The 140,235-nt window shown below is 46.1% G+C and overlaps 7 protein-coding genes across 36 annotated transcripts in view; 6 read left to right on the top strand and 1 right to left on the bottom strand.

Annotated features, from left to right (window-relative positions):
- Positions 1–2,099: 2,099 nt before the first annotated feature.
- SEMA4B (semaphorin 4B) lies at positions 2,100–31,714 on the top strand. Its single transcript, XM_077124206.1, has 15 exons — positions 2,100–2,319; positions 8,070–8,330; positions 22,088–22,251; positions 22,378–22,440; positions 24,129–24,227; positions 24,631–24,742; positions 24,919–25,032; positions 25,155–25,306; positions 26,023–26,204; positions 26,285–26,435; positions 27,797–28,007; positions 28,095–28,210; positions 28,448–28,614; positions 29,801–29,886; positions 30,026–31,714. The coding sequence occupies exons 1-15, from the start codon at positions 2,124–2,126 to the stop codon at positions 30,766–30,768; spliced, it is 2,817 nt and encodes a 938-aa protein (XP_076980321.1). The 5' UTR covers positions 2,100–2,123; the 3' UTR covers positions 30,769–31,714.
- Positions 31,715–32,292: 578 nt separating this feature from the next.
- CIB1 (calcium and integrin binding 1) lies at positions 32,293–37,960 on the bottom strand. 2 transcript variants are annotated; one of them, XM_077124208.1, is made up of 7 exons: positions 37,798–37,960; positions 37,671–37,705; positions 36,519–36,627; positions 33,246–33,396; positions 32,979–33,097; positions 32,808–32,896; positions 32,293–32,556 (listed from the first exon to the last, which is right to left on the bottom strand). In XM_077124208.1, exons 1-7 carry the CDS (start codon positions 37,846–37,848, stop codon positions 32,535–32,537), a joined length of 576 nt encoding a protein of 191 aa, XP_076980323.1. In that variant the 5' UTR covers positions 37,849–37,960; the 3' UTR covers positions 32,293–32,534. The 2 variants fall into 2 exon arrangements, with proteins under 2 accessions (XP_076980323.1, XP_076980322.1); XM_077124207.1 differs by having other exon boundaries at positions 36,519–36,630.
- Positions 37,961–38,153: 193 nt separating this feature from the next.
- GDPGP1 (GDP-D-glucose phosphorylase 1) lies at positions 38,154–45,350 on the top strand. Of its 5 annotated transcripts, none has more exons than XM_077124221.1 (3): positions 38,154–38,442; positions 42,816–42,877; positions 44,005–45,350. In XM_077124221.1, the coding sequence occupies exon 3, from the start codon at positions 44,014–44,016 to the stop codon at positions 45,169–45,171; it is 1,158 nt and encodes a 385-aa protein (XP_076980336.1). In that variant the 5' UTR covers positions 38,154–38,442; positions 42,816–42,877; positions 44,005–44,013; the 3' UTR covers positions 45,172–45,350. The 5 variants fall into 5 exon arrangements, with proteins under 5 accessions (XP_076980336.1, XP_076980335.1, XP_076980337.1 ...); XM_077124220.1 differs by lacking the exon at positions 38,154–38,442 and adding an exon at positions 38,519–38,747 and having other exon boundaries at positions 44,063–45,350; XM_077124222.1 differs by lacking the exon at positions 38,154–38,442 and adding an exon at positions 38,726–38,747.
- Positions 45,351–49,681: 4,331 nt separating this feature from the next.
- On the top strand, positions 49,682–61,934 carry TTLL13 (tubulin tyrosine ligase like 13). 10 transcript variants are annotated; one of them, XM_077124209.1, is made up of 14 exons: positions 49,682–50,688; positions 51,169–51,209; positions 51,973–52,091; positions 53,412–53,542; positions 53,784–53,940; positions 54,304–54,447; positions 54,800–54,885; positions 55,186–55,432; positions 55,884–56,086; positions 59,000–59,185; positions 59,498–59,678; positions 59,966–60,145; positions 60,723–61,038; positions 61,415–61,934. In XM_077124209.1, exons 1-14 carry the CDS (start codon positions 50,429–50,431, stop codon positions 61,666–61,668), a joined length of 2,505 nt encoding a protein of 834 aa, XP_076980324.1. In that variant the 5' UTR covers positions 49,682–50,428; the 3' UTR covers positions 61,669–61,934. The 10 variants fall into 10 exon arrangements, with proteins under 10 accessions (XP_076980324.1, XP_076980329.1, XP_076980326.1 ...); XM_077124214.1 differs by having other exon boundaries at positions 60,927–61,038; XM_077124211.1 differs by having other exon boundaries at positions 55,884–56,068.
- A 442-nt stretch (positions 61,935–62,376) lies between these two features.
- Positions 62,377–66,991, top strand: NGRN (neugrin, neurite outgrowth associated). The gene is made up of 3 exons (XM_077124224.1): positions 62,377–62,602; positions 63,011–63,121; positions 65,905–66,991. The coding sequence occupies exons 1-3, from the start codon at positions 62,439–62,441 to the stop codon at positions 66,509–66,511; spliced, it is 882 nt and encodes a 293-aa protein (XP_076980339.1). The 5' UTR covers positions 62,377–62,438; the 3' UTR covers positions 66,512–66,991.
- A 4,114-nt stretch (positions 66,992–71,105) lies between these two features.
- On the top strand, positions 71,106–92,428 carry VPS33B (VPS33B late endosome and lysosome associated). The gene is made up of 23 exons (XM_077124225.1): positions 71,106–71,537; positions 74,818–74,898; positions 75,208–75,269; positions 76,367–76,416; positions 76,580–76,647; positions 81,557–81,602; positions 82,650–82,744; positions 83,047–83,151; positions 83,570–83,666; positions 83,890–83,967; positions 84,183–84,256; positions 84,545–84,631; positions 84,815–84,905; positions 85,122–85,196; positions 85,438–85,502; positions 85,606–85,660; positions 86,768–86,814; positions 87,750–87,882; positions 88,497–88,570; positions 89,035–89,136; positions 89,326–89,401; positions 89,485–89,601; positions 89,887–92,428. The coding sequence occupies exons 1-23, from the start codon at positions 71,442–71,444 to the stop codon at positions 89,964–89,966; spliced, it is 1,854 nt and encodes a 617-aa protein (XP_076980340.1). The 5' UTR covers positions 71,106–71,441; the 3' UTR covers positions 89,967–92,428.
- A 13,585-nt stretch (positions 92,429–106,013) lies between these two features.
- Positions 106,014–140,235, top strand: part of PRC1 (protein regulator of cytokinesis 1) — a 43,986-nt gene continuing 9,764 nt past the window's right edge. For 3 of the 16 annotated variants that reach the window (XM_077124226.1, XM_077124227.1, XM_077124231.1), the window contains exons 1-11: positions 106,796–106,972; positions 113,758–113,890; positions 114,265–114,387; positions 115,803–116,036; positions 116,114–116,284; positions 116,738–116,887; positions 118,993–119,140; positions 133,263–133,399; positions 135,176–135,271; positions 136,174–136,320; positions 136,539–136,649. In XM_077124226.1, the coding sequence (XP_076980341.1) occupies positions 106,905–106,972; positions 113,758–113,890; positions 114,265–114,387; positions 115,803–116,036; positions 116,114–116,284; positions 116,738–116,887; positions 118,993–119,140; positions 133,263–133,399; positions 135,176–135,271; positions 136,174–136,320; positions 136,539–136,649 (1,518 nt within the window). In that variant the 5' untranslated portion in view covers positions 106,796–106,904. The other 13 variants (XM_077124229.1, XM_077124230.1, XM_077124232.1 and 10 more) reach the window with 12 other exon arrangements.

Raw genomic sequence — 140,235 nt, forward strand, 5'->3', positions numbered from 1 at the left:
GGGACACTGGTGACAGGTGGGCTGAAGATGGGGACACTGGTGACAGGTGAACTGACAAAGGGGACACTGGTGACAGGTGAACTAGAGATGGGGACTGGTGACAGGTGAGCTGATGAAGGGGACACTGGTGACAGGTGGGCTGAAGATGGGGACACTGGTGACAGGTGAGCTGAAGATGGGGACACTGGTGACAGGTGAGCTGATGAAGGGTGACAGGTGAACTAGAGATGGGGATGCTGTTGACAGGTGAACTGATGAAGGGGACACTGGTGACAGGTGAACTGAAGATGGGGAGTGGAGGCTGGAGCTTTGGGATAGGGCTGAGAGAACCTCTCACTGCTCTGCAGGACCTGTGCCTTGGGGCTTTTGCTTTCCTGCCCCCAGTGGATCCACAGGAGCCAAGCATCCAGCTGCTCTCCAAAATACCCTCTGGGTGATCCAGGAAACAACGGCTGCACTAAAATAGGGAAGGGCGGCTCCAGTCCTCCTCTACAGTGAGGTGTCTTTTCCTCTGAAAAGGATAAAAAGAAAGTGGGTGCAGTTGGGAAAAGGATCCAGGAAGGAACATAAGAATGAATCATTTGGAAATGGTTTGAACCAGTAAGAGGAGAACACGCTTTTATTCATTTAGTCAAGATTTACTGGGTATCTGCCGGTTCCAAACTCTGTGCTGGGGGCTGGGATTACAAGCCTGGTCCCTGCCCTTCATGGAGCTTGGAGGAAAGAAGAGGAGAGAAGAGTATTTCACTGCAGCATAACAAATGTCCCCGCCACTACCCTTGCTAGAGACAAAAGAATGAGTGTGTGAAGGGTCTAAAGAAATGTGGATGAGGATGAGTGTTCTTCGGAAAGAAGGTTCAGGGATTCCAATGAGCTGTAAACTGGGTGAAGGCAGGGACCAAGTCAGTGTCTTCAGCTTCGGCAAGGCTTAGCAGGTAGCAAGGGCACAGGAAGTGCTTGTTAAATGAATGGAAGAATGAGGGAGGGAGGGAGGGAAAGACAGAGGGAGGGAGGGAGGCAGCAAGCAGGCACAGCAGCTTATACAACTTGAGAAAAAACCCTGGTTGAAATTCTGACTGTAGAGAGAGCATCTACTTGGTTCTGCAGCCAGCACATCTGGGTGGTGGGCCTCGACCTGACCTGACCGCCTGTGTGACCTTAGCGAATTCCTGGACCTCTCTTGGCCTTGGTTTCTCATTTGTGAAGTGGGAATATAATTCCTATCTCACTCTGTTGTGAGAATTAAATAGATGATTGGTGGTAAACACAAACAAAAAAAAAAACTCAGCATGGTGCTTTGCTTATAGTTAAGTGCTCACTAGATGTTCGCCTTGTAAAACGTCAACTTCGGTTCAAGTGGAGATTGCCATATTGTTCGTGTCAAAGTTATAAAGCTATTCCAAAATAAGACATAACTTCTTTTTCACTGATAAAGGCTAATTTTTAAAGTTCCCTGTGTCCCTCAACTAATTCACTTTAGAGAAATGGTTCTTCACTTTCTTTGGGGGTGGGGTAGGGATGGATTTAGGATCTTTTTGAAATCAGATGAAAGCTCTGATGTCTCTCTCCGGAAATGCACCTGTTTCTCGGGGTTTGCAGCCTCCTGCACTGCTCGGCTGCTCCCAGGCTGTCGTGAGGAAACCAATGTCGTGAGCATTCATAGGAGAGGCTGGGAGGAGCAAGGCCAGTCTCCAGGGGTCTGCTCCCTTTCTCGGGGTTTGTGAGGTCCCTGTGGAACCACAGGTACAGCGAGCTGAATCTCCAGCTGTGTGTGGGGGAGGGATTGGGCTCAAGTCCAAGCCCCTTAGAAGCCCCTCCCTTGCTGGGGCCAAGCTGGGGACACTGGGGGCCTTGTGGACTTTGTTCCTGAGTTGGGGTCTCCCAGCATGACGTGCACTCACAGTGGCGAAGTGAGGGGTCCTGGGGCCTGGGGGGCTGGGGTGAGAGACCCCTGTCCAGGCCTGCGCCCTCTGTGAGGCTGGCTTTCTGCAAGTGTTTTCTCCTAAAGCCACTGCTTTGGGGGTGACCTGTGGGCGCAGCACCGGGGGGGGGGGTGGTTTCTTACCCACCCCCAGCAGGCAAGACTATCAGGGCAGCGCAGCTGCTCCGCCCCTGCCACCCTAATGGGCACGCCTTTCTCTGCCCACTCTTGGGGGAACGGCCTCAGAACCAAACCAAGGCTCTGTCCAGGAGGAAGAGTGGCAGCCGCCTCCCCCCCCCCCAGGTGGCCTGAAATAACTGGGGGGCCTCGGAGTCAGAGTGCCCCTGCTCCCTGGGAGGAGAGAAACCGGGGAGCACCTCGGGACCCTGGAAAGGAGGGTTGGTATCCCGGGGGGAAGGGGGAGCCTGCCCCAGGCCTTCTTTTCTTTCACGAAGCAGTGACCAGGGGCCGGGGCTCAGAGTGGGATTCAGGGAGGAGAAAGAGTGGGCAGTGGGGCAAGAGTCCTGACTTCTTGGGATCTCGGAAATGGGGGAGCCTCGAGTCTGGTAAGCCAAATTGGAAGTTGAGCATCCCCCTCCTAGACCCTCACCCCTCTGCCCCGCCCCCTGGCCTAGAGCACCTGCCTCCCATCAGTGGGTGGCTGCAGTGGTTTCAGAGCAGGAAAGACAGTCACTGGTGCCCCCTCAGGTGTCAAGCATCAGCTGGGCCCACTGCCCAGGCTCCGGTGCCCCCTGTGAGTGGACTTGCGGGCACAGACCCCCGGGGCCTCCAGAACTTGCTCTGGGGAGCAGGGAATGACGGTGGCAGCTTCGTGTTTGACCCTGTCGGGGCAGGGACAGGTCGGGCCCTGCTGGTTGCACCAACCCCTGTGGGGTGGGGGGCTCCCCTCCCAGGGAGTGGCCAGCTCAGGCCCCAACAGGCCCCAGCGGGGGTGGTGCAGGGGTGTGGCGGGCTCCTTGCCACCGTGGGCACCCGGGGCTGGGCAGGCCGGTTCCTTCTCCCTGCAGGAATTGCAGCCTCAGCACCGCGTTTGCAGGAGCAGCTGAGGCTGAGGGGAGAGGCTGCAGGGGGGCCTATAAAAGCGGCGGTGGGGGGTGCCGTTCCACTCGGGGAGGTGGGTTGCTTGAGGTGCCGTTCCACTCGCTGCATGCTGGCCCCCCATTGAGCAATGTTACTGTCCCTTTTCGGGCATAGGGCAGCTGAGGTGCAGAGACTTCAGGTCCTCAAAGTAACTGACGGGACTGAGAGTCTCCTGATAGAAGAGCCTGTGGGCGTAAACTCTGATTCTCCCCACTTCCAGGAGCATGAAAAATAAGGGCCCACTTGGGGGGCTGTGGCTTGAGGGACAGAGAGGAGGCTGTTGGCATTGGTTGCCAGACCTGGTTGCAAGCTGCCTTGAGAGTTCCAGGCAGCGTCAGTGCTGACCCTGGGTGACGGGCCTCTGCTGCAGAGGGCACTGCCCCAAGGAAGCTCCTGGCAGCCATTGGTGGATTTAAAAGCACACACAGGGTGTGCCAGCTGGTGTCACTTCCTCTTCAAAATGGGTTGATGCTGCAACTGAGCTGCTGCCCAGCCCCCAGGGAGGAGACACCAGCAGCGGCCCAGCTAGGGCAGGGCAGGGAGCTGCAGCTGCAGGTTGCCATGAACCAGGGAGGAAGGCTGCGGGCACAAGGGGGTGGTGGCAGGGGGCCAGGGCTGGGCCGAGGCCAGTGCGTGTCGGCAAGGCCTTGGTGCCGCCTGCCAGCCAGAGGCGGGGGAGGAACTCGAGTCCTACCCCGGAGGAGGCGGGGCGGGGGGGTGGGGACCTTGGGGTTCAAGCTCCACTGGGCTTGGTGGGAGGGTTAGGCAGAAGGCCTGTTCCCCACGGCCGTCAAACAACGCTGTGGCTCCCAGGGGAGGACTGTAGGAGCTGGAGAGCCAGGACCCCCGGGTGGGAATTCGAGCATCCGTGCCTGGCGGGGGGCCTCCTGGCAGGGGCCATCCGTGTCCAAGGACGTGGCCTGCCTGTGCCCGAGCAGAGGCTAGTCCTATGGGTGACTCAGGAGTACTGATTGCTTGAGAGGCCAAATGTGGCCTGGGTGGATGGTCTCACTGCTGGCACTCGCCCTGTGCCTGCATCCCTGCCTTCTCACCTTCTCACTTTGTGCTGAGTGGGCTCGGGTAACTGGGGCACAAGTGTCCATTTGCCTGTTATTTTTAGCTGTCCTTTGCTTTATTTTCGCTTTCTCTTCACTCTCTTCCTCTTCTATGGTTCCTCCCTTTTCCCCCCCCACATAACAGGTATGAGACATATGTTACAGTATATGTCTGCAGTAAATGTTCTCAGCAGAGCACACACACCGAAGTGTACAGCTGGATAAACTTTAACATTTATTATACTTGGGTAGCCATAAGTGAGATCAAGATGGAGAAATACTCCTATCCTCCCTGAAAGTTTCCTCTCTTGCCACGAAGGCACACACCCACTGGTCTTCCTCTCACCAGCAAGCAGTTGTTTTTGCCTCTTCGGAGTGTATTCCTGGGCCCTTTTTACCTCTCATCCTTGTGTTTTTGTTCTCCTTGGACTGTCAGTGTGTGTGCATGTGCGGGTGCGAGACCCTCAGAGAGAGGCTGGGAAGGAGGGCCAGACCCGATGATGAGTCCATTCTTCTGGGGAGGGGCCCAGGAGGAAGCTTTGCTTCTCTCTTCATCTCCTTTTCTGTACCCACTTTCTGTGCCACCCCCGGAGCTCTATAAACACCAGCACTCTGGGAGAGGGCAGCGGAGATGTCGTTGGCTGGGGAGCCACTGTTTAGGTCACAGGAAGCCAGTTCAAATGAGCTCTCTCCCTGTCAGCTGTGCTCCCTGGTTTTCCCCCAGCCTGGGATGGCAGGGTAGCACCCTGAAGGAAGGCACCGGAACCTGGGATGCCGAGGCTGCAGGCGTGGAGTGGGTCCCTCATTTTGTCAGCCCCATGCTGGGTGGGTGGGTGGGGGCAGACCTGTCACTGCTGTGGAGGGGCGCGCCGCCCAGCTGGCCTCAGGCCTCCTTGAAGCATCTGAGCAGCAGTGGGCAGGATAGGGTTAACCACCGCAGGGAGGCACGTCAGCCCCAGCTGTGTCCCCTCGGGGAGGAATCAGAGACAGCCCAGGTGTTGCCAAGACACGAGTCCAAACCAACCTTTCTGCCTTTTGGGGAGCTGCCTGATGGGGAGATTCATGCACTAGACAAAAATACTAATTAGCTGAGTATGTGCCACACAGGCTCAGCGTTCTGGGTGAAAGCGGTGAGCAGAAGACAGAGGAAGGAAATGCTGTCCGCAGTACCTTGATTTCAATACAATTGATTGCAGATTTTTTCCTAATATTCTTAAGGATAACATAGAGAAATGGGGGCTGAATAGTACAGCTGGGAGGACACAGATCTAGTTGCTCAACCTACAACGGTCATTGATCGATTTAACTCCTCCAGGGTTCTGACGGCATGCTATTGGGCTCTGTTTTTGGTTGTTTCACCTAGTATTTTTTCCTAAATGAAGAACTGGAAGTACAGTACGATAGCATCCATGATTCTTCACTTAGATTGATTGTTAAAATTGCTCCCTCTCGCGCATGCTCTCTCTCTCACTCTCCTTTTAATGTACATATGCACATTTGTTTTAACTGAACCACTTAAAAGCAAGTTACACACACTATGGCGCTTTATCCCAAAGTGTGCAGTGGGCATCTCCTAAAGACAAGGGCATTCTCTTACAGTTACCATGCCATAGCACACCTAAGAAAATGGACAATAATGCCATGATATCACTTGATATGTAATCCATATTATAGTCTTCCCAATCATTCCATAACATTCCTTTCTTTCTTTTGAAGGATTCGATCAGGGGTCATACATTGCATTTGATCAGTGTGTCTTTTTAGTCTCTTAACTGGTCTTTTTTGCCTTTTACCACTTTGACTCTTTTGAAGAGCCCTAGGCTAGTTGTCTTATAGAATGCGCATCATGCCAGACGTGTCTCATTGTGTCCTCATTATTCAACACTTTTGACAAGAATGCTACTTAGGTGAAAATGTTGTATACTTTTGCTTGCACATACATCAAGAGGTGAATGATGCCAGGTTGTCCCACTATGGGTGATGCTACTTTTGATCTCTTGGTTAAAGCCGTGGCCACCAGATCTCTGACAGGGAGATATATCTTTCTCCTCTGACGTTGCTAAGTCATCTGTGAGTGATACTTTGAGACTCTGTTAATATCTGATTTCCTGACAATCTCCCACCCAATGGTTATAGCATCCATGGATGATCTTGCTTGGGTCTGTTATTGCATTACAAGTTGCAGAGTGGTGCCTTTCTAATCCTATCATTTCTTCTATATTTATTAGCCAGGGTTTTTCTGTACAGAAAAAGTTTCCTCTCTACATCTTCTCTCTTTCCTCTCCTCTTTCTCATCTTCCTCATTCTCCTTCTCCTTTTTTTGTGAAGGAGCATCAGAAGCTCAGTTTTGCACGTTGGATTTGAGATGCCTGTCAGACAGCCAAGTAGAAATATTGAGGCTGTCTGCATTTCAGTATAGAGGTCCAAGCTGCGGATAGTAGCTTGGGTATCATCAACTATAGGTAGATTGACACCATAAATAGAGGTAAAGCATCCAAGACGAGGCGGGGCTATAGCTATGGCCCTGATACATCCCAGGTGGAAGTCTGTGTTCAGTGTCGGGAGCCCCTTTAAAGGGGCTGCTGCTAGCCTGGAGCCCAGAAGGGTGTGGGGTGGTTCAGCAATCATGGGAGCACAAGGAAGCCTGGCTGCAAGAGACCCAGGACCGTGCTGGAGATGTGGCAGGCCCTGGGAGTGGGGGGAGCGCAAAAGGAAGATGCTCTGAGGATGCCTATTTGCTGTTAGGGGAATGGGTGTGAAGAGGAGCGTTCCTGCTGTTGGAGCTGATTCACAGAGAATTGGTCCCGCTGCCCTGGAAATGGTTTGCAGAGGTTTCCAAACTCCTTTTCACTCCAATCTACAGGACTGTGCTCCCTTAGAAAAAGTTGAAACAGGTTTCCCAAAACTAACATCCTTTCTGTGATCATTTCAATTTGATATTTTCTATTCCTTTTCCTTTCCTCCCTTTGTCCCTATTTAAATGGTGATGAGGATCCATCCACTATAGAACCCACTAAAGGGGTCCAGTCTGCATGTGAAACTCCTGGGGTCCCAGCAGAGCTGAACTCCACCGTGGCTATGTTAGGAGCCAAGAGAACTGGGGGGTGGGGGTGGGGGTGGGGTCTCCCTTTCTCAGTGCATGCCTCTGGAATTCCACTCCAGCCCTAGGGGGTCATTTCCCTCCTGGGCCAGTTCTCATTTTCTTGGCAGTACCTTAAATCCTGTTATCTCCCATAGGCTAATCTTGCCCACCCCCCGCCCCCGCCCTCAGGTTGTGCTTCCGTGGACCTAATTTTAAGTGCGGATGTCCCCGCAGGGTGCCCAGGTACTAAGCGCTGAGCCTGTAGTGACCACCCAGCCGGGGCTTGAACTGGAGTGACGCGGGTAGAAATTGTGCTCTGAAGCGACCACTCCCGGCTTTAGCACCAGCTCAGCCGAGTTCATCAGGTCACCGACGAGTGGGTGCCGGGCGCATGGGGGCCTACAAAGGGGGGACTAGACCCCACCTTCACAAGGAGAGACCCACGCGTGTCCCCCGAAGGACGTGCGAGCAGAAGGGCTCCGGAGCCGGAAGGGACCCCGGCCCAAGCCGCGGTGGGCGGGCCTGAGGGTGGGGGCGGGAAGGGGCGGGGAGCCAGGGGTTCTGCTACCCCCTCCCCCGCGCTCGGGGGTCGCTGGGGTAGGGTTGGGGGTCCCCCAGGCGCGCAGCGATCCGGGTGCACCGAGCCGGCACCCCCGGGGCTTCCAGCGCCCAGGAGGGAGGAGGGGAGGGGGCGAGCTGAGCGGGGACGCGGAGAGGCAGGGCGAGCTGCCCCACTTCCTCCTCCGGCCCCTCCCGTCCTCCCTCCCTCCCTCCCTCCCTCCCGCGCTCGCGGGCGAGCTTCAGCCGAGCCGGGCAGTCGGGGCTTGAGCTCGGCCGGAGGACGGCGGAGGCCGGGGGCTGCGTTCACGGCATCCCACGTGACCCTGCTTCTCACCCCCTACGCCCCCAGGTCCGGAGCTGGGGCCCGCTGGGCAGCCCAGGGGCTGGACTTCGGGGCGGGGCCGCAGCCCGCGAGTTAAGTGGAGCGATCCGAACCGGAGCCAGAGGACGCTCGCCGCTGCCCAGGGTCGGCGCGCCGCGATGGGCCGGGGGAGGTCGCGGGGCGCGCGGCCGCTGGGGTCGCCGGCGCCGCTGCTGCTGCTGCTCCTGCTCCTGCTGCTGCCACCGCCCCCGACGCGGGCACTCATCCCCCGGATCAGCCTGCCCATGGGTGAGTGCCGGGCGACCCCGCGGGGCGCGGGCCGGGGTCGGTCGGAGGGGGGCGGCGGAAGATGCACCGGGTGCCGAGGTTGTCGGGACAAAGGAGGGAGGGACCGCGCGTGTCGGAGGCACGGGGTCCATTAGGACCCTCGGCTTTTCAAAGCGCCTCCGGGGGAGAGGGGAGAGAGGGCTGTGGGGCCGCTAGCCCCTTTCTTCGGTTCTCGTTCGGGGCGGGGAGGGGGCCTCCCCCGCTCGCCCCCTGGGAGGGCGCCCCTTGGACGGTGGCGGGGCACCCGGGTGCTGGCTGCCCGTCGGTCCGCCCGTCCATATGCTTGTCTCTGATGCGGACCAGAGCCGGCCGCAGTGCCGCCCCCGGGGTCGGCCGACCAGTAAACACGGGGCTTCATTCCCAGCAAGTCGCAGTAGGGCCCAGGAGCAGCGGCGCGGCCGGCCCCGCATCCACCCTCCCCTCCCCTCCCCTCCACTCTGGCCGGCCGACCCGGCCCCGGGCGCCGGCACGGGAGGACCTCCAGGCGTTCCCTGGCTGAGAGTGGGACAGCCTTGGGCGCCTGGGAGAGGAATGACTGGGGCGGACCAGCCTCACTGCCCGAGGCCAACCCTCCTCTCCTGTCTTCTCCCCCTTTGATCTGCTTCCTTCCCCAGCCCTCCCCAGGCCCTTCAGGCTTTGGAATCAGAGGCCTGGATCCCAACCCCCTTTACACTATTGGGCAAATGCAGTCTTCTCCTCCAGCCTCAGTTTCCTCTCCTGCAAAATAGGCGCAGTCATAGATCCCTTTCAAGGCTATCTTGAGATGTAATGAAACTAGGTCTAGCCCTTGGGTGTAATGTGTACGGGTGTCCAGTGTGCCCTGGTGTTACACTCTGTGAATTAGAATAAAGGATGTATAAATTAGAGGTTACAGACTGAAACTGTACCAGGCTCCTTTCTCCTTAAAGCATCCCCACCCTTAAAAGCACCCTGTTTACAAGAGGAAAGAGCAGCAGATTCAGCACTTTAGGGCAGGCCCTACAGGCCCCTGCACCACCCCGTCTGGAATCTTGCAGGATGATACTGAAATGGCCTGGGTTCAAATCCTGCCTTTGCCACTTAGTGACTGTGTGACCTTGAGCAAGTTATGTAACCTCTCTGGGCCTTGATTTCTTCATCTGTAAAATAAGGATAATCATAGCTCCTGCCTCAAGGTTGTGAGGTTTGAGTGGGTTCATGTTTGAAAAGTCCCTGGGACAGGGCTGGGTGTGCAGATGCGGCTCGCAGAGGGTTCTATTGTTAGGTGGCGAGCTCGGGCTTCTGCTCCCACCTCTGGGCCTGCACACCGCACACAGCTAGTCCTTCTTGGGACGGGGACCTCTTGGGGTGTTAGTTTACCCACAGCCCCTTGGGTACTCCAGCCCATGAAAGGAGGGTAGACAGGTGTAGCCAGACCCAGGCCTGCTGCCTCTGTGTTGTGGCCGCAGCTTCTTTGGCTCCTACCTCCTCTCGGCTTTGGGGGAAGGTGAGATGAGGTGGCTGCAAACGCTCTCTCCATTACAGCCCTGGGGGAGCCGGGCTGGCCGACGGGCTAGCATTCATCTAGCTAGCCCACAGTGGGCTTTGCATTCATCTCTGCGACTGCATGGGGCACTCGTAGGGGGCTGGATCAGAATTTAGGAGCCAGAGAGGAGCTCGAGCATTTGGTTATGACCCACGCAGTTCCAAGACCTGGTCCCCCCCCAAATTCAGGATGCACCTCCGTGTGCACATCGGTCCCCTCGCCTGGGCCACCTGGCTCACCATCAGGGCTGCCGCACCTGTCAGGTGCTGGGTGAGAGAGGCTGAAACGGAGTCCATGCCCTGCTTGCTAAGCTCTGGGCCCTAGAGGCGAAGGCCCTGTCTGCTGTGTTCTTGGGGCCGGGGCTGCCCGGCCGGGACCCTTTTATCCATTTACGTCATGGCCTTGATACAGGCCAGCAACAGTGAACTTGGGAGGGCACAGCTGCCCTCTCCTGAGCTGCCACACCATGAGGGCGCCCCGCTGGCCTCCAGGGCTTCCTCCAGGCCCCCGGGTCCCGCCTCCCCTCCTTCCGGCTGGCTGGGGCCCCAGAAGGGAATGCCCTGGCCACTGAACTGGCTCATCCTCTGAGCAGTGCCCGAGGCAGTTTCCTGCCTTGTCCCTGGGGGCCCGTTAGCTGTCCTTGGCAGTGTGCCCATCCTGCACAGCCCAACGTCCAGGGGATGCTGGACTCAGGGCCCCAGGGTGCCTCCCTTGCAGATCCGGGAGGGCCACGTGGAACTGGAGACCGCACCCCACTTTCCTGCCACCCTGCCCTCCCCTGCTGAGCTCCACTGAGCCTCCCAAGGGCCCGGATGCCTGGGGACCGTGGGCTGTGTCTGTGGTTTAATACAAAATCCCATGAGTGTCTGGAGTCCAGTTTGCTCTATGCCTGGGGTCTTTTACAGGGACCCCTCATTGCAGGTGCTACATCCTGGGGCTGTCAGGAAGGGGTGCCCTACTGTGGTCTTGTCCAGCGGCCAGTGTGGGAAAGAGGACAGGGATGGTCACTGGGGGCTCCAGGGTCAGCTGGGCAAGCAGAGGTCATAAGAAGTTACTCGTCTCTGTCAAAGGAATGCCTCAGAGCAGTGTTTGGAATTTTGGTTCTGTTGCATTGGAAACTGCACCATCTGAAGTTCCAGGACTGAAGCCTCAGCAGGATTGGGAGCAGTGAGTGATGCCAAATGGAAAGAACAGCCTGGTGTGTGAGCCTCAAGGCCCAGGCACTCTCTCAGCCTGGCCACATGCAAAGAAACAAAGCAAACTTGCGCCCTCGGCTCAGGAAAGTTTTCATGGGTCCCCTTATTTGGACAGTTAAAGGAAGTTATTAAATGCTCCCCTTGCCCCAGAAGTGCCTGGCTGGAAAGCTCTGGACAGTGTTTCTGAACCAGATTGGAAATAAATCTGCAGGCCTGCAAACTGTGGTCAGCAAAATCCCTTGGGGCAGAGAGGTGGGCATTGGCGTGGACCGGCTGCTTGGCCTTTGACTCCCAGGAAGAACCCTAGGTCTGAGTGGCCTGAAGAGCTCCTGTGCAGGCCCACCTGGTTTCTGACCTCCCTCCCTGGCACAGCTTCAGCCTGACCTGAGTCTTTGTCTGTAGTTCTGTCCTGTGGACCAGCATCTTCCTTGTCCTTCAGAGCAGAGCGCAAAGGGCTCAGGCCTGGAGAACTAAGAGACCTGGCTGTGCAGTCCGGCCGCACGACGCAGGGCAAGCTCCGTGCCTCGTCCAAGCCCGTTTTCACGTTGACGAGATGGTAGTGATAGCAGGACCCATCTCATAGGGTTCTGGGAGGATTACACGAAATAATGTCTGTGACATGCTTGGCGCGGTGCCTGGCATGTGGCCTGTCCCAGAACCAGGTGGAAGTTCCTGGGCAGCCTCGTTCTCTGAGATTATTGGCATCACCCTGGTGTGTACTGTCTGCGCTGGCTGTGTGCAGGCGCTGCGGGGTGTGGGGTGCCAGGACAGCTGTGCCCGGCTCCTGCCGGGCCAGGCTGCCCACTGTGCACCCCCCCATGAGACACCTTTCATGTGCATCCCAGTGGTGCAACCCCAGCCCTGAGATGCCTGCGGCCAGCCCAGGAGGTTCTAAGCTCGCATAGTCTGCCCTTTTGGGGCACACTGGGGACACCTGCACGCTTGTCTTCCAGGCCCGGGGAGGGACAGGATGGCATAATGCCTGGAGAGGAGGCTGGGCTCAGGCCATGCTGTTAGTCCCTCCTTCCTGCATCCCCTTCGAGGGCCTGTGCACAGACTCGGTGGAGGGGCTGGCGAGGGGCTGATGTGGCCCTCCCCTGGGCAGAGGAGAAGCCCCAGAACCTATAAGAGCCTCTCCTGCTGGTCTCACAGCCACAAGCCTTTCCCTGGTGCCTAGCCCTGCAGGGTCTTTCTGGTCACTCTTTAGCCACCACCTCTATGTGACCATCTCCACTGCAGCGGAGTAGCTGGTGTCCTCACGTTTGTTTCCAGCATTCAGGGCCCAGGTGAAGGGACAGGTGCAGGGAACCAACAGGAACAGAGCTGGAAGTGCCAGGCTTATCAGGTTTCAGTTCTTTTATCAGGTTTCCCAGCTGCCTGGCGGGTGGAATTATCCCCACTGGACAGATGAGATGGTTGAGGCTCAGAGAGGTTAAGTGTTTTGTCTGGGTCACTCAGCGTGACCTGCCGAGCCAGTGGTCTTCCCTCTTCGCCATGTTGCACACATGGGTCCCCCCGAGAAGCCCATCCCGGCAGTATCATGGGCTTCAGGGAGGTGGAGTCTGCGGCCAGGGGATTTCACTGGGGATGGCAGATAGAAACTCTTTATTCGACTGTAAATGTTAAAAGGGCCAGATTCACAGACCCGTTTCCTCTCTTTCTTGGCCTCTGCTTGCCCATCCTCTGGGAGCGGCACCGACAGGAAGAGGGAGGAAAAGCACCTATAGCCATTCAGAGGGGCTCCTGCCTCCTCGTGCCTGCACCCCACCCCCTTCTCCCTGGCTTCCCTGCAGATGTGGGTTTGTGAGTCTGGCCTGAGGAGGCCGGGGTGCTGGGTATATACTCAGGGAAGGCACACTGCCCCTCTCACATGTGAAAAAGGTCCTGAGCAGGAGCGGGGAGGAAAGAAGTGGTGAGAGAGGTGGGGGCACGGGTGGGGCCAGTCCCGCTAGGTGGTGACCGCTGACCTGAGTGCAGAACATGGCGCTGCCATCTGCTATATTGTTTGGTCTTCCCAGTAACTCCGCGAGGCTCCCTCCCGGAGAGGGCAGGCCACTCGTCCCGCGGGGCACAGCCGGTCGGTGGTAAAGACGGCTCACACACAGGTCCCTTCCTGTGGCTCCGGCTTGTCTCCTGCCTCCTTTCTGCATTCATTTTCGGCTGTCACGCTTCTGTGTCTGGACTCCGGACTGGAAGTGTTCAGTGCTTTGGGGAGGACGCAGAGTAGGAGCGGTGCTTCTCTGACGTGTGCATCTGAGTGTGAAGGCTTCAGGATCCTGGCACCCCCATGAACCTGGTGCCCCTCTCAGGGCTAGAAGCACCCGGAATTGGGATTCAGGACTCTGTCATTTACTCAGTCTACAATAGTCTGTTCCTGACCAGGACACACAAATATGAGTAAGACGGCATTTTGGTTTGCTAAAGCTGCCAGAATGCTGTATACCACAAATGGATTGGCTTTTATAAAGGGGATTTATTAAGTTTCAAGTTACAATTCTAAGGCCATGAAAATATTCAAATTAAGGCACTGACAAGAGGATACCGTCACTCAGGAAAGGCTGATCACGCCCAGGGTTTCTCTCACCTGAGAAGGCAGCTGTCGACATCTGCTGTCTTTCTCTCCTGGCTTCTGGGTTCACCTGGCTCTCAGCATCTCCGCGTGTCTATGTCAAAACATTTCTCCAAAATGTTCTCCTTTGAAAGGACTCCAGGAAGCTAATTGGGGCCCGCCTTGAATGGGCAGGGCCTCGTCCCCATGGAGACAGCCTAATGAGAAGGTCCCCCGTCACAGGATGGGTTAGAAGAACGGGGCTTTTTGGAGGGACAGAACAGTCTCAGGCCAGCACAGACAGCCTAGGTCCCCAGGGTGCTCCAGGCTCGGTGGAAGACACGGGCAGAGAAAGCCGTCCTCATCAGGCAGAGAGGCCGCAAGAGGCACGGGTAGGGACGAATGGAGCACGGGGAAGGGGACTCAGGAAGGCTTCCTGGAGGAGGCGAAACCAAGCTGACTCTCCAAGGGCAAGTGGGCGTTTGTCTAAAGGAAGGGCTTTCTCCGTGGGGAGCTGCCTGACCACAGGCCTGGGGATGGAAAGTAGGACCTTTGGTCGACTTGGTTTCCTCTGCTAGGACTGAGAGGAGGACACGGCAGGGGCTGGGGAGGGGGGCCCGACGGTGGGGAGCCCCCGAGGCTTCCTTCAGGAGCGTGATGTTCCCAGAGGGCCCTCTGCTGCCAGGTCGGGCACTGTGGGGAGGGACAGTGAGGGGACGGCTGTGGGGACACTGAGGAGGGGAGATGGCAGGATTTGGTTATGGGTCTCATGTCCACAGGGCAGGGGAGGAGGGAAGCGTGGCGCCCAGGCTTCCAGGCGCGTGAGGGGGCTGTTGGGGTGTGGGACCCCGGGCTGAGGAGTGGGTCTGGAGGAGGAGGGCGTGGGATCTCCCGCCAGGGGGGTCTGGTGTGTTGAAGGAAGGTCAGCCTGTGGGGGTCGCCAGCGTCCGGGCCATTGAGGTGATGTAAAGAGCAGACCAGGGGACAAGAACATTCAGGGGACAAGAGCATTCAAGGGCCAGCCCTTGAGATCCTGCCGGCGGGAGCTGTGGCCGGCCGGAAAGCTGCTCCTCTGCGGGAAATGGAGAGACGAGGTCTCACGGCCTCCAGAGGGTGGAGGTGTTAGCCCGTGTGCTGAGAAAGTGCTCACAGAGCGCCCTGCGTGCATGGGGGCCCAGGAGGAGGGACCAGAGCTGGGAAGTCCTCCAGACGCTTGGGCTGAGACCTGGACACAGAGGACGCAGCAGGCGGCCTGGTCCACACCCGCAGCAGCTGGGATGGGGCAGTTAGAGAGCCCAGACAGTGGGCCCCGTGGTGGAGGAGGCTGACGCCCCAGGCCCTGCGGTGGACACTGACCCCTCAGGCCCCGCAGTAGAGATTGACCCCAGGCCCTACAGTGGACGCTGATCCCCCAGGACCCTCAGTGGACACTGACCCCCCACTCCGCAGTGGAGACTGACCCCAGGCCCTGCGGTGGACACTGACCCCTCAGGCCCCGCAGTAGAGATTGACCCCAGGCCCTGCAGTGGACGCTGATCCCCCAGGACCCTCAGTGGACACTGACCCCCCACTCCGCAGTGGAGACTGACCCCAGGCCCCGCGGTGGAGGATGCTGACCCCAGGCCCTGCAGTGGACGCTGATCCCCCAGGACCCTCAGTGGACACTGACCCCCCACTCCGCAGTGGAGACTGACCCCAGGCCCCGCGGTGGAGGATGCTGACCCCAGGCCCTGTGGTGGACGCTGACCCCCCAGGCCCCTTGGCGGACACTGACCTCCCATTGGACCCAGCTGTGAGGTTGACCCAATGTCTTTGTCTCTGCCAAGGGGAGGAAGCTGCACCCCTGGGGAGCAGTGGGCAGAGCAGAGGGACAAAGGAGCTGACTGGCCTGGGGCTGGAGGGCCGAGGCAGGTGGAGGTCAGTGGCACCAGGGACCCTGGTGGTCCCGGCAGGGTTTTGGCCTGCTCACCTGGGGCCATAGCAGCGCAGGTTGGGGGCAGCCCTTCTGAGTATGCCCGCCCCAGGAGCATGGGGGCGTCCAGGCTGGGACCCACCTTGCCTCTGTTGCCTCAGTCCGTGGGGAAAGCTTTTGGCACACAGTCCCCCCTGCTCCACAAAGGTGACCCTTCCCTGGCCAAGGACACTGCCCTGGCACTGGCCTGGGCACACAGGGTTTGGCCCACTGCTCCGCACCCCTACAGCCCCTCCCCGGCTGCCTGGTTCCCTCCGGCTGGGGCGGCGTGAAGGGAAGGGGTGCATCCGGGTGGCAGGCCGTGGCCCAGTTCTCCCAGAGTGCTGCTGAGTCAGCACCCTGCCTGGAGGACGTGCTCCGCTGGAAGTAATGGGTCCCGGCTTGGGGGCTCGGCGGGAGCTCCCCGGGGCAGTGCCCAGCCGCGCAGGCCTTCTCGGGGGCACGCGTGGGGCTGAGGGACGGGGCAGCGGTGGCCCCTGCCCTGCCCCACAGTGGCTGGTGCTTCCCGCCCTGACCTTTCTGGGGCTTGCGGGGGAGGCCGTGGGGCCAGGGCGGCGTCTTGCGGGGGAGCCGGGAGCACGGCGGGGAGCGAGGCGGGCGCGGCGCTGAGTCACCCTCCCCGGCGGGCCCGGGCACCAGGGTGGGGAGCGCGCCGAGCCCTTTCCCGGCTCACCCTGGAGAGACCCGGCTTGGCTTCCGGCTGAGTCACAGCAAAAGGGAGACGCTCTAGGTGAGGCTGGGGGCTGAGCTGTCCCCACATCACTTCCTGCTGAAAGGCTTGGGGCTGGGGTGCGGGGCCCCAGATGGCCCCCACGGGCCCTGTCCTAGGAGGGGCTGGCCCAGGCCTGCCCGGAGTGCATGGAGAGGTTTCACCTCAACTGGGAAAACCGGCCACCGCCTCGGGCAGGCCCTGCCTTCTCTGCTGTGTTCTGGGCTCCCCCACTGGGGAGAGCGAGGTGGAGAAGGAGGACCGAGCAGCGCAGGCATCAATGCAAAAGGCCAGCCTGGCCCTGGGTGTCCTGGCATTCTTGGGGAGCAGAGCCCCCAACTCACCTCCGCAGAGGTGGCACCTAGGAGGGAGCACGCAAGCACGGACAAGCCATGAGGCGTGGAGCACACACGTGCGCACACGGACACGCTCGGGCAGGCCCCGCACAGCTGCCCACTCAAATGGTGGCGACCACCCCAAGCCACCCAGTGCCCTGCAGGAGCACCACAGTGGGAGCACGCGGGCTAGCCGGGAACATGCGCCTCTGCCTCTGGCCACGAGACCCTCCTGAGAGCAGGTGGTGGGGAGGTGAGGGAGGCCCGCCTCCTCCAAGTCACCCTGGCCCCTCTGGCCGCACTGGCCAGGCTGGATTTTCCTGCAGGGCTTCTGGGTTTTGTTTTGCATCCATTTGCCAGCTGCTGGTTGTGCCAGACATCACGGGAGTGCAGAGTACTGTGTGCGTAATTGTTCTGAGCAAAGCGCTCAGTAAGTGTGGGTTCTTACACATATTATTATTTACAGACATAATCTCACTTCTCCTCATAACTACCCTGTGAGATGCTATTATTATCCCCATTTTACAGATAAGGAAAGTGAGGCTCAAAGAGGGTGAGTGGCTTCCTGTGCTGCTGGCATGCAGGTGGCAGAGGCAAGACTTGAACCCAGGTCTCTGCCCCCAGAATCTGTGCATTGCCTCTGACCGTTGGCCCCCGAGTTTCAGAAACCAGCCCTGCTGAGCAGGCCTGGTGAAGTCTGGTCTGGGGGGCTCAGGGCAAGAACGAGGGGCTGTATAGAAGGGATCCCCAGAGTGGAATGCCTTGTCTGCTTCTCCCCTCTGCTCCAAGGCACTTTTGCCATGCTTCCAGTTCCTTTGCTTTTTCATCTACTGTGTTCCCCAGAGGAGGCCCCTGGGGATTGTGCGCGGCTGGCTGGCCCAGCAGTGGGCAGTGGCCGCCCGGGCCTCCCTTTAGCCTGGTCAGGTCCTGGGCAGCTTTCCACCCCCTCTGTGAGGCCCACGTGGGCCGAGCTGCCATCTGGGATTTGCGATTATCTCCGACCTTTGGCACTCCTATGTCTGGACAGATTCCAAGAGTGGCCTCCCAACCCCTTCCAGAGCCACCCAGTAGACGGCCTGTTCCCGCATGCAGATCAGCGCTGGCACATTGCAGACAGCCACCGCCTTCCAGCAGCGTCGCGGGAGGGTGCCAGAGATAAGGCAGGGCTGCGCTGTTTGCCCCTTCTCACTGAGTGCCTGTGACTTATTTTTTCCCACTGCCCCCATGCTACAATGGAGAAAATTGTGCTCCGTAGAGGACATCTAAGCTGCCCGAGGAAGGGCCTCTGCAGGGCGCTTGGTGTGGCCTTGGACTGCAGAACTGCCCGGAGCGTGGCTGCGGGCACAGCCTCGGGCCCCTCGTGCAGGCGGCTTCACAGTTTCTAGAGCCAGGCCCTGGATCTGCTTTTTTTTTTAATGCAGTTTTATTTGAGATATATTCACACACTGTACAAATCACCGTACAAACCACTGGCTCATGGCATCATCACATAGTTGTGCATTCAACCCCATGATTAATTAATTTTAGAACATTTTCGTTACTCCAGAAAAGAAAAAAAAAAAAAAGAAAACCCAAATCCTCCCACACCCCTTATCCCCATTACTGACTCATAGTATTGGTGTGTACGTTTGTTACTGTTCGTACGTTTGTTACTGTTATGAAAGAGTATTCCAGTATTACTGTTAACTCTACCCATAGTTTGCAATAGGTCCGTTGTTTCCCATATACCTCTCTATTATTATATCCTTGCAATTGTATCGTGTATTTGTTCTAGTTCAGGAAATAATTCTTTTATATTTGCACAGTTAATCACGGACATTGCCCACCACTAGTTTACTCTGTTATACCTTCCCATGTTTTAGCCTCCAGTTTCTGGGTCTCACTTTAACGTCTTCCAGGTCATTTGGCTGTAGGCTGTAGTTTGCAGACCCTAGGGTCAGGCAAGAGATCACCTGGGCTGACCCCACCCCACCGCAGCTCCTTTTTTTTTTTTTGCTGTGGGGCTTTGTGTAAGTTGCTTAAGCACTCTGAGCTTCAATTTCCCCATCTGTCAATTGGGGATAATAATAGCACCTGCCTCTTGGGGTTGTCTGGGGGCGCAGGATGTCTCGACGTCTGCCAAGCGTTTAGCACAGCACCTGGGGAGGAGTGGGCTTGCAGTGCTCTCCAGGGCAGGGCTTCCTCCTGGAGCAGAGCCCAAGGTGGTCACGCGGCTTCTTCTGAAGGACCCTGGGGCCGTAGCATAAAGTGTGAGCAATGGAATTGAACCCCAGTGTTTGGGGGAGATTTCTGGTTCAGGTGAAGTGGGGCTTCATGCTGCAAATTTTCCTTGGGCTTCCCTCTGTGCAGAGTGCCAGTAATAAGCAGTGAAGGTTCGGGAATTTGAGGCAGAAAGCCTGGAGTCTAATGTGACTCTGAATTTACCAATTAAGAGGCTCTTTACCTCTCCAGACAACAGCTGCACCAACAGTAGGGGCCAGGAAAGAAGCTTATAAAAAGCCTGGGAGGACTATGGTGGGCTGCTAATTAAAAAGTATTAGTAGAGTCCCTTGAGGTACTGGAGAAAAATTATGGAGCTTCTAAACTTTCCCACTTGGGAAACCCCTAGTGCTCTCTCAAACATTAGGGACTTCCAAGAAAATAGGCTAAGCCCTTGGCTTTGAGGTCTGCCCTTACAAAAACTTATTTTTGTAGTTGAAAAGCTAAGACCTCCTATAATTATGCCTAAGAGTTGCTTCCAGGAATCCTCTGTCATCGCTGAAATGGGGCTTCTTTCTTTAAATCTAACTCTGCAAGGAAAATCATTACCCTCCTCCCTATGTGGGACATGAGGTTCAGGGGTGAAAGTCTCCCTGACAACGTGGGACATGACTCTCAGGGATGAGTCTAGCTCTGGCATCATGGGATTGACTATGCCTTCTGGACCAAAAGGGGGAAAAGAAACATAATAAAATAAAGTATCAGTGACTAAGAGAGTTCAAATGGAGTCCAGAGGCCATTCTGGAGGCTCCTTTTATGCAAGCTTCAGTTAGATAGTGCTAATTGCCGTGCTTTGTTAAACTGCAACCAGCACCATCCCTGTTAACCCTGAACAACCCCCAGGGCTCTATCTGAGATCCTACAGAAGCTGCACACACTAAGTTTACTTTTCAGAAACCTGAAACCTTCAGCTGGTTCCCAGGCCAGATAAGTCCTGAAACCCAGAGGGTCCAGCCTTTGCAGAACATCGGCCAGTTCCATCCCCCTACCCCATATTCTTGACACCCCTTTTCAACATGAAAAAGTTAGAATGGGCATAACCCACATACCCCTAAAGATTGGGAGAAGGTTCAAAGGAGAAGGAAGGGCTATAACAGAAAAGTTAGAATTTAATAAATGGGTCTGACTGCTGAATCATTATATTTGTTTCTTTTTAGTCTCCAGTGTCTTGGAGCAGCTAGAAGGAAAAACCTAAAACTGTGGAACTGTAACCCACAGTTTGAAATCTGTTCTCTGTTTGTTACAATGTACCTTGAAATATTGCTTTTTTGTTTATATATTTCACAATAAAGAATGTTTTCTTTAAAAAAAGAAAACTGGGCAAACTGCTATGTGTTCCTGCTTGGGGACAGTGAGGACAAGGTAACTTCATTTCGCTTTTCTCTTTGGCCACTGGGAAGCCCAGAGGTAAATGTGCGTGTAGCCCATCACTTGTAGCTGTGTGAGCGTCTCATGACCTGCTTATGTGAATCTGTCCTTCCTTTCCAGTTTAGATGTTTCCTTCAGGTGTGGCTTTGTCTCTGCTCCTGATTTCAGTGTTTTATTTCACTACTTTCTTTTCTATGTGATTCCTCATGCTTTGTGGAACCAGGCTGGGGGTATGTAAGAACACTTGACACAAAGACACATGAAGCTGTCCTCTCCACCGCTTCATTGGCATGTTGCCCTTTTTGTTCCTTCTGCTTCAGGACAGTGTCTTTGTGCCAGGTCCTAATCCACTGGTCAGTTAGGTGTGTGCTGTGACTGGTCAGCTTGGCTGCTTTCTGCTTTTCTGTTCTTATCAGCTGCTTGGAATTTTTAAAATAGTTTCTCTCCAAACCCATTCATCACTCAAAGCACAAACAGTACCCTCGTGGATAGGTGGGCATACTTCTTTCTTTTTTTTCTTATTCCTTCCAACTTATTTCTCTTACATTACACAGGTATTACCTAGATTTTGTAGAAAATCCAAACATGATAACAAAAGAAAAGGGGAAAATACCGATAGTCCGACCACAGAAAATCGTTTTTCAACATTTTGTGATACATCCTTCTGGATTTTTTTTTTATGCTTATATTTTCCCATAGAAAATAGAATCTATTTTATAACCTTTGTTTTCATTTAGTGGTAGGTAATAAATATCTTTCTTTGTTATTACACATTCTACGACAATGAAACAGTTAACATTTATATCAAAGATACTTCTGCGTAGATTTTTTTTTTCTTTTAAGTATAGAAGGACTTTTTGTGAAAAGCAACAACTGCCCCAGTATTCCCCCCTGCAGGCCTGGCTAAAAGGAGAAGCTTTTTATCATTTAGGGTTTTTGTCTTATAGTGGCTTCCAACATGTACTTAAATAAAATGTTAATGCCGCTATTCTTGGTTTACGACTTTAGACATGATTTGCTGGCTTGCCGCTGAGAACAGGGAGGCTTTATATTACTTACACCGCCCGAATGATGCGCTTCAACCTGTTTATTGTTTCATTAACCACTGGGGTGTGCCGTGGCCCCTTCACTCTTAGATGAGAGTGTTGGAGTCTACGCTTTCTTCACCCACCTGTGGCATCACTGTGTCAGCTGTACTTGAATGTTTCTGAGGGCAAGGGTGACAGCAGTTCCACTCAGCTTGCTGACCACAAGTCTCTCATGAGGGACGGTGGGTGGGTCTAGAAAGTCCAGTGCTGGCACCATGCTGCCAAGGTGTATTTGCGCTCACAGCAGGGCCCAGGAATGGCTGTGCTTACGTCTCCTTGTCTTTGGTTCTAAAGCCACTCAAAGGAGGGTATTAAATATATTTGCCTTTCTTATATTCTATCATGTACTCAAAACCCATCACTTTTTATTTTAATTTGTTTTATGTTTTGACCTTGCCTTTCTTTTACAACTTTGCTTGTTTTTTTCTGGAGCTTCTAATGCAACATCATTTTTACCAACTAAATAGTATTCTATTGAATGGCGGATTATAATTGATTTTCACCCACTCCTCTATGGTTGGGTACTTTGTTTCCAATTCTTGACGAATATGAAAGGTGCTATAATTAATGTTCTTTTACATATTTCTTTGTGCATTTGTTTCTTACCTAATGATAGAGAAGCCAGCATTCCAGGCCTCTGCCCCTGCCCCCAGCCCCGTACCATTCTAGGGACTTGCATAAGAGGTTTCCCACTTATGGGAAGGCCGGCCGCGGGTAACGCCTGTCTTCCCCTCTCCAGGCTCAGAAGAGCGGCCACTTCTCAGATTTGAAGCCGAAAACGTCTCCAACTACACTGCCCTCCTGCTGAGCCGGGATGGCAGGACCCTGTACGTGGGAGCCCGTGAGGCTCTTTTTGCACTCAACAGCAGCCTCAGCTTCCAGCCAGGCGGGCAGTATCAGCAGGTGAGCAAGGGATCCCAGGGGAGGGTCAGGAGGCCAGGCCCCCTGGGTCCCGGCAGGATGCGGACCGGGGAAAGGGGAGGCACTGGCCCTCCACCCGCACGCTCACCTTCCCCTTGGTCCCGCCAGCTCGAGTGGTGCGCGGATGCTGACAGGAAGCAGCAGTGCAGCTTCAAGGGCAAGGACCCCCAGGTGAGCCTCCTCCCGGAGGTGACCCGAGCTGAGGGGGTGGGTGGCGGTAGGCTGGGCCTGGGGGAAGGCAGGAGGCGGCCGCGGATGCCGCGGATGTGGTGGGAAAGGCGTGGGCTCCCGAGGTGGTCACCGGGTTTGAAACTCAGGGACCCTGAATGAGCCAATTCCCCGCTGGCAGCCTCGTGTCCTCGCCTGTCCTCTGGACGGAGGTGTCAGGCGCCCGGCACGTAGGACAAGCTCAGTGCACATGGGTCCTCCGCCAGCAGGCAGCGGCGGGGGCTGAAAGCATCGGTGGGATTTGCCCGGCTGCTGGGTGGGTCCGGCCCAGCCCGGGCCTCGGGGGACCCCCGACCACAGGTGGTGGCTGAGGTCTGGGGAAAGGGCACCGGACTGGGACTCGAGTCCCGCCCGCCCCTGGCCCGCCCTTCATTCCACACGCGTTTGTTAAGCCTGTACTCTGTGCCCGGGAACTTTCAGGTGTGGGACACAGAGCTGAGGGGTTGGGGGGAACCAGACGAAAACCAGTCAGCTTAAGGGATGGTCAGTTTTGCTTTGTTAAAAAAAAAAACAAAAACCCAAAAGGCGGCACCTGGGGAAAGCCGAGGAGGAGGCGGCGGGCAGGCTGGAGATGGAGCAGGGCCTTGGCCTCCCCCGAGCGAGACGTGGGGAACCACCGAGCAGGGGCGACGCGGTCTGACCCGGGCTCTGAGAGGGTCGCTGTGGCCGCAGTAGCGGAGAACAGACCCCACGGGGCAAGGACAGAGCCAGGGGGACCGGGGTGGGGGCTGGCGGGGGGTCCGGGGTGGGGGCTGGCGGGGGGGGGACCGGGGTGGGGGCTGGCGGGGGGGGACCGGGGTGGGGGCTGGCGGGGGGGGACCGGGGTGGGGGCTGGCGGGGGGGGACCGGGGTGGGGGCTGGCGGGGGGGGACCGGGGTGGGGGCTGGCGGGGGGGGGACCGGGGTGGGGGCTGGCGGGGGGGACCGGGGTGGGGGCTGGCGGGGGGGGACCGGGGTGGGGGCTGGCGGGGGGGGACCGGGGTGGGGGCTGGCGGGGAGGGACCGGGGTGGGGGCTGGCGGGGGGGACCGGGGTGGGGGCTGGCGGGGAGGGACCGGGGTGGGGGCTGGTGGGGGGGACCGGGGTGGGGGCTGGCAGGAGCAGGGCCCGGCGTGGTACCTAGAAGGGGAGCCAGGACACCCGGAGGGGAGGCCGTGACGAGCAGGCCCCGGGCTCCTGGGGGACAGATGAGGACTGAGTAGGATGGAGCTGAGGCTGCCCCGAGGTCGCAGCCCAGGCGCTGGGAAGGGGAGCCGTCGTTGGTGAAGGCAGTGGGGTCTTGGGAGGACCTGGAGAAGCTTGTTGGAGAGGCCTTCGGCCCCCTTGGAGGCGATGCCTGAAGCGGGCTGGGGGGCCTGGTGGTTCTGGAGGGGACCCTGGGGGAGGGGTATCATGACAGCCCAGTGGGTGTGACTCTGTGCCCTTCACCCCTGTGAGCAAGGAAACATTTGCACATCGGGAACCGGCTGGCTCCCAGGGAGCCTCCAGTTCCCTCGCTCGGCTCTGCGGCCCGCCGTGTTCCCGCGCCCCATTTGGGAGCTGCAGGCTGGGCGTGGGCCCAGCGGGGAGGCTCAGCCATGGCCCTGCTGCTGGGCTTGGCCTGGACACGCACCTCCTCCCTCCCTGCCCCCAGCGTGACTGTCAAAACTACATCAAGATTCTCCTGCCACTCAACAACAGCCACCTGCTCACCTGTGGCACAGCGGCCTTTAGCCCCCTTTGCACCTACATCGTGAGTGCCCCTCCCGGGCCTGGGGCTCGCGCCCTGGGGACTGCCCCTCCCTGTTCCCTGGGGTGTTCTCCAGCACTGACCTCAGGGCAGGGTCGGAGTTGGAGGGGAGGCTTCCCGGCAACGCTGGGCTCTAGGAGCTCACAGGCCATCAGCCTGGCCCAAGGTTGGCAGGGAGGGCGAGGTGGCAGGGAGGGTGGGGTCCATGAGGTCACCCGGGAGAGAGGTCCCCCCAGGCCCATGCCCCTGCCCCACTCTGGCTTCCCCGTGCAACCCCTTCTGGACACACATGCCCTCGCCGAGGGTGGTGTCTCGAGCTGTGGGTCAGAGCACCTGCCCGCCTGCCTGCAGCGTTGCCTGCCTGGGCCCCCTCCAAGCTCACCTGCGCCCCGTCTGCGCCCTGCAGAACGTGGAGAACTTCAGTCTGGTGCGGGACGAGGCGGGGAGTATCCTTCTGGAGGATGGGAAGGGCCGCTGTCCCTTTGACCCAAATTTCAAGTCTACCGCCCTGGTGGTCGGTGAGTGGCGTGGTGGCGTGGCGGGGTGGCAGGCACCTGGGCTTGGCTTTTCCCTTTTCCTGTTCCCTCCCCGCCCTTGCCCAATGAGGTGGGCAGGGTTGGGGTCAAGGCAGGTCCTGAGTGGGGAGAAGGGGCCGTGCCATGGGGCCATGGCCAAGGGAAGGTTCTCTTGGCAGACGGGGAGCTCTACACCGGCACGGTCAGCAGCTTCCAGGGGAATGACCCGGCCATCTCCCGGACCCACAGCCTTCGCCCCACCAAGACCGAGAGCTCCCTCAACTGGCTGCAAGGTGGAGCCCCTCCCCCAGTGGGTGGCACCCGGCCCACGACCCTGCACCCACGGGGCCCTGAGGGAGGGGCAGCCTCCCCAGGCCTGGCTCTGGGGTTGACCCCGCCACCACTGGCCCCACAGACCCTGCCTTTGTGGCCTCGGCCTACGTCCCTGAGAGCCTGGGCAGCTTGCATGGCGACGACGACAAGATCTACTTCTTCTTCAGTGAGACGGGCCAGGAGTTTGAGTTCTTTGAGAATACAATCGTGTCCCGCATTGCCCGCATCTGCAAGGTGAGGGGCAGGTGGCCCAAGGGGCCCCCAGGACCCTGGAGCCTCTGGGGGTGCAGGGTCAGGAAGCACAGGTGGCCTCCAGGAAGGGACAGTTTGGCCAGTGGCTCTTCTCTTTCTCTCTTTAAATACCTCTTGTTACTAATTTTTTAAAATTTCAAAACTGGTAGTGCAGGAGAACACACACTAAAGTCATTTACGGGTGAAAGGGGCAGGGTAACAGCCGGATTAAGGGCACAGAGTGGAGCCAGACTCGTGGGCTCGTGGGACCTGGGGCAAGTCCCTTCCCCCCCCTGTTTAGCAGACTCCTCCTCTGTTACGTGGGAAGGACACCCACCTCGGGGTTGTCATATGGACTGAATTAGCTCATCCCCGTGAGGCGCTCAGAGGTGTGGCCAGCAGTGTAATCCCATCACCTGCGTAACCCTGTTAACGTTTTAGAATATTCCTTGTTGATCTCTTTCTATATATATATATATTTCTGCTATCTGAAATAATAGGATAGCATTTATATTATTTTTAAAATACTTGCGAGCCTGAATTGCACCCACCCGGGCTCTTGAGCTCCCTCCTTCCCTCAGCCGTGCCGGGGAGGGGGCTGCGCGGAGCCGAAGTGGCTGCTGAGAGGCTGCCATCGCCTCCAGTGTCCCCCGTTCCGCAAGTCCTCTCCCCCTGCGGGGAGCCCACAGTGCCCACGCCCAGCGCCTCTCCCTCCCCAGGGCGACGAGGGCGGCGAGCGCATCCTGCAGCAGCGCTGGACGTCCTTCCTGAAGGCCCAGCTGCTGTGCTCACGGCCGGACGACGGCTTCCCCTTCAACGTGCTGCAGGACGTCTTCACGCTGAGCCCCAGCGCCCAGGGCTGGCCTGACACGCGCTTCTACGGGGTCTTCACGTCCCAGTGGTAGGCCCGGGACCCGGGAGGTGATGTCTGGGGGGGCACGGGGGCACGGGCACCCTGTTAACCACACCCCCCGCCTGCAGGCAGAGGGGGGCCACCGAGGGCTCAGCCATCTGCGTCTTCACCATGGAGGACGTGCAGAGGGCCTTCAGCGGCCTGTACAAGGAGGTGAACCGGGAGACGCGGCAGTGGTACACCGTCACCTACCCGGTGCCTGCTCCCCGGCCGGGGGCGGTAGGTCCTGCAGGGCGCCTGGGGCGGGCCGGAGGGCCTCGGGGGCAGAGCACGTACTTGCTCCCATCTGTTCTCTTTTTTTTTTTTTACCATTTTTTATTGTGAAATAGAGCATATATACAGAAAAGCCATAAATCTCAAGTTACATTGTAGCAAGTAGTTATAGAACAGATTTCAGAATTTGGTAGGGGTTACAGTTTATTTCACAATTTTAGGTTTTCTAGCTACTCCAAGACATTGGAGATTAAAAGAAATATAATGATTCAGCAGTCATGCTCATTTGTTAAATCGTAACTCCTCTGAATGCTCCTTCTCTTTGAATCCTTCCCCCAACCTTTTGGAGGTTTTTGGGCTCTGCCCATTCTAACTTCCTCATGTTGAAAAGGGGTGGCGACATACGGGGTGGGGGCATGGATCCAGTCGATGCTGTTGGAGAGGCTGGCCCCTCTGGGTTTCAGATCTTACCTGGCCTAGGAACCATCTGAAGGTTTTAAGGTCCTGAAAAGTAAACTTAGTGCATGGAACTCTTGTGGGATCTCAGATAGAGCCCTGGCAAATCTGTTTTTTTATCTGTAAAATGGGGACTTAGGCCCAGGCCTCTTGCCTTCCTGGGCTAGAGGCAGCCCCAAGTGCTGAGATGCCTTCCGACCCGCACGGCATTTACACACGCGATGGCAGTGCCCGGCCACTCCCCCCACCAACACGGGGTGGGGGGCGCTCCTTGAGAACTGAGGCCGTGTCTTATTATGGAACGAGTGGCTGGCGCAGTCCCGCCCCGTGGGCTCCCTGAGACAAGGCTGAGCACCGGGGGTATAGCGGGGAGGTGGGCCCAGGGAGCAGGGTGTGGGGTGGGGGAGCGCCAAGAAAGGTGTGTCAGCACCTGCTCGCCTCTGGGAGCCCCGGAGCTCAGCCCCGTGGGGACTTGCCGTGAACACACGGCAGGATTGCCTCACCAGGTGTTCTCACCAGCTCCTGGGCCAGTTGGCTGAGGGCCGCTCAGGTTATCACAGAGAGAGCCCAGAAGCGCCCGGAGGGCACGGGAACCGGGCGGTGTGGGCAGCCACAGGGGCTGCTACGCTAGGGAGCTTTGGTCAGCCTGGTGAGAGAATGCCGCAGGGACAGAAGGCGAGCTTGTGGACCTCCAGGCCTGGGGTGGGGTGAGCGTGGAGGAGGCACAGCGAGGGAGCCCTGCCAGCCGGAGCCCGGGGCTTCCCCACATCCCTCGGGCCTCGGGGCCAGCTCGCTGCGGGGCTAGGAGAGGAGGCCATGGCCCTGCTGTCTATCAGGGAGGCAGGACCCGTGCCCCAGCCTGCCTGCTGCCCTCTGTGGTGCCCGCCTCTCACCGCCACCTTCTCCTTCAGTGCATCACCGACAGCGCCCGGGAGAAGAGGATCAACTCGTCCCTGCAGCTCCCAGACCGCGTGCTGCATTTCCTCAAGGACCACTTCCTGATGGATGGGCAGGTCCGCAGCCGCCTGCTGCTGGTGCAGCCGCATGCCCGCTACCAGCGCGTGGCCGTGCACCGCGTGCCTGGCCTGCACCGCTCCTACGACGTCCTTTTCCTGGGCACTGGTGCGTGCCTGCGGCAGGGCGGGCTTGGGGACAGCAGGGAGCTGGCTGGAGGGCCGTGGGCGGCAGGCTGAGTCTGTCCGTGTCCAGGTGATGGCCGGCTGCACAAGGCCGTGGGCGTGGGTGCCACGGTGCACATCATTGAGGAACTCCAGATCTTCCTACCAGGACAGCCCGTGCAGAACCTGCTTCTGGACGCCAGGGGGGTGAGTGGGTTTGGGTGGGGGCCAGGCGACACACCGGGAGGGTGCCCCTCGGTTACTACCAGGCTGTCCCACCCTGCGTTTCCTGGCTGGCCCCAGCAAGATGGAAGACACGGGCTCCGGGCCTTGCACCTGACACGGGCTATCAGAAAGTGGGGTGCTGGGGGTGGGAGAGGTGCCCCCCCCCGGGCTGCTGGCTCTGGTAAGCATGGGACTTAGACGCTGGGTCTGGCTCTGCAGGGCCTGCTGTATGCAGCCTCCTACTCGGGCATCATCCAGGTGCCTGTGGCCAACTGCAGCTTGTACCGGAGCTGTGGGGACTGCCTCCTCGCCCGGGACCCCTACTGCGCCTGGAGCGGCTCCAGCTGCACCCACGTCAGCCTCTACCAGCCTGAGCTGGCCACCAGGTGAGAGCTCCCCAGGGCCCCTCCCCGCCCACCCATCCCCCTGCATGTGGCCTCAGATGTCTTCCCTGACCCTCGCCAGGGTCCTTCCAGACCTCCATTCCATGCCCCGCCTTGGCATAGTTCATGAGCTCTTCCTCTTACTCTCCAAAGGGTAGTAGCTCATGCCGAGGGCGGCACAACATCACCACCAGTGAAACTTCCCATTTGCCTTACCCATCTGTAAAATGGGGACATGGAAAGGGAAAGTATGAAATGCCACGGGTTCTGAAAAGCCTTGCAGGAGAATATGCACCAATATGTGACTGTGTCTAAGTAACAAAAAAAAATAAGGGCTTCAGAATAGTGCATGACTGAGACCATTAGATATTGTTTTCACAATAACCTATTTGGACTATAAAATGGTTATGTAGAAAACTGAGAAAATATATAAGAAAATAAAAATCAGTCCTAATGCTACTGCCTAGAGAAAAATCACTGTGAGATTCTGATATACGTCCTCCCAGATTTTTCTCCTTCTGTGTAAAATGTATAAAAACACATGTATTTTAAATAAAAATGGGATCTTTGGAGTGTTCTTGCTTCACATAAGGATATATCTAGTACCAGTTGTGTGTTTCAGAAAACCCTGTGGGGGTTGCACAGTGGTTCGGTGGGGGATGCTCACCTGCCATGCAGGAGACCTGGGCTCGATTCCCGGCCCATGCACCTCCCCTCCAAAAAAAACAAAAAAAAAATGTGTGAGTATACATACGCACACATCTTAAGGGATACGACACAGATTGATTATCATGGTCATTGCAAAGTGTCTTTTTATCCTTTATGTTTAGTTGAGTTTTCCAACATTTCTGTATGTATCCAGAATTACTTTTCTTCTGTAGCATTTTTTTATTAAACAGATCAATGCACATGCATTGCTAAAGAGAGAGACAGAAATGAACATAGAGATCTTTCAAGCCTTCCAGGCTTTTTCTAAGAACAGATACTGCTTTTGTAGTTAAGAGAAATATTATAGTGACTTTATTTGAAATCAGCAATGCAGAGCTACTAGAGAGTTAAACCCTGCAGGGTGGGCGATCAGCCCGGGAAGCCCCTTGCAGGGTTGTATGAGTGCCCACCCCATATGAGGCCGAGGGACTGGGCACTGTGGGGGCTTCTTGCCTTATTCCAGTCTTTCTCTGGCCCTTAGGCCGTGGGTCCAGGACATCGAGGGAACCAGTGCCAAGGACCTGTGCAACACTTCCTCGGCTAGGCCCCGGTCTTTTGTACCAACAGGTAAGATGCCCGTGAAGGGGTGGAGCAGAGGCCTGGGGGCAGGCCCTCCGGGCCCTCCCTCCCAGCCTCATCCCTCCACTGACAGCAGGGCCCAGGGTGGGCACCAGCCGCCTTCATCCCAGTCTGCATCTGTCAGTAGGGGAGAAGCTGTGTGAGCAGGTCCACTTCCAGCCCAACACTGTGAACACCTTGGCCTGCCCGCTCCTCTCCAACCTCGCAAGCCGGCTCTGGCTGCACGACGGAGCCCCCGTCAACACCTCGGCTACCTGCCGCGTGCTGCCCACGGGGGACCTGCTGCTGGTTGGCAGCCAGCGGAGGCTGGGGTTGTTCCAGTGCTGGTCCCTGGAGGACGGCATCCGGCAGCTGGTGGCCAGCTACTGCGCTGAGGTGGTAGAGGACGAGATAGTAGACAGAGCAGACCGGGGCGGTAGCGTACCTGTCATCATCAACACATCGCGTGTGAGCGCGCCTGCTGGTGGCAAGTCCAGCCGGAGTGCCAGCAAGTCCTACTGGAATGAGTTCGTGGTCATGTGCGTGCTTTTCGGGCTCACCGTGGTGCTTCTGACATTCTTTTTCCTCTACCGGCACCGGAATGGCATGAAAGTCTTCCTGAAGCAGGGGGAGCGTGCCAGCGTGCACCCCAGGACCCGTCCTGTGGCCCTGCAGCCCGAGACCCGGCCGCTCAATGGCGTTGGCCCCCCTAGCATCCCCCTCGACCACCGAGGCTACCAGGCCCTGTCCGATAACTCCCCAGGGCCCCGGATCTTCACTGAGTCAGAGAAGAGGCCGCTCAGCATCCAGGACAGCTATGTGGAGGTCTCCCCCGTGTGTCCCCGGCCCCGGGTCCGCCTGGGCTCTGAGATTCGGGACTCTGTGGTATGAGAGCAGATCCCCAGAGGAGGCCACCCTGACCACAGGGCAGTGGGTGCTCAGTGGGGCCACTGGACCTGTGCTTCTTGTCAGATGCAGCCCTGATGCTGGGAGCAACAGAGCCACCTGGACTGCTGCTCGCCAGCCAAGAGGAGGCCCTGACAATCCCCACGGCCACAGCCCTGGGATCCTGCCTGAACAAGGGGCCCACCTTCCAGGGCCCAGTGGGGCTGCCAAGTGGGCAGGATAGCGCTCCCTAGGTAAACTGAGCCCTTTGCTTCAAAACACAACTGAGAATGTGAAACAAGAGTGACGGTGAGAGGCAGCAAAGAATGCCCCTTGGGCAGCCGCCCCAGGACATGGGCCTCCCAGCCACTCATGGGCACACTGGGGACTTTCCTTAAGTGGTTCTTGGAGACAGAGTTGGAAATCCTTCACCTCTGCCTTATCCTACTGCCACAGGCCACCCTTCTCATGCAGAGCCAGGGCCGGCTCGGGTCTCTCAGGTGTTCTGGGGCCCTGCCTTGCCAGCTGATGGTGCCATCGTTGCCATCATTACTGCAGCTCAGGGGGTAGAGGGCACGGCTGGCACTGCGGCCCCCCCAGGCCTGGGCTTGGACCCGCCCCTGATCATTCCAGCCTGTATCAGGCTGTGCCCCCCCCCCACCAGAAGGGGGTTCACAGTGCCATGCTCTCCCCAGCCCTCTACCCCCTCGCTCCCGGAGTCCAAGGCAGGGCATGTGGCTGCTTCCTCCAGCCCACTACAGCCTCCCCATGTCCACCCAACCCCATCTTCAGTGCCCTTTCCTCTCCCCAGACCCTCTTCACCCTCACCCCTTGGCACCACCTCCACCCTAAGAGATACTGACACTGCCCAGCACAGGAGCCCTGAATTTACATGGATTTTATATTGTTTTTTTTTTAATAAGATGCACTTTACTTTTTTTTTTTTTTTTTTTTTTAATAAAATCAGAAGAATTGGAATCTAATCATGGCTCTTCCTCTTAAAGGACCACTGCATCTTGACTGGTCCGTGGGTCTGGCTCTAAATCCTGGGGTTCCAGCCTCTTTCCTGGGGGTCATGAGCCACAGACTGACTGGCTTGGCCATCTGACCTCCCGGCCTGACTCCTTAGGTGGGAATTTAATCCATTGTGGGGCGGGGGGCGGGGCTGTAGCAGGGCTGGGACCCAGGGAGTCATTCAGTGACCTCCAGCCCTTTACTCCCCATCCTTCAGTTGGGCAGGGGTGAAGGGACGGGGCTGGGTCTTTTTATCTTAAAAAAAAAAATTATTTTATCAATTATATACTAAAATAATTTTTTTCTTTTGGTATAAAGTTCTATAAACTTTAACACATGTAGAAATTCATGTAACCTCCCCCACAATCAGGATTCAGAATTCCATTCCATATGCCATCCCTTTAATCATACCCTCACGGGGGTGGGGGACTGACCCTTAGACCGTGCTCACTCCTTGTATGAGCAAAGTTTCCTAGAAGTCCCTACCTTCCTTATCCCTTATCATTTGATCTCACATTCAATCAAAACATCTCAACCTTTATTACTGATTAGTAGAAACAAACAGAGTAAGGCCAATGGCAGTGAGAAGGGGACAGCCCTGCCACAGAGGGCCCTCTTGTTCCAGGGGCGAGACCGCAGTGCCAGCTCCAGGCTGGGCCAGCTGGGCCGGCCCTGACGACACAGGCATGACCTTGGCCACAGCTCAGCAGTGGAAAGGTTCTTGGACAGGGTGCTGGGACCATATGCAGTGGCTCCTGTCACAGGACAATCTTAAAAGAGCTGAATGAGAAAACAGTAGATTGGGTTTTCTGCTGGAAAAGATGGGTAGGAACTAAACCCAAGCTTACCCACCTCTCCCTGAGACCCTGCCGTGGACAGGTTCGTCCCATGACTTAACGCTGCGCTAAGACATGCAGAGGGAGCAGAGGGCTTTTGTGGGCCCTGAGCCCACCTCCCGAATAACACCCTAGGCCTGCTGCAGCAGATGGCGACCTGTGGGTAGACGGGAGGTTGGGGGGCCACTGCCATACCTGGCAAAGTCTGGTGAGCGGGAGATGACGTGCTGGAACTCGGAGAGGTTGATGGTCCCGTCCCGATCAATGTCGGACTCTTCCAGGATCTGCTTGGAAGCGTGAGAGCTTCAGGCCAGAGCCCCTGCCCTTCCCACCTGCCCCTCTGCCTGGCCTCGACCGGCTGCTCACGTTATCGATGAGCTGCTTCATCTCTGAGGCGCTGAGCTGTGTGTCCTCCCCCTCCCCCGTCAGGCAGTTCACAAGCCGGCTCAGGTCCTCCCTGTTCAAGGTTCCGTCCTCATCAAAGTCTGGAGAGCAGGCACAGGAAGCCAAACAGGACACGGTCGGGAGGCGCGCCGAAGCTCTTCAAGTGGCCCCTATTTTCCAAGCCATACCCCCCACACAAAAGCTTTGTGGGAAGGGGTGGCATCCCCCCAAGCTCCTACTGGTCCTTACCGAAGATGCGGAAGGCATAGTGGGACTTGATGTCTGGGGTTGCCGTGTCGCTGAACACGCTGAGGAGGTCCAGGAAGTCCTCGAAGCTCAGACTGTCTCTGTTTGGGGACGTGGAGAAGACCTTGCAGATTCGCTCCTTGAAGGGGTTGGCCTAGGGGAGAAAGCCTTCCGTGAACGCCATAACCCAGGAGGCAGCCTGGGCACACACTCAAACCCGACCGACCGGGGACTCAGAGAAGCCGGTCATAGTCCCCACCACAGGGAGCCTGTGCTTGTGAGGGAATGACCAGTGCTTTGCGGCCAGCATGGAGAGCTGTGCGGGCAAGCTGGGGAAGAGACAGGGACTGCTTCCTGAGTGTGTTTAACCCAAAGGCAGGTCATGTACAACTCTTAATAGAGGCAGGGAAGGAGGAGGAAGGCATCCTAAGCGCAGGATGCAACATGGGCTGCTTTTTTTTTTTCATCCACAGATTGGTTTTATTATTATTCATAAAAATCTCTATCAACCTACAAAGAAGTATAATTTTTCTCTTACATACTATTCACTTTTTAAATAATAATAATTTTTAAGAAACGGTATGTTTGGATTTAAGTATGTTATGTGTGAAGTCATGGTGTGTGTAAGACCCTCCTCTCGGAGAAGGAGAAGTGATGGTCACCAATGTTAAATGCTGAGGATGAGAAAGGACGCTCTGCGGTTGGCACAGGGACAGCACCTGAAATCACTAGGAGAACAGATTCAGAGATTGGCAGGCAGAGAAGTAAGGTACCAGGGAGTCTGGAGTTGGAAATGGCTGGTGAAATTTTGGCAGTGGATATAGCTGAAAATTTTCATAGTGAAAAAAAAAAGAGATAAACATGCAACGTTAGGACCAGTGATTAAACTTGGTTGGGCCACTTATAGAAATTATTTAATTACCTTGAGCCTTACTTTTCTTGTTCTGGTTATCTACCACAAACCACCCCCAAATTTAAAGGCTTAAAACAACAGCAATAATTTATTTTACTTTCAGATCTGCAATTTGGGAAGGGCTCTATATTAGTTTTCTAGTGCTGCTATAATAATTGCTATAAACTTAGTGGCTTAAAGTAACACAAATCTTCCAATTTTGGAGGTTGTAAGTCCAGCACAGATCTTACTGATACTCAACAGATGCAGGGTTCTCTTCCCAAGGTGCATTATAGCCAATCTATGACCCTAAGGTTTCAAAGAGAGAAAGAATTTATTGCTCTCAAAGCAGGAGATCAGATGGCCTTTCAGCCCCAAATGCTAAGGAATTCAGCCCCTGAGTCTAAGGAATTCAGGATCTTTATGGATTCAAAGATGGGGTTTGGAGTTGTTACCATTACAGTAGGTATACACAAGGCTGAGACTTGACTAGACCAGTGATTACAACGGTAACTACGCATAGGGATGAGACCAGGTGAATTTCAGTAATTTTAGGTATTCACTTCTGCCTAAGCTACAAAATAGAAAGAAAAACATCTGTGTAATGATTCATACAAAACGATTCAAGCAAATAACCAACTGTTAATTCTTAATTTCTCTGTTACATCACAGGTTGGAATCAAGGGGTCTACAGGTCTGGGTTCCTTTCTGTAAACTCTAAGGGACAATCTGTTTCTTTGCCTTTTCCAGTTTTTAGGAGACCCCTGCATTCCTTCTTCCTTCTTCCATCTTCAAAGCCAACAATAGTAGGTTGAGTGCTTCTCCCAACAAATCACTCTGACCTCATCTTTTGCTTCACTCTTCCACATTTAAGGACCCTTGTGATTACAATGGGGCCATCTGGATAATCCACATAATCTTCCTATTTTTTAAAAAAAATTATTATTTTATTTTTTTAAATACGAAAAAACACATAACAAATGCAAACATTCCTATTTTGATCATTCCGTTCTACATATATAATCAGTAATTCACAATATCATCACTTAGTTGCATATTCATCATCATGATCATTTCCTGGAACATTTGTATCTATTCAGAAAAAGAAATAAAATGAAAACAGAAAAAAAAATTTAATCATACCATACCCCTTACCCTTCCCTTTCATTGACCACTAGCATTTCAAACTAAATTTATTTTAGCATTTGTTCCCCCTATTATTTATTTTTATTCCATATGTTCCACTTGTCTGTTGACAAGGTAGATAAAAGGAGCATCAGACACAAGGTTTTCACAATCACACAGTCACACTGTGAAAGCTGTATCATTATTCAATCATCATCAAGAAACATGGCTACTAGAACACAGCTCTACATTTTCAGGCAGTTCCCTCCAGCCTCTTCATTACATCTTGGATAACAAGGTGATATCTACTTAATGCGTAAGAATAACCTCCAGGATAAGGAATCTCTCAGCCATTGACATTTCGTCTCATTTCACTCTTCCCCCTTTTGGTCATCAATCCCTGATGCTGAGTCTCAGCTCATTCTAGGGTTTTTCTCAATCCCTTCTCAGCTCATTCTAAGATATCTGGCCCACGTTGCCAGGAATGTCCACATCCCTGGGAGTCATGTCCCACATAGACAGGGGGAGGGTAGTGAGTTTGCTTGTTGTGTTGGCTGGAGAGAAAGGCCACATCTGAGCAACAAAAGAGGTTCTCTTGGGGGTGACTCTTAGGCCTAATTTTTAAGTAGACTTGACCTATCCTTTGTGGGGTTAAGTTTCATATGAACAACCCCCAAGACTGAGGACTCAGCCTATAGCTTTGGTTGTCCACACTGCTTGTGAGAATTTCAAGAATTCAACTTGGGGAAGTTGAATTTTCCCCCGTGCTCACCATTCCCCAAAGGGGACTTTGCAAATACTTTTCCACTCATTGATCAAGTCACTCTGGGTTTCATCGGGGCATCAGTCATGGGCTGTTTTTTTAAAAAAAACATTTAATTCAATACCTACTGTGTTTGCGTCACTGGACCAGGCCCTTTGCCTAGTAATTTTCACAGCAGCCCTATGGAGTGGCAATCAGTTCTGCATAGCGTTTCTCAAACTTTAATAAGGTAACTTGTCTCCACTTAAAGGACAAAACTTCTTTGAACCTTTCAGAATATGTCCTAAAATCCGAGGGTGAAAAACACTATTCTAAAGACTTCTACCAGGTGATGTGGTAAAGTCCTTGCCCTAGGAAATTTGGGCTAAACAGAGAAAGAAATGTTGGGCTAAACAGAATGGGGGGCAGTGATCTGGAAGAAAGTGGTAGGAAAGAGGGAGTTTAGCAGACGGGCTGGTGTGTGTGTATGTGTGTGTGGAGGGGAAGGAGGCTGCACCTTGAGCTCTGGAAGACTGAGGATCTCCTGGAAGGGCACTTGGGCCTGCAGTGATGCCTCCACGCTCCGATGCCCTGGGGGAAGCAGCTCACAAAAGCGTCTGTGGGCTCTGCTGGAGAGAAGGGAGGTTGTTAGCTCTTTCAGACAGTTGCAGCCTTTCTGTGTGTATCAGGTTCCTACTCCTTGCCTTGGTTCCGACTGTAAACCAGGTAGAGTTAAGTGACATACAGAGAACTTCTGAGAGTCATCAAGCCATGGTAAGCCAAAGGGACACACATGACGAGGCGGTTCAGGCACCATGCTGGGCAGGTCTTGTACAAGCTGGTGCCCATCTTTGACATGGGTATTTCCTGAGGGCCTTCTGTGGGCCAGGCACGATGCTGGGCACGGGCTCTAGAGATTCCTGTGGGATGGGGAGGGTGGGGAAGGAGCCAGAAAGTGGCTCTAGGACCTCTGGCGCCTGACCTCCTTCTTTCCTGCACCTATCCTGAACCAGCTCCTCCTCAGCCCCATCTCCTTCCCACTGGGATCAGCTTTGCCAAGGGAACCCCAGGCATCTCATCACTCACGTGCCCTGGCCCCCATTAAAGCCAGCACAAAGCTAGAAAACAGGGCTCCAGACTGAAGTCGAATCCTCAGTGTAGTCTCAGGCAAGTTAGAAAACTTCTCTGAGCCTGTGTCCCTGTCTGCACCTCCCCTGGGAGGACTAAAGTAGGTAATGTAAGCGTTAACGGTTACTATGTAACTCGGGCAAAGCTGGGGCAGGCGCGGAAGAGCCACGGCCTCCTGAGGCTTCTCCGGTTTTGTTAGCGGGCACAGTCGGCCGCGAGACGCCAGGGACCCGGAGCGCGGGGGTCGGGTGCACTCCGCAGCGGGGCGCAGGGTCAAAGGGCGCGCACCCTCCCCGGAGGCGGCGCGGCGGCCCCGCGGTGCACGACCCAGGCCCCGGCCGGACCGGGAGGCGAGCCCGGGGCAAGGCGTTGCTCGGGGCGGGAGCCGGGGGCCCGAGACTCGGGGCCCGGGGCCCTGGGCTCCCGCTCCGGCCGCGCTGCCGCCTTCGGGCCGGCCGCTGCCCCCTCCCTCGGGGCCTCCTTTCGCCCGTCCATAAAGCTGCGCCCCCGAGCCGGAAGCGGGGGTCAGGGCCGCACTTACAGGAGGATCTCCTGCTTGGTCAGGAACGTCAAGTCCTGGAAAGCAAGGCCACAGAGGGGTCAGCGGCCGCCCGAGCCCGGCCCGGAGGGGGGCGGCGCGCGACTCCCGGGGCCCGCGTCCCGCGCACCTGGTACTCGGCCAGCAGGTCCTTGGACAGGCGACTGCCCGAGCCCCCCATGGCCGCGCGCGCAGCTCCGCCGACTCGGCCCGGGGCGCCGGCAACTCTCTCACTTCCGCCCTCCAGCCGCGTCCCCGCGCCGTCCCCGCGGCAACCGCTACCCCCCTCAGGCGTCCGGGCGCTCCGGGCCGGTAGCTTGGCAGCCCCGGGGCTCCAGGCTTTTCCGGGCGAGCCGGAGGCGGGACCCGGGCGGGGCCGGACGCTCTGGGGCGGGGCCCAGGCCTCAGGCCCCGCCTCCTGGTGGGCGGGACGCGCCGCGTGCGTGCGTGCGTGCGTGCGTGCGGGCTGCGCAGGCGGGCGTTGCGTCGGCTCGCGGGCTGGAAGCTGCGGCCAAGGGAGGTGCGGGGAGGCGCCTCCTGCTCTCAGCCGGCTCCTGCCAAGGGCATCCGGGGCGTCCCTGGAGACTCATGAAGTGGCCGGAGCCGGCTGCCCGGCGAGCGCCATCCAGGCATTGTCCCCGGTGCTCGCTGCACGTTTTGCAGCCCCATGCCAGGCTTCCTGGAGCAGCCCTGGCCTTGCGGCCGTTTCCCGAGGGCCCGCTGAATGCCAAGGCCCGGGCACAGTTACCTCCATTTCTTACAACTGCTCTGCGAGGTAGGCTCCTACTTCACACATGAGGAAATGCGGAGGTCCAGAGGCCTTCGGAGACGTGTCCAGTCTCCGGCATCTAGAAAGTGGTGACAGGGCGCCTTCCACGGCTCTCCAGGTTCCAGGGGATGCGCCTTCTGAGCGTAGCCCACCCCGGGCCGAGCCGCCCGGCCGTCGGCACCGAGGCTGACCTGTTTGCAGTGATACCCCCTCAGTCCCGAGGGTTGGCACATAGTAGGCGCTCGATAAATACTTAGTGCATGAATAAATGAATGAATGAATGAACAGACGAACCTACACCGATCCCAAGGGTGAGGATTCTAAGGTGCTGGGAGGAGGAGGAAGTGGAGGTGGACTTTTTTGTCTCATTCATTGTCGTCCATGATCCTTGTAAAACCGAAACCTGAACATGTCCATCTCAGTTTAAAACCATTAAATGGTTAAAACCCTCAAATCCTGGCCCTCCGTAACCTGAATTCTGCCTCTTTCTGCCCTCTCCACTAGGCTGTGTTACAGGCACAGTGGGTTCTCCCTCTTCCTGGCTTTTATCTGCTGACTCCGATCTTTGCACATTCAGTTCTCCTTTGCCTGGAAAGTTTTCTTCCCAGACCCTTTTCCCCTCTCCTTAACTCTTAGCCATTCGTATTCATCCTTCAGTTTAAGCATTTTATTTCTCCTCCGGTTCCCTAGACTAGATTAGGAATCTAATTGATAGTTGCAGAGAGTACCCTGTCCCTGTCCTTGTCCTTGATGCCATGTATCATGTTTGCAAATTATATTCGATTAGGTGATAATCAGATTAATGTCTATTTCCCTACTAAACTGCAAACAAGGGCCTATGAGAACCATCATTCCCAGGACCTGATATGTGGCAGTTGTTTAGTAAATGTTTGCCAAGTGACTGAGGTGTTCCCAGAACTAGTAATAACGCAGATATCTGAGAATGACTCTAGAAGACTCACTATGTCAACACATAATGAGTCCCACAGTTGTAGAGGTGGGAGGTTGCAAATCTTTGGGAACATCAAAACCAATTAAGGTGAAAGGGGCATTGTTACAGGAAGATACAATCTGATTATTTGTTTCTGACAGAAGGCTCTTTCTTTAGAAAAGGGATAGTCTTCATATGGTAAAAGGGGAAGCAAAGAGCAAAACTTTGTCATTGTGACTGAGGAGTGTGAGTGGTGACCAGCCATGGGAAAGAGCTAGACTCATGGTGGGTCTCTGTCCCTTTCTGGTGAAGATGTGTGATGTGGCTTTATGGCGTGGTGGCAGGCGATGATCTGGAGCATCCTCGCTTGGCTCGAATCCTTCACTGAACAGATGTCTGTTTATAACTTTTTGCTTCTTGGTAGATTTTTGTACAGAGGAGAGAATGTATGAACCAACTAGAATGTTCGTGCCATGTGGCATGTTTTTCATTGTAAATTATTAAATAGATATTCTGGATCCCTCGGCAGTCCCTGGTGAATCTGAGTAGCATGTTATTCCTTCCTGCGCCTGATCAACTCCTGATACGGTGATAAATCTGAGTTACTGTTATACTTTGAGAAACTGATTTGTTGTAAATGTTTTGTCATGTTTCTTGGTTAAACTTTTCAAAGGTTTATTGGTTATATTTTTGTTAGAGTACCAACTCTTGGGCTTGGGCTTGTGAAAGAATTCCACTTTTTTCCTTGTTTTCTAAGACTTTTTTTCTTCCTGCTTGTAATACTATTCTTTCTTCTTGTTTTCCTTGGAACATTAGACATATTGGTTATATGTTTTCTGAGGTGTCGTGTATCTGAGACCTGGAGGAGCCAGCCATGTGACAGAAACTGGGGAAAGGGTATTTTAGGTGGAAAGACAGAAAGCACCAAGGCCCCGGGCAGGAATCAGCTTAGTAAGAGTGCGGAGTAGAGTGGGCAAGAGGGAGGGGAGTGTTTTAGTTTCCTTGGCTGCCAATACCATGTAGTGGGGTGGCTTAAACAATGCGAATTTATTAGCTTACAATTTTGAGGCTAAAAGAAAGTCCAAATCAAAGCATCAACACTGTGAAGCTTTCTCCCTGAAGGTTGTGGTGTTCTGGCCCAGCTGCCCGTGAGCCTGGGCTCTTCTGTCACAGGCCAAGGCACATGGTGGCATCTCCTGGCCTCTCCCTTCTGTTCGGTTCCATCGATGCAGCATCTTGCTTCCTGTGTTTTTTCCTCTGTGTCTGAATTTCATTCTACTTATAAAGGACTCCAGTAATAGGATTGAAACCCATCCTGGTTGAAGTGGGCCACACATTAACTTAAGTAGCCTCATCAAAAGATCTTACCTGCAATGGGTTCATACCCATGGGAAAGTATTAAATTTAATAACATGTTTTTCTGGAATACATACAGCTTCAGCCAGCACAAGTGGTATGAGATGAGGTGAGAGAGGGAATGCCCTGAGACCCCAAACAGTATGGTGAAGATTTGGACTTTATTCGAACGCCTCCAGGTCCCAAACTATTGAATGGCAGAGCCATCCAAACGACAACTTGTGAACCTCTAAAACCTGATCTGTTTCCGTTCTCCTAGCCTGATGAAATCCACCTCACAGGCTAGTTAGGAGAGTTACCTGAGTGGATTTGGAAAACACCCAGCCCCTCCCTGGTACAAGTAGACACGCCACCAGTGTTCCCTTTCTCCTGGTTTTCCTATGAAGGTTCATTCCCATTATGTGGTCACAACTGATTTATCACTATTTTTTAAATGCCCCCTTTTTATTACTAGGTAATACTTTTTGCTTCCTGGTTGACTTCAATATTTATATGACTATACCCACTTTCTATTTATGCTTGTTTAGTTGGTGTATCTTTGCTCATGTTTTTAGCCTCTCTGTGTCATCTTGGTCCTGAGTCCTTGGTCATAGGTCAGCTCATCTAACCCCCGGCTGGAAATGTTATGTCTCACCTCAGTGCCCATCTCAAAGAGCCCTACCCTGCCCTGTTATTTGAAGTAGGATACCCTGATCCCCATCTCTTATACTTGATTGTATAAATTGTTCCCTCTAGAGTGCTTATCATAGTGGGTAGTTAATTTATGTATTCTTGTTTATTGTCTGACTTCACCACAAGATTTAGGTTCCATGAGGATAGTGATCTTGCCCATCTTATCTGCTAGTGTATCCTCAGTTATAACATTTGTCAAATTTGCCATGTCATTCTATCTATCTATATGTCTGTCTGTCTATCTTTCAATCCATTTTCTGAACACTTGAGTGTAGGTACACATCATGCTTCTTGAACACTTAATACTGCCATGAAGACTTCCTAAGAACAAAGATATTCACTTATGTGTCTACTTTACGTGCAGTCATCTTGTTAAAGATATTTAACATTGATATGAAGCTTACAGTCTGTATTTCAATTTTTTCATACGCTCCAGTAATGTCCTTTTGGGTGTTTTCTCCTCCCTTGTTAGATCCCATCCAGGATCATGTATTGCATTTAATTGCCATTGTCTCTTTAGTTCTTTTCGTGTGTGTGGTATACAGTATAAACTTTCCCATCTCAGCCACTCTCAAGAATACCGTTCAGTGAGATCAGTCACATACACAATGTTGCAGTACCCTCCCCACCTTCCATTGCTAAAACCTTCCTGTCTCTTTAAACAAAAACCTTAAACCCATTATACATTAACTCTTCATTCCTCCTGCTCCCTGCCCGGGCAACCTGTACTCTTAATTTCTGTCTCTGTGATCTTGCATAATCTCTGAATTTGTCTTGGAATGTGCTTGGACATGTGCACGTGGTCCTAGGAATTCCCCCCTTTTCAGGGATTCAAATGTCCCCTCTTCCCTAGGAGACAGTTTTATCAGGGTCCCATACACTGCACTGTGGGTCCTACTGTCAACAATCTCTTGCCTCAGGAAACATGACTTGACTGCTCTCCTGCAACCTTCTGTGGCAGAGTTCTGTGAGCTGCTGTCTATACACAAGGCAGATTCTGAGACAAGGAGCCTACAAGACTGTCCCAGTTCAGTCTCTCAGGCTGCCACCAGTCAGATTGTGCCAGACATGCAATTAGTCTGTTCCTTCTGGAACCAGGACCAGAAAACTTGCACTGAGAGACCAGGCCAGCTCCACTGTGAGCCAGTGAGGGCTGGGGAGGGCCAGTCAGGGCACCACAAGATGCAACCACTTTTGCGTATCCTTTTATATAATTTGGCACTCACTCCATTTCTGCAAACCTTTAATTGTTTTCTGGAGCTTTAAGAAAGATATTTCTTCCAGTTCTTGTGGGTTGTTTTAAGCGTCTATAGGAGGAGAAGCCTTGAGCTTTTCACTCTGCCATCTTGATTGGGTGGGTCATTTTGACTTTTGTTATGTCATTTCCCTATGCTTTTATGTTTCCTTTCCGATTTATTAGTGAAGTTTCTGGACCAGCAAAGCAGAGGGAACCCAAACTTGGACTGAAGCAGCTCCACTCAGGTAATGCCTCCTTCTGAATCCCATGTAGGCCACAGCAGTTTCTCTTCCCAGCACTTCTGGGTCTGCTCCAGGAGGCCAGTAAGGGATGAGTACAGGCACGCATTTCCTCCTTGAAGGATGGGCCCTGGGCATTCAGGCACATATTGGCCATCCTCAGTCCAAATGGTTCTATACACAGTTGTTTGGAATCACTACAAAGCACAAGAAAATCTGTTTCCACAAAAGAGCATTCTTATATACTGAATCACCGAAACTGTTTTCTGGAAGGCAAAGTGTATATCAAAAGCCTTAGTCTTAAGCCTACTCTGACCCAGAAGTCTAAAGAAAAAATAGAATGCTTACAAAGATGGATTTACAGGATGTTCATTGCAACATCGTATATAATAGTATGAAATTGGCAGCAATTGAAGATTGGTTAAAAAATCAAGATCTCTCCATATATGAAAATGAAACTAAATGTAAATCATGATTTTCCCCTAGGTGTTGGAAGAAGGATTATATTTTATCTTTATTTTTTCTTCCATTAGAATTTTTCTTTAGTCAATATATATGTAATTTTTATCAAGAAAATAGACAATATGTTTTTAAGCCAGTAAAAATGTATGCTCAACATGACTGTGATTTTGAAAACCTTGTGTCTGATGCTTTTATCTACCTTATGGACAGATGAGTAAAACATATGGATTAAAAACAAACTAATGGGGGAACATGTTAAAATAAATTTAGTAGATTGAAATGCTAGTCATCAATGAAAGGGAGGGAGGGGTAAGGGGTATGGTATGTATGAATTTTTTTCTGTTTTCTTTTTATTTCTTTTTCTGAATTGATGCAAATGTTCTAAGAAATGATCATGATGATGAATGTACACTATGTGATAAAAAAAGAATGTTTATATTGTATGTTGATTGGTTTTATTAATAAAATTTAAAAATACATAAAACACACAAAATGTATGCTTATATGTAGGTGAAGGAATTATGACGAATTTTTGTATTTTCTAAATATTTTACTGAAGACATATATTACTTTTGTAGTCAGAACAAAAAATAAAGGTTATTTGGAAAAAAAAAAAACCTTCTAGAAATGGGATAGCTTCATGTATGTTTCACCTCTTACGATCATTTCAGGTCAGCTCCATGGCCATTCCACACGATACAAATGAAACTTCCTATTTGCTACCTCCAGACAGCAAGGTGTGGGAAGGACGAGGCATTCCCGACTTCATCTATGGGCAAGAGGAACTCATGGCAGGAGGGACTCAGTGGCCAAGGAGTGCGTCGGGCACCCTGGAATCTTTCCCCCTCTCGCGCTTCGACGCTGCCCTCTGCTCTGCCTGGAAGCAGCGGATGGAGCTGGGACTGCTCCGTTACCGCCTCAGGGACCTGCAGACCCGGACCCTCCCTGGTGCTGTGGGCTTTGTAGCTCAGCTCAATGTGGAGCGAGGGGTGCAGAGGAGGTGCCCCCAGAATATCAGCAGTGTGCGGCAGGCATTTGACCCTGAGCAGTTTAACTTCAATAAGATCCGGCCAGGAGAAGTCCTCTTCCGTTTGCACCGGGAACCTAATCTCCCTGGTGCTCTCCAGCAAGAGGACGTCCTTGTGATAATCAATGTCAGCCCCCTGGAGTGGGGCCATGTGCTGCTAGTGCCCGAGCCCACCTACGGGCTCCCTCAGCGCCTGCTACCAGGTGTGCTGCGGGCAGGAGTTGAGGCTGTGCTGCTGAGCTCACATCCAGGCTTCCGTGTTGGCTTCAACAGCCTGGGTGGCTTGGCCTCAGTGAACCACCTCCATCTGCATGGCTACTACCTGGCCCACCGACTGCCCGTGGAGAGGGTGCCAAGCAAGCCCCTGGACCCTCGGGGCCTTCTGCATCTGCTCCAGGCCCTCCCAGCTCCTGGCTTCCTCTTTTATGCCAGCGGGCCAGGGCCTGACTTGGAATCCTTGATAACAAGGGTGTGTCAGGCCACTGACTATCTGATAGACCATGAGATTGCACATAACTTGTTTGTGACGCGGGGAGCCCCACCTGGGAAGACATCTCCTTCCTCACCCCTCACAGGGGTCCGAGTCATCCTCTGGGCCCGGAAGTCAAGCTTTGGGATAAAGGAAGGTGAGGCTTTCAATGTTGCCCTCTGTGAACTGGCCGGACACCTGCCTGTGAAAACATCCCATGACTTTAGCAGCCTGACGGAGGCCACTGCACTGACCCTCATTCAGGCCTGTCTGCTGCCTCCAGCCCAGGCAGAAGAGGTACAGGCAGCCCTGGTGGCTCTGGTGACTCAGGAGAAGCAGTAAACCTTGTGGCAGGATTAGTTTTCCAACTCACCTAAGACCTTTTCCAGACGCTGTCCATAATGATCATTTGGGCATTTTCATTACTACCTCCTCATTTGTCTCAGCCTAAAGGGAGGAATAAAGAACTGATAAATGCTTTGTTCAAAGGAGATGTACATTGGAATAAATCTAATGAAGGAGCCCTCATGATGTATTTATAGCTTTTCACCTTTCTTCTTGGATTTACCTCTAGGATGTCAAACCTGTTGTTAAGAAAGGAGTGTATCTTAGTTTCCCAGGACTGCCCTAACAAACTACCACAAACTGGGTAACTTCAAACAACAGAAACTTATTGTCTCATAGTTCTGGAGGCTAGAAGTCTGAAATCAAGGAGTCAGCAGGGCCATGCTCCCTCCAAAACCTGTAGGTGAGAGTCCTTCCTGGCCTCTTTCAGCTTCTGGTGTTTGCTGGCCATTCTTGGCATTCCTTGCCTTGGAGATGCATTTCTCTAATCTCTGCCTCGGTCTTCACATGGCCTTCCCTGATCTGCCCTCTTCTTATGAGGACACCAGGCACATTGGGTTACAGCCTCACCTAATCCAGTATGACCTCATCTTAAATTGAATATACCTATAAAGACCCTAATTCCAAATGAGGCCACCATTCTCAGGTACCAGGTGTTAGAACTTCAACATATTCTTTTGGGTGACACATTCAACTCATAACAGTGTATGTAAGAGTTAAACACTCCTGATTTAAAAGAATATGGGCTGAACAGACTTTTCAATTAGAATCAAGTCGAAGAAAAGTGCTAGTTTATTATATGCCACCAGCATACATGTCCCACTTGCCCTGCCTTCACCTCTCTGGTTGATCTCCCTTTGCACGCCACTGACTTTTTTTTTTTGCATGGGCAGGCACAGGAAGTCGAACCCGGGTCTCCGGCATGGCAGGCGAGAATTCTGCCACTGAGCCACCATGGCTCACCCCCATCACTGACTTTTATTTCTTTGTCGCTCCCTCAAATTCTGCCCTGGTTTGTTCCAGATGTCCTAGTTAAGTCACATTTTTCACCTCCCTGGCCATCTTGAATTTTCCTGCAGCCTCCATCCCTGACATAAGTGCTCTTCACATGTATCAGTCCATGTGAAAACAAGGAGCCCTGACAGCTCTACAGGTGCAGGTCTCCTAATACTCCTATTTAACAAATGAAGAGATGGAGGCTGACAGAGATTGAGGATCTTGTCCAAGGTCAGACAGCTCATAAGTGGTGGAGTCGGGATTGAAGCCCAGGCAGTCAGACTCCAGAAGCTGAGCCGTGAGATGGTTTACACCTGTGGCTGCCCTCCAATCAGTGACCACCGTGATGGGTGAATCCCTGAGCCTCAGCCCTTCTTAGGTCTTTCCTAGGCACACTGCAAACTCCCCTTGAGGTAGGTTTCTCACAAAAGCCAGGGCTGAGTCCTTGCTCTCCCACCTCCATCTGAGTCAGTCTTGGCAAGTTATGTCTTATCACTTTGTTCTGCCCTTGTTATTCCAGAACTTTCCACCTTCGTCCAGATGGCGTATCAACAGGTGGTATTGTAGGATGGTAGTTGTATGTAAAAAAAAACCAAAAACATTCTCCCTGTGTTGTCCTACAGCAAAAACAAAGAAACCTTGGATTTAGGTCTCAGCAGAGATGATCTTCATTGCCACCACTCCTGCGCCAAATACCTGGGGGAGGAGAATTCCTGCTCACAGGGTTGGGTCATAGGGGGCTCTGGGAGCCCAGTGAGATGGGTGTTAACTGTTGGCTGGGAGGGCTCTCTCTTTCTTCCAGGGTGAGGGTCCTGGCCCTGCCTTGGATCCCTGGTAGTCAACTCCCTAATCCCATGCCTGTATGAAGCTTTTATGTAGAATTTTAGTCAGAGATTTTCTAGCCAAAAGATGTTATCAAGTCTCATTGGAGTTAGGCAGAATATGCACCCATACCCACTTTATAAGAAAAACCATTTTAACAATCTATCAGAATTTTTTGGTGACCCTCAAGTTTTGTTTTTTTTAAATTTTTTTTAATTGTATAATATATATACAAAGCAAAGAAAGAAAAAAGCAAGTTGTGGCAATTAAGCTTAGTGTCTCTTTCTACAAGGCTCTGCATATACAAGCTCCAGAAACATCACTTCTTTTTGCTTGCTGGTTCCCTGAAGGGAGTGCAGGTGACCGTTAATTATAGCATGTGTGCCCAAGATGATGAGCCCAAATGTGAGGCTCTTCCCAGTTTCCCCTTAGATAGGATTCATATTCAAAGGAAAGCCTTCACTGGACCAAATAAGTTTTTCCACAATTAAAGGGGATAGGTTTTCTTTATGGTGCTACTTCTCAGCCATTTAGATGTTTTGTGAATCTTTAAGAAGGGGATTTTCATGTGCCTTTTGGCCATTTGTATTTCCTCTTCTGAGGAGTGTCTGTTCACGTCTTTTGCCCATTTTGTAATTGGGTTGTCTGTCTTTGTTGTTGAGTTGAACGATCTCTTTATATATTCTGGGTACTAGACCTTTATCTGATACATTGTTTCCAAATATTGTCTCCCATTGTGTAGGCTATCTTTTTACTTTCTTGATGAAGTTTTTTGTTGCACAAAAGTGTTTAATTTTGAGGAATTCCCATTTCTTCCTTTCTTCAGTGCTCGTGCTTTGGATGTAAGGTCTAGGAAACCGCCTCCTATTATAAGATTTATAAGATATTTCCCTACATTTTCTTCTAAGAGTTTTATGGTCTTAGAGCTAATGTTTAGGTCTTTGATCCATTTTGAGTTAATTTTTGTATAGGGTGTGAGATATGGATCCCCTTTCATTCTTTTGCATGTGGATATCCAGTTTTCTAAGCACCATTTATTGAAGAGACTGTCCTGTCCCAGGTGAGTTGGCTTAGACTGCCTTATCAAAGATCAGTTGTCCATAGATGAGAGGGTCTATATCTGAACACTCTATTCGATTCCATTGGTCAGTATATCTACCTTTATGCCAGTACCATCCTGTTTTGACCACTTTAGCTTTGTAATACACCTTAAAGTCAGGTAGCGTGAGACCTCTGACTTCATTTTTCTTTGTAGCTTTTTGGGGCACCCTGCTTTTCCAGATAAATTTGGTTATTGGTTTTTCTATTTCTGAAAAGTAAGTTTTTGGGATTTTAATTGGTATTGCATTGAATGTGTAAATCAATTTAGGTAGAATTGACACCTTAACTATATTTAGTTTTCCAATACATGAACACAGTATGCCCTTCAATTTATTTAGGATTTTGACTGAAGCTTTTTATAGGCTTAAATATGGAATACTTAGGGGACCCTTTGTATTCAGAGCCCCCCAAAGAAAACTGGCTTTATTAGTAGGGCTCTGAACAAAAAGCTGGCTTTTGTACTGGGGCTCTGAATTGTTACTGGATAATGATAACAATAACAAAGGAGGAAGAGATGTGCTGATCCAGCCCAGGATGGCTGGCATAGGGATAGGAACTCCTTGATAGAGACCTCATATCCTAAGGTGTTTGGAACTTCATCTACTGGGAAAATTTGAGTAGTTTTAAACTAGGGGAAAAAAAAGATTTGCATTTTAGGAATCACACTTAAGCTACAGTGGATTGGAGAATGCAGAGATGGATTGACGAAGGAAAATTAAAATCAGGGGTCCAATAAGGAGGCTATCAAATGGTGGCAAATTCAGGCAAGAAATGATGATGGCCCAGTTCCTAGAACAGTGGCTGGAATACTAAATATTTGTTGAAAGAATGAAAAAAAGGAAGAGTGTCCTGGAAGCCTAGAGGCTCAAGAGCAATTCAAGGAGGAGGTTATTGACAGTATAATAAGCTGAAAAGGTTCAAGAAGGCTATGAACTAGGAAATGTCCATTTTTTGACAAGGAGAGAAATTTAAAAAGTGTCCTCTGCATTTAGCCTCAAAGGATAATCTCATAGTGGCAAGTTGGTCTGAGTATGGTGAAGGTGAGACTCAAAAGGCAGACAGTGGATGGATGGGTGGAGGAGGCGGCAGTGAAGGGCGCTCCAATTAGGCCGTTTTTCTATTCCTTGGCCCACGAGGCTGACGCCTGGGAGGGCACGTGCACTGACTGCACAAGCCTGACGGCGGCCTCACGGCGGTCCTCGCGGTGGTCCTCACGGCGTCCTCACGCTGTCCTCACGGCGGTCTTCACCGCGGTCCTCGCGCGGCCTGAAGGCTGTCCTCACTGTGCCCAGAGCACGGTTATGGAAAAGTTGAGCAAATCAGATGTTCCAAACACAGACTTGGCCAAATTCCGGGCTTCGCCCGCAGCTTCAGGAACGTGGAGGGTGAGAGGTGGCGTGGGAACTGGCGTCACTGCGGAGGGACTACAACTCCCAGGGCACTCGGGTCGCGGCCGCAGGCTCCCGCCAGCCCAGGGGGGCAAGATGGCCGCAACCGGCCAGCCGAGTGGGTGTGGCCCCCAGAGGCCCCGCCCCCAGAACGCTTCTCCAATGGGGGACGCCCTCGTGTCCATGGCGACGGTGGCGGCGGCGGCGGCGGCAGGCTTGCTTAAGGAGGCGCCGCCGCCGCCGGGATCTCCCAGCTAGGAGCGCGCCCTAGGGGAGCCGGCTCCCCTCGCGTGTGGAACCAGGAGGCGGGCCCCGACGCCCAGCGACGCCGGGGAAGAGCAGGAGCCTGGCGAAGGGTGGACATGAGCGACCACTTGAGCCACACCCCGGGCCGCTAGCGCGGACCTAGCAGCCTCTCCGAGCTCCTCGCATCCTCTGGTGGGCACAGTCAGCCTTGGTCTCCCTCTCTGCTGTCAGAGCCCACGGGTCTTAGCCATCGAGTACCTGGCCCTCGTGTGTGCACGTGGAGAGACTGAGACCTGGGCCATGAAAAGAGGCGCCTTAGGGCATCTTTTGTCTTCAGCCCTGTTTTAAAAGGGAAAGTACCCCTAGCGCCTCCAGCCGTCCCACTTTCCTTTTGGCAGCAAAAGTCTTGGTCTCTGCCAGCTCTGCCCAGCTCCTGCATGCAGCCAGTGTGTTGTAGGGAGTGATCCTGGAGGATTGGGGCGTGTGAGCTGGGAATCCACATCTCAGGCATCCTCTGATCCCCTCTACCTACTTGGAAACATCCCATTCTGCGGTGGAATCGTTCTTTTCCCAAGGGGCGGCAATATTCCCTTGCAACACCAGGCAGATCCTTTGGTAGGATTCCTGCAGACCTTCCCCGGGCCCTGGAAGGACCTCTGATTTACATTTCGCTCCCACACACTCTTCCTGAGTCCAAGAAGATGGAGCTGAGTACCAGTAAAACCAGTGACTCGGAGGAAGGCTCTGTCGAGGAGGAGGAATCTGAGGAGGAGTGTGTTAAAGGGAACACTACCATCCCTTCTAATCCTTCTCAGGAGGCAATGTCAAAGGCTAACTATAAGGCATTTGGGAATGGGGTACCCTTGTCCATTGTAGCCACGAAAATACCAAAGAAAATCATAGCCCCAACCGACGCAGAGGACTTAGAAGTTGGGAGGAGAAAGAGACGGCGGAAACGCAGGTAACCATCCTTGGCCCCCTCACCTGGCCCACTCCTGAGTGGCCTGTTGGCCTACCTTCAGCAGTTGGGGGCCTGGGCTCCAAGATCCTCCTCCCTTTAGCCTACAAAAGAGGACAGGGAATCTGGGGCCATCATTAACTTTTTTTTTTTAATTTTTAAATTAATTTTTAAAAAATATGACAAGAAACACAAACATTCTTAACATATAATCATTTTGTTCTACATATGTAATCAGTAATTCACAATATCATCATTAACTTTTGGTACCACAACAAAGAGCAAAATTCAGAACCATTTGGGCTGGCTCAGTTTGGAACTTTCTTTTAGCCTGTTTATATGACCCTGGTCTTTCAGTGGCTTCTGAAGAATATGAATTTTGGTTACTGAATTTGTTGGGTGTCTCTTCATCTGAGTGCTCGGCAACCCAGAGTGTGCCATTCCCTTCCACTCGGCCTGATTTCTGCTCTTCCTCCCTTCCAGACCTCTGGCCATCAACCTGACCAACTGCAAGTATGAGAGTGGTAAGCGCTTGGCCCTCACCCACACCACGAGCTCGAGGGGCTCCTCCTTCGCCTTTCCTCCTCGGGATGCTCCTCCACTCAGGCTCCCCGCCCTGGATCTTATGGGGCAAGATCCGAGGACTGACCCATGACCTGTACTGATGAGCCTCCTGGGTGTCCCTGGCTCAGCTGCTGGGAACTGAGTCGTCACTGCTTACCTGCTCTCAGTGGCAGGAAGGGAACCACACAGCCAGCTAACAAGAAAAAAAATCGGTCAGGAGGCACTGTTGCCCCACCCTTCCCATCTTTTACCAAAGATGAACTGGGATGAGACCAGGTCAAAACTTTTTTGAGGAAGCTTTGAGGACCCTCAGCAATTTTTTTTTCTTTTTTTAAATTTTAATCACCATGTAGGTCAGCCATCTCCTTCCTCCCCTCACACCTCCACTGGCCTTTCTGCAAGGAGCCAGAGTGTGACGGGCCAGTGGGACCCCTCCCACTAGGGATAGTTCTGCAGGCCAGAAACATCCCTGATTGAGAAACCAGAGCTGCCAGGAACAGAGAGCCAGGCTCTAGTTTTCTCTGCATTACACTTTGGAAGGGCCTGACAACCTCTTGAACTAGGAACTGTCACATGTCACTAAAATGCAGAGCTGAGGTAAGAATTGCCTCCCTCTTCCACCTGCCCTCCCCTGTCAGGTCTGTTCCTTACTTGACCCAGCCATAGTTCCAGGGATTGTTGCTGGTGTCCATGCTGGCACCACTGACCTCCCTGTCTCTGCAGTGCGTCGGGCAGCCCAAATGTGTGGCCTGAAGGAGGTGGGGGAGGATGAGGAGTGGACTGTGTACTGGACGGACTGCTCTGTCTCACTCGAACGAGTCATGGACATGAAGAGGTTTCAGGTACCAACCTCCTGGCCCAAGATCCTAAAGGAACCCAGGGCCCAGAATGACCATCCCCACCCCTCCTGCCCAGACACTGCCTGCCACTGCCACCCAGTTCCCCTGTGCACCTCCGGGCAGTACAGGCAAGGCCACACCCTGGCCCTCTGCTCCCAGGAGATATTCTTCCTCTAGGGTCTCTGGAGCTTCTATTATCTGAAGGAAGCAACTGGTAGGCAAACCCTATCTCACTACTTGCCTTTGGTCTGGAGGCATCTGTGCCCAGCAGGCCCCTCCAGGGCATGAGGGACTTTTTAGGGGAAGATTGGGAGGAGCTTCAGAGCTAACAGCAGGGCCAGTAAATGTGCAGCCTCTAAGCTTGCCTAGTACCCCACATCATGAAGAAATAGCGTGGGGGTCCTGTCTGGCAGCAAGACAGAAAACATGGACCAGGGTCCTTGTATATTTATCCTCCTCTAATTATTTGTGGTGAAGAGCAATAAAATAATTGAAAATGGCCCATAGGCTTACTTTGCCAGGAGGCCAGGAAAGGAGTTGATACTGGAACCTGTTCCATGACTAGCCTTGGCAGAGGAGCCCACGAGAGAGGGAGCAGGTGCTAGAAACTTCTAAGGAGCTTCAAAGAAGGGGCCTGCTGGGGGCAGGTGTATGATGAAAATGACAACATCTAACAGCATTTATTTAGTGCCTTGCTAAGATACTTAAATGCTTTTATGTTCTTGACTCATTAAATCCTCAAAAACAATCCTGAGTGGCAGATATACCTTTGTTACAGAAAAGGACACCGAAGTACAAAAATACTCAGTTATCTCCCATGAGAGAGTGCCTCCCCTCGCCCCCCACCCCCAACACACTGCCTGGCAGAGTAGCCAGGGGCTCCCGGCAGGCGAGCATAGGATGCCATGTCCTCCCTGGGGCTAGACCAGCACATGCCCTGGAGCTGGTTCTTAGTTTCCTTTTTCCTTCTGAATATTTTGGGAAATTTCTCTTCTTCTCATCTGCTTTATGCTATCATGTACCGGTTATCCTTATAGGAGCAGGCCCTGGCAGTCTGAGGGATGTGACAAGGTGGTTAAAAGGCCTAAACTCCTGACTGCGTGCCCGTCCCACTGCCCTGCACGTCCTACCTTGGTGTGTGTGTGTATGTGGGTGGAGGCCTTGGGGAATCTTCCCTGTTTTGCCTTTGGGCCAACAGGTGAAATACCTCCACTGCGACTCTTACCTTAACCCTCCCAGTCTTCCTCCACTGCTGCTTGGGATCCTCAGGCAAGAACTGCTCTCTACTCTGGGAGGCAGTAAAACCAACTGGCTTTGTTTCAGAAAATCAACCACTTCCCTGGCATGACAGAAATCTGCCGCAAAGACCTGCTGGCTCGGAACCTCAACCGCATGCAGAAACTCTACCCCACTGCATACAGTATCTTCCCCCGCACCTGGTGCCTCCCGGCAGAGTGAGTGAGTCGGGTTCCACATGCAGGTCCTGGGGGAGGAGAGCCACCTGAGTTTCCTGCAGACTCTGGCCCTGTGGCCTAGGAATGTCTCAGAGGGCTGGAAGTGGAATGAGTTTCAGCTGGTCAATGAAAAGTGGCTCTGAGACCAGGTGCTTCAAGAAGAACATGGAATAGGAAGAACTCCATAGGGTCCTGGGACAGATACACAGAAACCTTTTGACCACTCCTTCTCTGCACATAGCTATGGGGACTTCCAGTCCTATGGTCGTCAACGAAAAACACGCACTTATATCTGCAAGCCGGACAGCGGCTGCCAGGGACGTGGCATCTTCATCACCCGAAATCCTCGGGAGATCAAACCAGGAGAGCATATGATCTGCCAGCAGTACATCTCCAAGGTGAGGGGTGCCTTAGGGCATCAGGTCTCTCCCAGAGCCAAGGAGGAAGTGGCTTGAAGCCCCACCCCTTTCTCCTACCCTCCATTATCTTGGGGGCAGTATGGAGTCAGGGTTCAGAGCTAGCCTACATGAGTTTCAATCTCAGCTTTCCACTTCCTAGGTATATGACCTTTAGCAAGTATCTTACCCTTTTTGTGCCTCAGTTTCCTCACTGTTAAATAGGAATAATAGTAGTTAACTACTTTATATAGTTATTGTGAAATTTAAAATAGTTATTTTATCTTTGAAGCACTTAAAATCGTTCAGGGCATGTACTTCAATTTTGTTAACACTATTATTCCCTTATGGTTTGCATGGTCTCAGCCCTTCCTCATTGATGGCTTCAAGTTTGACATGCGAATCTATGTCCTCATCACGTCCTGTGACCCTCTTCGGATCTTCATGTATGAGGAAGGCCTAGCCCGCTTTGCTACCATGCCTTACATGGAGCCAAGTCACAACAATCTGGTAAGCAGACCAGCCTGGGGGGCAGGGCAGCGTGTTCTTCTCTTCCACTGCAACACGCTAACGGTCTATGACGAAAGCAGGGAGAGAGGCTTGTCATTGCCACCCACATACAAGGAAGCCAGCGAGAAAGCTTGAGCATCTGGCAGGAGAACACGTGGTGGGTGGGAATGAGGGCAGGCCATCACCTGGAGGAGCCCAAGCACATCCTCTTCTCTCGAGGGGTTGTTTCAAAGCCAAGAGGGACAGGAGACAAGGAGTCCTAGGGAGGGGTGCATAATGAAAAGGCAATGGCAGTCTGGGGAGGAATGTTGCATGGAAGCAGCCCGAGGCCACAGGGCCACTCTCTTTACAGGACAATGTCTGCATGCACCTAACCAACTATGCTATCAACAAACACAATGAGAATTTTGTCCGAGATGATGCGGTGGGCAGTAAGAGGTACTCTGACTGTTTTCTCTTGTTTCCTCTGCCCTTCGGCCCCACAGTCTCAGCAGCCCATGAAACTAGACTAAGCTGTCTTTTGAGAGAACGGTTGCACAGGAAACCTCGGCCTTTACAGACCCTGTCCTGTGCCTGACTCTAAATGCAGTCCCAAATCCTACCCTGATAAGTAAACCCAGCTCCAAGCTGCTAGTGGTCCTTAAAGACACAAGGTCCTAGGCACAGACGTAGGGTTAGTGTTAGGGAGTCTCCTGCCTTAGCAGGCCCCGTTGGCGTAACGATTGGTCTTCCTCTGAGCACTGGGCCTCACAGGAAGCTGTCAACACTCAACACCTGGCTGCGAGAGCATAGCTACGACCCCCGAGAGCTGTGGGGGGACATTGAGGACATCATCATCAAAACCATCATTTCGGCCCATTCTGTTCTTCGCCACAACTACCGAACCTGTTTTCCCCAATATCTGAGTGGAGGCACATGTGCCTGTTTTGAGATCCTTGGTTTTGACATCTTGCTGGACCACAAGTTGAAGCCCTGGCTGTTGGAGGTGAGGATTTATCTCCTGGGTTTGGTAAAACCAAGGCCTGGAGGCATCCCCAAGCAGGACACCTGAAATAGGAGAGCACTTGGGTGGTAGAATAAAGGATGTGGGATGCAGGAGCCCTGGGGTGGGTGGGAACATTTGGAGAACTGACCAGCAAAAAGCACAAGATCTCTAGGTTTTTGACCTACTGAGTCAAATTTTGGTGGTCTCTGCGCTCCGCCATGGGAATGCAAGTTTTGGATCCTGAGTGTTCCTAATGTAAGCTTTATCTTTATGGATGCTCTGTCTGCCAGTGGTAGGCTGTCTGATTTGCCGTCGCCAGCCTGTGGACTGGTGGGATCTCTATGGCATCTCCTTGGCTGAGGGCCCTGGATGGGGATGTCTCGCCTCGATTCTCCAATTAGGCCTGCTCAGTTGGTCTAGGCATGGGGTGGGTAATGACTCCTCCTGGCAGGTAAACCACTCTCCAAGCTTCACCACGGACTCACGCCTTGATCGAGAAGTGAAGGATGCGCTTCTCTGTGATGCCATGAACCTTGTCAACCTTCGGGGCTGTGACAAAAGGAAGGTGATAGAGGAAGACAAGCGACGAGTAAAGGAGCGGCTTTTCCTGTGCCACCAACAGCCACGAGAAGCCAGGTGCTCCTCGTGTCTGATGTGCGTTTAGTTGTGTAACTGTCTTCTTTTTTTACATGGGCAGGCACCGGGAATCAAACCCGGGTCCTCTGGCATGGCAGGCAAGCATTCTTGCCTGCTGAGCCACCGTGGCCTGCCCTTGTCTTCTTCATTACTAGTTTTCTGAGGGTAAAAGTTCTCTAGCTGGGAGAACAACTGGGTCTGATTAGCTATTTATTTTAAAAACTTTTCTTTTTCTTTTTTTTTAAATAGAAAATACATCCCCATGGTTCAAAATTCAAAAGATAGAGTGAATAGGCTCTTCCATCCCTCTCCTCTAGCCACCTTTTTTTTTTTTTTTTACCCCCTGGAGCCAATCACCGTTCCTAGTGTCATATGTATGCTTTAAAAAACACTTAATGCACATACAAAGTATTTATAAAAATTATTTTTTAATTTCAGATATTTCCTTCTAGCCACTCCAAAACACTGGAGGCTAGAAGAAATTTTAATATAGTGATTCAGCATCATACTCATTCATTAAATCCTATCTTCTATGTTATAACTCCTCCTTCTCCTTTGATCCTTCTCCCAAGATCTTTAGGCAATGCCCATTCTGACCTTTTCATGTTGAGAAGAGGTGCTGACACTAAAGGATAGGGGGATGTAATTAGTTGATAATCTTGGAGAGGCTGGTCCCTTTGGGTTTCAGGATTTATCTGGCCTAGGAACCCTCTGGAGATTACAGGTTCCAGGAAAGCAAACTTAGTGCATGAAACCTTTATAGAGTCTCAGTTCGAGCCCAAGGTGTTTGAGTCAACAGGAGTGATGTTTAAGAACCCTAATTAGTAATTAGCACTATATAACTGAAGCTTGTGTAAGAGTATCCTCCAGAGTAGCCTGTCAACTCTATCTGATCTCTCTCGGCCACTGATATTTTATTACACTTCTTTTTCCCCTTTTGGTCAAGAAGGCATTATCAATCCCATAGTACCTGGGCCCGACTCAGCTCCAAGAGTCACACCCCACATTGCCAGGGAGACTTTCACCCCTGAATGTCATGTCCTATGTAGTGGGGAGGGTAATGACTTTCCTTGCAGAGTTAGGCTTAGAGAGAAAGAGGCCATATCTGAGCAACAAAAGAGATTTCCTGGAAGCAACTCTTAGGCTTTGGTATGGGTAGATTTTAGCTGCTCTACTACAGAAGTAACTGTCATAAGGACAAACATTAAAATTGAGAGCTTGGCCTATTTTCTTGGGAGTCCCCAATGATTGAGAGGGTTGACAATATATCTTATTTAATTTTTTTCCATTAATTTTTAAAATTAAAAAAATATATAACACAAACATTCTTAACATATGATCATTCCGTTCTACATATATAATCAGTAATTCACAATATCATCACATAGTTGCATAATCATCATGATGATCAATTCTTAGAACATTTGCATCAATTCAGAAAAATAAAAAAACAGAAAAAAATTCATACATACCATACCCCTTACCCCTCCCTTTCATTGGTCACTAGCATTTCAATCTACTAAATTTATTTTAACATTTGTTTGCCCATTATTTATTTTTATGCCGTATGTTTTACTTGTCTGTTGATAAGGTAGATAAAAGGAGCATCAGACACAAGGTTTTCACAATCACACAGTCACACTGTGAAAGCTGTATCATTATACAATCATCTCCAAGAAACATGGCTACTGGAACCCAGTTCTACATTTTCAGGCAGTTCCCTCCAGTCTCTCTTCATTACATCTTGTTAGATACACCTAACAAGGTGGTATCTATTTAATGTGTAAGAATAACCTCCAGGATAACCTCTCAACTCTGTTTGGAACCTCTCAGCATTGACAATATATTTTAGGATTATTTTCGTATTAGTGTAGCTTTATGTGGTTTGATTAGCTTGCTTTTGTTTTTTGTAACAAAGCTTCTCTCAAAATTGGTTCCTGAGAATTTATAATAATTAAACAAAGGAAACAGTTTAGTTGTTCAATCATAGTGGATGGCTTATATAGTTGTTGGTTACCTATCGTTTTCATTGAAATGGTTTACAAACGTGATAATGTATCACCATATTAAATTATAACTTGCTAATGATACATAAAAATGAATTGGAGTGGATTTAGGGCTATTTCTATAACCACTCTTTCCCAGTGGCATTTCAATATGCAGGGCCAGGTTGTATTTGATTTACTATGTCAGCCTTAGGGCCTGGCACACAGAAAGCACTCAGGTGTTTGTGGAATGAAGGGGAGTTAAAGTGAAGTGTAACTTAAATACGCTGGGTGTTTCCATGAGATTGGACTGTGCTTGTGTCATGAATCATGTCTTTCAATGGGGGATAAAAAAACTACTGAACTAAAGAAACAAAAATAAAATGATGCACTAAAATACTAGGTAGCCATTTAAAAATGCTGTTATCTGATCCCATTTTCATTAAGAAAGGAAATTAGGGAGGGAGGTAAGGTGGGAGGGAACGAGGGAGAAAAGGAGGGAGGGTGGAGTAAGAGGCAAAGCCAAGATTCAAACTAAGAGGTCTTGCCCTAGCGTCTTAGAGTCCTTGCTCATAGTCAATATGCTAATTACCTACTAAGATTATAGGAGGTTTTTATGTTCTTTTTGATCTTTTAAATTTTTTGTAATGAATATGCATGTATTACTCTTAAAAAAACCGGAAGGATTGTGATAACTGACTGCTTACTTATGAGTAGACCCTCTTCATTTTGGATGAAAATCAGATTTCTGGAAATGAAACCTGTGTGTCTTGGATACACACAGGGTGGGGCTGGCAGACATGGGGTTGGCAGCTTTTACCACATGGGTAGAGGCCCAGAAGGCCATTAAGCTAGCAGGAAGTTCTCAAGGCCTTATCCAGCCTTCCTTTCCATACTGAACATTCTCACAGTCTTCTTCTGACTCACCCTGAGCTTGGTTCTACAGGCGAGAACAAATTGAGTCGTCCCATGCAGCAATCCTAGACCAGGAACGATATGAGGATTCCCATCTTGGGGGATACCGGCGGATCTACCCAGGGCCAGACACGGAGAAGTATGCACCCTTCTTCAAGCACAATGGCTCCCTCTTCCAGGAGACTGCTGCTTCCAAGGCCAGAGAGGAGTGTGCCAGGTACTTTGTACAAGGACCTGGGCCTATAATCCCTGTATTTTCTCTGTATACTTGGGTGGGGGCAAATCCTGAAGCTGAATTGCTCCCTAGCAGGGTGGAGAAGAGGTCAGACACTTGAGGAAAGAGGATGGGAGCTATAAATTTTATGAGATTCTTAATGACTCTTTCAGCTTAGTTGGTTTCCCTTATCCCCCTCATTCCTCTCCCATGAGCCCAAGAACAGATCATAGTTTCTTACTCTTTCCCCATTCTCCCTCACCCCCTTTTCCCTAACACAATTTTCCAGTGTCTAAAGCTGCTGTGCTTTGCCAGGCAGCAACTCGAAGAGATTCGACTTAAGCAGAAAGAGCAAGAGACCTCAGGCAATAAGAAGAGAAAGGAAAACAAGGACCAGAACCAGGGTGAATCAGCTGGAGAGAAGAGTCGCTCCAGGGTGGTGCCCCGGGGTCTTTCCACCCACTTGGCTTTCAGGAACCAGAACCAGACGAAAGAGGTGTTTGCTTTGTGGCTCATGGTTTTCTGTGGGAAAATGGGCTGAGATTACTAGGGAAGGGAATCTCTGCCTCCCTTTGCATGAGAGAGATGAGTTCCTTAATTAGTAAATTGAATCTGATCTTTTGGAATGGGACGTAAGAGAATGGATAGTAGAGGGTCAAAAGCAGCAGAGAATGGATGATGTGGAACCTTACAGCAGGATCAGGGAATGACTGGAGGTAGGGTGGGCAGCAGTCTGCAGCCATACTTGCTGTATCCTGCACTGAACTCTCATGTACCTTGTAGTTACCACCAGCACACCTGGACACCATGCACCCTCAAGACATTGTGGAAGAGGAGGAGCTGGAGCGGATGAAGGCCCTGCTCCAAAGGGAAAATCTCATCCGAAGCCTGGGTATTGTAGAGCAACTCACTGTCATGCTGCACCCCAGCCACCGGGGCCAGAAGAAACTTCAAGAGTATCGGGTGAGGATTCTTATGCAGCCTCCCCAAAACAAGGGAACCAGCTGTGAGCCTGGCACATGGTGGTGGTCACAGCATAGGAGGCTAATGTAATGGTATCTGGCAGTGTAACTTGGGAAAGCAGTGCATGCTGGGCCTTGGGAGCGGATCTGTTGGTTCTTTTTACATCTGATCCCAAGCTGTCGCTTTTGGTAATGACATCCAGCAAAGTGCAGCTCCCAACCTTCTCACTTGCAAGAGACTTGCTCTCTATTATATTCCTGTCTCACAATAACCGAAAACTCATGACTGACAAATAACAAGGCCACCATGATCAGTGGCTTCTGTATTATCTCTACCTACTGCTGCCAGTGCCCTGCTCTAATGGGAGACAAACAAACATTCTTGGGCCAACAAAACAGCCACTGCATTCAGTATTCTCTGGACTAATACTATCTGGGGTCCTCTGTTCTTGTTGACCCTCCAAGGAGTAACTGGTTAAGTAATGGCCACCTAGAAGAGGTGTTTTTAGTTACCTGTTTCTTCCAAAACTCCATTCGGCCTCACAAGAAATATGGTAAGGGACGCTCTTCTCCTTTAGCCTAGATTTCATCAGGATGGGCTGGGCAGTCAAGAAATGCAATCTGTGAGTCTGGTCCCACTGGTGCTCCTGAGAGGAGCCGTCACAGAGCAGGGCCCTCCTTTACTGCATCCAGTTCGGCCCCACGACCTCATCCCCAGGATCTTAGGGCCACTGCCAAGCATGAATGTCGCAATTCCACATCATTCCCGGTGCCATCTACAGCTCAAGAACTTCAATTGGATAGGAGATTCATCAGCCAATGGCCCTTGTTCACTGTCAATGAAGAAATCTGGGAGCAGCTATTTTTCCAGCACCAAATTCAGACTCACTAGCCGTAAGTACACAAAACTAGCTTTGGTTGCTTTGACCTGTGTATATGCCCACTAGCAAATATTTCTGCCAAGGACACTCCCAAAATATAGTATGGCTCTTCCAGGAGTGTGGGAATGGAGAAAGTAGCAGACCCATTTACTTACCTCCTATATACTAGACCCTGTTGATAGAACTGGCAGAAACAGTCCTAGCACACAACAAACCTCACAGGGAAGTAGACACGTAAATCCACCAATCACAGTATAGTATGGTAAAGATCCTGGGGGGAAGCACTGGGTACCATTCTCCTGTGTTGTTAATTAGGTCAAGTTGGGGAAGCAGTGAGGCAGATCTCTTCTGTGAATACCAACTCAGGGACACCCATGTTTCCACTGCAGAAGGCCAAGCCAGCAGAAGACTAGAAGCCATAAACCGAGCCCTGGCAGAATCAGTGCCACCCTCATTAACCCCAAAACAGGACTATCTTCTGCAGCCAGAAAAAGTAGCTAGTGACTCGTGGACTGGCTGCACCTTGCCCTTCACGGTAAATTCTGAGCACAGAGCAGCCAAGGCCCGGGACCTCTCTTTCTGCCCTGCCTCTGCACCTATGCTGCAACGTTCCAGCACACTCAACATCAACCACCACAGGTAAAAGAACAAAGTCCTGCACTCAGCCTCTCCAGGTGAATCCCCCTCAGGTTTCCAAAAGGCCAAAGGGCCTTCTATCTTTGCTAAATGAAAATACTGCCACCAAGCTCCAGTTTGAAGAGCCCTGGCCAGGAACCCTGTTGGTATAAAGCAAAACGCAAAGACACCAAAAATTCTTCAACACCCTAAGATTATTTGGGGGATCGGTAAAGACCAAAAGACGAAGAGAAGCCTGGACCGGCCGTATCCTCCTCTCAGCTCCTCAAGCGTTAGCCTACGTTTACTACTAGGCGAAGGGTCTGAAGCCCAATTGGGGCCCGGGACTGGAGCTCATGCCGGCGACAAGGAGTCCCTTTCCCAGAGTCAGCTGCTTAAGGCACGGGACTGGCGGTCAGGAGGAGACCGCCGAGGGACGCTTCGCCCGCCCCTGTGGCGGAGACAAGCCAGCCCGGCAGCCGCTTGGGGTGGACCGGCGGCTACAGCTACTAAACCCGTGTTTCTATTAAAGTTCTATACCATTTTCCAGGCTAGTCCTGTACCTTATTGCGACCCTCGCGTATCAGAAAAACCCCTCCACGTACAGCACCGTGACAGGTGAGCTAGCAAGCCCAAGCTGTCCAAGCACAGACAGGTCTGGCAGTGAGACAGGAAACAGGCGCGCCCACCGTGCTTCCTGTCCCGCCCCCAAACTTCCGCTTTCGGCATCGACCTTCCGGGCCCGCCCCCTTCCCACAGTGACGCGTTTTGGGCTGCCGCTGGGTTGTGTCCATCGTCATGGCGGTTGCTCGGGTCCTCTCACTGAGCCGGCGCGTCCGCGCTGCGGTCTCTCGCTGTGGGTTCGCGACCCGGGGGGTGGCGGGCCCGGGGTCTGTCGGCCGCGAGCCGGATCCCGATTCTGACTGGGAGCCGGAGGAGCGGGAGCTGCAGGAGGTGGAGAGGTACCGGCTTCTTCCCGGGCCCTCAGCCTGAAGCGGGGCCTCGCGCCCGGGCGCCCCAGGCCGCGCCCCTTGGCGCCGGGCGTCCCGCCGCCGCATCTTCAGCGGTCTTTGTTTCTCCTCACCCGTTGTCAGGAGCGCAGGGGCAGGTGTTCAGCTCCCTTGGGCCCACGGGCCCCTTCATTAGTGACATTTCAGCACACGTTTGGAGAGTTCGTGCTTGCCGGCAGTTACTGTTGTAGGTGTTAGATTTCTGGGGGCGGAGTGCGGAGCAGGTGTTAAGTTGGCAGACGCGGTCGGGTTGCAGTTTCTGACGAGGAGAGGGCTGGGCGCTCCGTGATTTAGCCCGAGGCGCTTCACCCACCCATCTTGCGTCCACGCATGGCCTCTGCCATTGGTTTTCGCCCCCAGCGCCCTGAAACGACGGAAGAACGCAATCCGGTTCCAGAAAATTCGGAGGCAAATGGAGGCGCCTGGTGCCCCGCCCAGGACCCTGACGTGGGAAGCTATGAAGCAGATACGGTAAGACTGCTGGTACCCTGTTAGATCTACTTTACGAAGAAGTCAAGAATACCGGGGCCTAGAATATGTCTGTTTTTGAGAGTGAGTGAGTGTGTGTGTGTGTGTGTGTGTGTGTGTGTGTGTGTGGTGGTGATTTTCGTTTACTTTTTATCATGGAAAATTTCTGACAGAAAAGTGAAATAACATAATGAATCCCCTTAAACCTACCCTCAAGACTTAAGTTTTTTGCATTATGAGACATTTAGTTCATATTTTGCTGAAATTTTTAAATGGTGAATTACAGACACGATCTAACTAGTAGATCATGGTCTTGGTAACCTAATATCTATAGATCGAGCTTCTGTGGTTATGTGCATTTTTCCCAGGACAGACTTCATAACTTAGAAAATCTTAAAGGGATCCTTTTTAAATTTTATTTTTTTTCTGTTTTGAATAGATAATATGGTACATATGGCTCAAAATTACAAGAACATGGTATGGTAAATGCATTGGAAAATATTAACCACCAACCCCTTGTCTCCTGTGATTACTGTTTTTGATAGTATTTTGTGTGTTCTTCAGGTTTCCTTATGCAAATATAAACAAGTATGATCATAGATTATTTTCATGTCCTTAATCCCATTATTGTATTATAAATACTGTTCTACTTTTTTTGCTTTTTTTCACTTAATGTATCCTATCTTTCTGTTTTAGAAGCGAGAGCTCCTCATTCTTTTTTATGGATTTAAAGTAAATTATAGTTTATTTTATTAGTTTTTGAGAATTGAACCTGGTTCTCTTACATGGAAGGCAGGCATCCACCACTGAACCACCTGTGCACTCCCTTTACTAGTTTTTTTGTGACACCCATCTTACTAGTTTTTTATGATGGGCACTTGGGTTGATTTCTGCTTGCACATTCTTCAGTGAGTAACTTGGTATTTAACATCATTTCACATATCTGCTAGTTGTATTTATTGTGTAATTTTCCAGAGGTAGGGTTTGGGGGTAATATACCATTTTGCATTCCCATCAGAATGACTCTGAAACTGAGTTGATTCTGTTGCACCCACCAGCAAGATTTTCTGAACCTGTAGTAACTCATTGGTCTCCAGTAAGCTCTCGCTCTTGTCTTGAACAGTACTTTTGGCAAACCTTCCAGCTTCCTATCACCTCCCTTTTTGTGATCAGTAAGTGTCCTTTTATTTCAAAGAAAAAAACGGGCCAGTAGATAAGAATCCTTTCAGTTTCTTGGTTTTCCTTGTTGCCTTCCATTCTCAACATGCTCTTCTTACATGTTAGGGGAAGTAGTAGCCCTTTGCTTGTCTGGGACCCAGTCCTCTTTGTATTCTAGGTCATATCCCCACCTTCTTCTTTAGGGACCTGTATCATCTGTCAAGTTAAGGCCATCCTTAACCTTTTGCTTTCTGTTAGCTCCCTAGCTGTCTATCCTCTTTTTTTTTAAGTCACTCCAATAAAATTGCTCTTCCCATATCCGTCAGTGACTTCCTTAGTTTATAACACAACTGACACCCTACAGTCTTCTTCTTCAGCATTTCTGTAGCTTTTGGCCTTGTGGGCAGCTTCTTGAAATTCCCTCCTCCCTTGACTCCAGGGTACCTCTCTTTTCTGATTTTCCTTTTGTTTCTAGGGCTACTTTTCTCAGTTTCCTTCCTGGACTCCCCTTCTTCCCCCTATATCTTAAGTATAGCTGTTTTTTTTTTTTTAAGAGTTCTGCGTTAGGGCTTCTCAAATCATTCTGCATACTTTCCTGTGTAGTGCCAGCTGCTCAGAGGGCTTCAACCATCCTGTTGGATTATGACATGCAAATCTACATCTCCAATCCACATTTTTCTTCTGAATTTTAGACCCATATATTAACTTCCATCAGACATCTGTTTGGATGTCACACAGGTTCCTCAGACTCAGCATGTGCAAAATAGAATTCATCATTGCTTAAGCTAAAATCCTGAAAGCTGGACTTGACACTTCTCCAGCAGTATTGAGTCCCTTACAGGTTATACCCTTTGAACTTCCTAAAATAATTTCTTAGCTCTCTTGTCTTCTCTCATTGCCACTGCCACAGTTCAGACTGCCTGGATACTGTAACATTCTTTTGTCTGAACTTTCTACTTCCAGTCCTGCCGCTGAAAAACCACCAGTGAGATTGAGCTTCAAAATGAAAATTTGATCATGACATTCCACTGTTTAAAATCATTACATGGCTAGCTAACATTGCCTTGGGATTAACTGTTATTCCTAAGCATAATGTGCTCTTGCTTTTATCCCCATTGTCAGACAAGTTCAGCTACTCCCGATTGATGTGCTTCTTTACATTTCGCATGCTGCTCACTGTACCACCAATACTTTTGCTTTCTCTTCCCTTCCACTGCTCTGCCATATATTATGTCTTTTCATCCTTTTAGACAAGGACCAGTTCATCCTTGGCCTTCCTGAAGCAACCTGAACTAAAATGAAAGTGTTGTGACTGCCTGTCCCTGGGTCTTCCTCCTGGGTGCCTCAATATCTGTCTCTACCACCGAATTGTATCCTCTTTGAGAGGAAGGACAGTTCTCATGCATCTGCAGGATCTAAGATGGGACCTCTGGTAAACAGTGGGAGGAGTTCAGTTAATGTGACCTGACTGAAAGTGGTTAGGTATTGCTGTTGGCTCATAGGAATGGAACATGGCAATTTAGCTGGCACAAGCCATTTTCTTCTCATTATTTATCACTAGTACTACCCATTAGCCCTTCTAATAAGAGATTTCCTCACAACTTGAAAATCTACTCCTTTTCCTGTAGGTATTTACATAAGGAATTTGCAGAATCCTGGTCAGTTTCCAGATTGGCCGAAGGCTTTAATGTTAGCACTGATGTGATCCGAAGGATTTTGAAAAGCAAGTTTGTACCCACGATGGAGCAGAAACTGAAGCAAGATCAAAAAGTCCTTAAGAATACCAGTCCTGCTCCTTTGCTTCAGCAGCTCAAGGCCTCTGGGAATTCCTTGAAACCACTGGCTGCAGGCCACTCTGCATCAGGCTCTTTGCTGATACGAGGGAATGAAGCCCTATCCAAAGGCCAGAATCATTGCACAGCTTTGAAAATGATAGAACTGAACACTTGCGGGGGAAATACACCATGGAGGCAGAAGGGAAGGAACAAAGGAATCCAGGGCCTGGAGAAAGAGAGCTTTGTGCCTATGGTTTCAGCCCTAGGTCACCACAGGGAGAAGAACTCCGTCGGCAGTTGTGAAGGTACTGGAGGAACTGAAAATGATGGATTGACAAGAGACCAGAAACCAGAGGAATTAAAAGCAGGGGAGCCAGGTGACCAGAACTTCAGCAGCAAAGTAGTGCAGAAGGGGCGAGAGTTCTTTGATAGCAATGGGAACTTCCTATACAGGATTTGAGCTGAGGCCTAGCTTGTGGAGGTGCCATGTGAAGAACACAGCTGGGCAAGTATATTTGAAGCTGCCTGGATTTCTGTTTATGGATTAGCCATCTTAGAATAGCAAGAAGTGATGGATCTGGGATGTGGAAGCGGGAAGGAGCTGCTTGTACGTGGGTGTGACAAAGGGCAATAAATTTCATAAGGTGAATATCTAAGTCAGCAGGCTGAGTGTGAGGGGCCAGAGAGCCTCGCTTCCTGGAGCACTGCTCCTGGTCTGACCCCTGTGGCTCGTCAGTACTCACCCTTTTTGCTTGGACTTTGTTGAAAACCATCCCCTGTTGCATTTGTTCTTGTGAATTTTTGTGGTATATGTTTGGAAGGAGATGAAAAGTTTGCTTTTTAACCTCATTTCCTCCTTGATTAACGAATACTAAGAGCTCTAAAATCGCTTAGTTAATTGGCTGTTTTCCTTATGTGCAAAATAAAGTGTAATGTTGCAGTCTGTTGTTTGGTGCTCTCTGGGGTAGGAGGGTTTACATGACTGGAGAGTGGATGGGAAGGGTCCTGGTCATTAAACGCTGAGAAAGAAATGGGGCCAGAGAAATCTCCAGGAAGATTCTGAGGAGAGCATCCTACTTGATGGATTTTGACAACTAAAAACAGGTGTCTCTTAGTTTCTGGGACTATGAAAGAGATTGGGAAGTGGGAATTTGACAGAAAAAAAACGAAAAGTATGCAAAGGCTTTAGAACCCTTAATCTCTAGTCACTTTCAAAAATTTAAATTGTATCTAATTTTCCTCAGGTTTCTGCAAGGTTTGGGTGAGGTTGGCAGGACCAGATTATAGGCTCATTTACATGTGCTAATAAATGGCAGCACTGGGACTTAAAGCTAGGTCTGGTTCTTAATCTAAGGGCTTCTAAAATTCCCGGATTTTTTTTTGGTAAACTTTAACATTCTATACGTGGTGTACAATCAGTGGCTCACAATGTTGTCACATAGTTGTGTGTTCATCACCATGATCATTTTTTTGAACATTTGCATCTCTCCAGCAAAGAAATAAAAAAAAAAACCAAAAACCTCATACATACCATACCCCAAGCAACATAAGTGTCCAATGGCAGTAACTATGATTTTAACAATTTACCAGCAAAAATGGATACTCAAATTTAAATATATGTAGGATGTAAAAATGAAAACACAACATTTAGAAATCATTCCATTCTACATATACAATCAGTAATTCTTAGTATCATCACAGATGTATGATCATCATTTCTTAGTACACTTGCATCGATTTAGAAAAAGAAATAACAAGACAACAGAAAAAGAAAATGATAACAGAAAAAATAAAAATAAAAAATATATTAAAAATAAATAGTTACATGTATATTGCTTTGAAAAAAAAAACGAAAACACATTCCAACCTGTCGTCAACTTTGTTCACGAGATTTTGCTATTTCACATATTTATTATACATTATAGCAATTCCTACTTGAGGGAGGATTGACCTGTCCCTTTCCCCCACCTCTTAGGCATCCCTCTGTAAAACTACCTTTACGTACCCTGAGCTTTAGCTTGAACGCTGCCATCCCTGAGTGCATCTTGTTCTGAGAAAAGAGCACATACCCAGATGTTTTCCCAAAACTTGCATGTAAGCCTCACATTCAGCGGCCTTAATCCCCCAGCCTTATGTAAAGAGTAGTCGTCACAGGTGTGGACATTCTTGAGTGAACCTGCCATCTCCCTATCCGACACAAGGTAGCTGTAGCTCTCTGTAAGTTCCCCTAATAAATGAGGGACTGATCACCCTGGCTGGAGAAACACACCAATCAAACAATTGGTGATGGTAAAGAGCCCTTTTCCTTTCCCCCCAGCCTCCCATCCAGATCTCCAGCCAACTTAGTTCCCTCCAGACTGACCTGTTCCTGCTGTACCCTGTCAGTGTGTCTCAGATCCTAATCTGCTGGCATTGTGGTGTGGCGGGGTCTCACCCACCTGGGAGGTTGGAATGAGGGATGGGGGCTTCATCCAGCTTTTAGTGTTCCAGGGGTTGGGTCATCCATAGGCCTCTGTCCCCAGGCAGTTCTGTTTCATGACATGATGAGGGCATTGATATCACATCATATGAGGTGGAGCTGCACTTTCTGGCACAGGTATAGGATCTGGTGGAGGAGGCGATAAATAACAAGACTCTGCTCAAGCTGGTGAGATAGTTGCAGGTGAAGCAGCACCCTACAGCAACCTTGGGACCAAGTTCAAGAAGCCGGCAAACTGTACAACTGAAAGGAATTAAGTCCCTGTGTCCTGAAGGGGTATATGTTTCACTCATGTGTTTTAGAGGACCAGGGAGGAAAATCTATCCTTTCAGGACAATCTCCACTTCTCAGTGCAACCAGAATTTGCCTATGGGTGGGGTTGGAAGGTGGGGGAAGGCTCAGTACAAAATACTAAATGAAGTCTTCAGTAAGAACACAAGAAAGTCTTTTTTTTTTTTAAATTTACACTATATTTTATTTAATGTAATATATCCAAAGTATTATTTCAAGAATAATATATAAATTAAGATATTGTACATTCTTTTTTTTCATAACTTTGAAATTCGATATGTATTTTATACTTACTGCACATTTCAATCCACACTAGCCATATGTGTCAAGTGTGGCTAGTGGCTAATATATTGGACAGTGCAGGTATAAAGGATTTGAAGGAGGCTGTGTCAGATTATCTGGTGACCTTGGGGATTCCACATGTTGCTGCCCCATACTCTAGGACAGAGGCATCATGGCTGTGACTAGAGCTCAGGAACAAGGTGAATAGATTTAAACCACAGCTGTAACCTCCACTCATTTGTAGACTTGTGGACTTTGTATTATATGACCTGAAAATGAATTAGTGTTGAACATTATCTGGAATTTTGTGTCTATATAATTGGCCAACATTAAGACTGTTTTGCTAAAGACTAAACCACAATATGGATTTAGTGTACAAAATACATATATAAAAAGTATTTTATAAATACGAAATAAGTGAAATTTAGGAGATGGTGTGATGCTGTAGCTGTGATATAACACTTTGATCTATGAATTAAAGGATCTGGCTGTGTTGAAGACCTGGCTCCTTCACTTCCTAGCAGGTGACCTGTGGCAAGTGATCTACTTTTTTTTTTTTTTACAGTTCCTTATCTGTAAAAGATAGTATCTATCTCTTTTTAGAAGGTTGTTTAACCTTGTAGGACAGAACTTTCAACATACAAAAATAGAATATTAATGGCAATAAACCTGTGTTCCTATCTCCTACCTTTAACAAATGGCCAATCTTTTCATTTATTGTCCTGCATACTCGCCCCCCAACTCCCCTCCTGGATTATTTTAAAGCAAATCCAACACATATTATTTCATCTGTACTTCAGTATGTATCTCTAAGAGGTAAGGACTCCTTTTTTAACATAGACATACAAGCTATTATTACATTTTTAGTAATTCTTTAATATCAACTATATCCTAATAGTGTTCTCTAATCATTTCACAAATGACTTTAGAGATGATTTATTTGAATTGGAATCCAAAGTCCACCATTGCATTTTTTGGTATGTCCTTTAAACCTCTTCTAAAGCAATTTCCCCTTCCCATTTTTTTTTTTAAGAGGACAGGTAATTTGTCCCATTTAATTTCCTTTATTTTGGATTTGGCAGATTTCTTCTCTGTGAATCTTTTAACATATTCCTAATATTCTCTATATTTCCTGTAAACTGGTAGTTAGATCTTGACGTTTGACCAGGTCCCAATTCCAATTTTTGGTAATGAGTGATGCTTTTGTACTTCCTATGCATTTCACCAGGAGATGATATGTTATCATTGATCAGGTATTATCAGCCTGATCCACCCAATAATGTCTCTCACAAGCTTTTTTTTTTTTTTAAAACACAGGTAGATACAGAGCATTATCATCATTCCCAAAAGTTCCCTCATTCTCTTCCTAATTTCCGTCCCTAGGAGCAATCATTTTCCTGATTTTTCTTCATCAGATTGGACTTTCCTGTCTAGAACCTTACATAAATGGCATCATACTACACGTACTCTTGTCTTTGGGTTCTTTCAGTGATTCAGTTGTTTTTAATGTATGACTATGCCACAGTTTTATTTATCCATTTCCTCATACATAAGTTACAACACCTTTATCCGAAGCTCCCCCACTGGCTCCTGAGCGGCCCTCCTCGCAGGTCCCCCCACTCCCCACTAACCCTTTATTTCTAGGTGTCTCTCCTCCTGCCTGGAAGCCAGGGGGCACCTAGCTCGTGGTGAATTGGTGGAGCAGATTTGACCCACGGCCGTCATGCCCAGGGATGTGTCTTCGACTCTAAATCGGTTTCGCCCAGAATTCGAAGTTCCGATAATGGAACAAGTGCCCACCCTCGCCTGGCTGAACTAGGAGAATTAGGTGTACCATTGAAAAGTAGTTCAAGGTATAATCATTCCGACATAGGAGAACTCCCTTCTGACATCAGCTCTGGGGAGCTGACGCATCGCCTCCGCTTCATGGTGTCCCCTCCAGGACGCCGTACGCCAGGCGCCGGCGCCAAATGGACTTCCGGGAGCTCGCGGAAGTCGCCTCTCTGACCCGAGGCGGGGGTTCTTCTCCCCGCGCCGCGCTGAGTCTCCACGGGTGTGGATCTGAGTCCTGCGGGCTGGTGGAGTGGGTTAGCGCGGCTCCGGCGGGCATGGTGGCTGCAGGACTGAGACGCGGGTTCCCCGAGGCCGCGGCTGTCTAACCGGGAGGTGGCCATTCATCCCTGGTGTTCGGCAGAGGAGCGAGGGCCCCTCGGGGGCTCTTGGAAGTCCGTGCCGGGGCCTGAAAGGGGACGACCTGCCCTTACCCGGGACTGCTGCCTGCCTTCTCAGAGCGGAGGGCGTCATCCTTCCTCCACGTGCTGCCCGGGTGACCGCTGCCATGGCTTACCCCCATCGGCTTGACGCCCCTGAGCTGCCTGACTTCTCCATGCTCAAGAGGCTGGCTAGAGACCAGCTCATCTATCTGCTGGAGCAGGTCAGTGCCTGTAACGCCTGGGACTTTCACTGCATCAACAATCTGGCGCCCACTGGATACGTATTTTTCGTTACCGAGTCGCCTGAGTGTTGTTCTTGGCTTTTGGTGTTGCCCTTGGAGCATCGCGGCAGATACAAAATGGAGCCCTCAGCGTGGAAAACCAGAGGGCAGTAAGAGCTGCTTGGGACCCACCCAGAGAGTTAATGGAATTTTTTTTTTCCGTAGAGGCAACACCTCTAGGAAGAATAGGGATCCTTCAGTTTAGTAGGAGACATGAAACAAATTATACACACAATGTATCATATGGTAAATGAGTTATGACCAGGATGTCTGAGAAGTTCCGAATAAATAATCATTTGTAAGCTGGGCATTCCAGGAGTTTCGGGGAACTGGAGTATAAAGAAGTGTATTTCCTAGGAGATGGGGGGAGCATGTCCCAGGTAGAGTGAAAGGTTGGAACAAAGTTGAACTAGGCAAGGACAGAGCATGATCACGGAAGAGGGCAGTCAGAATTTAGGCATTCGACAGCCACTGAAGTCCACCCCTCCTTATTTGTGGCGTGATGTAATACTCGAAGATGATTCTAACAGCAGTGTGTGGGATGGGGTAAATGGGCAACAAGAGAGCCAGTTAGATTATAGATCAGACTGAAGTAATAAAGATCCACATAAAACTGGTGGTAGTTGAAATGGAAATCAAGTGATGAATGTTTAAGGCATGGTGAAAGAGGACTCACAGACTTAGTGATTGAGGGAGAAGCAAAACTGAATTTGAGATTTTGAACCTGGAAAATAATGCTGCTACAATAATTATAGTGAATTAATTGTATAGTTATATGTTTAATATCTGTGCACCCCACCAGCTTGGACGCTCCATGAGGACAGTGTCCATGTCTGTTTTGTGCAACACTGTATGCCCAGCAGGCATACAGGGTAGAGTCAGCATGTGCTCAGTAATATTTATTGCATGAACACTGAATGGAAATGAAAATCAGAATAAGGAAGAGAAATGGTTCGCTGGGGGAAGTTGATTAGTTTAGGTATAATTAGGGTGAAGTAAAGATGCCAGTGGAAAATGGAGTTCACGATATCCAGTGGGCAGAAATGTAATACTGAAGCTACATCTCGGGAACTGGGATGAAGATGGAGATTGGGAGTTTCTTCAAGGAACCTCAGGGGATGAGGGACCATATTTTCTTTTCTTTTATATGCTCCCATCATCCTAACACAGTAATTTGCACAAACAAGTCTTTCAACAAATGTCTGAAGAATTGAATAGAGATGTTAGTTAAAGCCATTTGCAGGGATTTGAAAGAGAATAAATGACACCAGGGACAGAAACTTAGTAAATGGGGTGTTGATAGGAAGAGGAGCCAGCAAGGATGATTTAACATGGCCAAAGTCGGTTTCAGTGCAGTATTATCCTTTCCAAACTAGCTTCTTTGACTTAATTCTTATATGGGCACTGCTATTCAGGTTTGAAACCTCAGAATCTTCTGTGACCCTCCTGTCACTCTCAAATTCAAATAAACCTGTTGCTAAGTCCTACAGATTCTTCCTTATATGTGTTTTTTAAAAAAATGGTTATAAAAGAATACTTTCCCATAACAGAAAATGTGGAAATAAAGGAAAACAAATGACTTATACCCGACCATTAGATACAACCACTGTTAGCACTGTTAAATTCCTTCAGATATTTAAAAAAATTGTATTACCCAAAATATTCTAAAACTGATTTGTGGTAATGGTTATAGCAACTTGGTAAATTTTCTAAAAACTCATTATCTTGTACACTTGAAAAAAAAATTAATTGTGTGATATGTAAAATATGCCCCAATAAAGTTATTTAAAAACAAAAACAATTATATTACACATTCCATGTATCCTTTTTAAACACTCTATTTTTGTTAACCCCACCACCAATCTAATTCAGGTCCTCATTCATTCGTGCTTGGGCTGTTTAGACTGTTGCTTTAACCCAGTGAAGTAGATTCCCTGCCTCCAGTTTCTCATGCCTCTAATCCTTCTTATCCGCAATTGCCAGATTCATTTAACTAAAAATTAAGATGCGCAGCTGATTGGGCTGCTTCTGCACACAAAAGTTTTCTGTTTTGCCTTGTTCCATAGGGGATCAAGTCCAGCCTCCCTAGCTTGGTTTTTGGGGGCTCTCTACACTCCAATCCTAGCCTACTATTTCAGCCTTATTTCCCTTATTCTCCTACATCAATCTCAGGACTATTGACATTTTGGGCCGAATAATTCTTTGTTGTAGGGTGCTGTCCTATGTACTGTAGGATGTTTAACAGCATCCCCAACCTCCACCCACTAAATGCCAGTAACATGCACACGTACTTGCACACGCACATGTACGTACCCAAGCACACATACGTACCCATCCACACGCATGCACACACGCACACATGCACATACCTGTTGTGATAACCAAAACTGTCTTCATACACTGTCAGATGTACCCTGAAGGACAGAACCGCTCCTGTTGGAGAACCCCTGGTCCTAGGAGTACCTTATGTATCAGTGGAACAGAATTGCTTATTCTTCCTTTCCTGTTCAGCCTGTTATCTTTCCCTGATTGCCCTCTTAATATATCCCTGTCAACACCCTACCCATTTGTCAAAGCCTAGTTGAAAGAAAGCTTCCGATGGTTCCCCCTTCCTGGCTACTGGGTGTGACTTCTCCTTCCTCCAAACAGGAGAGCATTGTCAAGAGTGATGATACAGGAAGCACATGTCAGGGATTTGGGGGTGGGTGATAGGGTGAGGACTGTCCTGGGTTACATAGCATAGAAAAATGCTATGTAAGAGGCTATTTATGCCATGCCAGAAACACGGGTTCGATTCCCAGTGCCTGCCCAAGCAAAAAAAAAAGGCTATTTAGCAGTTAGTTGAGGTGTTCCATGGTGGAATTTCATTTTGTTTGGCTTTGTCAGCAGGAGAGACTAGGGATTCTTGGGAGGTTGAATGGAGAAGGCAGTGGAGAAAAGAGCAGTGATACAGGTGAGCAGGAGGACTGAGTGACAGTTACAGGTGGAAGAGTTAACCTGAGAAAGAAGGAGGACTACCTTTCCACTGGTACAGAAATGAGAAGACAAAATAGATGAATATACGGAAAAATGTCAACCAGGGATACAGATAACAAGTAAGGTACTAGGCTTCATGCTGTCTAGTGTCCTTCCATCTCAGAAACTGGTTCTTTTAAATGAATTCTTAGTTGAAGGAGCTTGTGTGACCTGTGGGTGATCTTATGTACTGTGTGCCCTTCAGCTTCCTGGGAAAAAGGACTTGTTCATTGAGGCAGATCTGATGAGCCCTTTGGACCGAATTGCCAATGTCTCCATCCTGAAGGTACCTGCTTCCTTTCCCAGTGGACTCACACATGCTTTCCTCTTAAAGCAGTTATTCTTTTGATGGACAGTACAAATCAGTAGTTTGGTTGAATTTGGTGGGCAAAGGGAATTGGGGTTATTTTGTATTTTATTTTTGGTTTCCATATTGAGAGTTTGAGGAAAATTCAGTGGGATGGTTGTCAGGGGCAATTTGATTCCTACCATTAGTATAAATTGGAGGTCATAATAGGAGTCCCCTATTTTTATATCTTGCTTTGTGCTTTTCAAGCACTCTTATGCCCACTGTCTTATTGGATTCTCTTTGTAGCAACATGAAGTGGACAAGCTGTACAAGGTGGAAAACAAGCCAGTCCTCAGCTCTAATGAACAGTGAGTGTCTTGGAGATCCCTGCACATTTGCCTTTGATCTGTGCCTTGGCTCAGATCTGGATCACAGTGTTTGTGATATAGTTCATCTCCTTGAACTATTAGAATTTCATGCCTAGATTATTGCTTTAGCCTCTGAATTGGTCTCCCCTTCTGCGGTTTCTTCTACCCTTGTCCTCTTCCCTCTCTAAACCAATTTACCATCTATAATCAGCTTAATCTTTCAAAGATATTTTCATCATGCCCTTGTTAAGAACCTTCAAGGCTTCTGTTACTTACCTCGTAAAGCCCAGTTTGTTCTTCATAGATTCCAAGGCTGTGTCCAGTCTGGCCCCGTACTGTCTTCGAGCCTTGTCTCTCACGTGACTTCCTCCAGCCTCTAAAGAACATATGCTTTCCCAACTGTGTCATGAGCTTTTTCCCTTTTGTTCATTCTATTCACTCTCCCTGAAATTCTCCTATCCTTGCTGCTCCTTGAAAGAATACCCATTCTTCGTGCTCAGCCCCACTTCCTCCATGCGGCTCTGTTGTCGTTCCAGTGCAGAATGTTTTTCACCTCTGGATTTCCATGGCACTTATGGTTGTCCTGTTCACTTGGCATCAGACACTTATTGCCTGTGTCATCTTTTTTTTCCTCAAATTTAAGTAACGTTACCCTCTTTTAGGAGAAAAATGTATCTTTGATACATAGAGATTAAACCCATGGAGAAATCATCCATGAACTATAATTTAAAATTTTTTATTTTATATTACTTTCTTGTATGCTGTTTAGCACTTGATTGTTTATCAACTCCATACATATGTGCCTCTTATTTTGCCTATTGGATTGTGACTTGTTTGAGAGCAGGAACTTCTGGGTCCACTGTAAGGCCAGTGATACCCCCAGCTCCCTCCGTGTGTCTGTTGAATTGAAGAGTGTCCTTTGTGGTCTGTGCTTGGTAGGCCAAGAGAACTGGCATAACTTCAGCCTAGATGGGAACTTTAGACCCTGACATAAAGGGGAAATGGTGAAAGAGTTGGTTTTATTTTGCTTTCTTCTAAGTTTCCATCACCAACTTCATGATTTTTCCCACTGGATTTTTTTCTTCTCTCTCCCGTAGATTATGTTTCTTGGTCAGACCCCGTATCAAGAATATGCGCTACATTGCCAGTGAGTGTGCCGTGGAGCTGTATTGTAACAGGATCTGGGAAAGGGTGTGCAACTTGGTCATGAGGACTTTTTAATAAACAAAGAAGCATTCAGGTTGGCCAAACCATTTGTAGACGTTAATAAATAACTGGGGCTATCCGTGTTGCGTTCCTTCTCCTTGCAGATCTTGTCAATGCTGACAAATCGGCTGGCCGAACTCGGAAATACAAAGTGATCTTCAGCCCTCAGAAGGTGAGTTTGGATCTTGATGGGCGTGGGGTAAGGTAGAACAGGTCTGAGGGCTGGAAAAGGGTAAGGAGTGAACAGCTCTCACTCCTTTAAAGCAAATGATGTATGACTGAAAAAAATACGTTATACCCTTTCATCATCGCATTCCTGGTTGTTTACAGAGAATCTGTCATTAAACGGACTCCAGATAAAAAACTATTGTGGAATGGAGATAGCCACTGCATAGATATCTTTAAGTGAAAAGATCCCTATTTTTGAAGTAGAACCTGCTGTGTGTCTCTTTTAACACATATTCCTGTATACCAATGGTGTACGGTGTTATAAGAGTTTTCAGTGACTTTCTCCTTGTATCAGGAATGTGTTAATAATATAATAAAATCACCGCCTCCCCCCCCCCCACCAAACATCCTTATTCAGGGACATGGCTGGGCTACCCCTGGCTCACTAGAAGCATGTCAGCATACATTGAAAAAGCCTTTTCTTATGTAAGAAGGGAACCTTAGAGACCATTTTACTCCATCCCAACTTTCAGCAGCTGAGGGAATTAAAGCCCATGGTCATATGGAGAGTTAGAATGGCCAGGCCAGGTCGCTTCCACCTCTACCTCAATAATTTCAGTAATTATTTGGTGATCCATCAAAGTATCTCACTTTCTTGATTCCATCGAGCTCCCCTCTGACCTCCACATCAGCTGGACTCATCCTCAGTGACACTGATTAGAGAATACATCCCAGGCCAGCCATTCAGTGGCATTCATTACATTTACATACTGTGCTACCATCATCACCATGTATTACTGAAAGCTCTATCAAGTAGAGCTTCCCACACTTGGAGCTGCTAAAAATTCAGTATGAAAGTTCAGGGATTTATTCCTTTTCAATTTTTCTAGGAAAATTCTAGAGAAAATAGAAACAATAGCTAAGATTGGAGACTGAAACCAGACTGGCTGGGTGTGAATCTTTGCTTTAGCACTTATTACCTGTGTGATCTTGCTCTGTGTCTCAGTTTTCTCATCTGTAAAATAGAGTCATTATAGTACAGATCTCTTTTAATTTAAATGAGATGAGACTTTCAGTTTCTGCTAAAATGAGAAATCTCGTGGAATCATTAGATTCTAGAGTTTCTCATCATGTAGAAGAAATAAAGGGCCAGTGATCTTTGAAGATCATTCAAAGATTGATAGAGAAATTTTACAAGTATTTATTCCATTTAGGAACTCAAAACTATCAAAAATAACTTTATTGCTAGGGCAGAAATTATAAAGAAAGATGAAGAATTCGAATTAAAGGCTACCTTTGAATGTTATTAAATGAGCTATGGTGTTCTAGTTTGCTAGCTGCCAGAATGCAATAATATACCAGAAACAGAATGGCTTCTAAAAAGGGGAATTTAATAAGTTGCTAGTTTATAGTTCTAAGGCCGAGAAAATGTCCCAGTTAAAACAAGTCTATAGAAATGTCCAGTCAAAGGCATCCATCCAGGGAAAAAAGATACCTTGGTTCAAGAAGGCCGATGAAGTTCAGGGTTTCCCTCTCAAGTGAGAAGGCACATGGCGAACACAGTCAGGGCTTCTCTCTCAGCTGGAAGGGCACATGGTGAACATGGAGTCATCTGCTAGCTTTTTCTCCTGGCTTCCTGTTTCATGAAGCTCCCCGGGAGACATTTTCTTTCTTCATATCCAAAGGTCGCTGGCTCGTGGACTCACTGCTTCTTGGTGCTGCAGCATTCTCTGCTCTCTTCAAATGTCTTTGATTCTCCAAAATGTTCCCTCTTTTATAGGACTCCAGAAACTAATCAAGACCCACCCAAATGGGTGGAGACACATTTCCCCTAATCCAGTTTAACAACTACTCTTAACTGGGTTACATCTCCAAGGAGATGATCTAATTACAGATTCAAACATACAGTATTGAATAGGGATTATTCTGCCTTTACGAATGGGATTTAGATTAAAACATGGCTTTTCTAGGGGACATACATTCTTTCAAACCAGCACATATGGCAATAATTTCTAAAGTTTTTGGAGTCTTAGAAAACTTTTTTTAAAAATTATACTTCAAAGGGCAGGTTTTTATTAACAGGGAATAGAACAGGTTGGTAACAGTTTTGGATAATCCTATAAGCTTCCATATTATACAGAAAAACAAAATCGATATTCTCATAAATATTCTCTATTTAATGCCCTATCTGCTCAAATTCTTTTACCTAATTTTATGCTACAGGAAGATCTCTCCCTCAATAGCTGTAGGGAAGAGGAGACGTCTTCCTGAGACTCCCTTTGTTAATTATTAAGATTGGAAGTTTCTAAATGGATTCTGGAATTTCATTATTTAGCATTGCAAGTTGAAAGCAAAACTTGTAGATTTCTGTTTTAAGGTCAGCAGTGAATGCAGGATGAATTTTACTGTGTGACAGTAAAATCCTCCACATCTCATCGAGTCAGTATGAGGACTGAAACAGATGGTCTTTATAAAACACTGAGCCCAATAGTATTGTCATTGTCATCATCAGAAGTAAGTACCCTCACCTTTCTGCCTCCATACCTCTAAATAGTTTATCCTTTTCCCGTTTGTCTCAAAAGAGGAGGCTACTGGCCTCCTTTCCGAGATCAGCTTTTTCTCCCGTGCTCCTGGCCCCTCTGTCTTCCTTCTCCACTAGCTCTCTTTCATCAGGTGAATTCTTCCTCTTCTGTTTTCAGCCATGTCTATCCCTTCAAAACAATTTTCCTCCTTCATGTCTTCTCCCCATGAAGGGTTCTCCTTTCTTTCTTGGCCAGGCTTCTGTGAGGGGTCATCTGCAGTCTCTGCTGCCTCCTCTCCTCCACCTTCATCTTATTTATGCAGTTATTTTATTGTGTTAACATATTTATATATATAACTTAAAATTTGCCATTTTAGCTATTTGGGGAGAATTTGGTGGCATTAATTACATTTACAAATTATGCTGCCATCACCACCATCTATTGCCACAGGTTTTTCATAATCCAAGTCAGAAACTCTGCTGCCACTAAGCAATAGCTCCCCATTACCCCTTCCCCTAGCCCCTGGTAACCTCTAATCTAGTTTCTTTTTTTTAAAAAACATTTTTATTGATAAATCTTTACATATATACAGTCCATACATGGTATATAGTCAGTGACTCACAACATTATCACATAGTTGTGTATTCATCACCGTGATCATTTTTAGAACATTTGCATCATTCCAGAAAAAGAAATAAAAAGAAAACCAAAAAACTCATATATCCCATCCCCCTTACCCCTCCCTCTCATTGACCACTAGTATTTCCATCTATCCAATTGATTTTATCCTTTGTCCCCCATTATTTGTTTATTTTTTATCCCTTTTTTTTTTCAACTCATCTGTCTATACCCTGGATAAAAGGAGCATCAGACAGAAGGTTTTCACAATCACATAGACACATTGTAAAAGTTATATCTTTATACAGTCATCTTCAAGCATCAAGGCTACTGGAACACAGCTCAGTAGTTTCAGGTACTTCCCTCCAGCCACTCCAATACACCATAAACTATCTATATAATGCATTAGAATAACCTCCAGCATAACCTCTCGACTCTGTTTGAAATCTCTCAGCCACTGAAACTTTATTTTGTCTCATTTCTCTCTTCCTACTTTTGGTCAAGAAGATTTTCTCAATCCCATGATGCCAGATCACAGCTCATCCCTGGAGTTCTAACCCACATTGCCAGGGAGATTTACAATGCTGGGAGTCATATCCTGTGTATGGGGGAGAGCAGTGAATTCACCTGCCAAATTGGCTTAGAGAGAGAGGCCACATCTGAGGAACAAAACAGTTTCTCTGAGAGTGACTCTTAGGCATAATTTTCAGTAGGCTTAGCCTATCCTTGCAGGAATAAGATTGAGGGCTCCGCCTATTGATTTGGTTGTCCCCTCTAATCTACTTTCTAATCTATGAATTTGCTCATCCTAGATGTTTCATATAAGTAGAATCATACAACATTTGTCCTGTGTATGGCTTATTTCACTTAGTATAATGTTTTCAGGGTTCATTCATGTTAAAGCATGTTTCAGAACCTAATTCCTTTTTAGGGTTGGATAATATTCCATAGTATACTATGTATCATGTTTGTTTACCTATTCATCTGACTGTCGCCTTTGTCTTTTCATCCTGTCTGCCTGAGATCTCTGTTGTCAAATCCAGTGATGTTTATTTAACACTTATCCTGCTTAACTTCTCTGGCATTTGGCACTATTGCCCCTTTCTCCTTGAAACCTTCCCTGACTTTAGTGGTGCTGTTTTCTCCTGTCCTTGCCTCTCCTAAGTATTTTCTGAGTTTTCTCTGGCAGATCTTGGACTACACACTTCTTTAATTTTGGGGTCCCCTAGGTCCTATCCTTAGCTCACCTCTCAGTCTGTGTTCTTTTCTCTTGGAGAAACCATTTATTCTGTGACATACATACCAGTGATTCCCAAGGCTGTATCTCTTTTCCTCTTTGGTGGGACCAGTTTTTCCAGAGGTTCAAGGATATGTCCTAAGTAGAATTCACTGTCTCCCCACCACTGCTCTTTGCCTCCTACCTGATCCCTCTGCCCTGTTTTCTGTAGCACTTGTTATGCACTGCCTCCCATCTCTGCCTGCAGGACTCATCCTTCAAAGATAGCTGAAATACCTTTTGCTTTGTGAAGCTTTTCCTCTCTCTCAGGGAGAAAAAGCAGTTGACTTATTAAATAAATAAATGGAAGAAAAGGAAAATGAAGTGTTGGGGCAGATAAGTCATGTGATCCTTTCTAGGTCTAAGAGTCTGGATTCTCTTGTCTTTTTCACTAGGTCCAATAATTTTTATTTTCTTATCCATGACTGTAGAGGAGGCTAGAAATGGAAAGAACATAAAAAGAGGTAGTTACTAATCAACTTCCTTTTCTCTTTCAGTTTTATGCATGTGAGATGGTGCTGGAGGAAGAGGGAATCTATGGAGGTGAGAGGAGATGAATGTGAGTGGAAAGGGAGAGAGAAGCTGTGGGAAGAAGGAAACAATTGTTGGCCTACCCTTCTGGCCTGTCTCCTTCTTTTTCTTGCCTTATTCCAGTTAGTCTGGTGGGAGAAGTGGTCTCTGAGAATGGAAATGAGACTACAACTCCAAATTTGAACTTCACTGGGATAGTGTGAAAAAGATAGCAGGCCTTGTGGTTGGAAATGACCAACTGCTGTATTCTTACGTTCTAAGCCCCCCATAGGAAAGAATTGTGCCTTCCCTCTTACTTGTATTCCTCAGTCCATTCTCCATGGAATGGTACTGATCATGGCACTCCCTGCGCAGCATCCTGCAGGTGGGTCAGTATAAAGCCAGAATCCTCATCATGGCTTCCTCCACCTACAATCTGGTACCTTCCTGTCTCTTCAGCCTCATCATGTGCTGCCTCTTTCCCCTCCAACTACATGAACTGTGCACATGCTGTTTCTGTTGCCTGGAATTTTCCCAGCCTACAAGTTTTTGGCTACCCAAATCTTATTCAGACTCTAAGCTTAAATGTCACTTCTTTAGGGAAGTCTTTCCTGTATTCCTAGTTGAGTTAGATCCCTATAATATTTGTGCTCACACTTACCATTTTACTTTTTTGGAGCACAATTTTAATTAAAATTGTGGAAGCACATTTATTTTATTCACCTCTGTGTCTCCTGTGCTTAGCATAGTGCCTGCTATTAGGCTTTCAGTAAATATTTGTTGAATAATGAAATAATGAAAGAATGTTTCCTCAGCACTGTTGGTCAGCCCTCTAATAAAAAGTCATCATTTATCACATTATATCATAGGCTGTTATATAGATTTCTCCTTTCATTGCCATATTTGAACTCCTTAAGGGCGGGGACTGTGTCTTATTCATCTTTGAGTATCCAGTGCTTAGCATAGAACCTGGGATATGACAAGCATGCAAATATTTGTTGTATGACTGTGGTGGGCTTTCCCTCTTAGTGAGGAGCCAGGTGCCTTCTGCAGGGAGGCTGATGCCCTCTGTACCTACAGATGTGAGCTGTGATGAATGGGCCTTCTCCTTGCTGCCCCTTGATGTGGATCTGCTGAGCATGGAGCTGCCAGAATTTTTCAGGGACTACTTTCTGGTGACTGCAGGGCCCTTGGGTCTTGGGATCAAGGGATGGGAAAATCATAGAGTTGAATGGGCTAAGGAATATTGCTTTAATCTTTTTTCCAACTCATATAATTTAGCATGAGTGATTGTGATTTGGTGATTGAATGCTACAGATTGATGTCCATGAATCTTACTTTGGGGCCAATAAAAAGGAACTCTTTCAGATATTCCCCAGACCCTTCCTTCCTACTCCAGGGCTTCTGGGGCTGGCCACTGTCCAGATGGGCCTGTGGGGTTGATCCATTTTCTTTTCGGCCCCTGTCGTCTCTGCAGGAAGGTGATCAGCGTTGGATCAACACTGTGGCACAGGCTTTGCATCTTCTCAGCACTCTCTATGGATCCTTTCCTAACTGCTACGGAATTGGCAGATGTGCCAAGGTAATTGCATCAGCAGTTCTCCTGTCTTGATAGCCCACATTTCACCTGTTCTGTGTTCACCAAGGATTGTCCATGGCCATCTCTGCTATGAGGTATTTCCTTGATTTTGCCTTTATTGTTTGGGAATAGTTCCTCAGAGAACTATGTCTAGAGGCCCCGGTCCCCTGGGTAGCATTCTTGAGTCTCTTTTTCCTTAAATTTGTCTAGATTTGGGGACACGATAATGTTCATTTTTTGTTGGTGTGGGGAAGGGGGGTAGGATAGGAAAAGAGGTGAGTAGAATAGGTGAATAACGTTAATAATTAGCTCCCCTTTTGGGCACAAGGAGAAGGTTCACACGGAAGGGGTTGGCTTCTGTAGGTATGGGACTGAAGTAGGGACCTGAACACAAGATCTAGAATTTCTTGGGCTCTAACAGATGTCATATGAATTGTGGAGGAAACTGGAGGAGGAGGAAGATGGTGAAACCAAGGGCCGAAGGCCAGAAATTGGACATGTCTTTCTCCTAGACAGAGGTAAATTATGCCCAGCTCTACTCTCATCTTTGGTCCCTGGAAGACATGGGAATATGAAAACAGGATGGCAAAGTTGGGCTCCTGAAGTTAGGGTTGTGAGTCCCAATGCTGATTGGGAGCATTGGCACCTGTGCCCTGTTGAAGCTACTTAAGCTGATACTGAGCAAGCTGTGTGGAAGGTAGAGTCAGGGGGAAACTTCGCACTTGGGAATTTTGGTTTCAGACATGGACTTTGTGACGGCACTTTGCTCCCAGGTGGTTTATGAGGGCCTGGTGGATGACACCTTCCGCATCAAGTGTGGTAAGTTCCATGGTCCTCTGCCTCTCAGCAAGATGAAGATGTCCATCAGTGGTGGTGCCTCCCTCAGTAGGGAAAGGATTGTGGGAGAGACCCAGATCCCGAGTGAGCTGCTGGCTTCCAGTTAATTTTGGGAACCTCTAATGGTAGTTCAGGAAAATATAGGAGAAGAAAGGCCTCCTTGGAGATCCTAATAGCCATCCCATCTGATCTCAAAGGGAGTGTTGACTTTGGCCCAGAAGTCACATCGTCTGAGAAGAGCCTGAAGGTGCTACTCAACGCTGAGGACAAGGTGAGGCTGTGGGTGCTGGCGATGGGTTTAGCGGGGGGCATGGCTTGCTCGAGGGATGGGGGGGTGAGTCAATGGGAGAAAGGTTTCCCCCCTCAGTTAAGAGAACACCCCAGTGCACATGGAAAGTACTTGATGTGCACTTATTAATACCAGCTCAACTTTGTTGTAGTTCTGCTACAACAGTGAGCATTCTTTCTTACTGTCATACACACTGTCATACATGCCGCCGAGGTGGGACAGAACAAGTTGTGGTCCTGATGTAGGTTTTCCTCTCTTGTCCCCCCGTAGGTGTTTAGCGAGATTCGGAATGAGCACTTCTCCAATGTCTTTGGCTTCTTGAGCCAGAAGGCCCGGAACTTGCAGGCCCAGTATGACGTGAGGCTCCCAGCCCTGGGTCCTCTCTTTTATTTCTTCAGTGGCTTTCCCAGGCCCTGCTCTTTGACTTTCTTGCTGATACTGTGACTGGCCCCCTGTTTTCTCTTAGGTGGTGGGAACTGAAGGAGGGTGGAGGTCTCTTGTCTGGGGTGGGGGGTTGACCTGGTGGGGACTTCCCTGCAGCGCCGCAGAGGCATGGACATCAAGCAGATGAAGAACTTCGTGTCCCAGGAACTCAAGGGACTGAAGCAGGAGCACCGCTTGCTGAGTCTCCGTAGGTGTCAGCTGGAGGGGAGGGTAAGGGGAGCTGCAGACCAACATTTGCCTCTGATGAGGAGATTCCTATTCTTGTGAATAATTTGCCTTATTTGGTCTAAAGTAAGGAGTGCTTATTGAGATTTTTTCCTTCTGCACACAAAAAGGAACATCCTTCTAGAAACACCTTTCTAGAATTAGGACTGTGTCAACTCCCTCTTTGTCCTTTCTGCAGATATTGGAGCCTGTGAATCGATAATGAAGAAGAAAACCAAGCAGGATTTCCAGGAGCTAATCAAGACCGAGCATGGTAATTGCAGCAGTCTCGCGATGCTATTCCTGCTTCTCCTTCCCTGGCTCCCACCTCCATCCCACCCTTGGAGGTGCCCTCTGGCTCTTTCCAGCTGACACTGCTGGAAGTCCTGAGCATCCCTTAACTCACTTGGTTATCCCAAGGATGGAGAAGGAGATGGATAGATAAATACCTGCTGGCATAAATGGCAACAGCTGAGCCAATTCCCCAGTAACAGCTCTCCTCTCATTGCTCACAGCACTCCTAGAGGGGTTCGACATCCGGGAGAGCACCAGCTACATTGAAGAGCACATAGACCGGCAGGTTAGCTGGGGATGGTGCTTAGAGGTGTTGTCTGCCTCAGGCAGAGGGCAGAGAGGAGAAGAACGTGTATGGATGTGAATTCTCATTGACTCTTCCTGTGTAGGTGTCACCTATAGAAAGCCTTCGCCTCATGTGCCTTTTGTCCATTACTGAGAATGGTGAGTTCCAGTGATCAAAGATGAAACATTGGGAAAAAGACCATGTAAATAAAAGAAATGATTTCTTAACAAGCAGGATTTTTTTCTGCAATTTTGTGGATTATTTACCCTGTAAAATAAAGCAGTTTTTGTTCTGAGTGATACTTCACTAGGTTACAACATAACTACTCATCCCAACCCTTAACAGGACCACATCCAGGCCGCCCCAGAACAGTGCCTGTCATGTCTTAGTTCTGCAGAGGTGTTCAGCTGAGTGGCTTTTCTCTTATCATTTCATCTGGCCTCCTGTCTTGAACAAGATTTCATTCTAAAGATACATTCCAGGAAAAAGGGACAGCCAACTAATTTCATAAACATTTCTAAAAGCCTAGATTCTGCAAGCTCTTATGAGAACTTGTTTTTATCATTGACGTCTTCCAGTTGGTGAATATTCTTTAAGGTACTCTTCTACCCAGAGATGCATTTTGCATTTTCTAAATCTCTGCATTGACTCTGAAGCCCATTTCTTCCTACTCCAATGGAGAAATACATCTGGCTTTTGGAACTCATTTGAATGCTTTTCCTATTGGTTTTTCCCTCCATAGCTATCAAGCAGTGCCAAGTAGAATAGCTCTTAGCTGGGAAGAAATGCACAAGATGTCCCTTCTCCCTCCTGCTGCACGCCCCCCACTGCCGCTATGATGAGCATTAGTGTCAGTGTTCCTTCCCCAGAACCGTTTTTGGTCAGGGTTCCTTCCTGGAGCTCTCAGATCCCAGCTTTATCTTTCAATAAGCAAGCTTAAATTTAGTCCTCAGTTTAGAATCATTTGTATATGATGCAAGGTTAACATACTTTACTAAATCCTAAGTAGAATTGCATCATATTATTTACTAAATTTTTTCTTGCATCAGATTATTACCAAATTTTAATACCTTGTATCAAATTATTTACTAAATTTTACTAAATTATTTTATTTACTAATTATTTACTAAATTTTACTACCTTGCATCAAATTATTTACTAAATTTTTTGAGTGGAGGTTGTTGGTTGATTGGTTTGGCTGTACATTTTATGATTCTTCAGCTAGCCTCATTCTCATTAACCTGTCCTATTTTCCTCAACCTCAGGATTGATCCCCAAGGATTATCGATCTCTGAAAACACAATATCTGCAGGTAAGTCCTGGAGAATGTATCCTTGAAGGAATTTGGTGGAGAATGCTCATAGGACATTTTTGAAAGAGGCAAACTGAAGAAATGGCCCTTTTTTTGGTCCTATCATCATCCTGTTCTCATTCTAAGTGCCCTTTTAGAGGGACCAGGGATAGTCAACCACTGAAGATGCCAGACAGGCTTCCCGTTGTCCTTGTTTCACTCCATTCCTCTCTCGTGCTGGGTGGTCATTGCTCAGAATACTTCAACAATTCTTCCCTCTTGCATCTATGGGTTCCTGCCCCTGGGAATCTCCCTTTCTTTCTAGAACCTTGTGAAGCTTAATGTTTGCTATCTTATTAAAAAAGTTTTTTATTGTGGCAGTATATATAGAACATATATATATTTCCCATATTATCTGCTTTCAAGTCTACAATTCAGTGGTGTTAATTACATTCTCAGTATTGTGCTGCCATCACCATCCTCCATTACTAAAGCTTTTCCATTGCCCCAAACAGAAACCTTGTGCTCATTAAACATTAACTCCCCGTCACCTGCCCCCACCCCTATAGTTTTCTTTCTGCCTCTGTTAATCTACATATTCTGGTTATTTTCTGTAAGTGCGATCATATAATATTTGTCCTTCTGTGTCTGACTTATTTCATGGAACATGATGGATCGCTATCATGTTAATAAAACTTTCCTTTCAGGCCTTTCTCAAGTCTTATTTCATCATGAAACCTTCCCCACCACCCTTACTTCCATAGCTTTCCATATTCTTTAATGCTGCTTTTTATTTTTCTTTGTTTGGTGTTTGGTTATTATTTGTATGAAAATCCCTCCCCAAAATGTGTGAGCGTCTTCAGAGCATAAACTGCGTAGCCTTCTCCTGCACCGTCATGTCTCCTGGCAGACCCTTGGCGGGTTCTCAGTAAACAGCCGAATTGCATTTTCTCCAGAGCTATGGCCCCGAGCACCTGCTGACTTTCTCCAATCTGCGGCGAGCAGGGCTTCTCACGGAGCAGGCCCCGGGGGATGCCCTCACTGCGGTGGAGAGTAAAGTGAGCAAGCTGGTGACCGACAAGGCTGCAGGTGAGCGAGGAGCACAGGCGCTCCCCTCCCCGCCCTGTTCTCTCCCGTCTCCATAGGCTCAGCACCCTGGGAAGGTAAGAAAGAGCTGGGCAAGAAAATGTAATTCCTTACTGCTAGTGCTACTGGCATTACTACTTCTAACAGTAAGAGCAGTTTCTACTCTTTGAACACTTACCATGTGCTAAGCCAAAAAGTATGTCTGTTCGATTGTTTCTCATTTAATTCTCCAAAAACTCTATAAGGTAAATTTTATTATTCCCATTTTACAGATGAGGAAACTGAGGCTTAGAGAGGTTAAGTGATTTGTCCAAGGTCCCTCAGGTTGATTTGACTCCGAAGCCCATACACTTAACCAATAAACTAGTCACTCTGTAAATTGCATTTAATAGATAGCTGGTGTCCTATAGGAAAATAAAGAATGTGGGTGGGAGAAAAGTAGTGGATGCCTTGATGAGTTACAGAGAATTATAGGCGAAGGGTTTTATGGGGATCTTCCGATGAGATAGTTCCTGCTATTTGAGGAGGTCCTTGCATTTTTCCTGAATGGTATTACCTATGGCAGTATCATGAATCCATAGACAGTAGATGAGACCTGTCATAGATTTCTTCCCCAGGAAAGATTACTGATGCCTTCAGTTCTCTGGCCAAGAGGAGCAATTTTCGGGCCATCAGCAAAAAGCTGAATCTGGTATGTGGACTAGGGATGGTTAAGGGAGGCAGGGGGTTCAGTTTCTTGTGGAATACCTGGAATCCTTAAAAACTTTTTTTGTCATATTGTAGTTTCATAAAGTTTCTTTTGTTTTATAGCATAGTGTGAGCTTAATTTTATAATGAGATAAGGCACAAAGATTAATTAATGTTATAAGCACGTAGTGAGCGCCTACCAAAACCAGAGAAGACATGAAGTGCTGCTTCGGTGACAAAGGTCCTTTGTTGAGAAAGGAGAACCCTTCCCACCATCTCCTTCATAGGTTGCATGGGTTCTCACTCAAGAGAATCAGTAGTCCTGTGGAGATATTTAATCTTTGTTATGGATTTTTTTCCCAGCGCTATTGCTGGCTCTCTCTTTAGTTGAAATAAGAATTGTTCTTTAGGATATGCCATATTTATTTGTGTTGTCACTTGCCTAATGTAGGACCTTTTGCATTCTAGATCCCACGTGTGGATGGTGAGTATGACCTAAAAGTACCACGGGATATGGCTTATGTCTTCAGTGGTGCTTATGTGCCTCTCGGCTGCCGAATCATTGAGCAGGTGAGAACAAGTGACTCTTGCTCCCATCCATGTTTTCCTTTGTTCTTTTCTTGGTCTGTGTGGGGCTGGCCTACCCCAACCTTTTCCTGTCCTCATAATCAAGAAATATGACAGTCTTGTACCTCCAACCTTTCTTTCCTAAGCCTAATACTGTCTGTAGACTTGAAACTAGTGCTTGCCCCTTCCCAGGTGCTAGAGCGACGAAGCTGGCAGGGCCTTGATGAAGTGGTACGGCTGCTCAACTGTGCTGAGTTTGCATTCACAGGTACGTGGCATTGACAGATGGGGACGGGTGGTAAGGGCAAGTTGTGTGTTGGTGAAGAGTTGAGCCAGTATGATGCCTCACAGACATGACCAAGGAAGACAAGGCTTCCAGCGAGTCCCTGCGTCTCATCTTGGTGGTGTTCTTGGGTGGTTGCACGTTCTCTGAGCTCTCAGCCCTCCGGTTCCTAGGCAGAGAGAAAGGTAAGAGAGAACAGAAACGTGATAGCTGACCTGAATGGGAGCTGGGGGAGAAAGGGCCACGCACAGGACAGCTTTCCTCCTGCCTCTGGGTGCTACTTGCCATAGACTTGCTGTTGGACAGCTGTATTGGGGATCCCAGGAACACAGCTCTGATGGCTCATGTCTGTAAACTGGCTGCTGATCCAGTAGAGGACTGTGGGACTTGGGGTGGGGAGTGCTAATATGATATTGTTTGTGGACTAAGGTAGGTCTTTGTAACTTGTGCTGCTGCTCTTGACTCCATAGGGTACAGGTTCATTTTTCTGACGACAGCAATCACCAACAGTGCTCGCCTTATGGAGGCCATGAGTGAGGTGAAAGCCTGAAAATTTCCTGACCAACGTTGAAGACTTCCCCCAATACTGGGGTTGCAGAGTTCAACATTCAGCTGCTAGTAAAGTATCTATCAACTATCCTGCTAAAAGCTGGGGAGCGTGAAACTTACTTGGGGTTTAGAGAGTATATCTGAGAAGTGTTTTTACTTCCCACACCCAGGATATTTCTCACTTTTGTTTTTATTATAAAGTAATAAAAGTAAAAGCCCATGCTGATAAAACATGAGGGGAAAAAGAGGTAGCTTTTGCTAAATTCTGCTTGAATATCCTTGTAAATAAAGCAGAAAGCTTGTTCTCTGACTTGTAATCTGTAATTCTGGACATGCATTTTCCCTTTTATCAGTGGGCTTCACATGGGGGCTTCATCTGCTTCGTGGCCTGCGCCCTGTCGCAGCTCTGGACCTGCAAACTGCCCTGTACCCAAAGATCATTAGCCGTCTGATGACGGGTGGATTGAATGATCAGCAAGCATTCTTCCAATTCTAAAATGCTGTGATTGACTACACTTAAGGGGGTGCTTTAAAATTTTTTTTGTATGCTGTGCAGTGGGAGGTTACATTTCATTCTTTTTCCTTTGTTCATTTTTTCAAGGTGCTTTAATTTTAAGCTTTGTGGTTTTTAATTTTTTTTAATTTTTTAAACTTTTTTTATTAATTAAAAAAATTAACAAAACATTAAGATATCATTCCATTCTACATATACAATCAGTAATTCTTAATATCATCACATAGTTGCATATTCATCATTTCTTAGAACATTTGCATTGATTTAGAAAAAGAAAAAAAGACAACAGAAAAAGAAATAAAATGATAACAGAGAAAAAAAAAGATTATACATACTATACCCCTCACCCCTCGCTTTCATTTACCACTAGCATTTCAAACTAAATTTATTTTAACATTTGTTCCCCCTATTATTTATTTTTATTCCGTATGTTCTACTCTTCTGTTGATATAGTAGCTAAAAGGAGCATCAGACACAAGGTTTTCACATTCACAGAGTCTCGTGAAAGCTATATCATTGTTCAATCATCATCAAGAAACATGGCTACAGGAACACAGCTCTACATTTTCAGGCAGTTCCCTCCAGCCTCTCCGCTACATCTTGAACAACAAGGTGATATCTACTTAATGTGTAAGAATAACCTCCAGGATAACCTCTCAACTCTGTTTGGAATCTCTCAGCCATTGACACTTAGTCTCATTTCACCCTTCCCCCTTTGGTCGAGAAGGTTCTCTCAATCCCTTGATGTTAATTCTCAGCTCATTCTAGGGTTTTTCTCAGTCCCTTGATGCTGAGTCTCAGCTCATTCCAGGATTTCTGTCCCACGTTGCCAGGAAGGTCCACACCCCTGGGAGTCATGTCCCACGCAGAGAGGGGGAGGGTGGTGAGACTGCTCATCATGTTGGCTGGAGAGAGAGACCACATCTGAGCAACAAAAGAGGCTCTCTTGAGGGTGACTCTTAGGCCTAAATTTTAAGTAGACTTGACCTATCCTTTGTGGGGTTAAGTTTCATATGAACAAAACTCCAAGACTGGGGGCTCAGCCTATAGCTTTGGTTGTCCACACTGCTTGTGAGAATATCAAGAATTCAACTTGGGGAAGTTGAATTTCTCCCCACTCTCATCATTCCCCAAAGGGGGCTTTGCAAATACTTTTCCACTCACTGATCAAATCATTCTGGGATTCATCGGGGCATCACTCTGGACAAACTAACAAAATCTCATGTCCTACCTGAGATTCCAAGTACTTATGACATTCAATCAAACTATCTACATGAGTTATATTAGGAAATGCTCTAGTCAAAATATAAATTTTATAACAAACATTTTTTGCTTTAGTCTCACACATAAGGTGACATTTCAAAGTATTAATTATCATCTATTTTCAGCACCCTGCAATAATGACATTCCTTTGTTCTTCCTCATGCAAAAACTTTTTTAAAATTTGTACACCGTACATTTCACTATTACTATACACTCTAGGCATTCCTAGATTACACCATCTCGATCTTTACCATCTATCTTTCTTTCTGATTTCATTTATGTCCCCAGCCCTCCTCCCTCTATCATTCTCACATGCAGCTTCATTCAGTGTTTTAACATAATTACATTACACTTAGGTAGTATTGTGCTGTCCATTTCTGAGTTTTTATATTCAGTCCTGTTGCACAATCTGTATCCCTTCAGCTCCAATTACCCAATATCTCACCCTATTTCTATTTCCTGATGGTCTTTGTTACCAAGGAAATATTCCAAGTTTATTCACTAATGTCAGTTCATATCAGTGAGACCATACAGTATTTGTCCTTTTGTTTCTGGCTAATCACACTCAGCCTAATGTCCTTAAGGTCCATTCATGTTGTTACATACTTCATAACTTTATTCTGTCTTAGAGCTGCATAATATTCCATCTTATGTAAATGTCACAGTTTGTTTAGTCAACTGTCTGTTGATGGACATTTTGGCTGTTTCCACCTCTTGGTAATTATTAATAATGCTGCTATAAACATGGGTTTGTAAATGTCCATTTGTGTCCTTGGCCTCGTGTCCTTTGAGTAGAGACAGCATATAGATGGGTCCTGTTTTGTTTTTTTTTGTTTGTTTGTTTTTTTTATAGTTTTTTTATTAATTAAAAAAAGAATTAACAAAACAATTAGAAATCATTCCATTCTACATGTACAATCAGTAATTCTTAATAACATCACATAGTTGCATATTCATCATTTCTTAGTACATTTGCATCGATTTAGAAAAAGAAATAAAAAGACAACAGAATAAGGATTAAAACATTAATAGAAAGAAAAAAAAAAAAAACCCTATACCTCACATGCAGCTTCATTCAGTGTTTTAACATAATTACATTACAATTGGGTAGTATTGTGCTGTCCATTTCTGAGTTTTTATATCCAGTCCCGTTGTACAGTCTGTATCCCTTCAGCTCCAATTACCCCTTCTCTCTTTTTTTTTTTTTTTAATTAACGGAAAAAAAGAAATTAACCCAACATTTAGAAAACATACCATTCTACATATGCAATCAGTAATTCTTAACATCATCACATAGATGCATGATCATCAATTCTTAGTACATTTGCATCGGTTTAGAAGAACTAGCAACATAACCGAAAAAGATATAGAATGTTGATATAGCGACAAAAATAAAAGTAATAATAGTAAAGTCAAAACAAAACAAAACAAAACAAAACATAAACCAATAGCTCAGATGCAGCTTCATTCAGTGTTTTAACAAGATTACTTTACAATTAGGTATTATTGTGCTGTCCATTTTTGAGTTTATGTATCTAGTCCTGTTGCACAGTCTGTATCCCATCAGCTCCAATTGCCCATTATCTTACCCTGTTTCTACCTCCTGCTGGACTCTGTTACCAATGACATATTCCAAATTTATTCTCGAATGTCTGTTCACATCAGTGGGACCATACAGTATTTGTCCTTTAGTTTTGGCTAGACTCACTCAGCATAATGTTCTCTAGGTCCATCCATGTTATTACATGGTTCATAAGTTTATCCTGTCTTAAAGCTGCATAGTATTCCATCGTATGTATATACCACAGTTTGTTTAGCCACTCTTCTGTTGATGGAGATTTCGGCTGTTTCCATCTCTTTGCAATTGTAAATAACGCTGCTATAAACATTGGTGTGCAAATGTCCGTTTGTGTCTTTGCCCTTAAGTCCTTTGAGTAGATTCCCAGCAATGGTATTGCTGGGTCGTATGGCAATTCTATATTCAGCTTTTTGAGTAACCGCCAAACTGCCTTCCACAGTGGTTGCACCATTTGACATTCTCACCAACAGTGGATAAGTGTGCCTGTTTCTCCACATCCTCTCCAGCACTTGTCATTTTCTGTTTTGTTGATAATGGCCATTCTGGTGGGTGTGAGATGATATCTCATTGTGGTTTTGATTTGCATTTCTCTAATGGCCAGGGACATTGAGCATCTCTTCATGTGCCTTTTGGCCATTTGTATTTCCTCTTCTGATAGGTGTCTGTTCAAGTCTTTTTCCCATTTTGTAATTGGGTTGGCTATCTTTTTGTTGTTGAGATGAACAATCTCTTTATAAATTCTGGATACTAGACCTTTATCTGATATATCATTTCCAAATATTGTCTCCCATTGTATAGGCTGTCTTTCTACTTTCTTGATGAAGTTCTTTGATGCACAAAAGTGTTTAATTTTGAGGAGCTCCCATTTATTTATTTCCTTCTTCAGTGTTCTTGCTTTAGGTTTAAGGTCCATAAAACCTCCTCCAGTTGTAAGATCCATAAGATATCTCCCTACATTTTCCTCTAACTGTTTTATGGTCTTAGACCTAATGTTTAGATCTTTGATCCATTTTGAGTTAACTTTTATATAGGGTGTGAGATATGGGTCTTCTTTCATTCTTTTGCATATGGATATCCAGTTCTCTAGGCACCATTTATTGAAGAGACTGTTCTGTCCCAGGTGAGTTGGCTTGACTGCCTTATCAAAGATCAAATGTCCATAGATGAGAGGGTCTATATCTGAGCACTCTATTCGATTCCATTGGTCGATATATCTATCTTTATGCCAATACCATGCTGTTTTGACCACTGTGGCTTCATAATATGCCTTAAAGTCCGGCATCGCTAGACCTCCAGCTTCGTTTTTTTTCCTCAAGATGTTTTTAGCAATTCGGGGCACCCTGCCCTTCCAGATAAATTTGCTTATTGGTTTTTCTATTTCTGAAAAATAAGTTGTTGGGATTTTGATTGGTATTGCATTGAATCTGTAAATCAATTTAGGTAGGATTGACATCTTAACTATATTTAGTCTTCCAATCCATGAACACGGTATGCCCTTCCATCTATTTAGGTCTTCTGTGATTTCTTTGAACAGTTTTTTGTAGTTTTCTTTATATAGGTTTTTTGTCTCTTTAGTTAAATTTATTCCTAGGTATTTTATTCTTTTAGTTGCAATTGTAAATGGGATTCGTTTCTTGATTTCCCCCTCAGCTTGTTCATTACTAGTGTATAGAAATGCTACAGATTTTTGAATGTTGATCTTGTAACCTGCTACTTTGCTGTACTCCTTTATTAGCTCTAGTAGTTTTGTTGTGGATTTTTCCGGGTTTTTGACGTATAGTATCATATCGTCTGCAAACAGTGATAGTTTTACTTCTTCCTTTCCAATTTTGATGCCTTGTATTTCTTTTTCTTGTCTAATTGCTCTGGCTAGAACCTCCAACACAATGTTGAATAATAGTGGTGATAGTGGACATCCTTGTCTTGTTCCTGATCTTAGGGGGAAAGTTTTCAATTTTTCCCCATTCAGGATGATATTAGCTGTGGTTTTTCATATATTCCCTCTATCATTTTAAGGAGGTTCCCTTGTATTCCTATCTTTTGAAGTGTTTTCAACAGGAAAGGATGTTGAATCTTGTCAAATGCCTTCTCTGCATCAATTGAGATGATCATGTGATTTTTCTGCTTTGATTTGTTGATATGGTGTATTACATTAATTGATTTTCTTATGTTGAACCATCCTTGCATACCTGGGATGAATCCTACTTGGTCATGATGTATAATTCTTTTAATGTGTTGTTGGATACGATTTGCTAGAATTTTATTGAGGATTTTTGCATCTATATTCATTAGAGAGATTGGTCTGTAGTTTTCTTTTTTTGTAATATCTTTGCCTGGTTTTGGTATGAGGGTGATGTTGGCTTCATAGAATGAATTAGGTAGTTTTCCCTCCGCTTCAATTTTTTTGAAGAGTTTGAGGAGAATTGGTACTAATTCTTTCTGGAACGTTTGGTAGAATTCACATGTGAAGCCATCTGGTCCTGGACTTTTCTTTTTAGGAAGCTTTTGAATGACTAATTCAATTTCTTTACTTGTGATTGGTTTGTTGAGGTCATCTATGTCTTCTTGAGTCAAAGTTGGTTGTTCATGTCTTTCCAGGAACCCGTCCATTTCATCTAAATTGTTGTATTTATTAGCGTAAAGTTGTTCATAGTATCCTGTTATTACCTCCTTTATTTCTGTGAGGTCAGTAGTTATGTCTCCTCTTCCATTTCTGATCTTATTTATTTGCATCCTCTCTCTTCTTCTTTTTGTCAATCTTGATAAGGGCCCATCAATCTTATTGATTTTCTCATAGAACCAACTTCTGGTCTTATTGATTTTCTCTATTGTTTTCATGTTTTCAATTTCATTTATTTCTGCTCTGATCTTTGTTATTTCTTTCCTTTTGCTTGCTTTGGGATTAATTTGCTGTTCTTTCTCCAGTTCTTCCAAGTGAACAGTTAATTCCTGCATTTTTGCCTTTTCTTCTTTTCTGATATAGGCATTTAGGGCAATAAATTTCCCTCTTAGCACTGCCTTTGCTGCATCCCATAAGTTTTGATATGTTGTGTTTTCATTTTCATTTGCCTCGAGGTATTTACTAATTTCTCTTGCAATTTCTTCTTTGACCCACTCGTTGTTTAAGAGTGTGTTGTTGAGCCTCCACGTATTTGTGAATTTTCTGGCATTCCGCCTATTATTGATTTCCAAATTCATTCCTTTATGATCCGAGAAAGTGTTGTGTATGATTTCAATCTTTTTAAATTTGTTAAGACTTGCTTTGTGACCCAGCATATGGTCTATCTTTGAGAATGATCCATGAGCACTTGAGAAAAAGGTGTATCCTGCTGTTGTGGGATTTAATGTCCTATAAATGTCTGTTAAGTCTAGCTCCTTTATAGTAATATTCAGATTCTCTATTTCTTTATTGATCCTCTGTCTAGATGTTCTGTCCATTGATGAGAGTGGGGAATTGAAGTCTCCAACTATTATGGTATTTGTGTCTATTTCCTTTTTCAGTGTTTGCAGTGTATTCCTCACGTATTTTGGGGCATTCTGGTTCGGTGCATAAATATTTATGATTGTTATGTCTTCTTGTTTAATTGTTCCTTTTATTAGTATATAGTGTCCTTCTTTGTCTCTTTTAACTGTTTTACATTTGAAGTGTAACTTGTTGGATATTAGTATAGCCACTCCTGCTCTTTTCTGGTTGTTATTTGCATGAAGTATCTTTTCCCAACCTTTCACTTTCAACCTATGTTTATCTTTGGGTCTAAGATGTGTTTCCTGTAGACAGCATATAGAAGGATCCTGTTTTTTAATCCATTCTGCCATTCTATGTCTTTTGATTGGGGAATTCAGTCCATTAACATTTAGTGTTATTATTGTTTGGATAATATTTTGCTCTACCATTTTGCCTTTTGTATTATATATATCATATCTGACTTTCCTTCTTTCTACACTCTTCTCCATACCTCTCTCTTCTGTCTTTTCGGTTCTGACTCTAGTGCTCCCTTTAGTATTTCTTGCAGAGCTGGTCTCTTCGTCACAAATTCTCTCAGTGACTTTTTGTCTGAGAATGTTTTAATTTCTCCCTCATTTTTGAAGGACAATTTTGCTGGATATAGGAGTCTTGGTTGGCAGTTTTTCTCTTTTAGTAATTTAAATATATCATCCCACTGTCTTCTAGCCTCCATGGTTTCTGCTGAGAAATCTACACATAGTCTTATTGGGTTTCCCTTGTATGTGATGGATTGTTTCTTATTGGGTTTCCCTTGTATGTGATGGATTGTTTCTTATTGGGTTTCCCTTGTATGTGATGGATTGTTTTTCTCTTGCTGCTTTCAAGATCCTCTCTTTCTCTTTGACCTCTGACATTCTAACTAGTAAGTGTCTTGGAGAACGCCTATTTGGGTCTAATCTCTTTGGGGTGCGCTGCACTTCTTGGATCTGTAATTTTAGGTCTTTCATAAGAGTTGGGAAATTTTCAGTGAAAATTTCTTCCATTAGTTTTTCTCCTTCTTTTCCCTTCTCTTCTCCTTCTGGGACACCCACAACACGTATATTTGTGCGGTTCATATTGTCCTTGAGTTCCCTGATACCCTGTTCAAATTTTTCCATTCTTTTCCCAATAGTTTCTGTTTGTTTTTGGAATTCAGATGTTCCATCCTCCAAATCACTAATTCTATCTTCTGTCTCTTTGAATCTATCATTGTAGGTATCCATTGTTTTTTCTATCTTTTCTACTTTGTCCTTCACTTCCATAAGTTCTGTGATTTGTTTTTTCAGTTTTTCTATTTCTTCTTTATGTTCAGCCCATGTCTTCTTCATGTCCTCCCTCAATTTATCGATTTCGTTTTTGAAGAGATTTTCCATTTCTGTTCGTATATTCAGCATTAGTTGTCTCAGCTCCTGTATCTCATTTGAACTATTGGTTTGTTCCTTTGACTGGGCCATATTTTCAATTATTTGAGCGTGATCCGTTATCTTCTGTTGGCGTCTGCGCATTTAGACAGATTTCCCTGGGTATTGGATCCAAAAGTTAGGAAGATTTTTCTGTGAAATCTCTGGGTTCTGTTTTTCTTATCCTGCCCAGTAGGTGGCGCTCGCGGCACGCGTTTGTCTGCAGGTCCCACCAGTAAAAGGTGCTGTGGGACCTTTAACTTTGGAAAACTCTCGCTGTCCGGGAGGTTCGCTAGCCGAAGCGGCTTGGAAGAGTTCTAGCCGGCCCGGGGACCGAACGCAGGGAGGGTTGCTGGCCGCCGCAGCCCGGGAAAGCGCCCGTCCGAATTTCCTAGTCGGCCGGGGCGACAAGCGTGGCGGGAGGGCGCCAGCGGCAGCGGCCCGCCCGGGAGAGTGCACGTTCCCGGGGAGTCACAGGTTTGGAAGGGGCCTCCCCCGCCCGTCACCGATCTCCGTGGCCTGGGGATTTCCGATCCAATTCTCTCAGTTGGTCCGGGGGGGCCGCGCGTGGTGTAGCCACCAGCCGCTGCGGTTTCAGGGGACCGCCTCTCCAATTCTCCCAGCCGGCCCGGGAAGGGGGAAGGGAGTGACTCTGGCCCGGGAAGGGGGAAGGGAGCGCCACCCGCGCGCCTCGGCGATCTCACCCAAGCGGCTTCTCTCAGTCAGCCAGCTGTTCCAGGATGGGGTACACTGTCTTTTTTATCTCTGTTGTGGCTTTGGGCGCTGTTCTGTATCGTTTCTACTCCCCTAGTAGCTGTCCTGGAGAAGAAACTAAGATCCACGCGTCTTACTAAGCCGCCATCTTCTCCGGAAGTCCGGGTCCTGTTTTTTAATCCATTTTGCCACATTATGTCTTTTGATTGGAGAGTTTAATCCATTAACATTCAGTGTTTTTACTGCATGGGTAGTACTTTCTTCTACTATTTTGCCTTCTGGATTTTATATGTCGTATCTAATTTTCCTTCTTTTTACCTGTACTCATAGTCTTCCTTTCTACATTCTTCTCCACACCTCTCTCTTTTGTCTTTGTATCTGTCTCTAGTGTTCCCTTTAGTATTTCTTGCAAAGCTGGTAGCTTTGTGTTTTTTATTGCAAAATGGAAGATTGTGTGCCCTGTTAGAGCAGTGGCATGTACCAGTAAAGAGGTGCTTCCATAAACATCACCAGTGCCTTCCTAATTGCTGATTCCAGTGACCTTTCTTTCTCTCTTTACCTTTTAAAAATTATAAAATATAACAGCATATATTAGAGGATTCTTTTTTCAGTCTTAGAGTAACATGATCTCACTGATGATGCCTTTTCCATCTTGAGATTATTTTCTTCAGCTTCCACAACACTCTTTTCTTCCTCCTACATCTTGTGTTTATACCTCTGTCTCCTTTGAGAACTCTAATATATGTTCCTCTTTTCTTTAGGAGCAAGCTTAATATGCAGCACTTATGACAAATCAATTTTGCCTAAGAACAAACCCATTTTTATCAGATAAAAATGTCCTAACAAGATATTGTCAGGTTAACTTAAACATTTTTATAACTGCTTCCTATTAATAATTGAGACATGCAGAGAAGTATTACAATTATTTTCTTCCAGATTTTCTTTTTTTTTATTGTGGTAAAACACACATAACAGGTAATCACTTGTTTGAAATGCCAGGAATCTCTTTCCACATGGCCCAGAAAAAACTCCCCAAACAATATCATCACTAAACATCAGAGGTGCAGTCACACCAAATTCACAGTGGATCAGTTAAAAATGCTCACACTTTCAACCAAAAACCTCACCTGGGTTATGTTACCAAACAAAACCTTGCTTTAGAAATTAACACTGAAGAGTCTAGAGTCCAGATTTGGTTTCAGAATCGAAGAGCTAGACACTCATTCCAGAGAACAGAATCTGTGCAGGCCATAGAATCAAGCCAAACCCACAGGCAAGATCCCCCTGCAGAGATTTACATTAAAGAAGCCAGACAGTGCCGTGCCTCCTATAATTCTCCGTCTCATCAAGGCATTCAGGAACAGCACTTACCCTGGGATTGATTCCAGAGGATGACTTGCTAAAGAAATTGGGATTTCAGAATCAAGAGTCCAAATGTTCTTTCAAAATTGAAGATCTAGATTCCATGCCCAGAAAAAAGAGAACCTGGTGATATCTGAGAGCAAATACAAGACAGGGCACATCACATCTTTCTAAGATGAGACTGTTCAATGCATAGAAACTACACAAAGATTCACCAACCCCTCCAGCAACTGTTTTATTTCTCTGGAGCCAGGATGAGGGGGCACAGAAACAAGTTCAGTGTATCTGATACCATCACCCTGAGCCCCAGACCTTCCTCACTCTTCCTGGGAATGCACTCTTGCTCTGGAGATGGTAAGCAAGACTTCAGGAGGCAGACAGGCCCAAGAGGCACTCCACAGTGCCACTCACCCAGCCTGGATCTAGAGTTCAGCAGAGCTTGAGGACAGTGAAAATAAAACTGATGTATCATTTTAAATCATCACAGTAATGATTGAGGCAAAAATCAGAGTATGTAAAATTCTCCAAGTGAATATTTTATGAAGAACAAGATATGTATTGTCTCAAAGAATTTACCTGTGGATTGCTTATTAATTACTTAAGAAAATTTGGTAAGTTTACAATGGAGAAACCTGACAGACTCCACCTTAACAAAGTGCTCGGAATTTGCTTTGCCAGCAGTAACACGGACTGAGGTGACATGCCTCCCGATATGAAGCATCTAAGAACGACACCGCATCCCTTTGGTGGTATCACTGCCAAAGGGGCACAGGCTTAATTTATTCATCAGGAGACACCAGACAAGCAAAACTGAGTGACATTCTACAAAGTGACAGCCCTGTACTTTTCAACAATGGACTGAATAATTGCAATAAAGATGGAGAGGAAGCATGCTAACTCAGGAAGTCGCCTGAAGAGTGCTACCATTTATGTGGGGAATGGACACAAATTCAGAGGCCTGTTTATGCCTCCAGTTTCTCTCCAAAGATGTTCAAATAACAGGTAACATTAGTTATTCTTTTTTTTTTTTTAGTTTTGTTTTATTGTATAATATAACATGTATACAATTATCCCCCTTTTTTTTTCTGAATGTAATTTTGTTGGGATGTATTTGCACACCATGCAGTCTATCCAAGGTTTGCAGTTGGTGGTTAGCTGTGTCATCGCACAGTTGTGCGTTCATCGCCACCAACATTTTTGTAACATTGGCATTACTCCAGAAAGAGAAATGAAAAGAAAAAAAGAGAATCCCAAGCGTCCAGTGCCCCTTGCCCTCCTCTCCTGGAGCACTGGTGTTGCACATGGACAAATGACTTTTTCTCCTCAGTAGTATTGTGTGGCCACTATCGGGGATTGGGGCTGCTGGATTACAGTTTGGTGACCTCGGTGTTTGCTTGTGGTTGTTGTAGGATACTGTGTATATAACGAGGCGGCAGTCACGGTCATTTGTTAAATCCTCCCTCTCACATTATTTATCTCTTGGAAAGAGAGGTGGAAAAGTGAAGATAAAACTTTTTTCACTTTAATCTTTTTTTAATACTTTTCGCTGTAGTACAAAATATACAACTCAAAATGTCTCATTTTAACCACTTTCAAGTATACAGTTCAATGGCATTAATTCTCTTCACAATACTGTGCTACCATCATTGGCATCCTTACTTCAACTTTTTCATCCCCTAAAACAGAAACTCTGTACCCATTAAGCAATAACCCTCCTTTTGCCACATCCACTACCCCTCCATGCCACTGTGGCCACAGGTAACCTATTATCTATCTCTATGATGTTTGCTTATTTAAGATGTTTCATATAAATGAGATCATACCATTATAAAAAAACCAAGCACACATATAACTTAACATTTTAATCATTTTAAGTGTGCAATTCAGTGGCATTAAATACATTCAAAATGTTGTATAACCATCACTTCTATTTCCAGAACTTTTCCATCACTGCAAAGAGAAACACTGTATCCATTAAGCAATGACTCCTCATTTCCTTTTTCCCCACAGCCTTTGGTAACCTCTCTTTTAATTTCTGACCCTATCAGTTTGCCTATTCTAAATTATTTCATATAAGTAGGGTCATAATTGTCCTATTGTGTCTGGCTTATTTCACTTAACATGTTTTCAAGATTCATCCATGTTGTAGCAGAACTTCTTTGTGTGGCTGAATAATATTCCATCATATGGACAGACCACATTTTTGTTTTTTCATTCATCTGTTGATGGACACGGGTTGTTTCTACCTTTTGGCTAATGGGAGTAATGCTGCTACGAATATTGGTGTACAAGTATCTGAGTCCTGTTTTCAGTTCTTTTGGTGCTATACCTAGGAGTGAAATTAATTACTGGGTCATATGGTAATTCTATGTTTAACTTTTTTAGGATCCGCCAAACAATTTCCACAGCACTGCACCATTTTGCATTCCTACTACAATGCCTGAGAGTTCCAGTTTCTCCCGTTTTTGCCAATACTTCTTTTCTTTTTTAATATATAATAACCATCCTAGTGAGCGTGAAATAGTATCTGCCATCATTTTGATTTGCATTTCAAAATGCAAATTTTGATGTTGAGTATCTTTTTGTATATTTATTGGTCATTTGTATGTCTTTTCTGAAGCACTACAATTTGATCTTACTTGGTTACCGGGAGTTTTTTCCATCGGTTTTGTGTCTGAAGCTGCTACACAGAATCAAAACAAAAGTCATTTCTGTTGAAATCTTACAGAAAAGAAAACTACTATGGGGTAATCATTAAAGATAGATCAGCAATTACTTCCCATACTGACCAATCACTTGAAAATGTCAAGGCCTGACCAACCAACCAAAAAAAAAAACCTCTTATGTAACAGAAATCAATTTACAGGTATATTAACATTTATGATATTAAGTTTTCAAATGTAGCTTAATGACATTTATTTTAATTATTCTATATGGCATATAATATTAAAAGGAAAAGTAGGAAAAGATTTTTCTTTTATATGTGATGCAAACATTCAACTTTTCATCATCAGTTCTAATGAAAGGCTGATATGAAATTTTTAAAAGACTTTTATTTGTAAACAAAAATAGGACTATAAAAGAAGTTATCAGTTTCTGCCCACAATGCAGCATTGTCTTTTCTACTACTAATCACAGTAACCATAAATTAAACACCCTAAAAATTTATTTTAGACATCCTTGCCATATAAGGTTGTGTGGTATGATTGAGAAGGCAGTCCTTTCAATCAATTTGTAAAATAATGATCAGTTCACAAAACTCTTGCCTCTCAAGAAAGTCAGCAACTCTAAGAGATAAAAACCTTTATTTCAAGTCCCTATGCAAATTTGTTTGCCACAGGGCATGACAGGGAAGAAAACATGATTTTAAAAAGTACTTAGGGGCTCATAAAAGAAGGGCACATTCATACATCAGAACCACTTGCTCTTCCAGAGGACAAGTGAATGTGGCCACAGTAGCAGCGCTACTCCTCACCCCTGCAACCCAACTGTCAGAGGAGGGCGGGGAGCCAGGAAGGGAGTGGAGACACTTTTAGTTACTTTTCTAAAATATTGTCACTTCTCAGGGGGAAAAGCTTTTGATGCCTCTCTATCAGGTGCTCTCATCACAGCATATAAAGCCCTTACCTGGCCCTAACCTACTGACCTGCCTGGTCCCCTTCCTTCAGGAACTTGTCGCATATTCCTCCCTGCCTTGTCCCTGTGTGTCTTCTGTTTCCATCTGGCCTGCCTCTCCCCTCTCTTTCTTCCGGCTGAACTCATATTCCTTTCCAAGTTCAAATCAAATGCCACCTCTGGAAGTTATCTTTCCTCCTGCAGGCAAGAATTATGTTTCATCTTCCAGAGTCCTATGCCACTTATTATATTCCTTTAATTGTATCATATATCACATTATTTGTCTTTCAACCCACCATTTTGTGAGCTCCTTCAGAGCAGGGATAAGACTCCATCAGCCAGCCAGTTTCCGGCACATTGTAGGTACTCAAAAAGCATGTTGAGGGGGTGCAATGGTAGTTTAGTGGTACACTTCTCACCTGCCATGAAGGAGACTGGGGTTCAATTCCTGGCCCATGCACTTCCCAAAAAACAAAACAAGCAAAACAAACAAAAAGCAAACAGACAAAAATTCAACACATGGTGCTGAAAAAAACAGGATACTCACATGGAAAAATAATGAAATGTGACCTGCCATACAGCATACAATAAAAAAAAGCATGTTGAGTGACCGGATATTAAACTGAGTAAAGACAGGTGGCTTGTGTTAGGACTTAGGTCTCATGACAGGAAAGCTGGGTGACTGGGAAATTTTATTATAGTACAATCTGTACAAGGGTCCTATAGAGGGGGATATTTTAGGTTGTACATATGTCACTAAAATAAAAACAGCAGTGACTTCCAAACAAAAAAAGGACAATATACAGTGTTTTCACGCTGGAGTATGCACTCTAGAATGGATATTTCCAATGTTTCTATGACTTTTTTTTCTTTTTGTATGCTGTATGTTGGGGTCACATTTCATTTTATTTTTCCATGTGAGTATCCTGTTATTGCAGCACCATTTGCTGAATTGTTTGTTTGGTTTTTGTTTTGCTTGTTTGTTTGTTTGTTTGGGAAGTGCATGGACTGGGAATCGAGCTGGGTCTCCCGCATGGTAGGAGAGACTTCTACTGCTGAACTACCCTAGCATCGCCCCCATGACTTTTACTATTGTTACATTTCAGTCGTAATCACACAAGTATGACTCAAACAAGGAAATGCTATGTTTTGCCTGCAAAACTAGCAGAGGTTTGAAAGTACCATGCTGAGGGTAAAATGAGCAAAGGGACTCCTCTGGTATTCTTGGTGGGGAAGGCAAATTAATAGAAGTGTTCAAATCATTTACATTCCATGACATTTCTAGGAGTCAACCGTCAGAAAATAATGCAAGACACAAAGATTATGAATGAAAACATTTAGCCTACCGTTATCATAGACGTTACATATTTATTAAAATTACAATCTAAATATCCATCAATAGCAAAATAGTTGAAGTATAGGCTGTCCACACGACAGGATATTATACCACCACGAGTCACTGGCGTAAACTGTTCCATATAAGCATTTGGGGATGTGGGACGTGTCCCGGCAGAAAAGGAGGGGGAACTACTACGTGTGGTCACCTGCGGGCTAAAGCGAGTTCCATGATAATTACGTACCCCCCGCGTAACCCGAAAGAAAGCTACGCCCAGGTGGCCTTTCACGCCAACCCCCGTGTGTGCATGGACCAGCGCCTCCTGGGCGGGTTTCCCCTCTGAGCAGGGCGACGAAACCCTACAGGAACGTGGTGAGGACTAGATGGGTGGTCCGCTTACAGCCGGCACCGGCCCGCGAGCCGGCGGCACCGGGCGCGTTCCCAGGCCCGCCCCGTCGGGGAGCGGAAGACGCGCACTTCGCCGCTCGGCGGCCACCTAGCGCCCTACCTGCGCGCCCCGAAGGGCGTCCCCCGCGCGGGAGCTCGAGCCCTCCCGCGGCCTCGGCGAGCCGCGGGGCGGAGCTCCAACGGATCCAGGGCCGGGGCGGGGGAACGAGCCCTCCCGGCCGCCGCGCCCTCCGCCTGCGGTCGAGCGCTTCTCATGCCCAGCCCCGCGAACGCGGGTCCGACTGCGCAGTTGCGGCCGCTGCCGGCGGGGGCGGGGCCTCGTGGGGAGCGACGGGACGCGGCACCAATCGCCAGGCGGCTCCGCCCGGGGCTCCGTTTTGAAATTCCGCGGGGCCCAACGGCTCGCGGAGCGGCTGTCCGAGGCGTGAGCGTCGGTTCGTGCTGCGAGCGGGCTCTCGGGGAGGAGGTCGCGAGCCTAGACGCCCGGCTGCGTGCAGCGTCCGCCATGAGGAGAAGGTGTGGGGCGCGGGAAGGGGCGACGTCGGCCTGGGTGCGGGCCGGGTGCGGGGCTCGGCGGCCTCCCGCGGCCGGGCGCGGCTGGGCAGGGCTGGACAGGGCCGGGAGGCGGCGGGCCGCGGTGCAGGGAGGCCGGGCGCTGAGGCTCCGGGGCGCACGCGGGACCCGGCGGGGTCTACGCCGGCTGGGGCCGAGGGCAGCTGCCCCGGAGGCGAGGCGGGGCGGGGGGCTCTGCCGGTCGGGTCCGGGGCGACGGGGGCCGGAGCCCCACCCTCGCGCGGCCCGGCGCTGCCTCCCGGCCGCGGCGTCGCGTTGGTTTAGTGAAGCCGGGACGCCGGTGGGAGCTGCTGGGTACCTGGGCGGCAGCGTTCTCTTACTTGGGTTGGAAAGGTGGATTAGTTCCCGTTATGGAATTCTTTTCCGGCCGTTAACAGCCTGCCAGACGGTGCCGGGAAAGGAGTGTCCGCCTCCAAATGCGGACCCGACGCGTGGCGCGGCCGCCCCGCAGCTCCGTGGTGTGGGGCAGGATGTCCGTGTCGGTTCGCTCCCCTCTAAGATGATGTCAGCGCCTGCGACTGTGTGTTAAGAGCTGTGGGTAGAAACGCTCACTCCTTTTTCTGAAAGTAGTAGGTGAATTATTGTAAAGACCCAGTATTAAACAATTTGTAGTTGTTGGCCAAATTTATTGCTTTGGGGCTTAGTAAGATTCTTTGTTCCATGATTACTAATTCCAACCAGTGTTTCTCAAATGTTGGCCCTGGGGAGAATGGGAATTGAATGCCAACCATTGGTACCATTGGAAAAGCAACTCTCAGGGTAAGATTGTGGGTTTATAAACATCTTAATATTTAAAGAACAATATTTTAAGTTGCTGTGGGTTTTCGCTAATGACGCACTCTGAGGGCTAGTAAAACCTTCCATGACATTGACAGTAATCTGTTATTCCACATCCAGTAAGTTTATGGATTGTTCAGCCATCTTCCGGTTTCCAGAGAGTAAATGAAGGGGAGAAAAACTTGTGTGTTAACTTTGGTTCCACATTGAGAGATAGAATTAGTCTTTATAGCAGCAATAAGAATTAACCTACTAAGGAATATCAGACATGGGTGATCTGGGTTTCAGATATTCATAGTTAGAAGTGGCCGTCAGAAATAGTCCTCAAAAACATGGTGGTTATCAGATGACCTCAGAATGTATTGTGGCCATCCATTCCTGCAGCTGATTGTGCTGGTGGTTAACAAAGCTCCTTCTCTAGAGAACTAGGGAAAATAGGACATTGGATCAGATAAAGTCTGCTTAAAGGCAGGAAATAATTTAGAAAACCACGTGAGATATTTTCCAGTCTAGTAACTTATGCTCAAGAGATGAAAAGAATTGGCCCTTTTACAACCTTCTTGTCCTTGGATGGTATTCTTGTAGGCACCATCAGTTTTTCAGTGATGCATTATAAGAAAAAATCTGATTTGTTCCTTTTACAGAATAACCCAAAAACATTTAGCAAGACAGTATATAATTGTACCATATTAATTACTATTCACAATGATCACCCTGAGATATCATATAAGATCATACATCATCTTTGGAAATGTCTAGCTGTTCTTTCAGAATTACTTCTTGAATGTTAACTAAATATGCAGGGTACCATTCTAAGTGCTGTGGATACAGCAGTGAACAAAATTGACAACCCTGCCCTCACAGAGTTTACATTTTAGTAGTGAAAGAAAGGTGGTAAATAAGTAAATTTTATATATATATATATTTTTTACAATATGAACATTCTTTTTTATCACACAGTTGTATATTCATCATCATGATCATTTCTTAGAACATTTGCATCAACTCAGAAAAAAAATAAAAAAACAGAAAAAAATTCATACATACCATACCCCTTACCCCTCCCTTTCATTCATCACTAGCATTTCAATCTACCAAATTTAGTTAATTGTGATAAGGGCTACAGAAGAAATCAAACCCAGAAAGAGAATAAGAACTATGTGCGTGAAGGAGAATTGGAGCTGTAGAGAGATTGTTGATGGCCTTCCCAAGAAAGTGATCTTCATGCAGACATTTGAGGGAAGAGATCCAGGTGGCTGAAACAGCAAATACAAAGGCTCTGAGGTGAGGTAATGCCTCCTATGTTAGAGAAAGCAAGGGGCAGATATACCTGGAGCAGGGTGAGCACTGAGCTTCAGAGAAGTAATGGGTTGCAAATGGACTAGGGCTCCCTAGGCCTTTGTAAAAGCATAGGTTTGCAGTCTGAGTGAGATTGGAAGACATTGGAGGGTTTTGAATACAAGAACAACATAATCTTTGTTTTAACAGGAGCCCTCTGGCTCCTGTGTTGTCAATAAGCTTAAAGGAGACAAGGCCAAAGCAGGGCCACTAGTGAAGAGGCCATTAAGATACAGACAAGAGATGATGGTGGCCTGCAGGGCGACAGGAGTCCAGGTGGTGAGGAGTGGAGTTCTCGTTAGGGCTAATGGCAGGAATTTGAGAGGTGTAAGAATGATGGTAGATTAAGTTCAGTATAATCTGAGTGTTGGGAACAGTGGGAAGTGTTTGTTTTAAAGATGCTGAGTCAAACATTTTTGGAGGAGTTTTCTTATGGCAAGGATTCCCATTTTCCCTCCCCTCACCCCCTGGAAACCTCTAATCTACTTTCTATCTCTGTGAATTTGCTATTTCTAGTCATCCCTTATAAGTGATATCATACATGACTTTATGTGTCTTATTTCACTGAGCAGAATTCTTTCAAGTTTCTTCTGTGATACAGCATGCCTTAGGACTTCATTCTTTCTTCTGGCCAAATACCATTTCATTGTGTGGCTTTTTCACATTGTGTTTATCCATTCATTTGTTGATGAACACTTGGGTTGTTTCCACTTTTTGGCTATTGTGAATAATGCTACTAATAAACACTGGTGTTCAGATATTTGTTTGAGACCCTGTTTTCACTTTCTGTGGGTGTATGCCTAGAAGTGGAATTTCTGAGTCGTGGTAATTTTATATATTTCACTTTTTGGAGAATTGCACATTGCTTTCCATGGTGGCTGTTTTACATTCTCAACAGCAAGGCATTAGAGTTCCAATTTCTCTGTCTCCTCTGTAGCAGTTGTTATTTTTTATTTTTATTTTTACTTTTTTAATAGCTATCATTTTGGATGTAAAGTGGTATCATTGGTTTTGATTTGCATTTCCCTAATGGCTAATGTTTTTTTAATTAATTTTTAAATTTTTTATACATAACAATCAAACACAAGCATTCTTACCATATGATCATAGATATTATAGAAAATCAGTTGACCATAGATATGTATGTCTAATTTTGGACTTTCAATTCCATTTCGTTGGGTCTGATTGTCTGTCTTCAAGCCAGTGCCACACTGATTTGACTACTGTAGCTTTGAAATCAGTAAGTGTGAGTCCTCCACCTTTGTTCTTCCTCAAAATTGTTTTGGGTATTCGGGTCTCTGACAGTTACATATGAATTTGAGGATGGAAAATACTATTTTTAAATCTTTGCAAGTTGTGCTTTCTTGTGAACTGTTTCTCACTAGAATATATGGTCCCCAAACTCTATTTTCCAACATGCCAAATAAGATTTGTTATATGTAACAAACTCCAAGGGACTATCAAGCTTTATCTGTATCACACATTTTGTGAGTATTGCTTTCAGTTAGTGGTCCACTTGCTGGAGTTTAGTAGTCCTCTTTATAGAGATATTTTGACTTGGCTTTAACTGGATTTAAGATCTGCAAATTTATGTCCCATTGCATGTCATTTTTAGTAAAAATAATTTGACTGAATTAATTAGTAACTTCTTCGTTTGTCACAAATCAAAAAAATTATTTGTCCGATGTTTTTTAATAATACCTTAATTAAGATATAATTCACATACCATACAATTTCACCTATCAGATGTACAATTCATTGGTTTTTAGTATACTCACAGAATTGTATAACCATTACCACAATTTAAAACATTTTTATCTTCCTCCTCAAAAAACCTATACCATTCTTAATGACTCCCCTTTCCCTCCACATCCCTCCCACAAGGCAACCACTAATCTACTTCTCTCTTGATAGATTTGCCTGTTCTGGATATTTCTTATAAATAGAATTGTACTGTACATGGTCTTTTGTGAGTAGCTTCTTTTACTTGGCAGGTTTTCAAAGTTTACTGCTGAGTAGTCCGTTGTGTAGATAGAACATGTTTTATTTATGCATCATTTGATGGACAGTTGGGTTGTTTCCATTTTTAGCTATTACGCATAATGCTGCTATGAACATTTGTGTCCAAGTTTTTGTGTGGGCATGTTTTCATTTCTCATGGGTGTATACGTAGAAGTGGAATTGCAGCGCCACATGTTAACCTTTTGAGGAATTGCCAGACTATTTTCCAAAGCAACCGTACCATTTACATTTCCACCAGCAGTGTAAGAGGGCTCAATTTTCTTCACATCTTGCCAACACCTGTTACGGCCTATCTTTTATTATTGCCCTTGTTCTAGTTTGCTAGCTGCTGGAATGCAGTATACCAGAAAAGGAATGGCTTTTAAAAGGGAGAATTTAATGAGTTGCTGGATTACAGTTCTAAGTCTGAGAAAATGTCCCAGTTAAAACAAGTCTACAGAAATGTCCAATCTAAGGCATCCAGGGAAAGATACCTTTGTTCAAGAAGGCTGATGAAGTTCAGGGTTTCTCTCTCATCTGGAAGGGCACATGGCGAATACGGCATCATCTGCTAGCGTCTTCTCCTGGCTTCCTGTTTCGTGAAGCTCCCTGGGAGGCATTTTCCTTCATCTCCAAAGGTCACTGGCTGGTGGACTCTGCTTCTCGTGGCTATGTCATTCTGCTCTCTCTGAATTTCTCATTCTCCGAAATATTTCCTTTTATAGGACTTCACAAACTAATCAAGACCCACTGAAATGGGTGGAGACATGTCGTCCCTTAATCCAGTTTAACAACCACTCTTGACTAAATCACATCATCCAGGGAGATGATCTCATTACAGTTTCAAACATACAGTATTGAACAGGAATTATTCTATCTTTATGAAATGGGATTTATATTAAAACATGGCTTTTCTTAGGAGACATACTTCCTTTCAAACCAGCACAGCCCTCCATTGGTGGATGTCCAATGGTATCTCATGGTTTTGACTTGAATTTCCTTGAAGACTAATGATGTTGAACATCTTTTCATGTGCTTGTCAGCCATTTGTATATCTTCCTTGGGGAAATTTCTATTCAGATTCTTTGTCCATTATGCCATATATTTTATTCAGAAAAATGATCACTTTTCCTTTTGAATGTGTTATAGAGCTAGGCTATTTATCAGGGTCTGAGAGCACATAAGTTAGAAGCATAGTGGACCTTTGGCAAGAATTCAGAGCCGTTCATTTTACATTTATTGAGCAACTACTGTGGACTAGAATTTGGTAAAATGAAGATGGATAAGATGTGATCCCTGCTTTGAGATGTGATCCCCCCGCTGGGGGACAGGGGTGGGGTGATGAGTACAAAGGTCTTCAGAGGAGGTGCTAGGCACTGGATGTGCAGAAGCATGGACTCATCAGAAGATAAGACTTGCTCATGGTTCAGTGAGGGGCTCCAAAAGTTCAGTCTTAGGGAGGAGTGAGGGGTGGGAACGGTTAAGAGACAAACCTGATATTTGGAATTTCTTTAGAAAGTTAAATACAGATTTGCCATATGATCCAGCAATCCCACTTCATGATATATACCCAAAAGGTTCATAAGTAGGAACTCAGACAGATATTTGTACACCAGTGTTCATAGCAGCCTTATTCATGATTGCCAAAAGGTCGAAACAACCCAAATATTCATTAATAGATGAATGGATAAGCAAAATGTATATACATAAAATGCAATATTATTCAGTCATAAAAAGGAGTGAAGTTCTGATACATGCCACAACATAGATAAACCTTGAACACATCATACGCAAAAGGACAAGTATTTCATTTACATGAAATGCCTTAGAATATGCAAATTCATAGAGACAGAAAGTAGATTACAAGGTGCCTAGGGTGGGCGGGTGAGTAGTAATAGGGAGTAATACGGAGATATTACTTAAAGGGTACAAATAAGAGTGTCTGTTTGGGGTGATGAGAAGGTTTTGGTAATGGGTAGTGGTGATGGTAACACAATATTGTGAACATAATTAATGCCACTCATTTGTACATAAGAAAGTGGTTAAAATGGGTAATTTTGTGTTGTATCTATGCTACCACAATAAAAATTTAAAGAAAAAAAAGAGAGACAGACAGACTCGAGAAGTCTTCAGAAGGCCTTTGCTGGAAGGTGGTGGAACTTTGTTGTCCCCTGGGGGCAGTGGGGTTGCCTGCAGTAGGTGGCCTGGTGGGTTTGGGCCTTAGAGAGAACCTGGTGGTCCCGGGCCAGCCAGGCTGTGAGGAAGGCTCAGGGCGCTTACTGCACTGATCTTTGTAATTTTTCTCTCCCCTTGCCCACAACTTTTTTTTTACTTATTTTTTCCTCTTTTTAAGATTTGAGGTATGCTTTACATACAGTAAAATTGACTCATTTTACAAGTAAAGTTTAAATTTTGCTAGTTGTATACATTTATATAATCTCTAACACCATCAATATATAGAACCATTTATTACCCTGAAAAGTTTCTTTGTGCTTTGCAGTTGATCCCCTCCCCTGATTCCAGGCACCTGGTTTGCTTTCCTTCACTGTAGTTTTGTCTTTTCTAGAATTTCATAAAATGGAGTCATAGTATATAGCCATAGTATATAGTATATAAACTCTTTCACTCAGCGTAATGTTTTCACTTTCCACTTCAGCATAAAGTTTTTGACATTTATCCATGTTGTATGTGGTTGGTTTATTTCCATTGCAGGAATATAATATTATTTACCCATTCTGTAGATGGTCATCTAGGTTTCTACTTCTGGACAATTATGAATAGTGCTGCTTTGACCAATCTTGTGCATGTCTTTGGTGAACATAAATCTGCATTTCTGCTAGGTATATATTTAGGAGTGGAACGGCTGGGTTCAGCCTTGGTAGATATTGCCACCTGTTTAAAGTGGTCATGCCAATTTTATTCCCACTAACAGTGTGTGAAAGTTCCAGCTTCTCTATATCCTCATCAACAGTTTATGTTGCTTGTTGTTTTAATTTTAGCCATTCTGTGGGTTAACATTTGTAATTTAAGAACAAAAAAGAGAAAGTGATAAATTTAAGTTTGTAAGAACCTCTCACCAGCAAACTCTTGTATTAGATGGAAGCTTATTTTACTGAAATTTTTGTCTGGTTTTTCTTTAATAAAAGCATTTATCATTCCGTATTCTACTGTCAGAGTTAGAGTCCAGTTTCTGAATATTAATTAGAAGGTTGGATTTCCATGATGTAATGTGATACTGAAGTTTGCTTTGTTGTTGTTGGGGCATTTGGGGGGAGAAGGGGAGGTGAATTAAGTCTGTGGATGCTTGTTTTCAATTTGCTTTAACTTGAGGTTACTGAGAAATAGTTGATTTAGTTTTTATAAATACTACCTCTAGACTAAAGTCTGGAGGCTGTGGCCAATGTAGTAAGCCTCTTTGTGCTTTTCAGTGAAGTTCTGGCCGAGGAGTCCATAGTATGTCTCCAAAAAGCCCTGAATCACCTTCGAGAAATATGGGAATTAATTGGGATTCCAGAGGACCAGCGGTTACAAAGAACTGAGGTTGTAAAGAAGCATATCAAAGTGAGTTGAATGGCACCGATCCCTGTTCACTGGAGCAGGGATGAGGGCACTGGGGTTGCATCTGAGAGGCACACAGAAGACCCATTTGGTCCCCAGCACCAGGACATCACAGGCTGTTCCCATCTCCTTGCTTTACTTTACTCCCCCCCGCCTCCCGCCCCGCATGGGCAGGCACCGGGAACCGAACCTGGGTCTCCGGCATGGCAGGCGAGAATTCTGCCTGCTTAGCCACTGTGGCCTGCCCTGCTTTACTTTACTTTTAAGTCCTTCCTGAAATTTTGAAATTATGAGATTTTAGGTATTGTTCCTTTCGGTTTTATTTCTTTTTCCTCCTTGGCCCCAAACTTTTATGGGACTCTTGTCTCTTGCTGTAGGACCTCCTGGATATGATGATTGCTGAAGAGGAAAGCCTGAAGGCAAGGCTCATCAAAAGCATATCGGTTTGTCAAAAAGAGCTGAATACTCTCTGCAGTGAGTTACATGTTGAGCCGTTTCAGGTATTTGGCAGCCTGTAGGGTCTTGGGGAGGGATCCTGCATGAGTCTGAGATTTAAGAAGAATTTTTGGCTTGGAACAGCACATGGAATGTTTTCCCGGTTTGTGCTTGTCTATGCTTGTTGGTGAGGGGCGAGGGGGTTTGCTGGACTTGAGAGGTAGAAAAGACTTGCTGATTAGTTAATTAGTTTAGGTAGAATAATTTTCACTGATGGGAAGAGTTGCCATGTTGAGAGGTGAAACAGCTAATAGGTATTGCAATGCTTTGATCAAGAATAAGCTTCATCTTACTGTCAATTTGTTTTGCTTTGTAGGCCATATTAATTTTAATTTTTTTTACCATGAGGAAAAGCTAGACACAAATGGCACTGTGCTGCACTTTGTCTGAAAGAAAAGAAAAAGAGTTACCCAGGAAGCAAAAGTGACTAGTGAGAAGAGGGAATGTTACCAAAAAACTTGCATTTGTGAGTTTTTCATACCCCAAAGCTGCATGTTACTGAGTTACCCAGAAGCTGGATTATTGGGAGAGAATAGGCAGCTTCCGAGTTTGCCATGCTCAGTATATGTAATTGAGAGATTGCTTTATTGTGGTTCAGGGCAAGTCAGGGGCTTGAATCAGGACACCCCAAGGATGATATGAATATGAATGAGGGCCCAAAACATAGGTGTGGTTAGAACCAGGGAAAGCAGTCACAGGACCATAAAAGTGAGGACAAATATGAAGCTTAGAAAAGTAATTAAAATAGGTGCAAGTGCAGGGGCAGCACGGATACTGATGTGCTGACACAGCACTCAGCCCCCTATGGGTGTCCTTAGGGGAACAGTCTGGGCGTCGTCAGCCTCGGAGGAAGAGCCCCTTTGAGAGGGGGAGCCGAGAGCAGTCAGGCAGGCTGGACATCAGCAGTTTCCTGGAATCAACAGAAGTGACATAAATAATTGACTTTGGGCTCTAGTTTCCCTTTCTTGCTCATCTTTTTAACTTCCAGTGAGAAGTTGGGTGTGAAATTAGGTATACACTGGTACATTTCCCTTAAAGTGCACTGCAGTTCCTTGTTCATCAATGTTGAATAAAATTGTGACAACTTTAGAGGACATAAGACTGCCACTTTCTTTTTTTCTTTTTATCAGTTAGAGAAAGGACTGCTGAATTAAGTTTTATTACTAAGGTGATGTTTGTAGCATTATTAGAATGAGCATTTAGTTATACAAAGTATGCTTTCCGAAAATTTTCACCTCTTACAAAAGAGCACTGGTTCCCATGGATCTTTCCTGATTGGAGACCTTTCTTAGGGGATCCTCTTCACACCATAGTCTTGGCTGTGAGCTGACTTGTTTGTAAGTTTAACTGACATTCTGGCCCATCCCCCTTGAAGAAGTTCTCTTGAAATATTACAGCAGTGGTACATTGTCCTATACAGGAAGAAGGAGAGACAACCATCTTGCAACTAGAAAAGGATTTGCGCACTCAGGTGGAATTGATGCGAAAACAGAAGAAGGAGAGAAAACAGGAACTGAAACTACTTCAAGAACAAGATCAAGAACTATGTGAAATCCTTTGCATGCCCCCCTATAACACTGACAGTGCCTCAGTTCCCAGCTTAGAAGAGCTGAACCGGTTCAGGCAACATGTGGCAACTTTGAGGGAAACAAAGGTACATTGCCCACATTCATGCTTCCTAAAATCAGTTTGGCTTTCCTGTACCTATCTTATAATTATTTTGTTTTATAGGCATCAAGATATGAGGAGTTTGTCAACATAAAGAGACAGATCATACTGTGTATGGAAGAATTAGAACACACCCCAGACACAAGTTTTGAAAGAGATGTTGTGTGTGAAGATGAAGATGCCTTCTGTTTGTCTTTGGAGAATATTGCAACACTACAGAAGTTGCTACGGCAGGTAATGTCGTCTTGGTTATGGCCTGGGATCTCCATAGTAACCCAGCAATTTGAAAAGACTGGTAGTTTTTTCCTTTGGGCTTTGATTAGTTAAGGGAATGGGAAAGAATACAGATAGTAATATATGGTATAAAACCTTGTTGTTGTTTTTTTCTTAAATCAAAAAACTTAATTTATATGTACTGCTGAGAATATGAAATTTAAATTTTTGGATGAAATAATGTTAGTCATTTCAAATAGCCTTTAATTGGGGGAAAAAATTAAATGAAAGTTTGAATTGTAACTCTTGGAGGTCTGAGACCTTACCATAATGACAGCCTTTCTGTTTGTGTTTAGAAATCATGAAACCATGCCTTTTTACTTTCTTGTAAACTGCTTCCTACGAGGGAAGCTAGAGGGCTGGCCTTCTGTGCTGCTCTCCTTGGTGTGAGTAACCACTGTTTCTCTGCTGCAGCTGGAAATGCAAAAGTCACAAAATGAAGCTGTGTGTGAGGGGTTGCGTGCTCAGATCCGTGAGCTCTGGGATAGGTTGCAGATACCTGCAGAAGAGAGAGAAGCAGTGGCCGCTGTTATGACTGGGTCAAAGTCCAAGGTCAAGAAAGCGGTAAGAAACCCAATAGGATTCGGCACAGTAGTTGTTGCCATTTTTTTTTTTAAAGCGGTTTTATCCACACACCATAAAATCCATCCAAAGTGTACAGCAGTGGCTCTCAGTATAAATACAGAGTTGTGCATTCATCATCACAGTCAATTTTAGAACATTTTCATTGCTCTCAAGAAAAAAACCTCATACCTCTTCTCCCCCTTATTATTGACACTTAGTCTTGGTGTGGTATCTTTGTTAAAATTGGTGAGAGAATATTCAACTATTACTATTAACTGTAGTCCATAATTTGCATTAGGTATATTATTTCCCATATACCACCCTATTATTAACACCTTGTAATAGTGACATACATTGGTTCTAGTTCTTGGAAGAACATTCTTATATTTGTACTATTAACCATTCATCATTCACAACAGGGTTCGTTACATGGTCCCATGTTTCATCCTCTAGCTTTCCTTCTAGTGACATTCATGACCCTGAATGTTCCCTTACAACCACAATCGCATGATTCAGCACTGTTCATTACACTCACGATTATTTGCTACCATCACCTCAGACATATACAATAACCCTTACTAAAAATTCTGCACAAATTAAGCATTAGTTCCTTATTCTCTACCCTTATTCTGTCTCTTGATAAATTGTATTCTAGATATTAACTCATGAGTTTGCTCATTATAATTAATTCTTATTAGTGAGAAAATACAGTATTCTTTTGTTTCTGGCTTATGTCACACAATATAATGTCCTGAAGATTCATCCGTGTTGTCACATGCATCAGGACATCATTTCTTCCTATAGCTGCATAATATTCCATTGTGTGTATATTTCACATTTTGTTTATCCGTTCATCAGTTCACGGACACTTGAGTTGTTTTCATCTTTTGGCAATTATGAATAATGCCAAAATTATGAACGTCAGTGTGCAAATGTCTTCTTGTATCCGTGCTTTCAGATCTTCTGAGTATATACTTAGTAGTGGGATTGCTGGATCATATGGCAATTCTATACTTAGCTTCCTGATGACATGCCAAACTGTCTTCTACAGTGATTATACCTTTCTATATTCCCACCATTAGGAAGTGTTGCTATATCTCCACATCCTCTCCAACATTTTCTGTTTAATAGTGGCCATTCTAGGAGGGTTGAAATGTTATCTCACCGTGGATTTTTTTTAAACTTTTTAAATTGTATAATATAACATATATACAAAGCAAAGAAAGGAAAAAAAGCAGTAGTTCAAATCACTCATCAACAAGTAGTTACAAGACAAATCCCAGAGTTTGTCATGGGCTAACACACCATAATCTCAGATTTTTCCATCTAGCTGCTTTTCTACAAACCTTTCCTTGCAGTGAAGGGAGTTTACTTTCTCAAACCCTCCCAGCAGTGTTGGAACAATGGGCCATGGGGATCTCTGTTCTGGGCAGGCTAGAACTGCGATTCAGCCAGAACCCAGCAGTCTAAGCCTGCCAGTCACAAGGCACACTCAGCCCTCGACCTTGTTTCCTGCCCTGTTTCCAGGAAGGAAGGCTAAAGCCTCTCTTAATCCACACAGCCAAACACAGACCATGTCCAAGCATACCTCGAGAGTGGGTGTGGGTGTTGGCCCCTGCCTGGGAGGGTTCACTCCCAGTGCTGCAGCCTCTCAGTCTCCCTGACCTGCCCTTTCTGGATGCTGTACAAAGCTGCCGTGGTCTCTGGAGCCCCCAGACTGTTGATTCTGGCCATTTCTGTCTGTCCGATAGCTGTTTTTGTAGGAGTGTGTCTTGTCTCTTTACTCTGCCATCTTCCTTGGAAGCAGGGCCTCAAGTCTCATCGGTCTTCTAAGAGGGTTTCTGTATCAAGTCTTATGTCTTTATCAGCTTCTGCCTTGGGCAAGCCTATTTTTAAGACAAGCATCAGAAAAGGGTGGCCATAAACATCTCATCTTTTATCTTTTGTATTTCTTCCTTAGATTTCTTTCTTTTATAAGGTTATCATAGAGAGTGTTGACTTACCTCTGTGGCTTTAGTTGTAGTTTTATTGAAAGGCGGGAAACATGAGAAAGCTCAGGTGAATGTAAGAGTGATAAGTACCTTTAACAGGTCTCTTCCTTTCAGCTTCAACTGGAAGTGGATCGGTTGGAAGAATTGAAGATGCAAAACATGAAGAAAGTGATTGAGGCAATTCGAGTGGAGCTGGCTCAGTACTGGGACCAGTGTTTTTACAGCCAGGAGCAGAGACAAGCTTTTGCCCCTTACTATGCTGGTTAGTACAGAAGCAGTGGTATCTGTTGGCCTGCTAACTTATCTTCTATAAGCCCAGAATTTACCGGAAAGTATTTCCTCTTCTGAACAGATATAGCTACCTTTTCAAGTTATTCAACTTAAATTGCCACCCCGGTATAAAGACGTTTTTACAAGTGCTGTTGGGAAATGTGGGTTTCTTGCTTTCTGAAGCGGTATGTTACTGTAGCATATACCTGTAGAGGTCAAGTTTATTAGGTGCTTACTCTACGCCATGTGCAATATCAAACCCTTAAGGGTTTTAGACATTATTAATTCTCATGTGAAGAGATGAATATAAAGATAAGGATGTCTTACCTAAATTCAGCAACAGTTTTTGGACATTTTCTGTGTCCCGCCCTCTATGTTGTCTGGGCAGGTGGAAAAGAAGAATCAGAAAGAACCCTAAGACAAGATAAAAGAGGACATGAATGTTTGAGGCTGTTAATAATTTTTGTTCATTCCCTAATCTTTTAGTTCCTTCTTCTTCTAGTCTCAAGATCAATTTTTCTTTTTGTCTGCGTCTTCAGTCATCAAAAACAGAGTAATATGTCACTTTGCTCCTGGTTCACTAGAAGGGTGGGTTGTTGGTAACCCCCATAGACAATTTGACCCAGCACTGGCGCCTCCATAGGTTTTGTTCATTGTTCTCTCATATGTGCAGTGTGTGCATTAAAAAAAAAAATTTAATCGGAGAAGTTGTAGGTTTAAGAAAAATTAAGTATAAAATGCAGCATTCCCATATATCTTCCTACCAATTATTAAAACTTTGCATTAGTGTGGTATTTTTTATAATTGAATGAAAACTATTATACTTGTACTATTAACTATGGCTCATAGTTTACATTAGGGCTTATTTTTTCCCCCATAAACTGTCCTATTAACATCTTGCATTAGTGTGGTATATTTATTATAATTCATGAAAGAACATTTTTAAAAATTTATTAATTAAAAAAATTTAACAAACCAAATAAAACACCAACATATATAATCAGTAATTCACAATATCTTCACTTAGTTGCATATTCATCATTTCTTAGAACATTTGCATCAATTCAGAAAAAGAAAAAGACAACGGGAAAAAGAAATAAAACGAAAACAGAAAAGAAAAAAAAAAAAGATTATACCTACCATACCCCTTACCCCTCGCTTTCATTGATCACTAGCATTTCAAACTAAATTTATTTTAGCATTTGTTCCCCCTATTATTTATTTTTATTCCATATGTTCTACTCGTTTGTTGACAAGGTAAATAACAGGAGCATCAGACACAAGGTTTTCACAATCACACAGTCACATTGTGACGGCTATATCATTATTCAATCATCTTCAAGAAACATAACTACTGGAACACAGCTCTACATTTTCAGGCAGTTCCCTCCAGCCTCTCCGCTGTATCTTGAATAACAAAGTGATATCTACTTAATGTGTAAGAATAACCTCCAGGATAACCTCTCGACTCTGTTTGGAATCTTTCAGCCATTGCCACTTTGTCTCATTTCACTCTTCCCCTTTTTGGTGGAGAAGGTTTTCTCAATCCCTTGATGCTAAGTCTCAGCTCATTCTGGGTTTTTCTCAATCCCTTGATGCTGAGTCTCAGCTCGTTCCAGGATTTCTGTCCCACGTTGCCAGGAAGGTCCACATCACATCCCTGGGAGTTATGTTCCACATAGACAGGGGGAGGGTGGTGAGATTGCTTGTTGTGTTCGTTGGAGAGAGAGGCCACATCTGGGCAACAAAAGAGGCTCTCTTGGGGGTGACTCTTAGGCCTAAATTTTAAGTAGACTTGACCTATCCTTTGTGGGGTTAAGTTTCATATGAACAAACCCCAAGATTGGGGGCTCAGCCTATAGCTTTGGTTGTCCACACTGCTTGTGAGAATGTCAAGAATTCAACTTGGGGAAGTTGAATTTCTCGTTGTTACCATTCCCCAAAGGAGGCTTTGCAAATACTTTTCCACTCACTGATCGAATCACTCTGGAATTCATTGGGGCATCACTCTGGACAAACCAAAAAAATCTCATGTTCTACCTGAGATTCCAAGTACTTAAGGTGTTCAGTCAAACTATCTACATTAAGTTATATTAGGAAACGCACTAGTCAAAATATAAATATTGTACCACATAAACATTTTTTGCTTTAGTCTCACACGTAAGGTGACATTTTGAAATATTAATTACCATTTATTTTCAGCACCCTGCAATAATGACATTCCTTTGTTCTTCCTCATGCAAAAGCATTTTTAGAATTTGTACATTTAGTCACTATTATTATACACTCTAGGCATTCCTAGATTATACCATATCAATGTTTAACATCTGTCTTTCTTTCTGATTTCATTTATGCCCCCAGCCCTCCACCCTCTATCATTCTCACATGCAGCTTCATTCAGTGTTTTAACATAATTGTATTACAGTTAGGTAGTATTGTGCTGTCCATTTCTGAGTTTTTGTATCCAGTCCTGTTGCACAATCTGTATCCCTTCAGCTCCAATTACCCAATATCTTACCCTATTTCTATCTCCTGATGGTCTCTGTTACCAACAAAATATTCCAAATTTATTCACTAATGTCATTTCATATCAGTGAGACTATACAATATTTGTCCTTTTGTTTTTTGCTAGTCTCACTCAGCATAATGTTCTCAAGGTCCATCCATGCTGTTACATATTTCATAAGTTTATTCTGTCTTAAAGCTGCATAATATTCCATTGTATGTATATACCACAGTTTGTTTAGCCACTCGTCTGTTGATGGACATTTTGGTTGTTTCCATCTCTTTGCAATTGTAAATAATGCTGCTATAAACATTGGTGTGCAAATGTCCGTTTATGTCTTTGCCCTTATGTCCTGAGTAGATACCTAGCAATGGTATTGCTGGGTCATATGGAAATTCTATATTCAGCTTTTTGAGGAACCGCCAAACTGCCTTCCACAGTGGTTGCACCATTTGACATTTCCACCAACAGTGAATTAGTGTGCCTGTTTCTCCACATCCTCTCCAGCACTTGTCATTTTCTGTTTTGTTGATAATGGCCATTCTGGTGGGTGTGAGATGATATCTCATTGTGGTTTTGATTTGCATTTCTCTAATGGCCAGGGACGTTGAGCATCTCTTCATGTGACTTTTGGATTTGTATTTCCTCTTCTGAGAAGTGTCTGTTCAAGTCTTTTTCCTATTTTGTAATTGGATTGGCTGTCTTTTTGTTGTTGAGTTGAACAATCTCTTTATAAATTCTGGATACTAGACCTTTATCTGATATGTCGTTTCCAAATATTGTTTCCCATTGTGTAGGCTGTCTTTTTACTTTCCTGATGAAGTTCTTTGATGCGCAAAAGTGTTTATTTTTGAGGAGTTCCCATTTCTTTCTTTCTTTCTTTGGTGCTCTTGATTTGGAAGTAAGGTCTATAAAACCACCTCCAGTTATAAGATTTATAACATATTTCCCTACATTTTCCTCTAACTGTTTTATGATCTTAGACCTAATGTGTAAATCTTTGATCCATTTTGAGTTAACTTTTGTATAGGGTGTGAGATATGGGTCCTCTTTCATTCTTTTGCATATGGATATCCAGTTTTCTAGGCACCATTTATTGGAGAGACTATTCTGTCCCAGGTGAGTTGGCTTGACTGCCTTATCAAAGATCAAATGTCCATAGATGAGAGGGTCTATATCTGAGCACTCTATTCGATTCCATTGGTCGATATATCTATCTTTATGCCAATACCATGCTGTTTTGACCACTGTGTCTTCATAATATGCCTTAAAGTCAGGCAGCGTGAGACCTCCAGCTTCGTTTTTTTTCCTCAAGATACTTTTAGCAATTCAGGGCACCCTGCCCTTCCAGATAAATTTGCTTATTGGTGTTTCTATTTCTGAAAAGTAAGTTTTTGGGATTTTGATTGATATTGCATTGAATCTGTAAATCAATTTAGGTAGAATTGACATCTTAACTATATTTAGTCTTCCAATCCATTAACACGGTATGCCCTTCCATCTATTTAAGTCTTCTGTGATTTTTTTAATAATTTCTTGTAGTTTTCTTTGTATAGGTCTTTTGTCTCTTTAGTTAAATTTATTCCTAAATATTTTATTCTTTTGGTTGCAATTGTAAATCGAATTTGTTTCTTGATTTCCCCCTCAGATTGTTCATTACAAGTGTATAGAAATACTACAGATTTTTGAATGTTGATCTGGTAACGTGCCACTTTGCTATACTTCTTTATTAGCTCTAGTAGTTTTGCTGTAGATTTTTCAGGGTTTTCGACGTATAGTATCATATCATCTGCAAACACTGATAGTTTTACTTCTTCCTTTCCAATTTTGATGCCTTGTATTTCTTTTTCTTGTCTAATTGCTCTGGCTAGAACTTCCAACACAATGTTGAATAACAGTGGTGATAGTGGACATCCTTCTGTTGTTCCTGATCTTAGGGGGAAAGTTTTCAGTTTTTCCCCATTGAGGATGATATTAGCTGTGGGTTTTTCATATATTCCGTTTATTATTTTAAGGAAGTTCCCTGTATTCCTATCCTTTGAAGTGTTTTCAACAGGAAAGGATGTTGAATTTTGTCAAATACCTTCTCTGCATTAATTGAGATGATCATGTGATTTTTCTGCTTTTATTTGTTGATATGGTATGTTACATTAATTGATTTTCTTACGTTGAACCATCCTTGCATACTTGGGGTGAATCCTACTTGGTCATGATGTATAATTCTTTTAATGTGTTGCTGGATTCGATTTGCTAGAATTTTATTGAGGATTTTTGCATCTATATTCATTAGAGAGATTGGTCTGTAGTTTTCTTTTGTTGAAATATCTTTGACTGGCTTTGGTATGAGGGTGATGTTGGCTTCATAGAATGAAGTAAGTAGCTTTCCCTCCTCTTCAGTTTTTTTGAAGAGTTTGAGGAGAGTTGGTACTAATTCTTTCTGGAATGTTTGGTAGAATTCACATGTGAAGCCATCTGGTCCTGGACTTTTCTTTTTGGGAAGCTTTTTAATGACTGATTCGATTTCTTTATTTGTGATTGGTTTGTTGAGGTCATCTGTTTCTTCTCGAGTCAAAGTTGGTTGTTCATGCCTTTCTAGGAAGTTGTCCATTTCATCTACATTGTTGTATTTATTAGCATAAAGTTGTTCATAGTATCCTGTTAATACCTCCTTTATTTCTCTGGGTTCAGTGGTTATGTCTCCTCTTCCATTTCTGATCTTATTTATTTGCGTCCTCTCTCTTCTTCTTTTTGTCGATCTTGCTAAGGGCCCATCAGTCTTATTGATTTTCTCATAGAACCAGCTCTTGTTTTATTGATTTTCTCAATTGTTTTCATGTTCTCAGTTTCATTGGTTTCTGCTCTAATCTTTGTTATTTCTTTCCTTTTGCTTGCTTTGGGGTTAGTTTGCTGTTCTTTCTCTACTTCTTCCAAGTGGGCAGTTAATTCCTGAATTTTTGCCCTTTCTTCTTTTTTGATATAGGCATTTAGGGCAATAAATTTCCCTCTTAGCACTGCCTTTGCTGTGTCCCATAAGTTTTGATATATTGTACTTTCGTTTTCATTTGCCTCGAGATATTTACTGATTTCTCTTGTAATTTCTTCCTTGACCCACTGGTTGTTTAAGAGTGTGTTGTTGAGCCTCCACATATTTGTGAATTTTCTGGCACTTTGCCTATTATTGATTTCCAACTTCATTCCCTTATGATCTGATAAAGTGTTTTGTATGATTTCAGTCTTTTTTAAATTTGTTGAGACTTGCTTTGTGACCCAGCATATGGTCTATCTTTGAGAATGATCTATGAGCACTTGAGAAAAAGGTGTATCCTGCTGTTGTGGGGTGTAACGTCCTGTAAATGTCTGTTAAGTCTAGCTCATTTATTGTAATATTCAAATTCTCTGTTTCTTTATTGATCCTCTGTTTAGATGTTCTGTCCATTGATGAGAGTGGGGAATTGACGTCTCCAACTATTATGGTAGATGTGTCTATTTCCCTTTTCAGTGTTTGCAGTGTTTGCCTCAAATATTTTGGGGCATTCTGGTTCGGTGCATAAAGATTTATGAATGTTATGTCTTCAAGTTGAATTGTTCCTTTTATTAGTACATAGTATCCTTCTTTGTCTCTTTTAACTGTTTTACATTTGAAGTCTAATTTGTTGGATTTTAGTATAGCTCCTCCTGCTCTTTTCTGGTTGTTATTTGCATGAAATATCTTTTCCCAACCTTTCACTTTCAACCTATGTTTATCTTTGGGTCTAAGATGTGTTTCCTGTAGACAGCATATAGAAAGATCCTGTTTTTAATCCATTCTGCCAGTCTCTGTCTTTTGATTGGGGAGTTCAATCCATTAACATTTTAGAGTTATTACTGTTTGGGTAGTACTTTCCTCTACCATTTTGCCTTTTGGAATTTATACATCATATCTAATTTTCCTTCTTTCTACACTCTTCTCTACACCTCTTTCTTCTGTGTTTTCGTATCTGTCTCCAGTGCTCCCTTTAGTATTTCTTGCAGAGCTGGTCTCTTGGTCACAAATTCTCTCAGTGATTTTTTTGTCTGAAAATGTTTTAATTTCTCCCTCATTTTTGAAGGGCTGTTTTGCTGGGTATAGAATTCTTGGTTGGCAGTTTTTCTCTTTTAGTAATTTAAATATATCATTCCACTGTCTCTTCGCCTCCATGGTTTCTGCTGAGAAATCTACGCCTAGTCTTACTGGGTTTCCCTTGTATTTGATGGATTGCTTTTCTCTTGCTGCTTTCAAGATCCTCTCTTTTCTCTCTGACCTCTGACATTCTGATTAGTAAGTGTCTTGGAGTATGTCTATTTGGATCTGTTCTCTTTGGGGTACGCTGCACTTCTTGGATCTGTAATTTTGAGTCTTTCATAAGAGTTGGGAAATGTTCAGTGATAATTTCTTCCATTAGTTTTTCTCCTCCTTTTCCCTTCCCTTCTCTTCTCCTTCTGGGACACCCACAACACGTATATTCGTGCGCTTCACATTATCACTCAATTCCCTGAGTCCTTACTCATATTTTTCCATTTTTTTCCCGATAGTTCCTTTTCTTGTTGGATTTCAGATGTTCCATCCTGCAGTTTACTAATCCTATCCTCTCTCTCGAAATCTACGATTGTAGGTTTCCATTGTTTTTTTCATCTCTTCTACTGTGCCTTTCATTCCCATGAGTTCTGTGATTTGTTATTTCAGACTTTTCTTTTTTTTTTTTGTTCATTCCTTGCCTTCTTTATATCCTCCCTCAGTTAATTGATTTGGTTTTTGATGAGGTTTTCCATGTCTGTTCGCATATTCTGAATTTATTTTTTCAGCTCTTGTATCTCATTTGAACTGTTGGTTTGTTCCTTTAACTGGGCCGTATCTTCAACTTTCCTGGTGTGATTTGTTATTTTTTGCTGGCGTCTAGACTTTTAATTACCTTAATTAGTTTATTCTGGAGATTGCTTTCCCTTCACTTACCTAGGGTTTTCTTGCTGGATGAATTTGTTGTCTGTCTGTTCTTTGGCATTCAGTTCAGCTTTTTCTCGACCTCTAGCTTAGGTTTTGTTTAACAGAGGAGAATTTTTTGGTTCTCTTTTTCTTGTTTCTTGCCCTGCTTGTATAGTGCCTTTTCCCCCCCAACCCTTAGGAGGGTCTACATAGGTATTATAGGCTCCAGCCGGGTTTTGCCAGACTAAACTGACCTCCTATCAGGGGGAAGGAGTCACCTGCGTCAGTTTTCCCTGAGGGTGAGACCCAGCAGGTTACAAGACTTTCCTGTGAAGTGTCTGGGCTCTGTTTTTCTTATCCTGCCCAGTATGTGGCACTTGTCTGCCTGCGGGTCCCACCAGCATAAGATGATGCGGTACCTTTAACTTTGGCAGACTCTCCCTGCTTTGGGCGTGGTGGAGACAGAGGAGTGGTTGTAGGTTGGTTTTAATGCCTTCAAATTACCAAGCCCTGGGGTCTGAATTCCTTGAAGGAGGGATTCCACCTGAGTTGGGCTTCACCCCTCCCCTGGGGAAGGCACAGGCTCGAGACAAGCCCTGCCTGAAAGGAGCTTGTTACTGCCTATGCCTGGAGCTGTTGCAGCCTGAGAAGTCCTGCTGCTGAATCCAGAGGCAGTCAAGCCTTTGTAGAAACGCAGTTAGAAAAACCTCTGTTTCTTTCCTTTTTTTCTTTTTCTGTTAGCCCAATGAGTGACCTCCACTTTGACCAGGTTCACCTGCGCTGGGGGCTTATTTTTAGTAGTCAGAATTTGTTAATTAATGCCATAATTGGTGTTTGGTTGGACTCAGCCCCTGTTGCTGTTAAAGTCTCTTTCCTTTCCCTCTGGGAAGCAGTCTGTGGGGGAGGGATGCTGGCCGCGGCGGCTTGGGGAACTCATGGTTCTGGGGAGGCTCAGAGCCGGTCCAGCTGGTCCAGACTAGGGTACCTGTGTGTCCGGTCACTGACATGGCTCCAGGAGTTGTTCTGTATTGTTTCTGGTTATTTAGTAGTTGTTCTGAAGGACAAACTAAAACGCGCACCTTGCAAGGCTGCCATCTTGGCCACACCCCCGCTAAATTCCATGAAAGAACATTTTTATCATTGTACTGTTAACTAAGTCCATTGTTTACAATAGGATTCAGTGTTCTATACTCCTATGCTTTATCTTTTGATTTTTATTCTAATAATATCTATCCAACCTAAAATTTCCCCTTTTAAAAGCACATTCATATATATAAATCAGTGCTGTTAATTATACCTTCTATGTTGGGCTGCTATCACCCACCCATTTCCAAAACTTTACAAACAACCCAAATTTCATATCTATGATATCATATAATATTTCTCCCATTTGTATGGGATTTAATTCACTCAAGCGTAATGTTTTCAGGGTTTGTCCATTTTGTCACATGCATCAGGACTTCATTCTGTATTACCACTGAATGATATTTCAATGATATACAACATTGAGTTTATCCATTCATTGGATTGATGGACACTTGGATTGCTTACATCTTTTAGCAAGTGTCTATAATGCCACTATGAACATTCATTTGCAAAAGTCTCTGAGTCCCTGTTTTTAATTATTTTGGGTATATACCTAGTAACAAGATTGCTGGCTCATATGATAATTCTATACTTAGCTTTCTGAGGAACTGCCATAGTATCTTCTACTGCTGCTGCATCATTTTACATTCTCACCAGAAATGAATGAGTGTTCCTATTTTCCATATCCTCTTCAACACATGTGATTTTCTATTTTTTTAATATTAGCCATGCTAGGCGGTCTAAAATGGAATCTGGGATATATTTGCATTTCTCTAATAGCTCCTTATGTTTAGCATCGTTTCATGTGGTTTTTTGCCATTTATATATCCTCTTTGAAGAAATGTCTCTCTTCAGATCTTTCACCCATTTTTTGATTGGGTTGTTTGTCTCTTTTTTCAACAGTTTTATTCATACACACGGTACAGTCTGTCCAAGATGTACAATCAGTAGCTCTTGGTATAATCATATACTTGTGCATTCACTATCACACTCAATATGATAACATTCTTATTTCCCTGAAAAACACAAAATCCTATATCCTTTACACCCCCTATGATTGACACTTAACTTTGACATGCCTTTGTTATAATTGATGGAAGATATTATAATGGCACTGTTCACTATAATTTTTACTTTGTATTAAGTGTATTTTCCCATATATACACCCTATATTAATAGTGATATTTTTTTTCTAGTTCACATAAATACTTTCTTTTATTTCTACAACTGATCACAGTCATTGTCCAGTATAGGTTTTGCTGTGTTATACAGATCCATGTTTTGTCCTCTAACTCAACTTTTAGTGACATACACAGCCTTAACCTTCCCCTTTCGACCACACACTCAGCATCGTTAGCTGCGTAATGTTCCATTTTGAGTATATGTCACAGTTCATTTATCCACTCATCCCTTCATGGACACTTCTGCTGTTTCCATCTATTGACAGTTGTGTTAAGCATCTTTTCATCTGCTTTTTCCTTCTTCTTTTTTTTTTTTATTAATTAAAAAAAATTAACAAAACATTTAGAAATCATTCCATTCTACATGTACAATCAGTAATTCTTAATATCATCACATAGTTGCATATTCATCATTTCTTAGTACATTTGCATCGATTTAGAAAAAGAAATAAAAAGACAACAGAATAAGAATTAAAACGATAATAGAGAGAAAAAAAAACCTATACCTCACATGCAGCCTCATTCAATGTTTTAACATAATTGCATTACAATTAGGTAGTATTGTGCTGTCCATTTCTGAGTTTTTATATCCAGTCCTGTTGCACAGTCTGTATCCCTTCAGCTCCAATTACCTCTTCTCTCTTTTTTTTTTTTTTTTAATTAACGGAAAAAATGAAATTAACCCAACATTTAGAAATCATACCATTCTACATATTCAATCAGTAATTCTTAACATCATCACATAGATGCATGATCATCGTTTCTTAGTACATTTGCATCGGTTTAGAAGAACTAGCAACACAACCGAAAAAGATATAGAATGTTAATATAGAGAAAAAAATAAAAGTAATAATAGTAAAAACAAAACAAAACAAAACAAAAACCTATAGCTCAGATGCAGCTTCATTCAGTGTTTTAACATGATTACTTTACAATTAGGTATTATTGTGCTGTCCATTTTTGAGTTTTTGTATCTAGTCCTGTTGCACAGTCTGTATCCCTTCAGCTCCAATTGCCCATCATCTTACCCTGTTTCTACCTCCTGCTGGACTCTGTTACCAATGACATATTCCAAATTTATTCTCGAATGTCCGTTCACATCAGTGGGACCATACAGTATTTGTCCTTTAGTTTTTGGCTAGACTCACTCAGCATAATGTTCTCTAGGTCCATCCATGTTATTACGTGCTTCATAAGTTTATCCTGTCTTAAAGCTGCATAGTATTCCATCGTATGTATATACCACAGTTTGTTTAGCCACTCTTCTGTTGATGGAGATTTTGGCTGTTTCCATCTCTTTGCAATTGTAAATAACGCTGCTATAAACATTGGTGTGCAAATGTCCGTTTGTGTCTTTGCCCTTAAGTCCTTTGAGTAGATTCCCAGCAATGGTATTGCTGGGTCGTATGGCAATTCTATATTCAGCTTTTTGAGGAACCGCCAAACTGCCTTCCACAGTGGTTGCACCATTTGACATTCCCACCAACAGTGGATACGTGTGCCTCTTTCTCCACATCCTCTCCAGCACTTGTCATTTTCTGTTTTGTTGATAATGGCCATTCTGGTGGGTGTGAGATGATATCTCATTGTGGTTTTGATTTGCATTTCTCTAATGGCCAGGGACATTGAGCATCTCTTCATGTGCCTTTTGGCCATTTGTATTTCCTCTTCTGAGAAGTGTCTGTTCAAGTCTTTTTCCCATTTTGTAATTGGGTTGGCTGTCTTTTTGTTGTTGAGTTGAACAATCTCTTTATAAGTTCTGGATACTAGACCTTTATCTGATATGTCATTTCCAAATATTGTCTCCCATTGTGTAGGCTGTCTTTCTACTTTCTTGTTGAAGTTCTTTGATGCACAAAAGTGTTTAATTTTGAGGAGCTCCCATTTATTTATTTCCTTCTTCAGTGCTCTTGCTTTAGGTTTAAGGTCCATAAAACCACCTCCAGTTGTAAGATTCATAAGATATCTCCCTACATTTTCCTCTAACTGTTTTATGGTCTTAGACCTAATGTTTAGATCTTTGATCCATTTTGAGTTAACTTTTGTATAGGGTGTGAGACATGGGTCTTCTTTCATTCTTTTGCATATGGATATCCAGTTCTCTAGGCACCATTTATTGAAGAGACCGTTCTGTCCCAGGTGAGTTGGCTTGACTGCCTTATCAAAGATCAAATGTCCATAGATGAGAGGGTCTATATCTGAGCACTCTATTCGATTCCATTGGTCGATATATCTATCTTTATGCCAATACCATGCTGTTTTGACCACTGTGGCTTCATAATATGCCTTAAAGTCAGGCAGCGCGAGACCTCCAGCTTCGTTTTTTTTCCTCAAGATGTTTTTAGCAATTCGGGGCATCCTACCCTTCCAGATAAATTTGCTTATTGGCTTTTCTATTTCTGAAAAATAAGTTGTTGGGATTTTGATTGGTATTGCATTGAATCTGTAAATCAATTTAGGTAGGATTGACATCTTAACTATATTTAGTCTTCCAATCCATGAACACGGTGTGCCCTTCCATCTATTTAGGTCTTCTGTGATTTCTTTGAACAGTTTTTTGTAGTTTTCTTTATATAGGTTTTTTGTCTCTTTAGTTAAATTTATTCCTAGGTATTTTGCTTTTTTCTTCTTAATATTTTCATTGACGAATCTTCATACACACAGTCCATATATCCATATATAGTGTACAAACAGTGGCTTACGATATCATCACATAGTTGTGTACTCATTACCATAATCATTTTAAGAACATTTGCATCACTCCAGAAAAAGAAATAAAAAGAAAAAATACATCCCAGACTCCTTACTCCTCCCTCTCACTGACCACTAATATTTCCATCTACCCAATTTATTTTACCCTTGTCCCCCCGTTATTTATTTTTTATCTATTTTTTTTTACTCATCTGTCCATACTGTAGATAAAAGGAGTATCAGACACTAAGTTTTCACAATCACACAGTCAGGTTGTAAAAGTATATCTTATACAGCCATCTTCAAGAATCAAGGCTACTGGAACATAGCTCAATGGTTTCAAGTACTTCCCTCCAGCCACTCCAATACTCCATAAACTAAACAGGGATATCTATATAATGCATAAGAATAACCTCCAGGATAACCTTTTGACTCTGTTTGAAATCTCTCAGCCACTGAAACTTTATTTTGTCTCTTTTCTCTCTTCCTTCTTTTGGTCAAGAAGGCTTTCTCAGTCCCATGATGCTGGGTCCCAGCTCATCCCCAAAGTTCTGTCCCACATTACCAGGGAGAGTTACACTCCTGGGAGTCATGTCCAACCTAGGGGGTTGGGCAGTGAGTTCACCTGCCCAGTTGGCTTAGAGAGAGAGGCCACATCTGAGGAACAAAAGAGGTTCACTGGAGTGACTCTTAGGGATAATTTATATATATATTTACTGTCTAGTCTTCACACACCCATGTTTCATACATGGTGTACAATCAGTGGTTCACAATATCATCACGGTGTTGTGAATTCATCACCATGATCCTTTTTTAGAACATTTGTATCACTCAAGAAAAAGAAATCAAAAGAAAAAACTCATACATGCCATATCCCTTACCCCTCCCACTCAATGACCAGTAGTATTTCAAGGCTACTGGAACACAGCTCAGCAGTTTCAGGTACTTCCCTCCACCTGAGTCTCAGGTGTCACATAAATACCCACAGTTTCTGGGAAAGACCATGTTATATACAAACAGCTCAGTATCTCAGAGTTTAGAATTTACAGTTACTCCTTCTGAATATACATAATAGCTGCAAGGGTTTACTGTCTAGGACCCTTTACAATGTGACCCAACCTGGTAACCCATGCTTTCAACTTTAGTTCACCAAATTTTATATTATAGTTAGTCCATATGATTGAGGCATGATAATATTTGTCTTTTTGTGTTTGACATTTCATTTACATAAAATCATGTCTCACAACTTCATTCCTTCTTACAGTTGCTCAGTAGTCCACTGTATGTACACACCATGATTCCCCCTTCCATTTCCTCAGTTGTTGGACCCTTAGGCCACTTAACAGTTTTATTCACACATACAATCTAACCAAAGTACACAGACATGCCTTTGCCACCATAATTTATATGAAAGCATTTCCTTTCCTTCCACAAAGAATCCATACACTCCCACCCCACCCCCTGCCTGCTGACAGTTTAGGCCTTTTTTACATTCAGTGGAAGCATATTACAATGTGGCTGTTGAGACACATTTCCATGGAAACCATCTAATCAAAAGTTACCACCCACAATGGAGTGGGTCACTTCTCCATGGAATAAGGATTAAATAACTTGGCTTTTCTGGCTTACACAACAGATTTAAACTGGCACAGGGGCTTGGGGATACTAAACACTAGAAAAATTTGTTTACTACTGGGTCTGTATCTCACAGAGGACTACACAGAAAATCTGCTCCAGCTGCACGATGCTGAAATTGTCCGGTTAAAGCACTACTATGAAGTTCACAAAGAACTCTTTGAAGGTGTTCAAAAGTGGGAAGAAAGCTGGAAGCTTTTCTTGGAGTTTGAGGTACTGCCCTATAAAATGAAGTGTCAAGAGTGTATGCCCCATGCAGAATCAGCAAGTCCAATTTCCTTTGCTCTCTATCAGGTTTCTGATACCCTGCCTTTATTACTAAGTCTCTCTAATTTACTGCTAGCCAAACTGTATTTGTTAAGATTATACACTAGGACATAAAATAGAATAAAACACAATTAATCGCATAAATAAGGTAGAGGTGCCTGTGTGAATGAAGTCCAGAGGTGGGCACTCCGGGGTAGGTGTGGTCATTGCACACAATGAGCAGATCCAAGAGGGCTGCTAGAGCTCCTGTTGTAACAGCCACATTTCAGGCAGCATGATGGAGGCAGGAACAAAGAAGGCATTGTCCCCTCCCCTTCATGGACTCTGCCTTTTCACAGCCCCTCAGCATCCCTAACACAGCTGCCTGGGAATCTGATAGAATTGCTGCCCCAGATAAATTCTGTGTTTTTTGTCACTACCGAAGGAGAGAAGAATGGATGTTGAGGAATGCAATTAACATTCTCTACCATTTCTTCTTTTGTTATTTTCTTATAAAACTCCCTGGATATTGGGGTGCTCTGAATTCCTTTATTCTTCTGATGCAAACTTAGTGCAGACAGGGTCCCCCAGAGCATTTGAGAGTTCAGGGCTGGGACTAGGGTGAGGTCAGCAAGTCACCCAGAGTGCAGAGTTTAAGGAGACTCTCAACATCAGGTTCATGCTATAGCCCTGTTAGAGCTCAGATTGACTTATAGAGATCTTTAGTTCAACTCCTTATAGGTGGGAAAATAGGACTTGGGTGTATAGAGAGCTGGATGAGACCTTATGGGTGTTTAAAAACAGGTGTCTTACTCCTCAGTCAACCCTAATTTCCAGTTGAAAGCAAGTAGGAGGAATAGTAGCATATCAGTGAAGAGCCAAACTAGCCAAACCTTGTTGGCATTTCGGTATTCAAGAAAAAATAAGAAATGAATTACCAACCCCTGTAGTTCTTGTATTACAAGAAGTCACCAGTGAAGCAGTCTGAAAAGGAAAGAGAATTTCTTTACAAGTTTGACCTCCAGATTATTAAGATTGTCTCTGAATTTTTCTGATTATCTTTCCCTTATTTTCAGTGTATACAGCTAATTTATTTGTTTTTGCAAATTATATATTTTTATTACTTTTCTGATATATTGTGTGCTATTATAAAGTTACAAAAAACAGAAAACCTAAAAAGAATGAGAAACTGAACATTTTACATTTTTTAAGGCCACTTGTCCCCATGTGAGGGTTAATTTAGTAAATTTTTTAGTAATTTTTGCAAGGGTTAATTTGGTAAAAACATGATTATAAATCCCTTAACTACGCAAACTTTAACTGTATTCTGCTCAGGCCGCTAGGGGGTGGGCAATAGGGGTACCACCCCCAAGGCCTCCAGCTAGAGAGCTTGCACAGCTCCCTCTGCCTGTTGGACCTCATAGGTAAAGGTAACCTTATCTCTGGACCAAGGAAGGGAGCCAGTGACATGGTGCATTACATATTAAAGCCTGTTTTATTGTTTGGATTAAAAAGGAAGCAGTAGTTTTCCTGTGCCCCTGTGGATGATCTCACACATCTCTGGAGTGCCCACATTCTGCTCCCCTGCCTTACCCATGTCTCAATACTGACAGTGGAAGGGAATGCAAAACTCTGTTCAAGTCTCCTTAATAATATGTGTCATAGTGTGAGAATAAGGGATCTTCACATAAATCATTTATTGACTATTGGATTTTTACTCTAATTAAAATGTCCTTTTTGCAGAGAAAAGCTTCAGATCCAAGCCGGTTTACAAACCGTGGGGGAAATCTTTTAAAAGAAGAAAAGCAACGAGCCAAGCTCCAAAAAACACTCCCTAAGGTAGTATTATTATTGCTAAGAGTTCTTGATGCTTGACAAGACACCTCACTTTGTCTCTCTTCTTTGTTTTTTGATTATATTGTTCCCAGACTGTGTTCCCTTCAGAAGCTTAGGCAGGGATAATAACTACAGGCTAAGTTGAGTATTCCTAGCATATCAACTGAAAATCAAGGAAACTTTTGAGATTAGAAGAACTGTGGGCTTCACACTATTCTTATTTTAATAATAATGTTAACACCTATTGAGTGGAGTTCTAGATAATGTTTTGAAATATTTTATATTTATTAATTCATTTAATCCTCACAATATACCTATGAGGTTGGTATATTATTTCCATTTTTACAGATGAGGAAACTGAGGCACTGAGAAGTTACATGACTTGCCAACTTTCCATAGCCACTAAGAGCTTAATTGCAGATTGGAGCCTCAGTAGTTGGATTCCATGGCCAGTGCTCTTAACACACACTGCCTTTTCTTTTAATGCAGTTTCAGTGAGCTATATTATTTATTCAAATACCATATAATCATCCAAAGTGTAGTCAGTGCTTCACAGTTGCAGCATATACCTGTGCATTCATCACCATAATCAATCTTTGAACATTTTCATTACTCTAAAAAAATAAAAATACACTGTCTCTGTAATGTTACTGATCTTCACTGGTGCTGACTGTAACTTTAGGCACCCAAATCTTCTCAGTCAGCTGGCTCTCACTCTGTGTGTGCTGCTAATGAACCTCACCCAGCTCTGATTCCCTCCCTGTGCCCATGTGGATCCAGCGTCTGCAGTTAGGCTAGTGATGCAGATGGAGGGAGGGAGGAGTCGTTCTTCAGGAGAGACACTTCATTCAAACTTCACACTAAAGAACTGAAGTAATTAACATGTTTTTTGTTTCTGGTCTCAGCTGGAAGAAGAGTTGAAGACACAGATTGAAGTGTGGGAACAGGAGCATTCAAAGGCATTTGTGGTGAATGGGCAGAAATTCATGGAGTATGTGACAGAACAATGGGAGCTGCATCGCCTGGAGAAAGAAAGAGCCAAGCAGGAAAGAGTAAGTGTGAACTCAGACTGGGAAGAGAGCAAGACAGTACTTTGAGCAGACCTAGATGGGCTCTGCCAGAGTTCAGGGTTGGTTGAAGAACAAGTAGCCAGTGGGAGCTAATTTTAGCTGCAGGGTACTGAGACTTGGCACTAGGTTTCTGGCCCTGCTCCTGCCCTGTCCCAGACCTGATTTCTACTGGGATTTTCATTGTTGCCTCTTTCATGCAGCAACTTAAGAACAAGAAGCAGACAGAGACGGAGATGCTCTACGGCAGTGCTCCCCGCACACCCAGCAAGCGGCGAGGACCAGCGCCTGGCACACCAGGCAAAATTCGCAAGGTAAAAAAGGAGTGTTTACAAACGAGTGTTGAGGCTAGGGATCTTGGCCATCTCTTGCCATCTGTCCTGGGAAATGATTTTTCTGGCCTTCCCAGCTGAGTCCAGTTGACAGTTAAATGAACACTGCAATTTATCCTGAGTAGCGGCTTGGCAGCTATCATCAAGAAATGGCCGACTTTAATGGGTTCTAGTTGTTGAGTCCTTGGATTAAACTCAGTTGAATAATTGTCAAAAATCTGTGTTATAAACCTTAAGGAGGTTCACCATCCTGTAATTTAATACTTCCTGTCTCCAGAGGAGGAAGTTGGGGGGTTATTTTGTATTTGGTAAAGCGAAGCATTTTCCTTCTCCCTCCTCAACCCTTATATTTTTATAATGTATAAAACATTTTGTATCATATCACAACTCCAGGAGAAGTACTAAGTATAGCTGACTTTTTTTTTCTTTTTACAAGACATTATAAAATATGTCCTTTTACAAAGTAGAGAAAACATACAATTTTTATTTCTTCCCTTTCCCCCTACATGATATTGGTTGTGATTTTTCTGATAGCATTAAGGTTTTTTTCAAATATATGATTTTTAATAGCTTGTATGTTCTATTGACATTAATAAATGACAGTAAACTAGTTCCCTATTGTGTGAGATTAAGTAGTTTTTTTAAATTATAGAAATAAAATATACTTCTAAAAACATACATTGTAATACTAAAATTCAGAGTTTGTTTTAATTCAGTTTAGTACCTCTGTGCTAGATGCTGAGAATACAAGGATAAATAAGTAAGACAGCCCTTGCTTTCAAGAGTGCTATATTCAAATATTTCTGAAGTTATCGAACTGTTTCTTGATTGCACTAATCTGGCTGTGATCATGATTAATGTTCAGATGGCCCCATGATTGATTTGCTCTTTTTCTTTTGGTAAGTTGGTGATTTTCCAGAGGGCAATGTGGTGATATATGTAGAATACTGGAAATAATACCTTTGTCCTAATTCCACTACATGTTAGCTGGCTGGCCTTAGATAAGTCAGTAAGACAAGTATCCGATCTATATACTAGTTAATGGTAATGCTGCCTTTCTGACATAGTGGTTGTTGGAAGGTTTTAATGACTAGCAAGGAAAAGAAACAGTTGAGGAGTTCAGGCAAGAGGTTTACTGGGGGAAAAAAAACAAAAAACCCACCTGGACAGCACACAAAATGGTGACTACACCAGATTGACAGAGGGAGCAGTCTCTTCTGCAGTAGTAGGATGGTTTTCTATTCAGGATCCTGATGGAATTTCTGAGAAATTGGTCTGGTTGAGTTTCTGTTTTGAGGCTTTTTGTTAGGAATGGGTGGGAGAGGAGAAGGGGTGTTGTTTCAAACTTCTGTAGCTACTTCCTGCTGGCAGGGCTGTAGTTATCTGGGGTGGGGAAGAGGGTTGTTGGTATGGGGGAGCTTGCGGCTACTGAGGTGGAGAAGGTTTTTGCATTTTTTTTGACAAGGTTGGTGAGGAACCTTATTAGCCAAGGGGTGAAAAGAAGGGCTGTGCATAAGAGGATTAAGGATGTAATAATGGGCAAAATCCATTGCTTTCAGGGCATAGAGAAACTTGAGGAGGAAGCTTCTTGTGGATGAATTGCATGGTCCCCCAGTTTAGAGATTCCATTTCTGACTAGGCCAGATCTGTTGGTGAAAAAGCAGCATTGTTCCTGTAAAAAAGCACAAATGCCTTTGTGAGCCGCACTTAGTAAATCTGGACCATGTCTATTTTGGAGGAGTATCACAGCTAAGGAATCTATTTGGTCTTGGAGTTGTTCAAGGTGTTCAGAAGTTTCTTTGAGGCTTAGGGCCAGTTCTCAGGAAAGAGCGGCTCTTTGATTTAAGGAGACTCCTAGGTTTTCTGCTCCGGTACCCATTCTAGAAAGGACACCTAAGGCTGCTGTGGGGGGCCGAGTTGCACAGCCCAGGTCATTCTCAGGCTGGCCATTAGCGGTATGGGTATGGGGTGCTGGGGCAGGGGGGTTCTGGATATGGAGGGCTGAGGTAAGCTAGGGTACATGTGTCCATCCAGTGTGTAGGGAGGCAGAGGTAAACTGAGGTACCACAGAGTGATAAGATACCCTGGGTGAAATGGATGCATGTCGACATATTGATGGAGTAGAGGTGTCTGACAGGCATAGAGGGAGTGCTTGAGCCTCACTGGAGGGTGTGCTGGTCAAAGACGTGAAGAGTATGGCTAAGGGTAGCAGCCCCTAGAGGCTGGAGCTGGGGTGTGTCTAAGCTAACTGTGTGTGTGTGGGGGGGGGTTCGGATTGGAACTTGAGGCTGTAGGTGTTGAGAAAAAACCGAAGGTTTGTGAAGTGGATTAGTCTGCATGAGTGTCCTGGGTTTTTTGATGGCTGGGGAGAGTCTCTAAAACCCTGTGGGAGGACTGTCCAGGTTAATTGGGTGGAGCGGTTTGTGTTGGGGTCAGTCCATGTAAAGGTGAAGAGTTTTTGGGAGATGGGGTGCAAGGGAATGGTAAGACAGCATTTTTGAGGTCCATCATGGAAAAATGGGTGGTGTTCAGGGGAATATGGGAGAGAAGGGGTGTAGGGCTAGGGACTACGGGTGTATTGGAACAGCTGTTTCATTTATGGCTCGCAGGTCTTGGACAAAAGGCAGTAGGCGTTGTTGGATTTCCTTACCAGTAAGACGGGGGTGTTGTTCGGCGAGTGGGTAATTTTTAGTAGTCCTTTAGAGAGGTATTTGTATGATTTGTTTCAGTCCTCTGAGACGGATGGCAAATATGGGGTATTGAACTATAGAGGGGAAGGAATTAATATTTTTGACTTATGTAGGAACAGGTGTGTTGGGCTGCCGAAGGATTGTCAATATTCCAGACAAGGGGATTTACTGAGGATTCCGGGAAGGAAAGGGCATTTGGTTTGGTTGTGGGGGAATGCAGGGAAAGGAACAAAGCACTGGCAGGCGAATGTGTCTATGTGGGTTGGAGGGAGATGTTGGCCTAGAGTGTAGTTATAACAGAAGGGTCCTAGAAGATGAATGGGGAACTGTGGGATAAGTAGAAAGGAGTGTGTAAAAATAGTTGGTTTTCAAACTGACATAGTATGGGGGGTGTTTGGGGGAAAAGGGGTTCCCTCAACCCCCATGGCATGTATGGCGGATTTGTGAGACAGTCCAGAAAATGCCATGAGGGTGGAATAAGAGGAAAGAGACGGACTTACCCCTACCAGTGAGAGTTACCAGAGGCTCCTGACTGCTGATGGTGATGAAGGCTGATGGTGGCCTTAGGTCCGTCAGTCCTCTCTCATAAGACCCAGAAGCTTAATGGGTGTGGAGGTCTGGGTGGATGGATGTCCATTTTGTTCACAGGAGGGATAGGGTCACGTTGGGGGTCAAGGATTGGGACACTGCTTGGCCCAGTGGCCAGTGCTGTTACATCTAAAGCAGGGCCGGGGCTGGTGCACCAGGTTCCTGTTGGGACTATAGGCTTATGAGAGCTGGCAAGAGCAGCTACAAGCATGTCTTCCCTCTTTGGCCACTTCCACCGTTTCTAAAAACTTTCAAAGCAGCAGCCATCAGGTCATGTTGGGGAGTGAGGG

This window comes from Tamandua tetradactyla, chromosome 12, assembly GCF_023851605.1.
Source record: "Tamandua tetradactyla isolate mTamTet1 chromosome 12, mTamTet1.pri, whole genome shotgun sequence".
Lineage (NCBI taxonomy): Eukaryota > Metazoa > Chordata > Mammalia > Pilosa > Myrmecophagidae > Tamandua > Tamandua tetradactyla.

Coding starts and splice junctions, on each gene's coding strand:
- SEMA4B (XM_077124206.1), top strand. CDS start 2,124: ATGGGCACGCCTTTCTCTGCCCACTCTTGGGGGAACGGCCTCAGAACC. Junction 22,441..24,128: donor TCAAGGGCAAGGACCCCCAG/GTGAGCCTCCTC, acceptor CCCTGCCCCCAG/CGTGACTGTCAAAACTACAT. Junction 26,436..27,796: donor CTGCTCCCCGGCCGGGGGCG/GTAGGTCCTGCA, acceptor CTTCTCCTTCAG/TGCATCACCGACAGCGCCCG.
- CIB1 (XM_077124207.1), bottom strand. CDS start 37,848: ATGGGGGGCTCGGGCAGTCGCCTGTCCAAGGACCTGCTGGCCGAGTAC. Junction 33,397..36,518: donor TCAGTCTTCCAGAGCTCAAG/GTGCAGCCTCCT, acceptor TTTCTCCCCTAG/GCCAACCCCTTCAAGGAGCG. Junction 32,897..32,978: donor TGAAGCAGCTCATCGATAAC/GTGAGCAGCCGG, acceptor GCTTCCAAGCAG/ATCCTGGAAGAGTCCGACAT.
- GDPGP1 (XM_077124219.1), top strand. CDS start 41,344: ATGTTATGTCTCACCTCAGTGCCCATCTCAAAGAGCCCTACCCTGCCC. Junction 41,403..42,815: donor ACCCTGCCCTGTTATTTGAA/GTAGGATACCCT, acceptor CCGATTTATTAG/TGAAGTTTCTGGACCAGCAA. Junction 42,878..44,062: donor ACTGAAGCAGCTCCACTCAG/GTAATGCCTCCT, acceptor TGCTACCTCCAG/ACAGCAAGGTGTGGGAAGGA.
- TTLL13 (XM_077124209.1), top strand. CDS start 50,429: ATGGAGCTGAGTACCAGTAAAACCAGTGACTCGGAGGAAGGCTCTGTC. Junction 53,941..54,303: donor GCCAGCAGTACATCTCCAAG/GTGAGGGGTGCC, acceptor GCATGGTCTCAG/CCCTTCCTCATTGATGGCTT. Junction 54,886..55,185: donor GATGCGGTGGGCAGTAAGAG/GTACTCTGACTG, acceptor TCTTCCTCTGAG/CACTGGGCCTCACAGGAAGC.
- NGRN (XM_077124224.1), top strand. CDS start 62,439: ATGGCGGTTGCTCGGGTCCTCTCACTGAGCCGGCGCGTCCGCGCTGCG. Junction 62,603..63,010: donor GAGCTGCAGGAGGTGGAGAG/GTACCGGCTTCT, acceptor TTTCGCCCCCAG/CGCCCTGAAACGACGGAAGA. Junction 63,122..65,904: donor GAAGCTATGAAGCAGATACG/GTAAGACTGCTG, acceptor CTTTTCCTGTAG/GTATTTACATAAGGAATTTG.
- VPS33B (XM_077124225.1), top strand. CDS start 71,442: ATGGCTTACCCCCATCGGCTTGACGCCCCTGAGCTGCCTGACTTCTCC. Junction 83,152..83,569: donor GAATTGGCAGATGTGCCAAG/GTAATTGCATCA, acceptor GGGCTCTAACAG/ATGTCATATGAATTGTGGAG. Junction 83,968..84,182: donor CACCTTCCGCATCAAGTGTG/GTAAGTTCCATG, acceptor CTGATCTCAAAG/GGAGTGTTGACTTTGGCCCA.